This window comes from Lithobates pipiens, unplaced genomic scaffold (genome assembly GCF_037356315.1).
Source record: "Lithobates pipiens isolate NorthernLeopardFrog02 unplaced genomic scaffold, aLitPip1_a1.2 Scaffold_18, whole genome shotgun sequence".
In the NCBI taxonomy this organism is placed as follows: domain Eukaryota; kingdom Metazoa; phylum Chordata; class Amphibia; order Anura; family Ranidae; genus Lithobates; species Lithobates pipiens.
In genome coordinates, this window is record NW_027507758.1 from 574461091 (window position 1) to 574601405 (window position 140315).

The 140315-nt window shown below is 45.6% G+C and overlaps 1 protein-coding gene across 2 annotated transcripts; it reads right to left on the reverse strand.

The window, feature by feature from the left end:
* Positions 1–21941: 21941 nt before the first annotated feature.
* LOC143989049 (cytochrome P450 2K1-like) lies at positions 21942–94222 on the reverse strand. Of its 2 annotated transcripts, XM_077489052.1 has the most exons (9): positions 94001–94222; positions 72976–73138; positions 65920–66069; positions 65674–65834; positions 54326–54499; positions 48331–48472; positions 30029–30213; positions 29655–29796; positions 21942–22252 (listed from the first exon to the last, which is right to left on the reverse strand). In XM_077489052.1, exons 1-9 carry the CDS (start codon positions 94184–94186, stop codon positions 22071–22073), a joined length of 1485 nt encoding a protein of 494 aa, XP_077345178.1. In that variant the 5' UTR covers positions 94187–94222; the 3' UTR covers positions 21942–22070. The 2 variants fall into 2 exon arrangements, with proteins under 2 accessions (XP_077345178.1, XP_077345179.1); XM_077489053.1 differs by lacking the exon at positions 54326–54499.
* Between the last annotated feature and the right edge of the window lie 46093 nt (positions 94223–140315).

Below are 140315 nucleotides of genomic sequence, written 5' to 3' on the forward strand. Positions count from 1 at the left end.
GTGCTGGTGCCATAACACTAAGTCCTCATAGTTACTCTTGGTGGGCGCTGGAACGGGCCCTGCTGTGAAATATTATATCAAGAATTGTAATTACATGTCCCTGTTACATAGTTAAATAGTTAGTCAGGTTGAAAAAAGACACAAGTCCATCCAGTTCAACCACAAAAAAATAAAAACAAAAATAATATAATAATATCATACAATCCCATATACCCAATTCTATACCCACAGTTGATCCAGAGGAAGGCAAAAAACCCCAGCAGAGCATGATCCAATTTGCTAAAGCAGGGGAAAAAAATCCTTCCTGATCCCCCGAGAGGCAATCGGGCAGAAAAATTGGGCCTTAGGCACTGGTGCCACAACACTGCAACACCTCACAGATACTCTAGTTGGAGAGCAGGAATGAGCATTGCTGCAAAGTATTGCATCAAAAATTGTAAATACACTCCCCATTAAACAGGGGCTGAAAAATTGGGCCTTAGCCACTGGTGGAGGTGCCCAGAACCTAAAATTTTCCTACAAGCTATCAGCATGGTCATTGCGGAGGAAGAGGATAGTCACTCAGCATAACAGGATAGTCACTCAGGATCAGAATAGGCAGTCTTGAAGGGATCTGACATTTCAGAAAAAATTATTTGGTTACATCAGCATCAGGTGCTTAGTAACTGGTGGTGATCCAAGACTGATTCATTTTTATGAAGGTCAGTCGATCAACCGAGTCTGTGGACAGGCGCACCCTGTGATTGATTACAAAGCCTCCAGCAGCACTGAATGTGCATTCCGAAAGAACGCTTGATGCAGGAGAGGCCAGTAGCTCAATTGCATACTGTGCAAGCTCTGGCCAGTGATCCATCATCCTCAAGACCCAGTAACCCAGAGGATGTTTGGTGGGAAAGGTGTCCAAGTCTGATCTTGCCCCTAGGTATTCTTGCACCATGTAAATCAGACGCTGGCGATGGTTGCTGGAATCGATCATACCTTGGGGCTGTGGACTAAAAAATTGTCTGAATGCACCGGTCAGATGGCCACCTTCTCGCCTCAGCAACACATTGTCCAGGACCAGGCATTTGTAACCTCCCAGTTTCTGGGAACGTGTTGCACAGACCTTTCTGCAAGGCCTCCCAAAGATGTTTCATCCTCTGCTCCCTCTGCGATGGCAAGATAAGGCCCGCAACCTAACCCTTGTAACGTAGATCAAGGAGGAAAGCCAGCCAGTAATGATCCCTCTCCTTGATCCGATGAATAAGAGGATCTTTTCCGCAGGATTTGCAGGATCAGGGAGTCCATGCAGCGTAAGTTAGCTGAGGCATTCGGTCCAGAGTCCTCTGGGTCACTAAGGACGACATGATCCGCAGCCACCTGCTACAAGCCACGTACAAGTCCACGGGTTTCTTGGGACTGTAAGTGATCCCTAAAAGACTGCTGTGATTGCTGAGTTCCAGGCTCCACCTCCATGCTGACACAATCCTCCTCCTCCTCCTCTTCCTGTGTGATCAGCGGGCCAGCAGGAACACTGTCTGGATAAAGGGGGCCTTGAGAGGGAAGGAAGTCCTCCTCTTCCTGCCTCTGTTTTGCCTTAAGTGCCCTGTCCCTTATTCCACTCAGCGTGTGCTCCAACAGACAAGAGGGACAGTGTCACTGATGCATGCACTGTCACTGCTCACCATCCTCATCATGGCCCACTGGCGTGGGGAAAAAAACCAAGCTCCCCTGACCCTGTCCTGGTGCCGCAGTCGCACAAGTACTCATTGATGGCCCTCTGCTGCATGTGTAGCTGCTGCAGCATGGCCAACGTTGAGTTCCACCCGGTGAGCATGTCACAGATTAGGCGGTTCTTGGACAAGTTCAATTCCTTTTGGAGGTAAGCCAGCTGAGCACTGGCATTATATGACCGGCGGAAATGCACACAGACTTTCCTGGCCTGCCTCAGGACATCCTGTAAGCCCGTGTACCTTCCCAAGAACTGTTGCACCACCAAGTTAAGGACGTGCGACAGACAGGGCACATGGGTCAGTTGTACCTGTCGGAGGGCGGAGAGGAGGATGGTGCCATTGTCGCAAACCACCATTCCTGGCTTAAGCTGGTGTGGCGTCAACCACCTCTTGGTCTGCCCCTGGAGAGCTGACATAATCTCTGCCCCAGTGTGGCTCCTGTCCCCCAAGCACACCAGCGCAAGCACACCAGCGCAAGCACAGCATGGCATCTTTTTGCCTGTGTACTTGTGTAGCCCCTTGAACGCCTACGGATCACCGATGGTTCCAAGGACAAAGCACAGGAAGAGGTCATGGAGGAAGAAGAGGAGGAGGGGTGGAGGAGAGAGGTGAATCAGAATCACCAGTAGTACCATTTTGGAGGCGTGGGGGCGTAATAACCTCCAACACTACTGTACCTTGTCCTGCATCCTTCCCAGTTGCCAGAAGAGTCACCCAATGCGCCATGAAAGATAGGTAACGTCACTGTCCATGCCTGCTGGACCATGAGTCAGCGGTAATTAGACATGTGCATTCGTTTTCTTCCGAATGCATTTTCGTCAGAATTTCAGGTATTTTCGTTTTCGTTTTGACAAACGATAATGAAAGCACAGAATCCAAAAGACGAAAGATCCGACATAAATAAATGCTTTTTTTTCGTTTTCCTTGTTACAACAGTTCGATATAGAATAGGAGATTCGAAGTGACTCTGACAATAACAATCTGTGTCTATAGAACCTGTGATCCAATGTGCCTAACCTTACCTCTATTAGTCCAAGATTATATAGAGAAAATATTCGACAGAGAAAAAAGATTTGACAGAGAGAAAAGATTCTGCAAGTTACTGTTCTAAAAAGTGTTTGGGGACCTAAGTCCTGCCCCAGGGGACATGTATCAATGCAAAAAAAAGTTTTAAAAAGTTTTTTCGGAAGCAGTGATTTTAATAATGATTAAAGTGAAACAATAAAAGTGTAATATTCCTTTAAATTTCGTAGCTGGGGAGTGTCTATAGTATGCCTGTGAAGGGGTGCATGTTTCTGGTGCTTAGAACTGTCCCTGCACAAAGTGTCATTTATGCAGGAAAAAAAGTCCTTTAAAATCACTCGCAGCTATTATGAATTGTCGGCTCCGTAATACAGAGAACACTCATTGAAAGTCATTGATAAAATAAATAAATAAATAAAAAAGCGTGGGGGTCCCCCAAATTCAATTACCAGGCCCTTCAGGTCTGGTATGGATATTAAGTGGAACCCTGCGTCAAATTTCAGGGTCATGCATGTCTGTCAAGCATGTGGTGCCCAAGCAGCTGATGTTTTGGCCATGCGAGATACGCTTGAGACATATGTTGCAAATAGCAGCAGTGCGATCTGGCACACTCGTCTCAAAAAAGCCCACACCAAAGAACCTTTGGAATAACATGCAGAGTCAGTGCCCTGCACATGCGGAGCTCGCGGTGTGATGCCATCGGTGTGCTGCCCTTAAGCTGGCTCCTGGAGGGCATCCTGCCTCATTGGAGATGTGCCTCCTCCTCCTCCTCTCTCCTATCAGGCACCCACGTGGAGTCAGTGACCTCATCATCCCCTCCCTCCTCATCACTGGAGCAAACCTGGCAGTATACTGCAGATGGGGGAACATGACTGCCAGATTGCTGTCCTTCTTTGGCATCCCCTCTCTCTGGGCTCACGTTACTGCCTTTCTCTAGCTGGGTATCATCATCAGAGCATTCAAAATGCTGGGCATCCTCATGGAGCATGTACCCAACCCTGTGCTCAAACAGTTCGAGGGACCCCTCAGGAGGACATGGTGGGGCTAGGGAAGGAGTGACTGATGCCATTGAGCCAAGGGAAGAGGCCGCGTTGGCAGCTGCTTTGCTAGTACCCTGAGCCTGGGTGAGAGAGGATGAGGAGGATGAGGATGGCTTGGTCATCCAATCTACCAAGTCTTCGGAATGTTGCGGCTCAACACGTCCAGCTGCCAAAAATAAGGTCAAGCGTGTCCAAAGGCCACGTGCTGATGAGGATGCACCGTGTCCACGCCTAGCACTGTTGCCTCTAGCATCAGAGACTGCTTGCCCTCTTTTATTGGCTCGTGACTGTCTGCCTCTCCTTGTTGGCCTTCCAGACATACTAATGGCTTGCAGGGAGATGCAGCTGCACAAAGCAGTATATACTGCCTGCCTGTAGTATTATTAGTATGAGAACACCAGTGCAGAGTACACAGTACACAAACTGTAATTTCTACATCTGCCTGTGGATAGGATCAACAGAACACCAGCAATTGGGGTGGTTTTAGGTGCACACTGTGCAGATGGCACAATACACTGACTGTAATTGCTACAGCTGCCTGTGGATAGGATTAGCAGAACACCAGCAATTGGAGTGGCTTTAGGCGCACAGTGTGCAGATGACACAATACACCGACTGTAATTACTGCAGCTGCCTGCCTGTGGTATAGGATCAGAAGAACACCAGCAATTGGGGTAGCTTTAGGCGCACACTATGCAGATGACACAATACACCGACTGTAATTACTGCAGCTGCCTGCCTGTGGTATAGGATCACAAGAACACCAGCAATTGGGATAGCTTTAAGTGCACACTGTGCAGATGACACAGTACATCAACTGTAATTGCTACAGCTGCCTGCAGATAGGATCAGCAGAACACCATCAATTGAGGTGGCTTTAGGTGTAAACTGTGCAGATGGCGCAATACATTGACTGTAATTGCTACAGCTGCCTGCGGATAGCATCAGCAGAACACTAGCAATTACGGTAGCTTTCGGTGTAGACTGTGCAGATGGCACAATACACCGACTGTAATTGCTACAGCTGTCTGTGGATAGGATCAGAAGAACACCAGCAATTGAGGTGGCTTTAGGTGTACACTGTGCAGATGGCACAATACACTGACTGTATTTGCAACAGTTCCTAGGAGAGAAGACAAGGGGTTCCATGCTGTGACCTTGTGGGTGTGGAGCTCCTGAGCAAACATCGGGGTGCCGGTCCCCCCAGCTGAAACAGGACTTTAGAAGCTGAGTAAATAAGAATGGCATTGGCGTTCTATAAAGCTGTGAAATCAAGAACAGTAGGATTAACCCCTTGGGTACCGCGCTATTGCAAAATGACGGCAATAGCGCGGACCCACATTTCCGGGACTACGTCTATTGACGTCATCCCGGATACGAGCGGCCTGCGCGCCCCCTGAGGGGCGCGCGCGGCGCGCTCTGTGATCGGCGAGTCCGTGAGACTCGCCTGATCACCGATCCGTGTAAGGGGTCGATCCCGACCCCTTATCACGTGATCAGCTGTCAGCCAATGACAGCTGATCATGTGATAAAACGGAGCCGGTAATCGGCTAGTATTCCTCCTCGCGCTGACAGCGCGAGGAGAAAAAAAAAAAGCCGATCGCCGGCGGCCGTGTTCGGGACATCAGTCCCGATCACGGCCAGCAATTTAAGCGGACACCTGCCCCCTGCCAGTGCCCACCTGCCACCCGCAGTGCCATCCTGAAATAAAGTAAGTGCCCCCCTGTCAGTGCCACCCAGCAGTGCCCATAGTGCCCACAGTGCCACCCAGCAGTGCCCACAGTGCCACCCAGCAGTGCCCACAGTGCCACCCACAGTGCCACCCAGCAGTGCCACCCACAGTGCCACCCAAAATCTGCCTCAAAGGTGCTGCACCCCAGTGCCGCCCATCAGTGCCCAGCAGTGCCGCCCATCAGTGCCCAGCAGTGCCGCCCATCAGTGCCCAGCAGTGCCACCTATCAGAGCCACCTATCAGTGCCACCTATCAGTGCCCATCAGTCCCATCTATCTGTGGTACCTATCAGTGCCCATCCGTGCCACCCATCCGTGCCACTTATCCGTGCCACCCATCCGTGCCATCTTATCTGTGCCCATCTTTGCCCATCAGTGCCGCCTTATCTGTGCCCATCGGTGCCGCCTTATCTGTGCCTATTAGTGCCGCCTTAACTATGCCTATCAGTGCCCACCAGTGCAGCCTATCAGTGCCCACCAATGCAGCCCATCAGTGCCCACCAATGCAGCCCATCAGTGCCCACCAATGCAGCCTATCAGTGCCGCCTAATCAGCGCACTTCAATGAAGGAGAAAAATGACCCGTTTGCAAAATTTTATAACAAACTATTAAAACATGATTTTTTTTTTTTTTTTTTTGCATCCTTTTTTGTTTGTTTAGCAAAAAATAAAACTCCGAGCTGTAACTAAATACCACCAAAAGAAAGCTCTATTTGTGGGAAAAAAATGATAAAAATTTCATTTGGGTACAGTGTTGTATGCCCGCGCAATTGTCATTCAAAGTGCATCAGCGCTGAAAGCTGAAAATTGGTCTGGGACTGAGGGGGGTTTAAGTGCCCAGTAAGCAAGTGGTTAAAGCTCTTTACAAAGCACCCCGCCCTGTCACTGGTATTGCCTGGATCAATCCGCCGTAAATTCACAAGATCTCGTCTTCCTGAAGAGGACCCCCATACTGATAGCAGAGACATCTAGTGGCCAAAGAAGAGTTGGTTAATTGGTACATTGAAGGCTCATGTTTTCAGGCATTTGGTGAGTGCATCCCCAAAGGGGGATCGATTGAATCACAAGCGGTGTATCGTGTGGTGGAAGCTGTTTTTCTCTACTTTAGATCACAATAAGAACTGTTTCATCGAGCACCATTATTTTCTGAACACCTGGAAGATATTAATAATTATTCACTTTGGATGGAAGTGTCTATGCGCTGCTATATATAAAAAGTGGACTCTTCATGTTAAGATTTAAATTTTTTATATATGTTTAAAAAAAAATTGTCTGGCAAAAAAGCAGCTGCTTTCGTTATATAATTGAATGATTGCTCATTTTTTTTATTTATTTATCTGCTTATTTATACATCAATTTATTTATTTATTTATTTACCCAGAAGCGCTGAGCAGTGTGCCATTAGGGCTGGTTGTTTACACATTTTTTAGCACACTTATTTAAAATGTATTTGCAACAGCTTCAAATGAAATGAAATGAAATCACACTGTCTCCCTGTCTCTGTCCGCCGCTGAAACACACTACACAAGGCCGCCGCTGGCCTTATGTAGTGTGGGGCGTGTACTAAACCCCCTGAGCCATTATTGGCCAAAGCCACCCTGGGCACAAGTGATATTCAAACCCTTCTGATGTTCCATACAGCCTATGGATCTGTAGCAGTCCACTAAAAACGGGTATTTCATCACTTTTTTTGTAGATGCCGGAAAGTTAAAACACCTGACAATTGCCAATATCTCTCAGGGACTCGATTGGTTACTGTAGTTATCTGCACTAAGTTTCTGGATCTACATACCTGCTTTACCCATTATGAGGAACTCCCATTTTGCCTGTTAGATTATTTATTTGCTTTTATATTATGTAGAATCTAACAGGAAGTGCTGGAAAACAAAAATATGAGCACTCAAAATTTCCAAGTGGACAAAAACAGAATAGGGGATTAAAGCAAAACTAAACTCACTCAATCTACATTAACTTTCAAACTCTTGTCTTCCTGATACCCTCTCCCATGGTGATCTTCTCTGGACTCACTTTCCCAGACCCCATGGATGGAAGGGAGCTAAATTTTGAATCCTTCTATCCCCATAATGTACATTTTAGGTCCTTCACTGACCCACCTCCCTGTTCCTCTCCCCATGTGAGGCACACTGTGTTCATCTATTTTATTTATTTTTATTTTTTAGTTTCTTTGAGAATTGCTGTGATCTACCATCCTTCTGGGCTAGTATCAACCTTCCTTAATGACTTATGTGCCTGGTTACTCTACCTCTCTCTTTTGAAATTCCCACTATCATTTTTACTGACTTTAACATCCCTGTTGACTAACTTGACTACTAACACTCCTGTTAATTCTAAACTTCTCAGCGTAACCTCCTCTTTTGACCTGAAGCAATGGATACATGCTTCTACTCCCCCTTGACCTTGTATTTTCCTACCTATGCACTCTAACTCTGCAACCTCTCCACTAATCCTTTTCATCTCTTTAATCACTATCTTATTAGTCCCACTCTCTCCTGTCTTCCACCTCCTCTCTCTCCAATAGCCTAAAAGTTACTTGTTGAAACCTTTGCAACTTAACCTTCTTCTACCGACAATCTCTGACAAAATCTCACCCCTGTCCTGCCCCAATCTAGTCATTTCTCTCTACAACAGTTCATTTTCATCCTTGTCCTCTCACTACTCACAGAATCAGGCCTGAGCACTACAACCTTGGCAAACAGATGACACCAGAAGTCTCAAAAACCGTAGCTGCATTGTTGATTGTCTTTGGCACAAGTCTCAATAAGACTTCAACCAATATAAATCTGCCCTTCAAAACCACAATTCCTGCCTCCACATTTCCAAGCAGACTCATTTTTTTCACTCTCATTAACACCCTCTCATCCAGTCTGCATCAACTCTTTTCTACCTTTTAACTTTCTACTTAATCTGCCACTGTATCCACCAAGTGACTCACTCACTCTGCCCAGGAGATCGCCATAAAATTGACAAAATTTGTAATGAAATCTGCACCGTACAGTTTTCTACACCACATAAACACTCCATGTCCTCAAGTACATTCAATACTTCCCTCATTTAACCCTGCTACTATAAATTAGGTTGTTTAAAAAAAATTTATAATGCCCACCTAACCCTCTGCCCCTAGACCTTGTTCCCTCTCTAATACTATGGTCATCCTCTAGCTCTATTCTACACTCACATCTTCAATCTCTCTCTTTCTGGCATCTTGTCCAACTCTAAAATATGCACTGGTCAGCTCCATGCTTACAAAGCCCTTGTTGGATCCCACCAATCTTAAACTACAACCCATCTCCTTGCACCTCTTTACCTCCAAACTCCTTGAACATTTGTTCTACAACTGACTGAGCTACCACCTCACTAAAAAAGAACCTTGTTGATCACCTTCTATCTGGATTTCACTGTCAAAACTCCAAAGAAACTGCTCTCCTATAACTCACAAATGATTTACTAACTTCTAAAACCAATTGGACCTATTCTCTACTGTCTTTGAATCCACCCCATCCTGCTAAATAAACTCCACTCCTTTGGTGTCTATGACTATACTCCTCGTAGGTTATCATCCTACCTATCCCACCACATCTTCGGTGTCACTTACCATTCTACCTCCTCCTCTCCTATTCCTTTTTCCACTGGGGTCCCCCAAATTTCTGTTCTTGGTCCCCACCTGTTCTCAATCTACAACTCCTTCCATGGTCAGTTTATAGCCTCTCATGACTTTCAATACTATTTCTATTCTGATGACAACCAGATCTACCTCTCTACCCCCCAGCTCACTCCATCAGTCTCCTCAGGCATCACTAATCTACTGACATGCATATCAGTCTGGATGTCAAATTACGCTCACAAACTCAATCTATCCAAAACCGATCTCATAATATTTCCCCTTCTGCATGCCCCTTTCCCTGAATTTTGTCAAAATTGATGGCACAACCATCAACTCATCCCTGTGTGCCAGGGTGCCAGGATCTAATCCTTTTGACCCCATACCCAATTTCTGTCCAAATCTTTCCATCTCAAGCTTCGAAACATCTCCAAGATGAGCCCTTTTCAATAATAATAATAATAAACTATTTCTAATCCGTATCCTGACAGCCTTAGTAATATATATTTTATTTTTTTCACATTCTTCAGATACTTCCTGGTTTCTGGCCTAGGCCAAAAGGATGTCCTACATTCCAAAAGTCTTCATGGCATTTTTTTTCACCTGTTGGGAGAGGGGGGGGGGGGCTTTCTCAGCTAAGTACAGCCTCCTGCCTGCATTCCCGATGGCCTTGGCTAGAAATGCAAGGGGGTGTTTTTCAAAGTGCTTTCTCACCAAAATAAAGCATGGGTACATCGATGGATGGGTGAGTTTTCTTTGAATATTAACTCGATGCTGACCGTCGGCTGTCAAATGATGGCCAGGCAGCGCACCTATTGTGGCGGGAGGGCGTCATATGACGTCCTCCAATTTAAACAGGAAATGCGCGAACACTAAATGTAAACAAACCGCAGTAACAAGATGTTGTCGGGTTCTCCTCCTCACACACCGATCATGTGTGAGGAGGAGATTGCGGTAACATCTCCTTACCGCTTACAGTGTACACAAACACACACTGATTGTCCGCCCCCCCAATAAAGAGGACCTGTCACCACCCATCATAGTACCTGTCACTCACAGTCCATCAGAGTAACCAAGTACCTGTCACAGTCCAATCAGAGTACCCGAGTACCTGTCACAGTCCATCAGAGTACCCGAGTACCTGTCACAGTCCATCCGAGTACCCGTCACAGCCCATCAAAGTACCCGAGCACCTGTCACAGCCAATCAGAGTACCCGAGTACCTGTCACAGTCCATCAGAGTACCTGAGTACCTGTCACAGTCCATCCGAGTACCCGTCACAGCCCATCAAAGTACCCGAGTACCTGTCACAGCCCATCAGAGTACCCGAGTACCTGTCACAGCCCATCAGAGTACCCGAGTACCTGTCACAGCCCAGCAGAGTACCTGAGTACCTGTCACAGTCCATCCGAGTACCCGAGTACCTGTCACAGCCCATCAAAGTACCCGGGTACCTGTCACAGCTCATCAGAGTACCCGAGTACCTGTCACACCCCATCAGAGTACCCAAGTACCTGTCACAGCCCATCTGAGTACCCGAGTACCTGTCACAGTCAATCCGAGTACCCGAGTACCTGTCACAGCCCATCAGAGTACCCAAGTACCTGTCACAGCCCATCAAAGTACCCGAGTACCTGTCAAAGTCCATCAGAATACCCGAGTACCTGTCCAAGTCCATATGAGTACCCATCACAGTCCATCTGAGTACCCGAGTATCTGTTACAGCCCATCAGAGTACCCGAGTACCTGTCACAGTCCATCCGAGTACCCGAGTATCTGTCACAGTCCATCCGAGTACCCGAGTACCTGCCACAGCCCATCAAAGTACCTGAGTACCTGTCATAGCCCATCAGAGTACCCGAGTACCTGTCACAGCCCATCAGAGTACCCTAGTACCTGTCACAGCCCATCCAAGTACCCGAGTACCTGTCACAGTCCATCTGAGTACCCGAGTACCTGTCACAGCCCATCAGAGTACCCAAGTAACTGTCACAGCCCATCAGAGTACCCGAGTACCTGTCATCAGGCCATCAGAGTACCCAAGTACCTGTCACAGTCCATCCGAGTACCCGAGTACCTGTCACAGTCTATATGAGTACCTGAGTACCTATCACCACCCTTCAGAGTACCAAAATACCAGGCCATCAGAGAACCTGTCACCAGGCCATCAGAGTACCTGAGTACCTGTCACAAGGCCATCAGAGTACCCCAGTACCTGTCACCAGGCCTTCAGAGTACTCAAGTACCTGTCACCAGCCCATCAGAGAACCTGTCTCCAGGCCATCAGAGTACCCGAGTACATGTCACCAGGCCAGCAGAGTACCTGTCACCAGGCCATGAGACTACCCAAGTACCTGTCACCAAGCCATCAGAGTACCAGAGTACCTGTCACCAGGCCATCAGAGTACCTGAGTACCTGTCACCAGGCCATCAGAGTACCCGAGTACCTGTCACCATGCCATCAGAGTACCTGAGTACCTGTCACCAGGCCATCAGAGTACTCGAGTACCTATCTGCAGCCCAACAGAGTACCCAAGTACCTATTTGCAGCCTGTGCCTCATAGAATATACGTTGGGGTGTTTGCTTTCCAAAATGGGATCATTTTGTGGGTAATTTCACTGTCCTGGTGCTCCAGGAATGAAGCACCAGGAATGAAATGAGATGTGTCATTTATGCTCCTAGGACGCCTGAAGATACTACTTCAATGTTCGGCCTCTGTATGTGGCCAGGCTGTGTAAAAGTCCTACACATGTGGTATCGCCATACTCAGGAGGAGTAGCAGAATGTGTTTGGGATGTAATTTTTGCTATATACATGCTATGTGTTAGAAATATCTTATAAATTGACAACTTTGTGTAAAAAAAATGCGTTTTCATTTTTTTTCCACATTTTCCAAAAACTTCTGGAAAAAAATGAACCATTCAAAAAACTCATTATACCTCATAGATTATACGTTGACATGTTAGCTTTCCAAAATGGGGTCATTTATGGGCAATTCCATTGTCCTGGTACTCCAGGGCCTTCAAAAGTGTAATAGGTGGCTGTGAAATGAGATGCGTAATTTTTGCTCGTAGAACGTCTGAAGGTACTACTTTAATGTTGGTGCTCTGTATGTGGCCATGCTGTGTAAAAGTCTCACACATGTGGTATCGCCATTCTTGGAAAGAGTAGCAGAATGCATTTTGGGGTGTAATTTGTTGTATGCATATGCTTTGTGTGATAAATAACCTGATAATATGACAATTTTGTAAAAAAAAATAAAAAATCTTAATTTTGCAAAGAATTGTGGGAAAAAGTGACAACTTAAAAAAACTCACCATGCTACTTACTTAATACCTTGGAATGTCTACTTTCTAAAAAGGGGTAATTTGGGGGGTATTTGTACTTTCCTGACTTGTTAGTGTCTCAAGAAATGAGATAAACCTGATGTACTGAAGGCCTGATCAGATGTGATCCAATTTTCAGTGATTGGCACCATAGTTTGTAGACTCTATAACTTTCACAAAGACCAAATAATATACACTAATGTGGGTTATTTTTACCAAAGATATGTAGCAGTATAAATTTTGGCCAAAATTTATGATGAAAAATTAATAATTAGCAAAATTTATCACAGAAAGGAAAAAGCATTTTTTTTCACAAAATAATTTTTTTTTTATTTATAGCACAAAAAATAAAAAACCCACTAGTGATTAAATACCACTAAAAGAAAGCTCTATTTGTGTGGAAAAAAGGACGCAAGTTTCCTATGGGTACAGTGTTGCATAACTGAGTAATTGTCATTAAAATTGTGAGAGCGCTGAAAGCTGAAAATTGGTCTGGTCAGGAAGGGGGTGTAAGTGCACTGTACTGAGGTGGTTAACCACTTAAGGACCGCCGCATGTAAAAATACGTCGGCAGAATGGCATGGACGGGCACAAGCATGTACCCGTACGTGCCTGCCTTCCAGCGGGTGGGGGGTCCGATCGGACCCCCTCCTGCTGGCTGCAGCAGTCCGTTTCGCTTCAGGAGCAATCTGGGATGAGGGGATGGCCGTTGGTTTCTGGCCATCCCCTCTCAATCGCTCCTGGTGAATGAGAAGCTTCCCCTGCCTGTGTAGTGTAAACACAGGCAGGAGGAAGTGATGTCACTCTCCTCGGGACGGTCTTTTTGACCAGACTGCGAGGAGAGAAGACATAGTAAGTGCACCAATCATTACACTGACACGTAGGTACACATAGGCACACAAATCACCCCCAGATCACCCCCCCGATTGCCCCCTCCCAGTCACAGTGTCACTGATTGCAGTGATCATTTATTTACTGATCACTGCATTTAGTGTCAGTTGTGACTTAAAAAGTGTCAGGGCAGTTAGTGTTAGGTCCAGGGTAGCCCCCTATCCCCCCAATAAAGGTTTAACCCCCTGATTGCCCCTAGAGTTAACCCTTTCACCAGCGATCACCGTATAAGTGTCACTGGTGATGCTGGTTAGCCAGTTAGTTATTTAGGTTCCCCGTCAGGTTTTTATATAGCGTCAGAGACCCCCATATACTACCTAATAAAGGTTTTAACCCCCTGATTGCCCCCAGGTAACCCTTTCACCCCCTTTTGCCAGATCGTTTTTCTGATCGCTGCATTAGTGTCACTGGTGCCGCTAGGTATTTTTTTAGGTTCACCGCCAGGTTTTTATAGCATTAGGTACCCCCATATACTACCCAATAAAGGTTTTAACCCCCTGATTGCCCCTAGAGTTAACCTTTTCACCAACGATCACCGCATAAGTGTCACTGGTAATGCTGGTTAGCCAGTTAGTTATTTCGTTATTTAGGTTCCCCAGCAGGTCTTTATATCGCGTCCGGGACCCCCATACACTACCTAATAAAGGTTTTAACCCCCTGATTGCCCCCAGGTAACCCTTTCACCCCCTTTTGCCAGTGTCACTAAGCGATCATTTTTCTGATCGCTGCATTAGTGTCACTAGTGCCGCTAGGTAGCTAGTTATTTTTTAGGTTCACCGCCAGGTTTTTATAGCGTTGGGTACCCCCATATACTACCTAATAAAGATTTGAACCCCCTGATTGCCCCTAGAGTTAACCCTTTTACCAGCAATCACCGTATAAGTGTCACTGGTGATGCTGGTTAGCCAGTTAGTTATTTAGGTTCCCCCGTCAGGTTTTTATATAGCGTCAGGGACCCCCATATACTACCTAATAAAGGTTTTAACCCCCTGATTGCCCCTAGTAAACCCTTTCACCAGTGATCACCGTATAAGTGCTACGGGTGACTCTGGTTAGTTAGTTTGCTTTTTATAGCATTAGGGAACCCACCATTTATTACCCAATAAAGGTTTAAACCCCTGATCACCCGGCGGGTGATATCAATTAGGTTTTAGGGTCATATAGGGTCTGCGTCACCCCAGGCAGCTCTAGGTTAGTGCCAGTACAGCTAACACCCACGCGCAAAGCATACACCTCCCGTAGTGGTATAGTATCTGAACAGATCAATATCTTATCTGATCAGCTCTATACTAGCGTCCCCAGCAGTTTAGGGTTCCAAAAGAACACATTGTTAGCGGGATCAGTCCAGATACCTGCTATCACCTGCGTTTTGCCTCTCCGCCCAGCCCACCCAAGTGCAGTATCGATTGATCACTGTCACTTACAAAACACTAAACACATAACTGCAGTGTTTGCAGAGTCAGGCCTGATCCCTGCGATTGCTAACAGTTTTTTTTGGTAGTGTTTTATATTTAAATCCTGAAGGCGGTGCTTGGTTTTCGGGGTCCCGTACGCAGCTAGGCTCTCAAAAAGTCCCCCACATGTGGTATTCCCGTACTCATGAGAAGCAGCAGAATTTATTTTGGGGTGTAATTTCACATATGCCCATTGCATGTGTGAGAAATATATCATTTAGTGACAACTTTGTGCAAAAAAAAAAAAAGTTTGTAATATTCCCGCAACTTGTGACAAAATATGAAATATTCTGTGGACTCAACATGCTTCTCAGTAAATAGATTGGGGTGTCTACTTTGCAAAATGGGGTTATTTGGGGGGGGGGGGTTGTGTTATTTTGGCATTTTATGGCCTTCGAAACTGTGATAGGTAGTGAGGAGTGAAATCAAAAATTTGCACCCTTAGAAATCCTGAAGGCAGTGATTGGTTTTCGGGGTGCCGTACGCGGCTAGGCTCCCAAAAAATCCCACATATGTGGTATCCCCGTACTCAGGAGAAGCAGCAGAATATATTTTGGGGTGCAATTCCACATATAACTATGGCATGTGTGAGCAATATATCATTTAGTGACAACTTTTTGTAAACTTTTTTTTTTGTGTCATTATTCAATCACTTGGGACAAAAAAAAAATATTCAATGGGCTCAACATGCCCCTCAGCAATTTCCTTGGGGTGTCTACTTTCCAAAATGGGGTCATTTGGGGGGGGGGTTGTACTGCCCTGACATTTTAGCACCTCAAGAAATGAGATAGGCAGTCATAAATTAAAAGCTGTGTAAATTCCAGAAAATGTACTCTAGTTTGTAGACGCTATAACTTTTGTGCAAACCAATAAATATACACTTATTGACATTTTTTTTACTAAAGACATGTGGCTGAATACATTTTTGCCTAAATGTATGACTAAAATTGAGTTTATTAGATTTTTCTTGTAACAAAAAGTAGAAAATATCTTTTTTTTTTCAAAATTTTCAGTCTTTTTCCTTTTATATCATAAAAAATAAAAATCACAGAGGCAATCAAATACCATCAAAAGAAAGCTCTATTTGTGGTAAGAAAAGGACGCAAATTTTGTTTGGGTACAACATTGCATGACCGCGCAATTACCAGTTAAAGCAGTGCAGTGCGAAATTGTAAAAAGACCTCTGGTCCGGGGGGCGTGGCCGACGAGCGGAGCGGATGGACGCTTGAAAGAGAAGCTCCGCCGCACTCCGAGCTAACAAGGTGAATTACAGCGACATCAGCCCTCATTTTCAGCCGCAATTCATCCCAGCACCTGCGGGCAACCTTCCTGATGCCGTCTAGGAAGAGAAAAGGTCTCATGAAACCGGGCAAAATGCTGGATTTCTTTGTCCAGCAGCGACAGCTCCCTGTCCAAGATGGCGGCCGCGCACGAGGCCTGCAGTCACAGCGGGAATGGACGGACCGGCACACAGACCATAGCGACCCGCAGGCAGCGGTGACAGCCTCACACTCTGTATCCACCTCTGCATCTACAAGCCCAGTGAAAAGTAAACCAAGAAAGGAGGCACACATGACTGACACAGAGGAGGTGAGTGCTTTCAATTCACCCATGGATGATACAAGGGAGCTGCAGGACTCTGTTACTGAGTTTCCCACATTAAATCAGCCTGTAATGGATACCACTCTAAAGGACAAGCTAGTGTCCTTGCGTTCAACCTTGCATGCAGATATAATGGCCATTACTCAGCAATTTAAATCAGAAGTGCACACAGTTACCACCAGAGTGTCACATGTTGAAACAAAAATGGGGGAATTTGCCCAAACTTTTAATGAACTTGTGGATGCCCACAACGACAGGGAAGAGGACATGGTGGCCATTAAAGCGAAATTGGCGGACCTTGAGGACCGCTCAAGGCGCAATAACGTCAGAATTCGTGGGATACCAGAGTCCATTCCACCGCAGGAGCTGAGAGAATTCTTTATCAACTTGCTGAAAGTTGCACTCCCAGACACATCTGTGGAGGAATTGGTGGTAGATCGTATTCATAGATTGCCCAGACCTAAGAGCGTTCCGGCGCACCTGCCCAGGGATACGATAGTCAGGATCCATTTCTACCATGTCAAAGAGAGGTTCGTTCGAGCAACAAGGAGAAGGGAGGAATTACCTACCGAGTTCAAAGAATTATCCTTTTTCGCCGACCTCTCGGCCTACACTATGCAGCAGCGTAGACAACTGGCTACTATAACTAAACCTCTGAATAACCACCGAATCCCATATAGGTGGCTGTACCCGGCGAAATTGCTCATCACGTACGATGGGAAGTCGCATGTAGTGGCCAGAGTCGCAGAGGGTATCCGCCTTCTAGAAGAGTGGCAACTTCTACTACCACCGAACACAGGTCCGACCAGGACGGGATCACCTCTTTCTACCCCTACAAGCTCGGATGCTGAAACGAACTGAGTGTTTAACATGACAGACGTACTAAATTCGCCTTCATGCTCAGGAAAAGGACCAACAGGTTTATTTTTTGTTTGTTTTTTGGTGATTGGTTTCAGAGCGTGTTACTTTCCTTTACTGACTGTTGATTTTACATAAACCCACCTTTACCCCCAGGATCTAGCGATATATCGCCAGCACAGATTCCTTAGGGAATCGCTATCTTTTTACTTCTTTTTTTTACTTTTGCTAAATTCGTCTATCCAGCTGCTACTTTACCACAGCACCCTACTGTGGTTCTATTTTCTATAGTCTATCGAGGGAACAGATTTGAGCCCATCCACCCACTGCTACAGTTCTACTTGAAGATCCATTGACTGCAACCATCCATAGGAGTGCCCCATCTGTTCTGGCAAGTATTGGAGTCTGAGTCTCACTCAAATCGATATGGCTTTTACAATTTCATCCCTCAATGTTAAGGGGCTTAATAGCCCATACAAGCGTCAAATGGCGTGGAAGGAGGCAGCTAGACTGCAAAGTGACATAATTTGTTTTCAGGAATCCCATTTTATGGTGGGGAATCGCCCTTCATTTACTAACTGCAAGTTTCCACAGGTCTTTATGGCCAATGGGCCCAAGAAGAAAGCTGGAGTCGTCATTGCGGTTAAGAATACCATCCCTTTTTGTCTTATAGACTCTCACATGGACCAGTCGGGCCGGTATATTGTTCTTGTCTGTGAGATTGCCCAAGTAACATATACCCTGATAAATGTATATCTGCCAAACTCCAACCAGCGTGGCTTCTTGCAGAAAATTCTGAAAAAAGTCTCTACCATGAAGAAGGGTCATGTAGTAATGTGTGGGGACTTTAATGCTGTTATGCATAGTGATTTGGATATTTCTAACCCACAAAACCGCAAGTCCCGTAGACCGAATTTATCCAAAAAAATTTCTTCTGTGGACCTTTTTGATGTTTGGCGGTGTCAGCACGCGTCAGAAAGGGACTATACTTTTTTCTCAAATGTACACCATTCATACTCACGTATTGATAGGTTCCATGTTGACAAATTTTTATTGCAGAAAATTGTTAAATCTGAGATTCATACTATAACGTGGTCAGACCATGCGCCTATCTCAGTTAGGGTGGGGGGGGCAAGGTGCTGTTACGAGAGCAAACAGGTGGCGAAATGAGGTGTCCGTCATTTCCCATCCTGAGAATACAAAATACTTGAAGACAGCTATGTCAGAATTTTTCCAAATCAATGCTCCGTCGATGTCAAACCCCTTCACCCTCTGGAATACGCACAAGGTGTTTATGAGGGGCTTATTAATTCAGTTAAGCGCTAAGGTTAAGAGGCAGCGGACGGAACGGCTCAATGGTTTACTAGAGAAAATAGAGAATTTGGAGTCCATAAACAAACAACATACTACACAAAAAATTAGGGAAGATCTATTCACTACTCTACAAGAATTGCGTGCATTGTTGGTCTCCCAGCAGGAGAACCGCCTTCGTTTCCTCAAAGCTCATAGCTATAGATACAGCAACAAGGCGGGGAAACTGCTGGCGGACCAGCTTCGAGAAAGGATAGCACAACAAAAGGTCGGTTGCATTATTAACCCCATTACGCAGCGTAAAGTGCACAACCCTAAAGAGATTGCAGACGCTTTCAGCGACTATTATGAGTCTCTTTATAACCTTAAAGATGACCCAGACACGTTCCAACCATCCGAACACTCGATTTCCGATTTTTTGAACTCGCTTAATCTCCCCAAAATAACTCAAAGCGATCTGGAGACGTTAAACTCTCCCTGCATGATCCCAGAAATCCAAAAAATTATAAGCAGTATGCCCCATAATAAAGCGCCGGGTCCGGACGGCTACTCGTCAGAGTATTATCAATTATTCCAAGCTGAGCTATCACCTTATCTGAGTCAGATATTTGGAGCCGCGATGTCCGGTGCCTCTTTCCCCAGTGAGATGCTTACTGCATCCATCATTACTTTACCAAAGGCGGGTAAGGACCCCACACTCCCACAGAGTTACAGACCGATATCTTTATTAAATGTCAACATTAAAATTTATGCGAAAATGATTGCAAATAGGCTGGCCGGTTTACTGCCGAGGCTTATCAATCATGATCAAGTGGGCTTTGTATTAGGCCGGCAGGCCAATGATGCAACCAGGAGACTGATAAACTTAATCTACTCGGCTGAAAAGTCGGGAAGGCCTTCTCTGCTCCTTTCCTTGGACACAGAGAAGGCCTTCGATAGAATTCATTGGGGGTATTTGACCAAGGTCCTCCAAAAGTTTGGATTGACGGGACAAATTCATCAGGCCATTCTTGCTCTATACTCTTCCCCGTCTGCCTATGTATATACCGAGGGAATGTTTTCTAAACAATTCCATATAACAAACGGCACCAGACAAGGATGCCCGCTATCTCCTATTATTTTTGCACTAGTAATGGAACCTTTTGCCAAAACCATTAGACAACAGCTGGATGTGCAGGGCATCCTTTCCCAGACAACGCAGCACAAACTTTCACTGTTTGCGGATGATGTCATTTTGACACTCTCTGATCCCTTTAAATCCGTCATAGCAGCGCACAATATCAATTTTGAAATTTGGGAAGGCTTCCTATTACAAAATTAATGAGAATAAGTCCTGCATCCTAGGAATTGGTGTAGATGATCGGCTTAAAGCACAAATTCAAGGAGCTCTCCCATACCCATGGGCCTCCAACTCCATAAAGTACCTGGGCACTAACTTAACTTCCTCAACTACTCAGTTATTTCAGGCTAACTTCCCCCCATTATTAGAGTTACTTCAATCAGACATTAAAAGAATTAAGAAACATCGTATCTCGTGGCATGGACGCTTAGCGGCTTACAAAATGCTGCTACTTCCCAAGCTGACTTATTTGTTTAGGGCGCTCCCAATCCTAATTCCCAACCACTTTTTTAAGGCTTTACAGAAACAAATGTTAACATTCATTTGGGCGGGGAAGAGAACTAGATTATCTGCCGCCCTGCAAGGTAAGAAAAAACGTGCGGGAGGTTTGGGCGTACCTATATTACGGGACTACGCCACGGCCGCGGTCCTGGACCAGCTTCAGGGGTGGTTCTCCACCCTGGAGCCGAAGCCTTGGTGCCAATTGGAACAGGCAGGGATACATTCTGGGTCGCTCCGCTCCCTTCTAATAGCATATAACTGCGAACAATTCCACTTTAATAATGACCATCCTACTGTGCAGGCTTCCCTACGAGCCTGGAAGGACCTACTTACTTCGTACCATTCCACGAACACATTCACCTTGGTTCCTATCCCCTTAGAATCTCTCCCTTGGTTGATTCCGAACATTTCTCTGGCCGCGTGGCGTAGAGGCGGAATTTCTAATATTCAGGACCTTATAGAGGGCAACCACATCGTACCATTCCAGGTTCTTCAAAACAAATTTAACATACCCCAGACTGAATTCTTGACGTATTGTCAAATTCTGTCTTGGTTCCGGGAAAAGAAAATGTCAGGCACTCAATTTATTACGGAAGTGTGGGATCTCCTGAACTCGCCCAAACCTAAACCGAAGGGAATTTCTTTAATGTATGACTTACTTAATGCAAAGTCCTCTTTTCATCGGTTCGGTCATTTGGAGAAATGGGAAAAAGATATAGGTCAGAAATTTACTGAGCAACAATGGTTGCGGGCCTTTAGAAATAATGCTAGCTTCTCGAGATGTTCGAATTATGAGGAACTGGCTGCGAAGATAACGGCAAGATGGCATTTTACTCCCTACATGATAGCTAAATTTTCGGGCGAGAGGTCCAGCGAGTGTTGGAGGGGTTGTGGCCAGGTGGGGACGCTACTTCATATGTGGTGGAGGTGTCCGCACTTGCAGAGCTTCTGGAACGAGGTATTTAAACGAATTGCCCGTGTCACAGGCGTCCTGATCAGGCCCTCCCCAGAAAAAGCTTTGCTAAGTATTGGTATGTCAGAATATCCGGTATCCATGAGAACAATAGCTATGCACATCGTGTTCGCAGCCAGGACCTTGATAGTATACATGTGGAAATCAAGGGATTCTCCTAACATTTCGGAATTGATTATGAAAGTGAATGTTATCTCAGAATATGAGAAAATTTTAGCATTTAGAGATGGTTCTAGAAAGAAATACTTGCTTAATTGGTCTGTTTGGCATGCCTCCGCAGGAAAATTTGATAGGTAAAGTACAACTATGAGATGGGACATCTATATTTCATCCCTGTACCCTCGATTCTATTCTCTCAAACCTCACACTCCAAACTCTCTTCTTCCTTTCTTATTCCTTTTTTCTCATTTGCTCTTTAATTTCTTTTACTTTATTAATCTCTTCTACCATCCTCTATCAAGGAGGGTTCACTACTGTTTTAGAAATGTTCAGGCTAAGTTGCGGTATATTATATGCGGCACATCTTTCATGTCTAGTAATATGATTACAGTGATGGAGACTTCTACATAATGAATTACGCCTGTATTGTAATTACTAGGTACTCAGCTTACTAAACGTTTTTCTGTATGTTGTAATTCATCGCACCTCGGCCTGGATATGTACATGTTCATTTTCTGTTTTTTATACTCTTAATAAAAATCATTTGACTAAAAAGACCTCTGGTCCTTAGGCTGACAATTGGTCCGGGGCTTAAGTGGTTAAAGATGAATTAAATAACATTTTCACTTTGTGGTGCTCAGAAACCATTTATTTCTGCTAAAAATTAGCTCATTTAAAATGAGAGCTAGTTAAATCTTTCTTCCTGATATATTGCTTGAAAACATATTGAAGGTAATTATTTTTAACTCTTAAAACCGGGGGACAGCACAGATCCTGTGCTGTTTTGGTGTATTGGTAAATCCAACATCTGGCATTAGATCTGAATCTCTGATTTCAGGAGGAAAATGAAAGGTGAATTTCTGCAGCAAGCTGGCAAAAAAAATGAAAAGCTCCATTCTAGCCAAATTTTCTCCAGCACAAACTCTACGCCCTGAAAGGAGAGAGAAAGAAATGTGTCACATGGATGATGTATAAAATATGAAAACTTTTTAACAGCGATACCAAGATACTGTAGGCCATTACCAAAATGTTGTTCAAGAGAAGGGATGAGCCGAACACCCCCGGTTCGGTTCGTACCAGAACCTGTGAACGGACCGAAAATTTTTGTGAACTTTAGAAACCCATTAAAGTCTATGGGACTCGAATGTTCAAAATCAAAAGTGCTAATTTTAAAGGCTAATATGCAAGTTATTGTCCTAAAAAGGGTTTGGGGACATTTATCAATGCAAAAAAAAGTTTTAAAAACTTTTGGGAGCACTGATTTTAATGACACTTAAAGTGAAAAAAAAGTGAAATATTCCTTTAAATATCGTGTCTGGGGGTGTCTATAGTATGCCTGTGAAGTGGCACGTGTTTCCCGTGTTTAGAACAGTCCCTGCACAAAATGACATATATAACGGAAAAAAATTCATTTAAAACTGCTTGCGGTTTTAATGTAATGTCTGGTTCCGGCAATATGGATGAAAATCATTGAGAAAAATGGCATGGGTACCCCCCCTTCCCATTACCAATTACCATTAATATAATTAAGGGGAACCCCATACTCAAATTAAAAAAAGAAAAGGCGTGGTGCCCCCAGGCCCTATATACTCAGAACAGCAGTATACAGGCGGTGAAAACAAAACAGGGACTGTGTAGGTTTGTTGTTAAGTAGAATCTGTTTGTAATTTTGAACTGATACATTTTTAAAGTGTAGCTCCAGTCAAAAAATCTATATTTAAGCTTTTTGGAAAACATAGAGAAGGGTGATCACCCCTGTAACATTGTAACATTTGTTTTCCGTATGTGCACCTCTTCAGAAGATTTCACTCACTTTCTGTCCCAATGACAAATGTTTTTGGAAAATTTGGGGTTTTTATTAAAAGAAAGATTGGGATAAAGCATCAGTGGAGAGGAGACATGTTTTTCCCATATCAACTCTTATGCCTCGTACACACGATTTGAATTCCGGCCATAAAACAACCGATGAGAGCTTTCCATTGGAAAAAGTGACCGTGTGTATGCTCTATCGGAATTTAGTTGTCCGAATTCCCGCCAGGCAAAAATTGATAGCATGTTCTCAATTTTCCCGAAGGAAAAACTTTCTATTGGTAATTCCAATTGTGTGTATGCAATTCCGACATGCCAAAAATCACGCATGCTCAGATTCAACTACAAGACAGAAGCTATTGGCTACTGCTATTGAACTTCCTTTTTCTAGTCACGTCGTACATGTTGTACGTCACCGCATTATAAACGATCGCAATTAGGCAAGACAGCTTGAGCCGAATTCCATCAGAATTCCATCGGGAAAACCATCAGAGCTTTTTCCGACGAGAATTCCGATCATGTGTACGCGGCATTACAGGAGAGAATTTGCCTTCCTAGGGGTAGATTTCATCTCACTTCCTGTTGTCTCCTTCCGTTTACAAGTAGGAGATGTTTTTAAGTTGGATGTTTGAAAGTAGGGGCCTGTCCTATATGCTCTGCAGAAATTTGGGCCTAAGGTATTGGTGTTGCCACAACAGTGTAAGCCCTTAAAGTGACTCTTGGTTGGCGCTGGAACGCCCTACTGTGAACTATTATATCAAGAATTGTAATTACAGGCCATTGTTGAACAGTGGTAGAAAAACTGGGCCTTTGGTGGTGATGGTGCTGGTGCCACAACACTGTAAGTCCTCACAGTTACTCTTGGTGGGTGCGGGAACGGGCCCTCCTGTGAGATATTATATCAAGAATTGTAATTACATGCACCTGTTGAACAGGGGCAGAAAAATTTGGCCTTAGGCACTGGTGCCACGACACTGCAACCTCTCACAGATACTCTAGTTGGAGCTCAGGAATGAGCCCTGCTGCAAAGTATTGCATCAAAAAGAGTAATTACAGACCTGTCACGGTCCCTACCATGCAAGGTGTGGTCGTGCCCCAAGTGGCTCTGAACTCATGACTGTCAGTTGTTGCTCCTGTTTCTTTACCTCTGCGCCACACCTCAGTTCTATTGAGCCTGCTTTCCAGCCATGCCTAGTTTAGCATAAAGTCCTGTGGGCAATTCTCTGTTTGTACCTGTCACTCCTGGATCATCTGAGTCAGGTTACCTAATTAGCTGGGTATAAAACCCTGTCTCACTTGGAGGGCTTTGGCGGTTCATTTTTTTTTTCATTTTTGCCAAGTGGTCCTGTCTTTTGTTGCATAGTTCCAGTGTTCCAAGACTGACCCCAACTTCAGGCCCTGGCTTTGTTTATCGTTATCCTGACTTCTGGAATCCCTGACTATGGCTTTCCCTGGACAATCCTTTGGCAAATTCCTGTTAAGCCCCCCGTGCACAGATTCACAGCCCAGGTAGCTTATCTCTTTGTTACTGTGGGCTGTGTCTATTTGCAAGGGTGAGCCTACATCTCTGCGCCATGTACTCCAACCTAGGTAAGCCCTCACATAGCCCCTGTTAAACAGGGGCTGAAAAATTGGGCCTTAGGCACTGGTGCTGGTGCCACAACACTGAAATCCCTCACAGATACTCTAGTTGGAGCGTAGGAATGAGCCCTGCTGCAAAGTACTGCATCAAAAATTGTAATTACACGCCAGTGACAAATAGGGGCTGAAAAATTGGGCCTTAGCCACTGGTGGCGGCGCCCAGAACCAAAAATGTTCTTCCAAGCTATCAGTAGGATCATTGAGGAGGAAGAGGATAGTCAGTCAGCATAACAGGATAGTCGCTTAGCATCAGCATAGGCAGTCTTGAAGGGATCTGACATTTCAAAAAAAAATTATTCGGTTACATCAGCTTCAGGTGCTTGGTAGCTGTGTGGTGATCCAAGACTGATTCATCTTTATGAAGGTCAGACGATCAACCGAGTTGGTGGACAGGCGCACCCTATGATCAGTTACAAAGCCTCCAGCAGCACTGAATGTGCGTTCCGAAAAGAACACTGGATGCAGGACAGGCCAGTAGCTCAATTGCATACTGTGCAAGCGCTGGCCAGTGATCCATCCTCAAGACCCAGTAACCCAGAGGATTTTTGGTGTCAAAGGTGTCCAAGTCTGATCTTGCCCCTAGGTATTCCTGCACCATGTAAATCAGACACTGGCGATGGTTGCTGGAACCGATCATACCTTGGGGCTTCGGACTAAAAAATTGTCTGAGCGCATTGGTCAGACGGCCACTTTCTCCACCGCTCCTTCTGTGGCTGACCGAGCCTTAGCAACACGTTGTCCAGGACCAGGAATTTGTAACCTCCCAGTCTCTGGAAACGCGTTGCACAGACCTTTCTGCAAGGCCTCCAGAAGATGTCTCATCCTCTGCTCCCTCTGCGATGGCAAGATAAGATCTGCAACCTTACCCTTGTACTGTGGAGCAAGGAGAGTTGCCAGCCAGTAATTATCCCTCTCTTTGATCCACTGAATACGAGGATCCTTCCGCAGGCTTTGCAGGATCAGGGAGGCGATGCAGCATAGGTTAGCTGAGACATTCAATCCAAAGTCCTCTGGGTCACTAAGGATGACATGATCCGTAGCCACCTCCTCCCAGCCACGTACAAGTCCACGGATTTCTTGGGACTGTAAATTATCCCTAAAAGACTGCTTCTGATGAGTGTCAGACTCCACCTCCATACTGACACAATCCTCCTCGTCCTCCTCCTCGTCCTCCTCCTCCTGTGTGATGGGCAGGACAGCAGGAACACTGTCTGGATAATGGGGGCCTTGAGAGGCAAGGAAGTCCTCCTCTTCCTGCCTTTGTTCTACCTCAAGTGCCCTGTTCATTATTCCACGCAGCATGTTCTCCAACAGGTGGACAAGAGGTACCCTGCCACTGATGCATGCACTGTCATTGCTCACCATCCTCGTGGCCTCCTCAAATGGTGACAGGACAGTACATGCATCCCTCATCATGGCCCACTGGTGTGGGGAAAAAAACAAGCTCCCCCTGACCCAGTCCTGGTGCTGTAGTCACACAGGTACATATTGATGGCCCTCTGCTGCGTGTGCAGCCGCTGCAGCATGGCCAACGTTGAGTTCCACCTGGTGGGCATGTCACAGATTAGGCGGTTCTTGGGCAGGTTCAATTCCTTTTGGAAGTCAGCCAGCTGAGCACTGGCATAATATGACCGCCGTAAATGCACAGAGACTTTCCTGGACTGCCTCAGGACCTCCTGTAAGCCCGGGTACCTGCCCAATAACTGCTGCAGCACCAAGTTAAGGATGTGAGCCACACAGGACACATGGGTCAGTTGTCCCTGTTGGAGGGTGGAGAGGAGGTTGGCATCATTGTCGCAAACCACCATTCCTGGTTTAAGCTGGCGTGGTGTCAACCATCTGTCAGCCTGCCCCTGCAGATCTGACAGAATCTCTGCCCCTTTGTGGCTCCTTTTCCCCAAGCACACCAGCGCAAGCACAGCAAATAGTAGCAGTGTGATCTGGTGCACTTGTCTCAAAAAAGGCCCACACCAAAGAACTTTTGGAATAATGTGCAGATACAGCGCCTTGCACAGGCGGAGCTCTGTGGTGTGCTGCCCTTAAGCTGGCCCCTGGTGGCCATCCTTCCTCATTGGAGATGGGCCTCCTCCTCTCTTCTAGCAGGTAACCACATGGAGTCAGTGATCTCATCATCCCCTCCCTCCTCATCACTGGAGCAAACCTGGCAGTAGGCTGCAGCTGGGGGAACATGACTACCAGATTGCTGTCCTTCTTGGGCATCCCCTCTCTCTGGGCTCACGTTACTGCCTTCCTCTAGCTGGCTATCATCATCAGAGCCTTCAAAATGCTGGGCATCCTCCTGGAGCATGTACCCAACACTGTGCTCAAACAGTTCGGGGGACTCCTCAGGAGGACATGGTGGGGCTAGGGAAGGAGTGATTGATGCCACTGAGACAAGGGAAGAAGCCGAGCTAGTAGCTGCTTTGCCAGTACCCTGAGCTTGGGTGAGAGAGGATGAGGAGGATGAGGAGGGCTTGGTCATCCACCAAGTCTTCTGCATGTTGCGGCTCAACACGTCCAGCTGCCGAAAATAAGCAAAAGCATGTCCCATGGTCATGTGCTGATGAGGATGCACCGTGTCCACGACCAGCACTGTTGTCTCTAGCATCAGAGCCTGCTTGCCCTCTTTTATTGGCTCGTGACTGTCTGCCTCTCCATGTTGGCCTTCCAGACATACTAATGACCTGCAGGGAGATGTAGCTGCACAAAGCTGGGATGTATATACTGATTATACTGCAGCTAGCAGAATCAACTGCCTGCCTGTAGTATTATTACTATGAGAACATCAGCAATTGGGGTAGCTTTAAGTGCACACTGTGCAGATGACACAATACACCGACTGTAATTCCTGCAGCTGCCTGCGGTATAGGTTCAGCAGAACACCAGAAATTGGGGTAGCTTTATGTGCACACTGTGCAGATGACACAGTACACCAACTGTAATTACTGGAGCTGCCTGCGGTATAGGATCAGAAGAACACCTGCAATTGGGGTAGCTTTAGGTGCAAACTGTGCAGATGACACAGTACACCGACTCTAATAGCTGCAGCAGCTGCCTGTGGTATAGGATCAGAAGAACACCAACATTTAGGGTAACTTTAGCTGCACACTGTGCAGGTCGCACAATACACCCACTGTAATTGCTACAGCTGCCTGAGGTATAGGACCTGCAGAACACCAGCAATTGGGGTAGCTTTAGCTGTACACTGTACAGGTGGCACAATACACCCACTGTAATTGCTACAGCTGCCTAAGGTATAGGACCAGCAGAACACCAGAAATTGGGGTAGCTTTAGGTGTACACTGTGCAGGTGGCACAATACTCCCATTGTAATTGCTACAGCTGCCTGAGGTATAGGACCTGCAGAACACCAGCAATTGGGTAACTTTAGCTGTACACTGTACAGGTGGCACAATACACCGACTGTAATTGCTACAGCTGCCTGCGGTATAGGACCAGCAGAACACCAACACTTGGGGTAGCTTTAGGTGCACACTGTGTAGATGACAAAATACACCAACTGTAATTACTGGAGCTGCCTGCGGTATAAGATCAGCAGAACACCAGCAATTGGGCAGCTTTAGGTGTTCACTGTGCAGATGACATAGTATACCGACTGTAATTGCTACAGCTGCCTGTGGATAGAATCAGCAGAACACCAGCAATTGGGGTAGTTTTAGCCATGCACTGTGCAGGTGGCACAATACACTTACTGTAATTGCTACAGCTGCCTGTGGTATAGGACCAGAAGAATACCAGCAATTGGGGTAGCTTTAAGTGCACAATGTGCAGATGACACAATACACCAACTGTAATTACTGGAGCTGCCTGCGGTATAGGATCAGAAGAACACCAGCAATTGGGGCAGCTTTAGGTGTACACTGTGCAGGTGGCACAATACACCAACTGTAATTACTGGAGCTGCCTGTGGTATAGGACCAGCAGAACGCCAGCAATTGGGGTAGCTTTAGGTGTACACTGTGCAGGTGGCACAATACACTGACTGCAATTGCAACAGCTTAAAAGGAAATTTAGACACTGTCTCTCCGTCTATCTCTCTCTCTCAGCCGACACAGCGTAGGCGGCCTTATATAGTGTGGGGTATGTACTAAACCCCCTGAGCCATAATTGGCCACAAGCTTCCTGCCTGTGGCCAATTATGGCTCTCTTCGCTGATGGTGCTGTGACTGGCCAAGCGGGTCGGAGTGCATGCTTGGCCAATCATCAGTCAGCAATGCACCTCAATGCTGCAGTGAATTATGGGCCATGAGCGGCACTCGAATTTGGCGCGAACGGCCCATAATGTTTTGATTTCGCCAAACGGGCGAACAGCCGATGTTCGAGTTGAACATGGGTTCGACTCGAAACACGCAGCTCATCCCTACTAGTCAGCTACTCTGTCACTCGTGCCATTCTGTGCCCTTACATCTATGTCTCCACCTTCAGGAGTGTTGGGCAGGAGGTGCAAGAGAGGCCTCCACAACATTCCAGTGATCACCAGGCACGTGATGAACTGATTGAATCATTTGAGAACTCAATAAATTTAATGATTGTAGGGTTTTTAGTTTGTGTTTTTTTTTTTTTTCAATTTGATCAGTTTATTTTGAAGGAAGGTTTGTGTGATCATATTAATTGTCTAAGTGTGAGACAGCTATTACTCGGAGATGAAGACTCTCTCCTATTAACTATGTGAGTGCATCAGGAAAACTAGTTTAAATGTGATTTTACTAGGCCAAAAGTAAACTTATAATAAACAAAGGGATATATTTTAATCACATATGCTCCATTATAGAACATAGCTCTGATTGTATTGATCAGTTACAGCCATTTCCATATTATGAAATGAGCGCAGCTGTGATGATGCAGCAGAAAGATATACAAACCTGCAGAGAATGGCATGAAGGCATCTTTCTTTACAAAATGTCCATGAGAATCCAGGAAATGATTTGGGTAAAACTCATCAGGCTTTTCAAACTGCGTCTTGTCCCGCAATACAGAAGATAATAGAGGGATGATATAGGTTTCCTAAAATAAATAGAAAATAACTCTAACATATACATTTTATTATGTAAGATAATTACTCTTCTGGTTTAATTTAAAGAACAACTCTGTTCTAAATAGAACATTTTGTGCAGTTTAGAATAAAACTGTTCTGGTTTCAACTCAAATGATGTCTTCAGTAAAATAACAATTTCCTTTTAATTCTATGCTGTATTAGTAGCCTAAAATTGAATTTTAAAGGATCTCAAATAGCTACCTTTGGGATATAATATCCCCTAAAAGTGACGTCTCTAGTTGTCTCATGAGCGACACTGAGGGGTACAAGATCGGAAAACCTCTGGATCTCATGTATGACGGCATTGGTATAAGGCATCTGTCCACGATGGCTGTATGTAGGTTGTGCTAACCCAACAACTTTGGAGATCTCTTGTTGCACTTTTTCTGCAGGTAATAATAAAAAGTAAAAGGATTAAAATATAATATTTGCCAGTTCTTTTTTTTTTCATCTTACTTGGTAACCAAATATTATGAAAGAAAAACATCGGAAGTGTTCCAGATCCTCTCCACCATGTTCAATTTAACCTTACCACCTGACCCGACTATAACTCTCCTGAACAGCAAACCACACCGTCAATTCAAACTCCTGCAGTTCGTCACCACTGCAGCGAAACAATCCATAGTGAAGGCATGGAAATCTACTACTTTATCAATATTATCAGTTAAAGAATAACGCAGGCAATAATTCATGCCAAAACTGAAGCAATTATTCTTGGCAAAGTATCCAAATTTGAGAAACTCTGGAACCCTTGGATCAACCACGGTCTTCCCCCAGGCTTTGACTGCTCACTATTAATGGGTGAACTACACCATTACTCACCATTCGCAGCTGGCTCTCAGGACCTCTGGCCCCTACTGGAGAAACCTGCTCCCCCTCTGTTATTCCCCATACCACAAACATCTGACCCTTTCATTACCCTCCTTTCCACCTGTGGCACCTCTAACCTTTCCCGCCCTACCCACCCTGTGGATACTTAGGTCACCTGTACTAAAGAACTTAGAAAAGTAGGTCACCAAATTAGTGACCTACTAGCTACAGAGCCACCAGGGATAGATTGGTTCAACAATCACCCCAAAACTAAGCCAAGCCACATAGCTGGAACTTGGCCTTGGAGAAAGTTTAAACATTCTCTATCTATCCCTCACCAGGCTACTATACTACCACACAAAAGACTTAATCTCTTTTATACCATTATTACTGAGTAAAATGACTGTTTATATTATTCATTAATCACCTCCCATCCACGCTGTAGCCGAAAGACAGCTGCATTGTAGACTTAATTTGCCGTGGAGGGCATCCATAGACTGATTTTTCATGTTAGTGTGCCATAGAATTCAACAGTGTTCCGGAGGCTTTCAAATTTGCCCCGAATACTGCATAGAACAACCAAAGTTCGGCCTGAACTTATGCTCGTGCCAAACCATTTGCCCATCCCTATTATTCATTATTTATAGAATATGATCTCCTCATTTGAGACATAACTTACAGATTGCATGTTGTACCACTGACCAGACCTAAAGGCAGGCACATGCCAATTTCTCTGTATTCATGAAGCACCGTACACAGAATTTGTAATCTCAGTTTTCTTACAACTATCATTGTTCTGTTATAAACTTTCTATTGTAATTTGAAAATTTTATAAAAACTTTAACAAGAAGAAAAACAAGCTATGTGTTAAACTGGCCATACACTATGGGAATTTTTGCCAGTTCTTAAAGAATCTGACAAAATTCTCTTTGTGGCTGGCTCTGTCACCACCCTCCTGCCCAACATAATTTCATTGAAAAATTGAAGGAGGTGAATGGAAATGTTTTAGGCAAACATTAGCTACATGGGGAAAAGGGGCTTTGCCTGAGGTTTTTTTGCATGTTAAGGGCATGGGGCCTGGCAAAGTTTACATGGAAGGGGAAGTGCACACTTTCCCCCTTTTCTGGCCTACCAGGTTGCTTGCTTAGATAAGAGACCCCACACATTTTTCTTGCATGGGACCCCCCCTTAGCCCCCGTACACACGGTCGGACATTCTGCCAACCAAATCCGTCGGATTTTGTCCGTCGGATTGTGTCCAAAACTGTTGCATACACACGGTCGGACAAAGTTGTCGAAAAATCCAATCTTTCAGAACGTGATGACATAATTTTGTTACGATGGGACTACGTTCAGGCTAGTAGCCAAGAGCTTTGATGTAGGAATTTGATCTGAGCATGCGTGGCACTTTGTCCGATCGGAATTCTCTACACATGATTGGAGTATGTCCTATCGGACCAGTTTGTCGGAAAATATTTCCAACAAGTTGGAAAATTTGGTTCGACGGATATTCCGACGGAAACAGTCCGATGCATACCACACACAGTCAGATTATCCGACAACACGGTCCAATTGGACACATTCCGACTGATTCTCCGACCGTGTGTACGGGGGCTTAAAATTCATTCTGTTTTTTTACATTAACATCTACATCAGATCCTCATCTAAGATAAAGTTAAAATCTGGATATTTACAAACAGTGTCCAGGAAATGTAATTTATCTGCAATCTACCTGCTCTATGACCTTCCCATATTATATTTACTGCTAGACTGCTATAAACAAAAAAAGTGTAAATTTTGCAAAAAAAACACATTTTTTTTAACTTTTTGCTATAATAAATATCCCCCTCAGTTTAGGCCGATATGTATTCATCTACATATTTGCTATATAAGCATATATTGATTGGTTTGCACAAAAGTTATAGGGTCTAGTGATGGCCGAACGGTTCGCCCGGCGGTCGTTTCGCGGCGAATTTCCGACATTCGCGGTCCGCACGTTCGAACGCCTTTTTCCGTCGTTCGCCGCGGCGGACTTACGTGTTTAATGTATACAAGAACTTTAACCTTTGGTGACACGTTTATCATGTGATACAGGACAGCCAATTGAGACATGACAGCACATGGACACTTGTACATTCCCCCTAACCTATAAATACACCCGATCCGGTGGCCATTTTACATTCTTTCTTCTGTTAAGATAGGGACAGGTTCCTGTGTGGAGTAGGGAGAGATAAACCACTAGCTATTTGGTACACAAAAGTTCTTTTCAGGACTGGTATAGGTGTTAGGTGTTGATAGGTTTGCTGTGCTGCTGATTCTTGCAGCAGCCTGAGTGTCTTTTGTTAGTTTAGAGAAAGGGAAAGGACGGTGTATGCTACAGGGACAGCCAGATTAGTCTTTCATCATCATCATCATCATCATCATCATTAGCTGTTACTATCAAGGTCCACAAAAGAGCTGTTCCAGTAACCACTAATCGTTCTCTTTTTTTGCCAATTTGTATAGGGACAGGAAGGAAGCAGTGTTGTCAGGCAGTGAGGGTAATTTTAAAGACTTGCTGTTATTATTAGTTCCACAAAGGTTCTTTTCAGGACTGGTATCAGTGGTACAGTAATAGGCTTGTACATGTATAATATTCTTTCTTCCAAATATAGAAAGGATATTATACTTGACTGCTGCCCTTCTGCTGCAGTCTGCTAAACATTCACAACTCACTTGTTCCACAAAAGTTCTTATAAGGACTGGTAACTTGGTATAGGGTGCTACGGTACATAGGCTTGAGTGCGGTACAGTCTGCTGTTCTGTAAGGACCGCTATCGGTCCACAATAGATAGGGTTGACGTGCACCACTGCTGACCGCTGCCCTATACTGCAGCAGTCCTTCAGCGGTATAGGGACTGACGTACAGTCTGCTAATCACTAACACACAACCTGCTTGTTCCACAAAAGTTCTTATAAGGACTGGTAACTTGGTATAGGGTGCTACGGTACATAGGCTTGAGTGCGGTACAGTCTGCTGTTCTGTAAGGACCGCTATCGGTCCACAATAGATAGGGTTGACGTGCACCACTGCTGACCGCTGCCCTATACTGCAGCAGTCCTTCAGCGGTATAGGGACTGACGTACAGTCTGCTAAACACTAATACACAACCTGCTTGGTCCACAAAAGTTCTTATAAGGACTGGTAACTTGGTATAGGGTGCTACGGTACATAGGCTTGAGTGCGGTACAGTCTGCTGTTCTGTAAGGACCGCTATCGGTCCACAATAGATAGGGTTGACGTGCACCACTGCTGACCGCTGCCCTATACTGCAGCAGTCCTTCAGCGGTATAGGGACTGACGTACAGTCTGCTAAACACTAATACACAACCTGCTTGGTCCACAAAAGTTCTTATAAGGACTGGTAACTTGGTATAGGGTGCTACGGTACATAGGCTTGAGTGCGGTACAGTCTGCTGTTCTGTAAGGACCGCTATCGGTCCACAATAGATAGGGTTGACGTGCACCACTGCTGACCGCTCACCTATACTGCAGCAGTCCTTCAGCGGTATAGGGACTGACGTACAGTCTGCTAAACACTAATACACAACCTGCTTGGTCCACAAAAGTTCTTATAAGGACTGGTAACTTGGTATAGGGTGCTACGGTACATAGGCTTGAGTGCGGTACAGTCTGCTGTTCTGTAAGGACCGCTATCGGTCCACAATAGATAGGGTTGACGTGCACCACTGCTGACCGCTCACCTATACTGCAGCAGTCCTTCAGCGGTATAGGGACTGACGTACAGTCTGCTAATCACTAACACACAACCTGCTTGTTCCACAAAAGTTCTTATAAGGACTGGTAACTTGGTATAGGGTGCTACGGTACATAGGCTTGAGTGCGGTACAGTCTGCTGTTCTGTAAGGACCGCTATCGGTCCACAATAGATAGGGTTGACGTGCACCACTGCTGACCGCTGCCCTATACTGCAGCAGTCCTTCAGCGGTATAGGGACTGACGTACAGTCTGCTAAACACTAACACACAACCTGCTTGGTCCACAAAAGTTCTTATAAGGACTGGTAACTTGGTATAGGGTGCTACGGTACATAGGCTTGAGTGCGGTACAGTCTGCTGTTCTGTAAGGACCGCTATCGGTCCACAATAGATAGGGTTGACGTGCACCACTGCTGACCGCTGCCCTATACTGCAGCAGTCCTTCAGCGGTATAGGGACTGACGTACAGTCTGCTAAACACTAATACACAACCTGCTTGGTCCACAAAAGTTCTTATAAGGACTGGTAACTTGGTATAGGGTGCTACGGTACATAGGCTTGAGTGCGGTACAGTCTGCTGTTCTGTAAGGACCGCTATCGGTCCACAATAGATAGGGTTGACGTGCACCACTGCTGACCGCTGCCCTATACTGCAGCAGTCCTTCAGCGGTATAGGGACTGACGTACAGTCTGCTAAACACTAATACACAACCTGCTTGGTCCACAAAAGTTCTTATAAGGACTGGTAACTTGGTATAGGGTGCTACGGTACATAGGCTTGAGTGCGGTACAGTCTGCTGTTCTGTAAGGACCGCTATCGGTCCACAATAGATAGGGTTGACGTGCACCACTGCTGACCGCTGCCCTATACTGCAGCAGTCCTTCAGCGGTATAGGGACTGACGTACAGTCTGCTAAACACTAATACACAACCTGCTTGGTCCACAAAAGTTCTTATAAGGACTGGTAACTTGGTATAGGGTGCTACGGTACATAGGCTTGAGTGCGGTACAGTCTGCTGTTCTGTAAGGACCGCTATCGGTCCACAATAGATAGGGTTGACGTGCACCACTGCTGACCGCTCACCTATACTGCAGCAGTCCTTCAGCGGTATAGGGACTGACGTACAGTCTGCTAATCACTAACACACAACCTGCTTGTTCCACAAAAGTTCTTATAAGGACTGGTAACTTGGTATAGGGTGCTACGGTACATAGGCTTGAGTGCGGTACAGTCTGCTGTTCTGTAAGGACCGCTATCGGTCCACAATAGATAGGGTTGACGTGCACCACTGCTGACCGCTGCCCTATACTGCAGCAGTCCTTCAGCGGTATAGGGACTGACGTACAGTCTGCTAAACACTAACACACAACCTGCTTGGTCCACAAAAGTTCTTATAAGGACTGGTAACTTGGTATAGGGTGCTACGGTACATAGGCTTGAGTGCGGTACAGTCTGCTGTTCTGTAAGGACCGCTATCGGTCCACAATAGATAGGGTTGACGTGCACCACTGCTGACCGCTGCCCTATACTGCAGCAGTCCTTCAGCGGTATAGGGACTGACGTACAGTCTGCTAAACACTAATACACAACCTGCTTGGTCCACAAAAGTTCTTATAAGGACTGGTAACTTGGTATAGGGTGCTACGGTACATAGGCTTGAGTGCGGTACAGTCTGCTGTTCTGTAAGGACCGCTATCGGTCCACAATAGATAGGGTTGACGTGCACCACTGCTGACCGCTCACCTATACTGCAGCAGTCCTTCAGCGGTATAGGGACTGACGTACAGTCTGCTAATCACTAACACACAACCTGCTTGTTCCACAAAAGTTCTTATAAGGACTGGTAACTTGGTATAGGGTGCTACGGTACATAGGCTTGAGTGCGGTACAGTCTGCTGTTCTGTAAGGACCGCTATCGGTCCACAATAGATAGGGTTGACGTGCACCACTGCTGACCGCTGCCCTATACTGCAGCAGTCCTTCAGCGGTATAGGGACTGACGTACAGTCTGCTAAACACTAATACACAACCTGCTTGGTCCACAAAAGTTCTTATAAGGACTGGTAACTTGGTATAGGGTGCTACGGTACATAGGCTTGAGTGCGGTACAGTCTGCTGTTCTGTAAGGACCGCTATCGGTCCACAATAGATAGGGTTGACGTGCACCACTGCTGACCGCTCACCTATACTGCAGCAGTCCTTCAGCGGTATAGGGACTGACGTACAGTCTGCTAATCACTAACACACAACCTGCTTGTTCCACAAAAGTTCTTATAAGGACTGGTAACTTGGTATAGGGTGCTACGGTACATAGGCTTGAGTGCGGTACAGTCTGCTGTTCTGTAAGGACCGCTATCGGTCCACAATAGATAGGGTTGACGTGCACCACTGCTGACCGCTGCCCTATACTGCAGCAGTCCTTCAGCGGTATAGGGACTGACGTACAGTCTGCTAAACACTAATACACAACCTGCTTGGTCCACAAAAGTTCTTATAAGGACTGGTAACTTGGTATAGGGTGCTACGGTACATAGGCTTGAGTGCGGTACAGTCTGCTGTTCTGTAAGGACCGCTATCGGTCCACAATAGATAGGGTTGACGTGCACCACTGCTGACCGCTGCCCTATACTGCAGCAGTCCTTCAGCGGTATAGGGACTGACGTACAGTCTGCTAAACACTAATACACAACCTGCTTGGTCCACAAAAGTTCTTATAAGGACTGGTAACTTGGTATAGGGTGCTACGGTACATAGGCTTGAGTGCGGTACAGTCTGCTGTTCTGTAAGGACCGCTATAGGTCCACAATAGATAGGGTTGACGTGCACCACTGCTGACCGCTCACCTATACTGCAGCAGTCCTTCAGCGGTATAGGGACTAAGAGTTTTGTCACAGGGTCATTTAAAAAATGACATGCAGAGGAAGAGGCAGGCCCTTCCGCAGGGGTGGTAGGGGTAGGGCAGGAGCAACAGGCTTGAGCCAAAGTGGGAAGTTGCAGAAGGTGCGTTCAATTACTTTAAAGGATGCACCAGACTTGGTTGAGTGGCTCGCTCAGCCTTACTCTTCTGCACCCTCCTCATCCTCTCGATCTGCACCCTCTTCTTCACTCTCTGCTATGTGCACCCCCAAAGACACTACCACCAACAACACGACCACCACCACCACCACCACATACCTTCCGCTTGAGTCACTGGAATTATTTTCCGATCCATATCAAGAGGACATTTCTGATGCGCAGCCACTCTTGGTATTGGATCAGGAAGAGGAGGTAGCAACAAGCGCTACTCAGCAGTCTGACGCCAGTACCCAGATCAGCCCAAGGAGGAGGTTGGTCCCCGGTGTTGCTGCCTACTCTACTTATAGCGGTGGGGAAGGTGACGTTGATGATGACGTGTCTAGTGATGTCACGTGGGTGCCCACAAGAGAGGAAGAGGAGGGGAGTTCAGAGGGAGATATGGACCAGCAGATAGGGAGGAGAAGCAGCAATGACTTACATTGCACAGCAGGGACAAAGCAGACTGCAAATGTATCAGGAGCGAGTCATCGACCATGTACGGTCACATCTGGCGCTCCCAGGACACCGGCACATGGCTCCGCAGTGTGGGCTTTTTTTAACGTGTCCGCTGCTGACAATAGCGTTGCCATCTGCAATCTTTGCAGTCAACGCGTTAGTCGCGGTAAGCCCAATACTCACCTAGGGACGACCGCCTTAAGAAGGCACATGAGCAGCTATCACCGAGCCCAGTGGGAGCAACGGAACACACAAAGCCACACTGCAGGCTCTCACCGTCCAGCCTCGTCTTCTACTTCTCCTTCTCCTCTCTCCTCACAATTGTCCTCCACTCCACCTTCCATCACGCCAAGCTCACATTTTTCTGCAAAAAGGCAGGCTTCCGTGGGCCTAATGTTTGAGCGTAAAAAAATGATGACGCCGGATAACCCTCTTGCCCAACGGTTGGCGGCTGGCTTGTCAGAACTCATAGCCCGCCAACTACTGCCATATAAACTGGTGGACTCGGAGGCCTTTCGCAAATTTGTGGCCATTGGAACACCACAATGGAAGGTCCCAGGAAGGAAGTATTTCTCAGAGAAGGGCATCCCAGAGCTATATGGCCATGTTCAGCGGCAAGTGAATGTATCTCTGGCACACAGTGTCGGTGCCAAGATACATCTGACCACAGACACGTGGTCTAGCAAACACGGGCAGGGAAGGTATATCAGTTTTACTGCCCACTGGGTGAACCTTCTGACGGCCGTCAAGCATGTAACCCGTGGCACCCGTGTAGATTTGGTTTTACCGCCACGGATTGCATGCAGGCCTGACTCTTCTTCTCCTCCTCCTACTCCATCCTCCTCCCTCTCCTCCTCAGCTGCCTCCTCCTTTTCCGCTGCTAGCGTCTCTTCCACTGCACCGCCCAAGCTCCCCAGAACCTATTCCACATGCCAGGTGAGACGTTGCCATGCCGTGCTGCGTCTGTTGTGCCTGGAAGCAAAGAGCCACACTGGCCCGGCACTCCTTTCAGCTTTGCGTTCACAGGCAGATGAGTGGCTAACACCGCTCAATTTGACAGTTGGTAAAGTGGTGTGTGACAACGGTGCCAATCTGCTTAGCGCATTGAAACAGGGCAAAATCACGCACGTGCCGTGCATGGCACACGTCTTAAACTTGGTCGTGCAGCGATTCCTTGTCAAATACCCTGGGGTCCAGGACATCTTGCGGCAGGCAAGGAAAATCTCGGCCCATTTCAGAAGATCTTACACGGCCATGGCTCGCCTTGCTGACATTCAGCGGCGACACCATCTGCCGGTCAGACGTCTTATTTGCGATTGCCCGACGCGATGGAACTCAACCTTCTATATGCTTGATAGGCTGCTCCAGCAGAAACGTGCAGTTAACGTCTACCTGTATGAACTCTGCGAAAGAAACGGTTCTGGGGAGCTGGGTTTTTTTTCACCGCGCCAGTGGCTGCTCATGCGCGACACATGCAGACTTCTGCGGCCATTTGAGGAGATCACCAAACTGGTCAGTCGCAGCCATGGCGCCATCAGTGACATGGTACCTTATGCCTTCTTTCTGGAGCGTGCATTGCGTCGTGTCATTGATCAGGCTGTGGAGGAGCAGGAGCGGGAAGATGAGGAAGTCGCAATGCTGGATGAATTCCCAGGGGGGGCTACTCTATCTGAGACAAGTCAACAACAGGAGTCTGATGAGGAGTCAGAGGAGGATGGTGCCGGGGCGGATGAGCAGGAGCAAGAAGAGCATGCTTTAAACCTTTCTGGGATCCCTGTTGTGCGAGGATGGGGAGAGGAGAATGAAGAGGACGACATTATCCTGGATGATGAGCAGGAGCCAGGCCACCACACCGCTTCCACTTTAGTGCAAATGGGGGCCTTCATGCTCCAGTGTTTTAATAGGGACCCCCGTATAAAAAGCATGAGGGTCAAGGACCAGTACTGGGTGGCAACGTACTTAGACCCCCGGTACAAACACAAAATGGCGGAAATGTTACCGCCGTCGCAGAGGGCTGTCAGAATGCAGCACTTCCAGGCCTTGCTTCGAGAAATGCTGCATTCTGCTTTTGCGTGCGCTGGCAGAGGAGCAATTCCCACTCCCAGAGAAGGATTTGCGGGTACCAATCCAACAGCGCCTGCAAGAAGAGGCCGGTTTGAAGATGTGTTGGTGACTTCGGATATGAGGTCATTCTTTCAGCCGACCCATCGACAGGTGTCATCCGGATCCAGCATCAGGGAACGCCTAGACCGTCAGGTGTCCGACTACATTGGGTTAACGGCCGATGTGGACGCTCTGAGGAGTGATGAACCCCTAGACTACTGGGTGGGCAGGCTTGACCTCTGGCCAGAGCTTGCCCAATTTGCAATCGAACTGTTGGCTTGCCCCTCATCCAGTGTCCTGTCCGAAAGGACGTTCAGCGCAGCAGGGGGGATTGTGACCGATAAGCGTACTCGCCTAGCTCACCACAGTGTTAACTACCTCACATTTCTAAAAATGAATGAGGCATGGATCTCGGAGGAATTCAACACATGTGATCAGTAGACCATGTATATGTCTATAAACAATTTTTGGAATCAAGCACACAGACCTTCTTAATTCATTTGGCTCACTTCCCTGACCCAAAAAAGCACACCGTACTATATGCCCCTACCCTCCTCTTTGAAGAGGTTGAGCGGTGTCATATTTCTACTGGGGCTGCTTATTATGAGGGGTTCCCACCATCCCTGTGCTGTGCTGACTTCCTCCTGGGTGTTCTTATTATGAGGGGCTCCCACCATCCCTGTGCTGTGCTGACTTCCTCCTGGGGGTTCTTATTATGAGGGGATCACACCATCCCTGTGCTGTGCTGACTTCCTCCTGGGGCTGCTTACGGTGCTGCTGTCAGCGCTGTATGTCACGGAGCTGCTGTCAGCGCTGTATGTCACGGAGCTGCTGTCAGCGCTGTATGTCACGGAGCTGCTGTCAGCGCTGTATGTCACGGAGCTGCTGTCAGCGCTGTATGTCACGGAGCTGCTGTCAGCGCTGTATGTCACGGAGCTGCTGTCAGCGCTGTATGTCACGGAGCTGCTGTCAGCGCTGTATGTCACGGAGCTGCTGTCAGCGCTGTATGTCACGGAGCTGCTGTCAGCGCTGTATGTCACGGAGCTGCTGTCAGCGCTGTATGTCACGGTGCTGCTGTCAGCGCTGTATGTCACGGAGCTGCTGTCAGCGCTGTATGTCACGGAGCTGCTGTCAGTGCTGTATGTCACGGAGCTGCTGTCAGCGCTGTATGTCACGGAGCTGCTGTCAGCGCTGTATGTCACGGAGCTGCTGTCAGCGCTGTATGTCACGGTGCTGCTGTCAGCGCTGTATGTCACGGAGCTGCTGTCAGCGCTGTATGTCACGGAGCTGCTGTCAGCGCTGTATGTCACGGAGCTGCTGTCAGCGCTGTATGTCACGGAGCTGCTGTCAGCGCTGTATGTCACGGAGCTGCTGTCAGCGCTGTATGTCACGGTGCTGATGTCAGTGCTCTGTATTACGGTGCTGCTGTCAGTGCTCTGTATCTCCTGCACCCTCTTGTTTGCCTACCCTGGTCCCTGACCTTCCCTCTCCTCCATTGCCTTCATTAGCTCCATAGTCCTGAATTGTCAGAACAATTTCCCAAATAAAAAAAAAATGCTTGTAGTTATCGATCCCAAATTCACCTCATACATGTATTATGCTATTGTCCAGGTGGTGGGACTACGTGCTACCCCCTAATAATTACCCCGTGGCCGCAAATTCGACCTAAAGGTTTGCGAAATTCGCCTCCCATTGAAGTCAATGGAGCCCGCGGCGAACGGTCGTTTTCGCGAACGTTTGTGTCCGTTCGCGTTTCGCGTTCGCGAAACGTCCCGTCGGAAGTTCGTCCATCACTAATAGGGTCTACAAAATAGGGGATCGCTTTATGCCATTTTTATTATTCATTTTTTTTATTAGTAATGGTGGCGTTCTGTGACTACAACATTATGGAGGACATATTTGACACTAAATGACACTATTTTGGGACTATTGTCATTTCTACAGCGATCAGTGCTATAAAAATGCACTGATTACTGTGTAAATGACACTGGCAGGGAAGGAGTTAATCACTAGGGGGCGATTAAGGGGTTAAGTGTGTCCTAGGGAGTGATTCTAACTGTGGGGGATGGGCTTCCACTCACATGACAGCGATCACTGCTCCCGATGACAGGGAGCAGTGATCTCTGTCATGACACAAGGCAGCATGGGGAAATGCCTTGTTTACATAGGCACTTCCCAGTTCTGCAGCTCTCTGATATGATCGCCGGGAGACCGGTGGACAAAGAGTCCACCAGTCCCGTGGGCAAGGTCATGCTGTACGTGGCAGTGCATGCATGCCTGCTAGCCCCGCTGTTAGAATATCATTCCAAATTCGTAATTCGGCACTTATAGGTGTTATATTATATTCATGGCAAGCTTGTAAAACCTATTTGGTTTTATGATTAGTCATTATAAATGGAGTATGTGTGATTGACATTGATCAATTGATTTGACATGATCCTCATCTGAAGCTGAGTATTGCTGGGAGTTTTTTTTAAAATTCGGAAATTCGGAAAATTGGAAACTCGGAAATGCGAAAATTTGGAAATTTGGATATACGAAAATTCTAAATTTGGAAATTTCGAGAATTTTCACATTTAGATTTTTCAGATTTCCGAATTTCGAATTTCCAATTTTCAGATTTCCGGATTTCCGAATTTTCAAATTTTTGAATTTTCAAATTTCCCAATTTCAGATTTTTGGAATTCCGAATTTCCAAATTTTCGGATTTTCAGAATTCGGGAATTCAAAGATTTGAAAATCTGGAAAAAAAGAAAAAAAATTAGTTTAATAAATTCTTACTCGTTAACTTAATTGTTAGTTATCAATAGTTATGAATTATCTGAAATAACGAATGGAATAGAACAAATTAGTAATAAATAATTAATAATAAAAAGGTTTTATTATTAGATCGATAGATGTGGCATTCGTTATTTCAGATAATTTGTAACTTCGGATAAATTTGTGCTCGTTACATTCACTAACAGTCAAATTTGAAAGGAAATTCCAATACCTATAATTTAACCAGTTCCCAACCAGCGCAGCCGATGTACGCAGAATGGCATGGGCAGGCATATTGGCGTACAGGTACGTCCAATCTTTAATGCTGCCCTGCCATCGTGAGCGCGCCGCTGGCGGCGCGCTCGCGTGCTGGTCGGGACGCCCGTGAGTCCGGTCGCGGGTCCCACGGACTCGATCGCCGTGGGCATACCCGCGATCGTCTCATGGGGTGGCTGAACGGAGAGATGCCGTTGTAAACAGCATCTCCCCATTCTGCCTAGCAACTAGTGATGCTAATCTCTGTTCCATGTGATTGGATCAGTGTTCACTAAATTAAAGCCTAGCCCCCAACAGTTAGTAACACACCCCTAGGAACACTTAACCCCTACACTGCCACCCACTGGTTAACCCCTTCACTGCCAGTGTCATTTACACAGGAATCACTGCATTTATATAGCAGTGATTGCTGTATAAATGACAATGGTCCCAAAAATGTGTCATAAATGTCCAATGTGTCCACCATAATGTCTAATGTCGCAGTCACAATAAAAATCGCTGATCGCCGCCATTACTAGTAAAAAAAATTATTTAAAAAAATGCCATAAAACTATCCCCTATTTTGTAAACGCTATAATTTTTGCGCAAACCAATCAATAATCGCTTATTGCAATTTTTTTTTTACCAAAAATATGTAGAAGAATATGTATCGGCCTAAACTGAGGGAAAAAATGTTTTTATATATATTTTTGGGGGATATTTGTTATAACAAAATGTAAAAAATAATGCATTTTTTTTCAAAATCGTTGCTTTATTTTTGTTTAAAGCGCAAAAAATAAAAATCGCAGGGGTGATCAAATAACACCAAAAGAAAGCTCTATTTATGGGGAAAAAAGGACGTCAATTTTGTTTGGGAGCCACGTTGCACGACTGCGCAATTGTCAGTTAAAGCGACACAGTGCCGAATCGTAAAAAGTGGTCTGGTCTTTGGCCAGCAACATGGTCCGGGGCTGAAGTGGTTAATAGTTATTTATTTAGAATTAAACAGATTTTCTTTCTTTTTTCGAATTTCCGAAAATTTGGAATTCCTAAAATCCGAAAATCCGAAAATTCGAAAATTCGAAAATTCGGAAAATCTGAAAATCTGAAATCCGAAAATTGGAAATTCGGAAATTCGAAAATCCAAAAATTCGAAAGTCACAAATTTGTAATTTCGGAGTTCGTAAATTCGTAAATTCAGAATTTCACAAATTTTTCAATTTGGAAATTTCAGAAATTCAAAAATTTGGAAATTCGGAATTAATTTGTCAAAATTTGTTAAAAAACTAATTCGGAACTAAATTAATTGCACATGTCTACTCATGTGTTCATGCATTAGGGAACCTTTGGTAGAGCAGTGGGAGAAGTACAGGGATGGTGAGTAAATCCTGCCTATGATATCTCAGATAAAGACATTTATTTGCCTATTATTTTCAAACTATTGCACATTTTTGCCTTATATTTTTTGTAAACCTAAGGCCGCGTACACACGCGCGGACTGTTCGCCCAACTTTGTCCGTCCAACAGTTTCAGCAAACAGTCCGCTCAAAATTAGCATGGACGGACATGCCCACACACGACGAACGAACAGTTTGCTGAAACCGTGCGCGATGACGTGAACAGCACGTACGACGGGACGAAAAATACGACGTCCTATACACTGCATTATAGCTTTCGGCGTGAAAATCCTTTCTGAGCATGCGCGCAACTTTGTTTGACGAACAAGCCTACACACGAGCGGGCTGTTCGCTGAAACAAGGTTTCAGCGGACAGTTTTTCGGAAATTCCGAAAAACCTTGTCCGTCCAACTGTCCGCTGAAACTGTCCGCTGAAAGCCCACACACGAGCGGACTGTCCGCCCAAACACTGTTCAGCGGACAAAGTTGGGCGAACAGTCCGCCCGTGTGTACGCGGCCTAAGGCCGCGTACACACGGGCGGACTGTTGGCTCAACCTTGTCCGCTGAACAGTGTTTCAGCGGACAGTCCGCTCGTGTGTGGGGCTTCAGCGGACAGTTTCAGCAGACAGTTTGACGAACAAAGTTTTTCAGAAATTCCGAAAAACTGTCCGCTGAAACTTGGTTTGAGCGAACAGTCCGCCCGTGTGTAGGCCTCTTTCGAAATGAGCAAACTGTTCCCGCTCGGAGGGAAGTCTGCTCATTTCGAGCGCGTGTGCAGGTAGGCGGGGCCCGCGACGGAGACGTCGCGGGCTCCGCCGCCTGGAATGGACTTAAAGGGGAACCCCAACGCCGAAAAAAATCTGCGTGGGGGTCCCCCCAAAGTCCACAACAGACCCTTGTCCGAGCACGCTACCCGGCCGGCCAGGAAAGGGGGGCGAGCGAGCGCGCCCCCCCTCCTGAGCCGTACCAGGCCGCGTGCCCTCAACATGGGGGGTGCCTTGGGGAAGGGGGGGCCGCGCGGCCCCCCCACCCCAAAGCACCTTGTCCCCATGTTGATGAGGACAAGGGCCTCTTCCCGACAACCCTGGCCGTTGGTTGTCGGGGTCTGCGGGCGGGGGGCTTATCGGAATCCGGGAGCCCCCTTTAATAAGGGGGCCCCCGGATACCGGCCCCCCACCCTATGTGAATGAGTATGGGGTACAATGTACCCCTACCCATTCACCTGTAAAATAAAAGTACCCAAAAAAAAACACAACACACGAGATAAAATATTTTATTGCACAGCTCCGGGGGTCTTCCGTCTTCGGGGGTCTTCTCGCCGGACTCCTCCGCTATCTTCTTGTAGCTCTTTTGCTAGCGGAGGAGTCCGGCTTTCTTCCTCCCCGCCGCCGGCCTCTTCTCCCGACTTCGGGGGTCTTGTCCCCCTCTTCGGTTCTTCTGCTGGGCCACCGCGCCTTCTTATAGCTCTTTTGCAGGCGGTGGCCCGGTCTTCTGTCGCCGCTGTCGCCGCTGTCGTCGCTGTCGTCGCCGCCTTCCGTTCTTGTTCTTCTTCTTGTTCTTCTTGTTCTTCTCCAGGAGATGTTGACACGTCGCTCTCTCCGGCCGGAATGCCAGAGCCGCGCTGTGCGGCCACTTATATAGTGACAATGGGGCGGTGTCACATGGTATATGTCACATGGGTTGGTCACATGGGTTGATGTCACATGGGGACTATGACATGGTAAGGGGGCGGGGTCACCATGTGACCAACCCATGTGACATATACCATGTGACACCGCCCCATTGTCACTATATAAGTGGCCGCTCAGCGCGGCTCTGGCATTCCGGCCGGAGAGAGCGACGTGTCGGGAAGAGGCCCTTGTCCTCATCAACATGGGGACAAGGTGCTTTGGGGTGGGGGGGGCCGCGCGGCCCCCCCTTCCCCAAGGCACCCCCCATGTTGAGGGCACGCGGCCTGGTACGGCTCAGGAGGGGGGGCGCGCTCGCTCGCCCCCCTTTCCTGGCCGGCCGGGTAGCGTGCTCGGACAAGGGTCTGTTGTGGACTTTGGAGGGACCCCCACGCCGATTTTTTTCGGCGTTGGGGTTCCCCTTTAAGTCCATTCCAGGCGGCGGAGCCCGCGACGTCTCCGTCGCGGGCCCTGCCTACCTGCACACGCGCTCGAAATGAGCGGACTGTTGCCTCGTGTGTGGGCGAGTCCGCTCATTTCAAAAGTTGCACGGACTTAGTACGACGAACAAAGTTTGCCGCATTTGTCTGCTCAAAAAGTGCCGTGTGTGGGCGTGTTCGTTCATTCAAAAGTTTGAGCGGACTGTTTGACGAACTTAGTTTCGGCAGACAGTCCCCGCGTGTGTACGCCGCCTAAGACATGAAATATGAACAAAGCATAGCCTTCTATAGTGCGTACTTGTCTTTATCCAGTGCACTAGGTGTATTTTCTCTCTGCTGCCTCATTCCTCTGCTATCAGCATGAGCCACTTTTCCTGGCCTCAAGAGATGAAAAAAGTGACAGGGGCTCCAGCACACAGCCTGTGATTGACAGCCCCAGCTCTTTTTCCGTGTGCCTTTTGAAGGGGGATGTGTTCCTTCCCTCCAATTAGCTCTCACTAAGCTTTGTAACTTCAGCTCCCCCCTGCTTTTTGGAAGCTCGGATAAGCTGTAAAAAGGCACTTTGAACAACTGTAGATCAGAGAAGGCAGCAGATAAACAGGTAAAACTTATGTAGCGGATGACATTTTGGACAAAAAGTCATACGCATGTAATGTAAATTTAGTTTTTTGCCTCAGAACAGTAGGGGTTCTGAGGGTGATTCTGTAGGTCAGAGCTTAACACCAGTCTGGCCAGGCTGTGTTTGGAAGTTCTGCCTGGTCATGTGAATGGTGAGGTGCACGTGACAGGCCAGAACCAGGTCTGGTTGGATGTTTAGGTATCAGCCTTCTCGGGACCAATCAGTGGGAGTGCTGGGGCCCGCTGAGGATTCTGGGAAGGGGTACTTAAGAGGTGTGGGTCACGTGGTTCGGGGAGAGGTGTTTGTGAGACCCGTGTGGTCTGTTCTGGTTCCAGGTCCGGGGTAGCACCGTAAGGGGTTATGGGGGGTTCGACATCCCGCAACATGTTCCTGTCAGTGGTCCCTGATAGGCCTGCCTGGTCTGGGGTAGGGATCCGTCTGTTCCCGAGTCTCAGAACTGGCTGGTCCGAGGCACTGTAACTGAGGCAGGATTCAAGGTGTCCGGGTGTGCTCTCGGCTAGGAAAGGCGCCACAGCTTGTGGAAGTAACCGGGGGAGGGCTCTTCGGAGGAGGGCTGGCAAGTGGCATCCTGGGAAGTGCCTGGTTACTGAGTTGGGAAGGACATTGACAAATTCACGTTTTTCCAGTACCATTGCGGAGACGGGAAACGTTCCAGGTACGGAGGAAAAAGGTTCCTGTTCACCCTCAGTTGCAACTTGTACATGTTCGTAGGATTGTTCAAGTTTTGAGTCAATGTGCTGACTGCCATGATCTCTGATTAGAGATCTGTTCAGCCTTGAATTACCCAGCTGCGAGTGGCTACTCTCTGGTTGGAAATAGAGACTTTGTTAGACTTGCAGTTCAAGGTGCCTGAGTTCTTCACCCGTGTTCTCTGTTCCCTAAGAGACTGTGTTGTTGAAAGTTATTACCGTAAAATAAAACCTTTTAAAGAGGACTTAATCTGTGTCAGCGTTCAAGTTGTTGGGTATCAACCCTGGGAATCCCTAGACGTGGAGGAGCAGGCCAAGACAAGGGAACTGGTAAGCCCAATAAGTCAAGGCCGCCCTGCAACAGGTTATGGCTGCTACACTTATGTAGGAGGATTTGTTTAATCTCTATCACCTGAGTCCAGTCACTCCACTGGACATATGGGTGTACAACCACTTTAAGATATATATTACCTTGTATCGCTGGGTATTTCATCATGAGCAACAGACCCCAGCGCAGAGTGGTTGATGTTGTCTCCATTCCCGCGGAGAAAAGGTTCCTTACCAGTCTTGTTAAATTTTCATTATGAAAATATGAATGAGGATTTCCAGACTCCTGCAAGTGATAACACAGAGAGTACGGTGAGAATTTCCCTGTAACCAGTCAACTAGTGGTGAAGTATTGTACTGTAGTATGCTCCAACCAACACACTGGTGCTTAAGTCTAGTTCATTATGTTCCAGTACCAGGACTTCAGTGCCGTGTCATTTTAACACCAGGCTCTCAGTAGCATAGGGAACAGATTGATGCAGAATCAATTCCTGTGTCCTCTGCCATAATGTCTCACAACACTAGAATAATGTGTTTCAGTCTACTGAGCCCTGTTCAATATGAAAAAGGGTCTATAAATGGCTAACAGCTATGGAAATAGATAAACTGGATAAATACAGTACATGGTGTGCCATATGTAGGGGGTCAATTTTTTTTTTTTTTATGTGATATCCTGCTTTACTGTCTATCCATCCATCTACAGTGCCTTGCAAAAGTATTCACCCCTATGGTAATTTTTCGTGTTTTGTTGCCTCACAACCAGGAATTAACATGGGTTGTTTGAGGACTTTTAATTTACAGAACATGCCCACAGCTTTGAAGATTTTTTTTTTTTATTATTGTGAATCAAACAACAAATAGGACAAAATAACAGAAAACGTCAATGTGCATAACTATTCACCCCCCTAAAGTCAATACTTTATAATAGAGCCACCTTTTGCAGCTATCATAGCTCCAAGTTGCTTTGGATATGTCTCTATGAGCTTGCCACATCTTACCACTGGGATTTTGTACCATTCCTCCTTGCAAAACTGCTCCAGCTCCTTCAAGTCGGATGGTTTGTGCTTGTGAACAGCAATCTTTAAATCTGACCAGAGATTTTCTATTGGATTGAGGTCTGGGCTTTGACTAGGCCATTTCAGCACTCAACCACTCAAGTGTTGCTTTAGCAGTGTGTTTGGGTTCATTGTCCTGCTGGAAGGTGAACCTCCATCCTAGCCTCAAATCACACACAGAGTGGTACAGGTTTTGCTCAAGAATATCCCTGTATTTAGCACCATCCATCTTTCCCTCAACCCTTACTGGTTTCCCAGTCCCAACTGCTGAAAAACATGGTGTTCTTTGGGTGATGTGATGTGTTGGGTTTGTACCAGACATACCATTTTCTTTGATGGCCAAAAAGTTCAATTTTAGTCTCATCAGACCAGAGCAACTTCCTCCATACATTTTGGGAGTCTCCCACATGCCTTTTCACAAACTCAAAAGGTGCCATTTGTTTTTTTCCTGAAGTAATGGCTTTCTTCCTTCTGGCCACTCTGCCATAAAGCCCAACTCTATGGAGCGTACAGCTTATTGTTGTCCTATGTACTTCAGTCCCTGCAGCTCCTGCAGGGTTACCTTAGGTCTCTGTACTGCCTCTCTTATTAATGCCCACCTTAGTTGGTCCATGAGTTTTGGTGTGCGGCCATCTCTTGGCAGGTTTGCTGTTGTGCCGTGTTCTTTCCATTTGGTTATTATAGTTACGTGCAGATTATCTGTTTAGACTAAAAGGATGATTGGGGGAAACAGACATAACTGTCCATTCAATTACCTCTACCCATTTTTGGTTTTAAATAGGCCAAAGTGCGAAAAGATACAGTGCCTTGAAGAAGTATATATACCCCTTGAAATTTTCCACATTTTGTGATGTTACAACCAAAACGTTAAATGCATTTTATTGGAATTTTATGTTGTAGACCAACACAACGTGGCACATAATTGTGAAGTGGCACAACGTGGCACATAATTGTGAAGTGGCACAACGTGGCACATAATTGTGAAGTGGAAGGAAAACGATAAATGTTTTTCAACATTTTTTTAAAAAAATATCTGAAAAGTGTGGTGTGCATTTGTATTCAGCCCCCTTTACTAAAATCTAGTGGAACCAATTGCCTTCAGAAGTCACCTTACCAGTAAATAGAGTCCACCTGTATGTGATTTAATCTCAGTATAAATACAGCTGTTCTTCAAAGCCCTCAGAGATTTAGTAGAGAACCTTAGTAAATAAACAGCATTGTGAAGGCCAAGGAGTACACCAGACAGGTCAGGGATAACGGTGTGGAGAAGTTTAAAGCAGGGCTAGGTTATAAAACAATACACTAAGCTTTGAACACCTCACGGAGCACTGTTCAATCCATCATCCGGAAATGGAAAGAGTATGGCACAACAGCAAACCTACCAAGACATGACTGTCCACCTAAACTGACAGGCCGGGCAAGTAGAGCATTAATCAGAGAAGCAGCCAAGAAGCCCATGGTAACTCTGGAGGAGCGGCAGAGATCCACAGTTCAGGTGAATCTGTCCACTGGACAAATATTAGTTGAGCACTCCACAAATCTGGCCTTTATGGAAGAGTGGGGGACACCGCAAACATGTGGAAGAAGGTGCTCTGGTCAGATGAGACCAAAATTTTACTTTTTGGCCTAAAAGCAAAATACTACGTGTGGTGAAAAACTGACACTGCACATCACCCTGAACACACCATCCCCACTGTGAAAAATGGTGGTGGCAGCATCATGTTGTGGGGATGCTTTTCTTCAGCAGGGACAGAGAAGCTGGAGAGTTGATGGGAAGATGGATGAAGCCAAATGCATGGGTAATCTTAGAAGAAAACCTGTTAGAGTCTGCAAAAGACTTGAGACTGGGACAGAGGTTCACCTTCCAGCAGGACAATGTCCCTAAACATACAGCCATAGCTATAATGGAATGGTTTAGATCAAAGCATATTCATGTGGTAGAATGACCCAAAGTCCAAACCTAAATCCAATTAGGAATTGTGGAAAAACTTAAAAATTGCTGTTCACAGACGCTCTCCATCTAATCTGACAGAGCTTAAACTATTTTTAAAAGAAGAATGGGGGGCGTGGCTTGGCGCTTGATGGCGATGGACGCACACTAGCAGAGCTCTGTGAGAGAACCCGGCCTGCAGCTCGTATCCCCTGCTCACAACGATCCAGCGATGGGCAGAAAGCATCTCCAGACCAGACCCAAGAGCAGCTACACGACCATATCTGCCAGGAACATCACTGATCTTTTTAAAAGGCAGGCGACATCCAGCAACAGCATGGCGGGGAACAAAATGGCGCGGACGCAGCCGGAGGATGAAGACTCCAGTGAGGACTCACTATCCACGGCAGGGGACTCAGGTAGGGGCTTTACACAAACGAATCAACCCCTAACCTATGCGGACATGGCAGGCTTCACGGCGGACATAAAATCTACTTTCTCAGCCGCAATCACAGACCTTAAATCCAACTTACTGGTATTGACTGAAAAGCTAGCAGCTGCAGAAACGATTGGGAAACAGAGGGACAAGAGGCTGAACAGGCTTGAAACGGTAGCATTGACTCACTCCACACACCTAATAGAGATAAATAGACATCTCGAGGACCTGGACAACAGGGGCAGAAGGGGTAATATAAGGGTGAGAGACATCCCTGAATCTGTTGACACAGCACAAATAATGCCAGCATTGCAAACAGTTTTTAATAGCCTCCTGGAAAGGCAAAAGGACACAGCAATTGACTTTGTGCGAGCTCACAGAGCTCTCAGACCCAAAGGCCCAGACACAGCGCAGTCTAGGGACATAATCTGTTGCCTGCAAAACTTCCAGCTTACACCTCTTTCACACCAGGGCGTTTTGCAGGTGCTATATCGTTAGAAATAGCGCCTGCAATCCGCCCTAAAGAAGCTGCACCATTGTATGTAGTGTGAAAGCCCGAGGGCTTTCACACTACAGTGGTGTGCTGGCAGGACGTCGGGAAAAAGTCCTGCCAGCAGCTTCTTTAGAACGGTGAAGGAGCGGTGTGTTTACCGCTGCTCCCCATTGAAATCAATGGGGCAGCGCTGTAATACCGCCGGCAAAACGCCGCTATTGCGGCGTATTGCTGGCGGTTTTAACCCTTTCTCGGCCGCTAGCGGGGGTAAAAGCGCCCCGCTAACGGCCAAAATGCACCGCAAATCCGGCAGTAAAACTCCGCTAAAAATAGCGGCATTTTACCGCCCACGCTATCGGCGGTGTGGTGTGAAAGGGGTGTTAAGGAAGCCATTATGAATAAAGCAAGAAGGAATGACAGCATAGTATTCAATGGTGCGATGATTATGCTGTTTCATGACCTCTCCCAGATAACGCTGAGGAACCGCAGAGCCTTGCGACCCTTACTTGATAAACTACGGACACATGATTTAAAATACACATGGCGCTTCCCCTTTGCCCTTACTTTGACACATGCAGGCAGACAACACATGCTGCGTATCCCTACAGACCTACCAGACTTTTTTGAATCCTTGCATTTGGATCCTGTCGCACTCCCTGACTGGTATCAGGAATTCATCCTGCCTAGAGCTGAACATGGGACACAGAGATCTCCATTCTCCACGCCAGATAAAAGACTCTCCAAATAAATGAAACATAACCGAGGCCTTAACTCACAGGGTGAGATGCCCAGAGCAAGACAACCCGCCTCCAGGGCCCCAGAGGAAGGTCAAGGGGATCCTCAGGACTGGTAAACAATAGTTCTGCACTGTACAGGACCAACTCAGACTCAGTATTGAAGGTTATGAGACTGGTGTTACACTTGATTCTATCACCGATGGTGCACTTGCTGTGAACCAGGAGGACCTGGTTGGAACTTTTACCCCCCCTAAGTTACTGTTTGGGGATAGTATATTTAGACAGCAGGGATGGATAGCTATGATGACCTCTGATGGATCAACGTGCAGGCTGTGAACAGATGCCTTTAGGTTTGATATCCATATTGAGGAAGCTCCTCTAGCTCTAGACAGACAGACCGCCATTGGTCACCGTGGCTCACTGCACCTGTAGGCCCAAAGCTCAGACAGGTCTTGGGACACTTACTTCAGCAGCCACCCATTAGCAGCTTTTTACCAGTTTGCCAAGCCTTTGCTTGGAAATTACTATAGTTGAAATTTACCGTTTGTGTTCTTTGCAGGGTTTCTGTGTACACACCCCAACCATGGTACACATATGGTGACGTGGTTGGGCTTTAAAACTCGCATAGGCCGGGTACTTCTCACCTTCTCTGGCTGTGCTCTATACTTATTTGTATTTTTGTACTCTTTTACTTGTTAGTTAACGGATTGTTACCCCTGTGTTGCTTAGCCGGCTGATAGACAGGAGCCGGAGGGATACTTGGGTGACAACCTTCTTACAGTCGTTATAGAGCAGCCTCCCCGTGCTCTCACATAGTGGAGCTGGTTGAACGATTTTGTCCCCAGCTCTACTAATTATCTACCTCAGTGGTGTTACAACACTCTGGGGTGAAATACTATCACTCTCCACTTCCTAACCTTTTTTTCCCTTCTTTTCCCTCCTTTCTACACCCCCTCTCTACCCTATACCCCTTTTACCCCCCCTACCCTACTCACCATTGAAGTGGTACACATTGGTTTCTGATAAAGTTATAGTTCTATTTAAAGACAAATCGAGACGGATTGTGTACGTGGGTCTTCCGGATGGCCTATTCGTCCTTGGGACGTAGTCTCACTATCATTTTGCATAATGTCAGGGGTCTGAACATACCAGAAAAAAGATCCGCGCTCTTGAGGGAACTTAAGAAAGGTAGGCCACATTTTGCTTTCCTACAGGAGACACACTTTCAGACCAACCACGTACTGAGACTGACTAATCCCTATTTCACAGGAGCTATACACTCTACCAACAATGAAGCCAAATCTAAAAGGGTCTCCATCCTGATCAGTAGGGATGCACCTTTCAATTTAATACTTTTTCAAGGCACTATATATACAGCCAGAGATTCTCAACATCTCATCTTCTGAAACTCATTGGAAAGCACTTCTGGCTGAAAAGACCTTTTACTAATTACCTTTAGCGGATATAATTTGTAAGACATAAATTTACCTCTTTTTGCCTCACAAGAAATGCATCAATGAGGCTTCTCTGGTCATTCTCATCTAAGTTCTTCAGATGTTTTATGAATGTTTTTGTAATAAATTCACACATCTCCTCCACATTCTTTATAATAGTTTTGTGGTCACCAGGAAGAAATCCCAAGAATGGGAAAATATTATATATCTGATAAAAAAAAAAAAGATACTTTAGTTGTTAGGCTGCAGTGGTGATGGATTTGCAATGTTCTTTTTATTGTTGTCATGGTTGCAAAATCTGTTACGTAATAGGTTTCACTATTTTCAGAGCTTCTGACCCAGGACAAGCATGCAGGGTTCTTTTTTTTTCTTACTAGCTGCATTCATGTTCCAGGTCAATGACCTGGAAAGCACTGGTGTCAGAGACTAGGGATGAGCCAAACACCCCCCGGTTCGCACCAGAACTTTCGAACGGACCCCAAATTCGAACGAACTTTAGAACCCCATTGAAGTCTATGGGACTCGAACGTTCGAAATGAAAAGTGCTAATTTTAACGGCTAATATGCAAGATACTGTCCTAAAAAGGGTTTGGGGACCTGGCTCCTGCCCCAGGGGACATGGGTCAATGCCTAAAATGTTTTTAAAAATGGCCGTTTTGGCGGGAGCCCTAATTTTAAATATTCCTTTAAATATGGTGCCTGGGGGTGTCTGTAGTATGCCTGTGAAGTGCCACGTGTTTCCCGTGTTTAGAACAGTCCCTGCACAAAATTACATTAAACGGACATAACACCATTTAAAACTGCTTGCGGTTTTAATGTTATATCTGGTTCCTGCAATATGGTTGAAAATCATTGAGAAAAATGGCATGGGTAGCCCTCCCTGCCCATTACCAGCCTATTTGGGTCTTGTACGCATATTAAGGGGAACCCCGTACCCATATTAAAAAAAGGAAATGCGTGTGGCCCCCAGGCCCTATATACTCAGAACAGCAGTATACAGGCGGTGCAAACAAGACAGGGACTGTGTAGGTTTGTTGTGTTAAGTTGAATCTGTTTGTAATTTTCAACTGGTACATTTTTAAAGTGTAGCTCCAGTCAAAAAAACTATTTTTAAGCTTTTTGGAAAACATAGGGAAGGGTTATCACCCCTGTATAATTTGTTTTGTCGTCCATCTTTTTTCATCTCACTTGCTGTTGTCTCCTTCCGTTTGCAAGTAGGAGATGTTTGTAAATTGGATGTTTGAAAGTAGGGGCCTGCCCTATATGCTCTGCAGAAATGGCGGAACAAGGTGTTGGTTTTGCCACAACATTGTAAGCCCTGAAAGTGACTCTTGGTGGGCGCTGGAGCGCCCTGCTGTGAACGATTATATCAAGAATTGTAATTACATGCCATTGTTGAACAGTGGTAGAAAAATTGACCTTTGGTGGTTGTGGTGCAGGTGCCACAACACTATAAGTCCTCACCGTTACTCTGGGTGGGCACAGGAAGGGGCCCTCCTGTGAAATATTATATCAAGAATTGTAATTACATGTCCCTGTTAAACAGGGGCAGAAAAATTTGGCCTTAGGCACTGCTGCTGGTGCCACCACACTGCAACCTCTCCCATATACTCTAGTTTTATTGCAGGAATTAGCCCTGCTGCAAAGCATTGCATCAAAAATTGTACTTAAACGCCCCTGTTAAACAGGGGCAGAAAAATTGGGCCTTAGGCACTGGTGCTGGTGCCACCACACTGCAACCTCTGCCATATACTCTAGTTTTATTGCAGGAATTAGCCCTGCTGCAAAACATTGCATCAAAAATTGTACTTAAACGCCCCTGTTAAACAGAGGCAGAAAAATTGGGCCTTAGGCATTGGTGCTGGTGCCACCACACTGCAACCTCTTCCATATACTCTAGTTTTATTGCAGGAATTAGCCCTGCTGCAAAGCATTGCATCAAAAATTGTAATTAAATGCCCCTGTTAAACAGGGGCAGAAAAATTGGGCCTTAGGCACTGGTGCTGGTGCCACCACACTGCAACCTCTCCCATATACTCTTGTTTGATTGCAGGAATTAGCTCTGCTGCAAAGCATTGCATCAAAAATTGTACTTAAACGCCCCTGTTAAACAGGGGCAGAAAAATTGTGCTGCTGGCATTAACCAGAACCAGAAATGTTCTTCCAACATATCAGCGGAGGAGGAAGAGGATAGACAATCAACATAACAGGACAGTCACTCAGCATCAGCATAGGTCTTGAAGGGATGTGATATTTCAAAAAAAATTATTCGGTTACATCAGCTTCAGGTGCTTGGTAGCTGTGGGTTATCCAAGACTGATTCATCTTGATGAAGATCAGTCGATCAACTGATTCGGTGGACAGGCGCACCCTGTGATCGGTAACAAAGCCACCAGCAGCACTGAAGGTGCTTTCCGAAAGAACGCTGGATGCAGAACAGGCCAGTAGCTCAATTGCATACTGTGCAAGCTCTGGCCAGTGATCCATCCTCAAGACCCAGTAAGCCAGAGGATTTTCGGTGGGAAAGGTGTCCAAGTCTGACCTTGCCCCTAGGTATTTCTGCACCATGTAAATCAGACGCTGGCGATGGGTGCTGGAACCGATCATACCTTGGGGCTGCGGACTAAAAAATTGTCTGAAAGCATCAGTCAGATGGCCACCTTCTCCACCGCTCCTTCTGACCGATGCCTCAGCAACACGTTGTCCAGGACCAGGAGTTTGTAACCTCCCAGTCTCTGGGAACGCGTTGCACAGACCTTTCTGCAAGGCCTCCCGGAGATGTCTGATCCTCTGCTCCCTCTGCGATGACAAGATAAGGTCGGCAACCTTACCCTTGTACCGTGGATCAAGGAGAGTGGCCAGCCAGTAATGGTCCCTCTCCTTGATCCGAAGAATACGAGGATCCTTCCGCAGGCTTTGCAGGATCAGGGAGGCCATGCAGTGTAGGTTAGCTGAGGCATTCGGTCCGGAGTCCTCTGGGTCACTAAGGACGACATGATCCGCAGCTACCTCCTCCCAGCCACGTACAAGTCCACGTGTTTCTTGGGACTGTAAATCATCCCTACAAGACTGCTGCTGCTGCTGATGCTGAGTGCCAGCCTCCACCTCCATGCTGACACAATCATCCTCCTCCTCCTCTTCCTCCTCCTCATCCTCTTCCTGTGTGATGGGTGGCACAGCAGGAACACTGTCTGGATAAAGGGGGCCTTGAGAGGCAAGGAAGTCCTCCTCTTCCTGCCTCTGTTCTGCCTCAAGTGCCCTGTCCATTATTCCACGCAGCGTATGCTCCAAGAGGTGGACAAGAGGTACAGTGTCACTGATGCATGCACTGTCACTGCTCACCATCCTTGTGGCCTCCTCAAACGGTGACAGGACAGTGCATGCATCCCTGATCATGCCCCACTGGCGTGGTGAGAAAAAACCGAGCTCCCCTGACCCTGTGCTGGTGCCGTAGTCGCACAGGTACTCATTGATGGCCCTCTGCTGCATGTGCAGCCGCTGCAGCATGGCCAGCGTTGAGTTCCACCTGGTGGGCATGTCACATATAAGGCGGTTCTTGGGCAGGTTCAACTCCTTTTGGAGCTCAGCCAGCCGAGCACAGGCATTAAATGATCAGCGGAAATGCACACAGACTTTCCTGGCCTGCTTCAGGACATCCTGTAAGCTGGGGTACCTGCCCAAGAACCGCTGCACCACCAGGTTAAGGACGTGAGCTACACAGGGCACATGGGTCAGTTGTCCCTGTCGGAGGGCGGAGAGGAGGTTGGTGCCATTATCACAAACCACCATTCCTGGCTTAAGCTGGTGTGGCGTCAACCACCTCTCGGCCTGCCCCTGCAGAGCTGACAAAACATCCACCCCAGTGTGGCTCCTGTCCCCCAAACAAACCAGCGCAAGCACGGCATGGCATTGTTTTGCCTGCGTACTTGCGTAGCCCCTGGAACGCCTACGAAGCACCGCTGGTTCTGAGGACAGAGCACTGGAAAAGGCCATGGAGGAAGAAGAAGAGGAGGGGGTGGATGAGAGAGGTGTGTCACAACCAATAGTAGCATTTTGGAGGCGTGGTGGCTGAACAACTTCCAACACTACTGCACCTTGTCCTGCATCCTTCCCAGCTGCCAGAAGAGTGACCCAATGGGCCGTGAAAGACAGGTAACGTCCCTGTCCATGCCTGCTGGACCATGAGTCAGCGGAAATATGCACCTTACCGCTGCCCGCCCTGTCCAGCGAGGCAAGGACATTGCCTTCCACATGCCGGTAGAGAGCCGGAATCGCCTTCCATGAGAAAAAGTGGCGTTTGGGGACCTGACACTGAGGAACCGCACATTGTACAAACTCACGGAAGGGGGCCGAGTCTACCAACTGAAAAGGCAGCAGTTGAAGTGCTAGCAATTTAGCCAAGCTAGCATTCAACCGCTGTGCATGTGGATGGCTAGGAGTGAACTTCTTTCGCCGGTCCAGCAGTTGGGGCAGGGACATTTGCCTGCTATAATCGGACGTGGGTGTACCGCTAGCAGAGTTCCCGGAAGCACTTGGCTGTGACACACCTAATTCTACACCTTCATTCCTCCCAGAGCAGGTTTCAGAGAGGACTGAAGGTCTAGTGGGGTTGGAGATGCCAGCTGATGAGGAGCAAGGAGAGGTCCGCGTTGTTCTTTGGTGTGGGTCTTTGAGGTACGCTTGCCAACGAGCTGCATGGCAGGTCAACATATGTCTGGTCAAGCATGTGGTGCCCAAGCGGCTGATGTTTTGGCCACGTGAGATACGCTTGAGACATATGTTGCAAATAGCAGCGGTGCGATCTGATGCACTCGTCTCAAAAAAGGCCCACACCAAAGAACTTTTAGAATAACGCGCAGAGGCAGCGCTCTGCACAGGCGGAGCTCTGTGGTGTGATTCAGTCGGTGTGCTGCCCCTAAGCTGGCCCCCGGAGGGCATCCTGCCTCATTGGACATGTGCCTCCTGCTCCTCCTCCTCCTCTCTCCTTCCAGGCACCCACGTGGAGTCAGTGCCCTCATCATCCCCTCCCTCTTCATCGCTGTAGCAAACCTGGCAGTATGCTGCAGCTTGTGGAACATGACTGCCAGATTGCTGTCCTTCTTGAGCATCCCCTCTCTCTGCGCTCACGCTACTGCCTTCCTCTAGCTGAGTGTCATCATCAGAGCCCACAAAACACTGGGCATCCTCCTGGAGCATGTACCCAACACTGTGCTCAAAGAGTTCAGGAGACTCCTCAGGAGGACGTGGTGGATCTCAAGGAAGGAGTCACTGATGATGACATTGAGAGGAGGGAAGACGATGCGTTGGCAGCTGCTTTGCTAGTACCCTGAGCCTGGGTGAGAGAGGATGAGGAGGATGAAGAGGGCTTGGTCATCCACTCTACCAAGTCGTTGGCATGTTGCGGCTCAACATGTCCAGCTGCCGAAAAGAAGGACAAGCGTGTCCCATGGCCACGTGCTGATGACAATGCACCGCGTCCACGACCAGCACTGTTGTCTTTAGACACAGAGCCTGCTTGCCCTCTTTTATCGGCTCGCGCCTGTCTGCCTCTCCTTGCTGGCCTTCCAGACATGGTAATGGCCTGAAGGGAGTTGGGTAAAAAAGCAGTTGGGTAGTGTATATTGTGCTAGAGGCACACAACACCCACTAACTCCTGCAGATGCCTTTATTATAGAACACCAGAGATAAAGGGGTATATACAGATGTATACTGTGCTGTGCTGGAGGCACACACAACTTCCAATAACTCCTGCAGATGGCAAGTGGGCTCAAATAGAGAACAGCTATGTAGGTGGATATAGCGGTATGTACTGGGTACAGAGCACGCAGACAGCACGCACTATCTAACACTACTGACTGCAAGCTCTATTATAAAAGATAGATCACTACACAATGTATAACCTTCTTGTCGCCCCCCGAGATGACGCGCACCTGGCCTTTCTGAAAAAATGGGAAAGGGAACTGAACTGTACGTTTACTTCGAACCAGACTCAACGTATCGTAACACTTGCCCTAAAATCCTCTATTTGTACGAAAGTACAGGAAACTAACTACAAGCTCTTAACAAGGTGGTACCTCACCCCCCAAACTCTACATACCTACTACCCGCACACCTCGGCGCTTTGCTGGAGATGTCGGAGGGAAAGGGGCACTTTGTTACATGTATTTTGGTCATGTTCGAAGTTATCCTATTTCTGGTCTACAGTCAGGACCATTATTCAGAAGTTCACGGAATACGTTATTCCGGACGACCTGGCCTTTTTCCTCCTACACGTTAACACAATGTCCATTAAACGATATAAAAAATCGGTCGTATGCCACCTGGCAAACGCCACTAAATCCTGTATCCCCCTTCAGTGGAAAAGCCAAACCCCACCTTCGGTGGCATCCTGGATTAAGAAAGTAGAAGATGTCAGTAAAATGGAAGACCTGGTGCTCACTGCGAGACAACAACACGAACAATTTACAAAGACCTGGGCGCTGTGGCACCAGTTCATCTTCTCGACGGAGGGTACCTCCCTTAGAACCCTGCGCTGAGGGGCCATTAGTTTGGCAAGCGCCACAACCAGGGCTGTACAGACTCAACCAGACCTAACCCCCCCCCCCCCCCTTTTTTTTTTTTTTTTTTCCTTTCAGTAATACATTGACATATCTGAGATGTGTATGTTATATCTGTAATATGCATATGTTTATGCCCCCCATTTTTATGTGTTACTGTCTCCTCCCTCCCCCCTTTTGTGTACATGTTTTGTTAACGCCCATGTGGGGCATCTCTAAAAAATGAATAAAGTTTATATTTGCAAAAAAAAAAAAGATAGATCACTAGCTATATAGGTGAGGTGAATATAGCGGTGTATACTGCGGTCAGGACACGCAGACAATAACCACTACACAACAGCAAGATCGAAAATCGGCTGAAAACGATCGGTGTGTACTGTGTTGAAGGTACACAGAACACCCACTGCTTCAGACGCCAACACACTACACAAGGCTGCCGCGCTGGCGGCCTTATATAGTGTGGGGCGTGCACTACACAGCCTGAGCTATGATTGGCCACAGGCATCCTGCCTGTGGCCAATCATGGCTCTCCTCGCTGCTGGCGCTACGATTGGCCAAGCATGCGGGGTCACAGTGCATGCTTGACCAATCATGAGCCAGCAATGCACTGCGCCATCGCAGTGCATTGTGGGCCGTGAGCGCCACACGAATTTGGCACGAACGGACCAAAATGTTCGGACTTCCCCGAACGGACGAACAGCCGATGTTCGAGTCAAACGTATGTTCGACTCGAACACGAAGCTCATCCCTATCAGAGACATCAAGAAATCTAGAATGTTCAAAGTAAGTGAGAAGTGGCATGGCCTCCATATTTCTCCTAAGCCCTTGTACACACGGTCGGACATTCCGACAACCAAATCCGTCGGATTTTGTCCGAAGGAGCTTGTCCGAAACTGTTGCAAACACACGGTTGGACAAAAAAAAAATCCGATCTTTCAGACCGTGATGACGTAATTTCATTACGATGGGACTACGTTCAGGCTAGTAGCCAATAGCTTTGATGTAGGAATTTGATCTGAGCATGCGTGGCACTTTGTCCGATCGGAATTCTCTACACATGATCGGAGTATGCCCGATCGGAGCAGTTTGTCGGAAAATATTTCCGGCAAGTTGGAAAATTTGGTCCGACGGATATTCCGATGGAAACAGTCCGATGCATACCACACACAGTCGGAATATCCGACAAAACGCTCGATCGGACACATTCCGACGGAATCTCAGACCGTGTGTAAAAGGGCTAATACCTTGAAGCCTTAAAACGGTGTGCTGATGTCACTTACAATACCAACTCGGTAGATGAAGCAAGATAACAGTTTAGGATGCCAAGTCATTATTAAGTCTCTATTATAAAGTGTACTACCAACTGGAATATTATTGCCTCAATCACCTTCCCGTGTCAGACCTCCTCTGGCGCAGTGTGAGCCCAGTTGGGGTGCCAGAGGAGACTAGACAGGACCCTAAGACAGGACAACCAGTTGGGGTGGGCACAGACAAAATGCATAACTGTGACTAATAGTTTATCTGTTCCAACGGTAATGCTCTCAATAAATAAATCTCGTATTGTATGTTATTATTGACTGTTACAATATAAAATTCCTATGACTACATTTGATAATACATGATGTAACTGTAAATCTTTAATAAAAATTATATTTAAAAAAAAAAAAAAAACGGTGTGCTGAAAATTTGCATGCATCTTAAAACTGTGGCTTGACATGCTTAGCATCTATTTACTCAATGAAACCTCATATTTTATACTTCCCAAATAAATGGATATTTTATTTTGTTTGTTCTTAACAATATGTATTTGATAAACAGTTCTGCAAATATAGTGCAACATAAAAATTTGCAACTATCATTTTATTCTAGGCGCCTGTTGCTTTCAGAAAATATATACTTTTTGGGGCGTTTAACTACTTGCCGACCATGGCATGCTGATATACGTCGGCACAATGGCAGCGGTGGGAAAATGGGCATACCTGTATGTCCCCTTTAATTGGCAGAGCTGGCGGGTGTGCCACCTGCCACATACAGCATGACCGTGCCTGTGGGACCCCCGGTCTCGATGTCCACCGGTCTCCCGGCGATCGTGTCATGGAGCTGCAGTTCGGGGAGATTCCTATGTAAACAAGGCATTTCCCCATTCTGCCTTGTGACATGACAGAGATCACTGCTCCCTGTCATCGGAAGCAGTGATCTCTGTCATGTCAGTGGTAGCCCACCCCCCCTCAGTTAGAATCACTCCCTAGGACACACTTAACCCCTTGATCGCCCCCTACTGTTTAACTCCTTCCCTGCTAGTGTCATTTACACAGTAATCAATGCATTTTTATAGCACTGTATAAATGACAATGGTCCCAAAATAGTGTCAAAAGTGTCCGATGTGTCCACCATAATGTCGCAGTCACGATAAAAATTACAGATCACAGCAAAATTGAGGCCACAATAGTGGACAGGATCCCACGACATCTTAAGGTCTGGCGCCCTTGGCTAGACCATTTTCTTCCCCCTGGATTTGATAGTCGACTTTTGAAACCCTAGGCTTGACTTATTAGGAGCCGGGGAGGCTCACACCCCTTTGTGACATCCTTGAGCCACCTGGTCAGTGCCACCTTCCCTCCCAACCCCCCTCTTTCCTTAGTTCCTTCAATTCTTTTGTGTTGTATCCCTAATTCTGGTTCTTCCTCTTTTTTTCTTTCTGATCTCTTGCTCTGTCTTACCTCTCTCCATTTCCCGTTATCCTTTTTTGATAATGATGCTCAACCTACACAATATATGTATGCTCACTGTTGTCACAGTAATCTGAGCAGAGTTCTGTCCTACTACATCTGCTAGTGTTAACTGGACTCTGTCCCTGAGATACTATTGGTAATGTGAGTTGTAGGCCCAAGTTCTAATCCGCGCTTTAGCATGGAGTACATTTAGTATATTTGAATGTAGCCTGACTCTGTATCTATGCTTGATATTTTGATGTGATGTGTTAATTTTTTTTTCTTTGGAACACATGTTTGTAACAGTGACTGTCTGTTCCTAATGCTTGTTATCAATAAACTATTTGAAAGTAAAAATTACAGATCACCGCCATTACTACAAAAAAATGTATAATAAAAATGCCATAAAACTATCCCCTATTTTGTAGACGCTATAACTTTTGCGCAAACCAATCAATATACGCTTATTGTGATTTTTTTTTTTAACCTAAAATATGTAGAAGAATACATATCAGCCTAAACTCATTAAAAAATTTTTTTTATATATTTTGGGGGGGTATTTATTATAGCAAAAAGTAAAAAATATTGCTGTTTTTTCAAAATGTATGCTCTTTTTTTTGTTTATATAGCAAAAAAAATAGAAAAACCCCAGAGGTGATCAAATACCACCAAAAGAAATCTCTATTTGTGGGAAAAAAAGGACGTCAATTTTGTTTAGGTATAACTTCGCACGACCACACAATTGTCAGTTAAAGTGACGCAGTGCCGAATCACAAAAATTCTCTGGTCAGGCAGGGGGTAAAATCACCTGGGGCTGAAGCAGTTAAAGTCATTTCTAACAAAAAACACTGAGTACACTCGCCGCCCACTTTATTAGGTACACCTTGCTAGAACCAGTTTGGACCCCCTTTTGCCATTAGAACTACCTTAATTCTTTGTGACATAGATTCAACAAGGTGTTGGAAACTTTCCTCAGAGATTTTGATCCATATTGACACAATATCACGCAGTTGCTGCAGATTTGTTGGCTGCACATCCCTGAGTCTCCCTTTCCACCACATCCCAAAGGTGCTCTATTGGATTGAGATTTGGTGACTGTGGAGGATATTGGAGTACAGTGACGAGTCATTGTCATGTTCAAGAAACCAGTGGTTAGATGATTTGAGCTTTGTTATATGGTGCTGTGTACTGTGTCCTGCTGGAAGGAGCCATCAGAAGATGGGTACACTGTAGTCATAAAGGAATGGACAAGGTCAGCAATAATACTCAGCTAGGCCGTAGCGTTTAAACAATGCTCAATTGGTATTACAGGGCCAAAAGTGTGGCAAAAAAATATCCCCCACACTAGTACACCACCAGTCCACCACCATCAGCCTGAACTGTTGATACAAAGCAGGATGAATCCATGCTTTCATGTTGTTTATACCAAATACTGACCCTACCATCTGAATGTCGCAGCTGAAATCCAGACTCCTCAGACCAGGCAACATTTTTCCAATCTTCTATTGTCCAATTTTGGCGCGCCTCTGTGAATTGGTGGCACTTGGTGTGGTCTTCTGCTGCTGTAACCCATCTGCTTCAAGGTTCGATTTGTTGTGCGTTTAGAGATGCCATTCTACATACCTTGGTTATTTGAGTTACTGTTGCCTTTCTATCATCTTGGACCAGTCTGTCCTTTCTCCTCTGACATCAACAAGGCATTTTCATCCACACGAATGCCGCTCACTGGATATTTTCTCTTTTTCAGGCTGTTCTCTGCAAACCCTAGTAATGGCTCTGTGTGAAAATCCCAGTAGTTTTTGAAATACTCAGACCGGCCCGTCTGGCAGCAACTACCACGCCACATTCAAAGTCACTTAAATCCCCTTTCTTCCTCATTCAGATGCTCAGTTTGAACTTCAGCAAATCATCATTACCTTGTCTAGTTGCCTAAAATGCATTGAGTTGCTGTCATGTGTCTGGCTGATTAGCAATCTGTGTTACCAACCAATTAAATAGGTGTACCTAATAAAGTGGCCGGTGAGTGTATATGTCCCACATGTTCGAAAACATGTTTGTATGTGAAAAAGTTATGCTAAATAAAGATTGGTGAATATTGAAATAAAATATATTACCCCAACCGTAAAACTTCCTAAAAGTTTAATATTTTCTGAAATCAAACTCAAAAGTCTCTTAAATTGCTCGTCTTCATAGTCCATTCGGTGTCCAATTAATAATGACACAATGATATTAGCCACTGCAGCATTTATCATCATCCTATTATCAAATGGCTTTCCTGTGATGAAAAGTTAAAGCAAAAGTCAAAAACATATAATGCTGGGGCAGGAAATTAAATTGTCCATTTTGTAACCAAATGTTACCTTTTAAAGATTCAAAACCTTTAATTAGGTAAGAACATTCTTCAATAATGCTCTCTTCAACAGGACTTTTCCCCATCCCGAAATCACGCAAGGTTGTCAGTGTAAATCTTCTCATCACCTTCCAGTTTTCACCACGTGAGTGAGCAAGTCCTGAGAAATTCAACATTGTGAGTGTATATCTTTAATTAGACAGCAGACGCAGTATTGACATGGACGTATGTATTTATATTTTATATTTTGGAAGAGTTTTCCCTACATTTTTTTTGGTAGAAAAGTATTACAAATACTTGTTAGCCAATTTGTGGCCAGTGCCCACCCCCCACTAAACATTCCCCCACCTCATTTAGCAAACCCTCCAAAAATAGTCAAAAAATAAATAAATAAAAAATGCCAGAAATACTCACCTAAATACATAGTCACTGGGGTTCCATCTTGCTCGCTGCAAAGTGGAAAGGGTTCCTCTTTGTGTGCCCATGTCTCTGCCTGGAAATGCAGGTATTCTCCATTGGCTGTGCATCAGTGGCTTGATGACATCACAGTGAGAGTTAGAAACAAGATTGAGTGGCAGGTCCAGACTGCAGTTGTGGATTATTGGTCCCAATTAGCAGAAAAAGCATGCCAGTGAATCACCAGGCAGGATTCAGGTATGGGCTTAGGAGGACTTGTTCCCTTAACAAATGGCATATTGGTGGATGGGTTGAATTTTAGTTTTAATGTTTGCCCAGAGTTTAAAGTATATCAACATTTTTAAAGTACAGAAAGCTTTAAAGCCCTATCAATGTTTTATTTTTATTTTTTTAACTTTTGCCCCATTATTTCCATCCCATAGATTCAACATAGGGTGGAGGAAATCATCCTCTTATTTAGTAATCACTGGAACAGGTGTGCCTGTTGGAAGATTTCCCCTCATTTTCTACTTTAGTGTAAACTCAGAATTTTAGATTTTTCCTCACTTTCAGTCCTGTTGACAATGGCCATGGGGGATTGTGTGCAAGGACTTAAAAAGCTATATTGCAATCACTACATGGTTATGGTTGGCTGTCTGATATGGCTGACATAGTGTATGTTGGTATGAAACTATTCAAAGAGATATACAAGAAAATATTGTCTGGTAATGTGCAGCATATTAATAAAACAAGAATACAATTTAATAAAATGTATTTGTCTAGTGTTAAAGCCCAACTCCAGACAATATTTTTTACTTTACTTTGGCTTTCTAGCATAACGTATACAGATGAAGAACACACCCTGGCACACCCCTAGTTACACTATCCACAATTAATCAGCAAAAGTGAATTAGTTATACCAACAAATGCTTTTTTCAACCTCTACTTTTTATTAATATTAGATTTTCAGAATAACAAATGCAATCATTTAAACGTACAAACATAGAAAAGTGATGGCAGGAAAATATAGAGAATGCAGTTAGGCCTATTAAAGTGGGACTTTGTATATATCACTGTTGACCACCAAGTATACCAGCACCACAGAAGAAAAATATTTTTTTTTTTGGGGGGGGGGGGGGGGTGCTTATTTAAAATAATTGCAAAATGAGCAAACAGTGTGACCATGTAGTACAAAATCCAAATAGAATTCTAGAATGCATTATTAGAGGGATCCCAAGCAGGAGGAAAGAGGTTCTGATTCCCCTATATAGATCCTTATATCACTAGAGGGATCACCAATAGTAAGAAGGAGGTTCTGATTCCCCTATATAGATCCTTATATCACTAGCGGGATCACCAGGAGAAAGGAGGTTCTGATTCCCCTATATAGATCCTTATATCACTAGCGGGATCACCAGCACGAGGAAGGAGGTTCTGATTCCCCTATATAGATTCTTATATCACTAGCGGGATCACCAGCAGGAGGAAGGAGGTTCTGATTCCCCCTATATAAGGGGTCTCAAACTGGTGCCCCCCCAGCTGTTGCAAAACTACAATTCCCATGAGCCATTGCAAGGCTCACAGTTACAAGCATGACTCCCACAGGCACAGGCATGATGGGACTTGGAGTTATGCAACAGCTGAAGGGCTGTCAGTTTGAGACCCCTGCCCTATATAGATCCGTATATCACTAGAGGGATCACCAGCATGAGGAAGGAGGTTCTGATTCCCCTATATAGATCCTTATATCACTAGTGGGATCACCAGCACGAGGAAGGAGGTTCTAATTTCCCCTATATAAATCTTTAGTGAGACCTCATTTAGAATACTTTGTCCAGTTCTGGAGACCTCACTTACAGAAAGATATGGTGAAAGGTTTGGGGATATAACATATTAAAAGCTACTTTAGGAACTTAATATGTACAGTCTGGAGGAAAGAAGGGAAAGGGGAGACATGACTGAAACCTTTAACCACATGTCGAGAGGGCCATAGCCAAAAGAACGCTGCAGCTCAGTCGGCTTATTTTGGGAGGGTGTCCATGGACGTCCTCCCAGAATCTTGCTCCTGTGCGCCCCCTGGGGCGCACACCCGGGAATATCAGTGACCACATCACGGATCACGGTAAATGGCCGCTAACAGCTGGCGTTTACCATGTGATCGCTTTGTCAAATGACGGAGCGATCACTTGTAAAAAAAACAGCATCACGCCCGGTTCCTCTCTCCCCGTGTGTTTGGGGAGGGAAAGGATCAAGTGCTGCAGCAGTGTGGGCTGGATGTGTACTGCCATCAGCACTGATATGTGATCATTCCTGCACTCATCCAGCCATCCATCCGTCCATGCTCTTCCATCCTCAGCAATACGCATCCATCCATACTTATCCATCCATCCTCAGCAATACTCATCCATGCTCAGCAATACTCATCCATCCATTCTCAGCCATCAATACTCATCCATGCTCAGCAATACTCATCCATCCATCTATCTATACTCATCCATGCTCAGCAATACTCATCCATCCATCTATCTATACTCATCCATGCTCAGCAATACTCATACATCCATCCATACTCATCCATCCTCAGCAATACTCATCCTTCCATCCATGTTTAGCCATCCATACTCAGCAATGCTCATCCATCCATCCATGCTCAGCAATACTCATCCATCCATCCATGCTCAGCAATACTCATCCATCCATCCATTCATACTCAGCAATACTCATCCATTCATTCATACTCAGCAATACTCATCCATCCATCCATATTTAGCAATACTCATCCATCCATGCTCAGTCATCCATACTCAGCAATACTCATTCATCCATACTCAGCAATTCTCATTTATCCATCCATGCTCAGAAATACGCATCCATCTATCCACCCATGCTTAGCAATACTCATACATACTCAACATTACTCATCCATCCATCCATACTCAGCAATACTCATCTATCCATCCTCAGCCATACCCAGCCATCCCATCCACACTTAGCCATACCCGACCCAGCCATCCCATCCATACTCAGCCATCCCATCCATATCCATCCAGTCATACTCAGCCATCCCATCCATGCTCAGCCATACCCAGCCATCCACATTCATGGCTCAACCATGCTTAGCCATCCCCATCCATGGCTCATCCATGCCACTACAGATCCTCAAAGTGTAATAGGTAGTCAAATTAGATTTGACATTTATGCACCTGATGGTGCTCCCTGCATGTTGGGCCTCTGTATGTGGCCACTGTGTGTAAAAGTCTCTGTGGTATCGCCATACTCAGGAGGAGTAGCAGACAATGTTTTGGGGTGTAATTTTTCACCACGTACATGCTATGTGTTAGAAATATTGTATAAATGGACAACTTTGTGTAAAAAAAAAGTGTTTTAATTTTCTTTCCACATTTTCCAAAAACTTGTTGAAAAAAATTACATGTTCAAAAGACTCAATGTGCCTCATAGATTATATGATGGGGTGTTTTCTTTTCATAATGGGGTCATTTTTTGGGCGTTTTTATTGTTCTGGTGCTCCTGGGCCTTTAAAAGTGTAAGAGGTAGTCAAGAAATTAGATGTGTAATTTATGCTCCAAGAACGCCTGATGGAGCTCCTTGCATGTTGGGCCTCTGTATGTGGCCACGGTGTGTAAAAGTCTCACACATGTGGTATCAACATACTCAGGAGGCGTAGTAGGTAGTAGAATGTATTTTGGGGTGTAATTTGTGGTATGCATATGCTGGGTGTGAGAAATAACCTGCTAATATAACAATTTTGTGAAAAAATAAATCTTGATTTGCAAAGAATTGTGGGAAAAAAATTACAACTTAAAAAAACTCACAATGCCTCTTTCTAAATACATTTGAATGTCTACTTTCCAAAAAGGGGTCATTTGGAGGGTATTTGTACTTTCCTGGCTTGTTTGGGTCTCAAGAAATGAGATAGGCCGTCAGTACTTCAGATGTGATCAATTTTCAGTGATTGGCACCATAGCTTGTAGACTCTATAACTTTCATACAGAATAAATAATATACACCAATTTGGGTTATTTTTACCAAAGATACGTAGCAGTATAAAATTTGAGCAAAATTTATGAAGAAAAATTACAAATTTGCTAAATTTTATAACAGAAACAAAGAAAAATGTATTTTCTTTTTACAGAATTTCCAGTCTTTTTACATTTATAGTGCGAAAAAAAAAAAAAAAAAAAAACCAGCAGTGATTAAATACCACCAAAAGAAAGCTCTATTGGTGTGAAAAAAAAATCATATTGGTACAGTGTTGCAGGACTGAGTAATTGTCATTCAAAGTGTGAGAGCACCGAAAGCTGCAAATTGGTCTGGTTAAGAAGGAGGTTTAAGTGCCCAGTGGTTAAAATACATCAAGAGGGTAAATAAGGTTCAGGAGGGCAGTTTTTTCAATATGAAACCAAAATCAAGAACACAGGGACATGACCTCAAACTAACTGGAGGAAATTTCAAAACTCATTTTTTACTGCATTATTTTACTGAAAGGGTGGTTGATGATTGGAATAATCAACAGAAGTAGTGAGACAGTCAACAGTAAACGTCTTCAAACATGCTTGGGATACACATAAATCTAGAGGCAGACAACAAGGTTAATGAAAAAAAAAAAAAAAACACAAATGGACAGACTCGCTGGATTACTCAGTCTTTTCCTGCCATCACTTTTCTATGTTTCTAAAATCAACATATATATATATATATATATATATATATATATATATATATATATATATATATATATACACACATACACACATATATATAGGCCCTCCTGTCCCTTTTGTATTGAACTGTACTATAATTGTGCTGACCCCCTCTACATTGTAAAGCGCTGCGTAAACTGTTGGCGCTATATAAATCGTGAATAAGAATAATAATATTGTGTATAGGTTAAAATGTTAAATTAAAAAATCATAGAAGACATAAAAGTATTCCTACAGAAAAATTCATTGCATTCTCCATGTATATTTTTAGAAGAAATCTACATGTTTTGTGGCTTCCTCAGGACCAGAAAGGATTTATACATTCAATCATTAAAAACACTTGCTCAGAAAGAACTGGGGCAAAAAACAATGAGATGATAAAGGTATTTGCAACTGATTGGATAGTGCCTACTGGCAGATGGGAGGAGTACCCTGGAATATTCAGCACAGGAATTGTATCTAGATTTCAGTTGTTATATAGATGATATTGTGATATACACTGCCTTTACACACACATAAACTTTAATGGCATCCCAGTCTTAGTCCGTAGGGTTCAATATTGAGGTGGCTGTCCACAAGGTTTAGCAGTGTCTCTATGGGAATTTTTGATCATACTTCCAGAAGCGCATTTGTGAGGTCAGGCACTGATGTGAAAGAGAAGGCCTAGTTCGCTGTCTCCGCTCTAATTCATCCCAAAGGTGTTCTATCGGGTTGAGGTCAGGACTCTGGCCAGTCAAGTTCCTCTCAAACGTGCCCATCCATGTATTTATAGACCTTGCTTTGTGCACTGATGCAAATCATTTGGTAGAGGGATGATTATGGTGTGAGGCTGTTTTTCAGGGGTTGGGCTTGGCCCATTAGCTCCAGTGAAGGGAACTCTTAGAGCATCAGAATACCAAGACAGTTTGGACAATTTCATGCTCCCTGCTTTGTGAGAAACAATTTGGGGACGACCCCTTCCTGTTCCAATATGACTGCGCACCAGTGCACTAACCAAGGTCCATAAAGACATGGATGAGAGAGCTTGGGGTGGAGGAACTTGACTGGCCTGACCTCAACCCGATAGAACACCTTTGGGATGAATTAGAGTGAAGACTGCGAGCCAGGCTTTCTTGTCCAACATCAGTGCCTGACCTCACAAATGCGCTTCCAGAAGGATGGTCAAACATTCCCATAGACACACTCCTAAACCTTGTGGACAGCCTTCCCAGAAGAGTAGAAGCTGTTATAGCTGCACAGGGTGGGCCAACTCAATATTGAACCCTACAGACTAAGATTGGGACGCCATTAAAGGAAATGTGTGTACTTTTGACAGTATAGTCTATATACTCCACAGCTGAAGTTCAAAGACTTATTATCCGGTATCAAAATCTCTAACATCCAAAAATGTGGAACCCCAGCACAGTGGGATTGAAAAAGTGAATAAAAAAACAGGGTGTATATTCGGCTGTAAATGATCTTGTATTAATCAGAGTAACCTTCATCTCTACAGGGCAAACCTAAGTTTCTTATTAAAGCTGTGTCCCTGAACTCTATTAAAAGGATTTTATAATATAAAGATCCTATTTTTTCTTTGTTTCAGTTAAGTAAAACATTCAGTGCTTCTCCCTCCCCCAGCCTGTGAATGGACAGTGAAAGGAGAAGAAGCTGAACAATGAGCTCATCTCTTTGTCAGTCTTTCCTCCTATTGGCATAAGCACTGAAGCTCATCTGATTGGCTTCTTATGCTGTTTCTGCCTCTTCCATACTAAGCTCTACTGTACATGGGTTTGCTATAGGCTGATATCAAATTATATTCAATCACTTACCAAATTATGTTCAATCACTTAATTCACGTACTTATACAAGGATGTACAGTATTATTGATACAAAACTGTAATGTTGTGTGTCTTTTATACCCGCCTAAAGTTTAGTTTTAAAGCATATCTGTCAAGAAAAAACAGACTCACCGAAATCCTTGTCAATGTTTTGGAATATTCGAGTTTTCCCTCTTCCTCCAAACTCTTCAGCATAATTGACAAGAGCATCTTTCACGGTTTCATATCCAGCCAATACCACTATTTTGTTTGTACCCATTTGAACGCTAAAAACTGGTCCATATTTCTTTGCAAGCTTAGATAAAACAAACAAAAAGAAATAAAGAACATTACATTGTCATTTTCCCCCCCACTCAAGTAATATAAATCGAATAATGCAACCTACAAGAGGTGAAGTGCCAGGTGCCTGCTATTGCCATGCTCTCCAGAATCATCTCCCCTCTGCCCCATCAAAATAGAAGAAGTGTGAGTATTGCTTCCTACAAGTCTGTAGTTGTAGTTCCTACAGTTCAGGCTGCTGTAGAGTGACTGTGGTTTTCTTTCATATCACACAGTCCTTCAGCTGTAGACTATTGCAGGGTACAGACTTTATTCGGGGGAACTTACCTTTTTGATACACATATCTAATTACAAATGTGCTTTCAGCTCTGAAAGATTTTACCCCCTTTATGGCCAGGCTATTTTTTGCTATTCGGCACTGCCCTACTTTAAAGTTATTGTATACAATCTCCTTTTAAAACAACCCATCCACTTTACAATATAAATTAAAGGCAAAACATTTTTGCATAGATATAAAATACATTATAAATACATGTTCCCCTTTTAAATAAGTGATCACATTCCCTCTGTTATCAGCTGCATTAAAGCTGGGGGTGGGCGGGGGGGGGGGGGGGGGGTAGCAGAAGCACACTGAGCTTCCCATTAAATGGCTGTGCAGCGGGGGCATGCCAGAACAGGTCTGATTATTGGAAGAGAGCATACTGAGTTTCCAGCACATTTCGAAAACTGACCATGGTGTGCTCTCCTGCGCTTGGTGTGGTCAGCTTTTAATAGGAAAACAGAGGGACTGGCAGGAACATTATGGATTTCACTTTAAGGAAGCAATACAAAGAACAGGATACTTTCTCATACAAGTACAGTACATGGTACATTAACCAGTTGCCGACCGCCGCACGACGATGTACGTCGACAGAATGGCACGGGCAGGCATATGGGCGTACATGTACGTCCCTGCCTTCCCGCGGGTGGGGGGCCCGATCGGGCCCCCCCCCCCGGTGCCAGCGGTGGTCGGAATCCGTTCAGGAGCGATCCGGGATGAGGGGGCGGCCATTCATTCATGGCCACCCCCTCGCGATCATTCCTGACGAATGGAATTGCAGCATGACATCACTTCCTCTCCTGTAATGTAAACACAGGCAGAGGAAGTGATGTAATCTCTCCTCCGTGTCGGTATTTTTCGTTCCTGCACCAAGGAGAGAGGATCGATGAGTTTCACCAACACTACACTACACAGTAGAACACGCCAGGCACACTTTCACCCCCCCCTTCACCCCCCGATCACCCCCCCAATCACCCCTGCACCCCCAGTCACAGTGACACCAATTGCATTTTTTTTTTTTATTATTGCATTGGTGTCATTTGTGACTGCAATAACTGTTAGGGCAGTTAGGGTTAGCCCCCTTTAGCTCTAGGATACCCCCCTAACCCCCCCAATAAAGGTTTAACCCTGTGGTCACCCCCCGTCGCCAGTGTCACTAAGGCTGGGTTCACATTGCAGCGGTTTATGAGAACGGATGTGATTTGCACCGCACTGCAGTGCAAATCACATCCGATCTCTGTGCGATGCGAGTTCAGCCATACAGATAGTATGGCTGAATTCGCATCGCACCCGCCGCAAACTCGCACGGGACCCTTTTTTTGGTCCGCAGCAGAATCAGATCGCATGGGTGTTCACAACATGCGATCCGATTCCTGTCCGAGTTTGCAGATCGCACTGCGATATGCGAACTGATCTGGGGGTGTCATTAACATTTCACTGACACTCCCAGCAGTTCGCATAGGGCAGTGTGAACTGCCGCCAGGAGGCATGCGATGCGGGAACCCGCCGCGGATTCGCGGCGTTCCCGCATCGCTCCAGTGTGAACCCAGCCTAATAAGCGATAGTTTTTCTGATTTTAGTGTTACAGGTGACGCTAGTTAGGCAGGTAGGTATTTAGGTTCGCCGCAGCTTTTTATAGCGCCAGGGACCCCCATATACTACCGCATAAAACCCCCTGATTGCCCCCTAGTTAACCCTTTCACCAGTGATCACCATATAACTGTTACAGGTGACGCTGGTTGGTTAGTTATTTTTTTATAGTTTCAGGGCACCCGCCATTTATTACCTAATAAAGGTTTAACCCCCTGATCACCCGGCGGGTGATATAAGTTTGAGGGTCAGATAAGGTCTGCGTCGCCCCAGGCAGCGTCAGGTTAGTGCCAGTACCGCTAACACCCACGCGCAAAGCATACACCTCCCTTAGTAATATAGTATCTGATCAGATCTATATTAGCGTCGCCAGCAGTTTAGGTTTCCCAAAACGCATTGTTAGCGGGATCAGCCCAGATACCTGCTAGCACCTGCGTTTAGCCCCTCCGCCAATACCAGCCCAGCCCACCCAAGTGCAGTATCGATCGATCACTGTCACTTACAAAACACAACACACATAACTGCAGCGTTCGCAGAGTCAGGCCTGATCCCTGCGATCGCTAACAGTTTTTTTTAAGCGTTTTGATAAAGTCGCTGACAGCCTAGGTGCTTTTTTACCTGTGAGTCTCACTAGTGTACCCCTAAATTTAGGGGTGTCTACTTTCCAAAATGGGGTCATTTGGGGGGGGGGGGGTTTGTGCCATCTTGGCATTTTATGGCCTTCAAAACTACAGTGGTGTGAAAAAGTGTTTGCCCCCTTCCTCATTTCCTGTTCCTTTGCATGTTTGTCACACTTAAGTGTTTCGGAACATCAAACCAATTTAAACAATAGTCAAGGACAACACAAGTAAACACAAAATGCAATTTGTAAATGAAGGTGTTTATTATTAAAGGTGAAAAAAAATCCAAACCATCATGGCCCTGTGTGAAAAAGTGATTGCCCCCCTTGTTAAAACATACTATAACTGTGGTTGTCCACACCTGAGTTCAATTTCTATAGCCACACCCAGGCCTGATTATTGCCACACCTGTTCACAATCAAGGCATCACTTAAATAGGAGCTGCTTGACACAGTAAGGTCCACCAGAAGATCCTTAAAAGCTACACATCATGCCGAGACCCAAAGAAATTCAGGAACAATTGAGAAAGAAAGTAATTGAGATCTATCAGTCTGGAAAGGGTTATAAAGCCATTTCCAAAGCTTTGGGAATCCAGCGAACCACAGTGAGAGCCATTATCCACAAATGGCGAAGACATGGAACAGTGGTGAACCTTCCCTGGAGTGGCCGGCCACCCAAAATTACCCCAAGAGAGCAGCGACAACTCATCCAAGAGGTCACAAAAGACCCCACAACAACTTTCAAGGAACTGCAGGCCTCACTTGCCTCAGTTAAGGTCAGTGTTCATGCCTCCACCATCAGGAAAAGACTGGGCAAAAATGGCCTGCATGGCAGAGTTCCAAGGAGAAAACCACTGCTGAGCAAAAAGAACATCAAAGCTCGTCTCAATTTCTCCACAACACATCTTGATGATCCCCAAGACTTTTGGGACAACATTCTGTGGACCGATGAGACAAAAGTGGAACTCTTTGGAAGGTGTGTGTCCAAGTATATCTGGCGTAGAAGGAACACTGCATTTCATAAAAAGAACATTATACCAACAGTAAAATATGGTGGTGGTAGTGTGATGGTCTGGGGCTGTTTTGCTGCTTCAGGACCTGGAAGACTTGCCGTGATAAAAGGAACTATGAATTCTGCTGTCTACCAAGAGATCCTGAAGGAGAATGTCCGACCATCTGTTCGTGTACTCAAGCTGAAACGAACTTGGGTTCTGCAGCAGGACAATGATCCTAAACACACCAGCAAGTCCACCACCCAATGGCTGAAGAAAAACAAAATGAAGACTTTGGAGTGGCCTAGCCAAAGTCCTGACCTGAATCCTATTGAGAAGTTGTGGTATGACCTTAAAAAGGCCGTTCATGCTCGAAAACCCTCTAATGTAACTGAATTAGGACAATTCTGCAAAGATGAGTGGGCCAAAATTCCTCCAGGACGCAGTAAAAGCCTCATTGCACGTTATCACAAATGCTTGGTTGCAGTTGTTGCTGCTAAGGGTGGCCCAACCAGTTATTAGGTTTAGGGGGCAATCACTTTTTCACACAGGGCCATGATGGTTTGGATTTTTTTTCACCTTTAATAATAAACACCTTCATTTACAAATTGCATTTTGTGTTTACTTGTGTTGTCCTTGACTATTGTTTAAATTGGTTTGATGTTCCGAAACACTTAAGTGTGACAAACATGCAAAGGAACAGGAAATGAGGAAGGGGGCAAACACTTTTTCACACCACTGTACGTGGCTAGGCTCCCAAAAAGTCCCACACATGTGGTATCCCCGTACTCAGGAGAAGCAGCAGAATTTATTTTGGGGTGTCATTTCACATATGCCCATGGCATGTGTGAGCAATATATCATTTAGTGACAACTTTGTAAAAAAAAAAAAAAAAAAGTTTGTAATATTCCCGCAACTTGTGGCAAAATATAAAATATTCCATGGACTCAACATGCCTCTTAGCAAATAGCTTGGGGTGTCTACTTTCTAAAATAGGGTCATTTGTGGGGGTTTTGTGCCATCTTGGCATTTTATGGCCTTCAAAACTGTAATAGGTAGTGAGGAGTGAAATCAAAAATTTACGCCCTTAGAAAGCCTGAAGGCGGTGCTTGGTTTTCGGGGCCCCGTACGCGGCTAGGCTTCCAAAAAGTCGACCACATGTGGTATCCCCGTACTCAGGAGAAGCAGCAGAATGTATTTTGGGGTACAATTCAACATATAACCATGGCATGTGTGAGCAATATATTATTTAGTGACAACTTTGTGTAAAAAAAAAAAAAATAATTTTTTTTTGTCATTATTTAATCGCTTGAGGCAAAAAATAAAATATTCAATGGGCTCAACATGCCTCTTATCAATTTCCTTAGGGTGTCTACTTTCCAAAATGGGGTCATTTGGGGGGGTTTTGTACTGCCCTGCCATTTTAGCACCTTAAGAAATGAGATAGGCAGTCATAAACTAAAAAGCTGCGTAAATTCCAGAAAATGTACCTTAGTTTGTAGATGTGACAACTTTTGCGCAAACCAATAAATATACAGTTATTGACTTTTTTTGGGGTGTCATTTCACATATGCCCATGGCATGTGTGAGCAATATATCATTTAGTGACAACTTTGTAAAAAAAAAAAAAAAAAAAAGTTTGTAATATTCCCGCAACTTGTGGCAAAATATAAAATATTCCATGGACTCAACATGCCTCTTAGCAAATAGCTTGGGGTGTCTACTTTCTAAAATGGGGTAATTTGGGGGGGTTTTGTGCCATCTTGGCATTTTATGGCCTTCAAAACTGTAAGGCCGCGTACACACGGGCGGACTGTCTGGCCAACTAAGTCCGTCAGACAATCCGACAGACAGTCCGTCCTACTTTTGAATGAACGGACTTGACCACACATGATGAACAGACAGTCCGCTGAAAGCTTGCGCGATAACGTGTACAGCACGTACGACGGGACTAGAAATACGACGTCCAATACACTGCAATGCAACCTTCGGCCGTGTAAATCCTTTCTGAGCATGCGCCATACTTAGTCCGTCCAACTTGCCTACTCACGAGCGGACTGTCCGCTGAAACCAAAGTTGGACGGACAAAATTACGGAAATTCCGAAAGACTTAGTCCGCCAGACTGTCCGCTGAAAAAGTCCGCTGAAGCCCACACATGAGCTGACTGTCCTGTGAAACACGTTTCAGCGGACCAAGTCCGTCAGACAGTCCGCCCGTGTATACGCGGCCTAATAGGTGGTGAGGAGTGAAATCAAAAATTTACGCCCTTAGAAAACCTGAAGGCGGTTCTTGGCTTTCGGGGCCCCGTACACGGCTAGGCTCCCAAAAAATCCCACACATGTGGTATTCCTGTACTCAGGAGAAGCAGAAGAATTTATTTTGGGGTGTCATTTCACATATGCCCATGGCATGTGTGAGCAATATATCATTTAGTGACAACTTTGTGAAAAAATAAATAAATAAATAAAAGTTTGTAATTTTCCCGCAACTTGTGGCAAAATATAAAATATTCCATGGACTCCACATGCCTCTCAGCAAATAGCTTGGGGTGTCTACTTTCTAAAATGGGGTCATTTGTGGGGGTTTTGTGCCATCTTGGCATTTTATGGCCTTCAAAACTGTAATAGGTAGTGAGGAGTGAAATCAAAAATTTACGCCCTTAGAAAGCCTGAAGGCGGTGCTTGGTTTTTGGGGCCCCGTACGCGGCTAGGCTTCCAAAAAGTCGACCACATGTGGTATCCCCGTACTCAGGAGAAGCAGCAGAATGTATTTTGGGGTACAATTCAACATATAACCATGGCATGTGTGAGCAATATATTATTTAGTGACAACTTTGTGTAAAAAAAAAAATAATATTTTTTTTTTGTCATTATTTAATCGCTTCAGGCAAAAAAATAAAATATTCAATGGGCTCAACATGCCTCTTATCAATTTCCTTAGGGTGTCTACTTTCCAAAATGGGGTCATTTGGGGGGGTTTTGTACTGCCCTGCCATTTTAGCACCTCAAGAAATGAGATAGGCAGTCATAAACTAAAAAGCTGCGTAAATTCCAGAAAATGTACCTTAGTTTGTAGATGTGACAACTTTTGCGCAAACCAATAAATATACAGTTATTGACTTTTTTTTTTTTACCAAAGACATGTGGCTGAATACATTTTGGCCTAAATGTATGACTAAAATTGAGTTTATTGGATTTTTCTAATAACAAAAAGTAGAAAATATTATTTTTTTTCAAAATTTGCGGTCTTTTTACGTTTATATCGCAAAAAATAAAAATCGCAGAGTCAGCCAAATACCTTTAAAAGAAAGCTCTATTTGTGAGAAAAAAAGGACGCAAATTTTGTTTGGGTACAACATTGCATGACTGCGCAATTTCCAGTTAAAGCAGCGCAGTGCCAAATTGTAAAAAGACCTCTGGTCATTGACCAGCAAAATGGTCCGGTCTGAAAGTGGTTAAACACATATCAGGTTTTGGGGTAACAAATGTTTTAACTGACAATTGCGCGATCATGCAATGCTGTATCGAAACAAAATTGATGTCATTTTTTTTCACACAAATAGAGCTTTGCTTTGGTGGTATCACCTCTGGGTTTTTAATTTTTTGCACTATAAAAAAAAAAAAAGACTGACAATTTTGAAAAAAAACAAGACTTTTTTACTTTCTGCTATAAAACATATCTAAAAAAATATAAATAAAATCTCTCAATAAAATTTGGGCTAAAATGTATTCTGCTATGTCTTTGGTAAAAAAAAAAAAAAAAAAGATATTGATCCTGCTTACCTCAAAATTGTAGCATCTACAAACTATGGTATATAGAAACTATATATACTGGAATTTTTATTTTTTATTCTTTTATATTCGTAATGGCGGCGATCAGCAGCTTATAACGGTATTGCGATAGTGTGTCAGGCAATCTGACACTAGTTGATGCTGGGGGGAACTAACTGCCAATTACATCACCAGTGACATTATTACAGTGATCAGTGCTAATAATATGCACTATCACTGTACTAATGACACTGGGCAGGAAGGGGATAACATCTAGGGTGATCAAGGTGTTTAAAGGGGTTGTAAGCCCTCGTGTTTTTTCCCCTTAATGCATCCTATGCATTAAGGGGAAAAAACACCTGGCAGTCAACCGCCCCCCAGCCCCCCGTTTTACTTACCTGAGCCCCTTTATCTCCTCGGTGGGTCCCTCTGTCCATGGAGTCTCTTGGATAGATTGATAGCAGCGCAGCCATTGGCTCCCGCTGCTGTTAAGCAAATCCAATGACGTAGGCTCCAGGGGGTTGTGGGGTCGAGTCCAGCATTCGTGTCTGTGATTGTAAATGCTGGACTCGGGAGTGCGCCCGCAAGGTAATCCCCCGGGACAGCGCTTCTCCTAGGGGGTTATCTGAAGTGAGGAGGAGCCACGAGAGCCACCCAGGGACCCCAGAAGTCGAGGATCAGGGCCACTCTGTGAAAAACGAACTGCGCAGTGGAAGTAAGTATGACATGTTTGTTATTAGAAAAAACAAAAAAAACAAGCCTTTACAATCACTTTAGTTTTTTTCTATAGGTCTTAGCCAACACAAATGACAGTGCATTGTCTGAGTGACAATAGCCACAAACTTTGTACAGTGGCTGGACAGTATGTAAGCAACTTGGATAGGCTGCAATATAAGATTGAGAGACAAGGCAGGTTTTCTTGAAAAAAAAAATTATGTATCGGGGGCGTGACTTGGCGCCGATCCGGAATGGCCGCTTAACTGCAGAGCTCCAGCAGCTAGAGACCCAGACTTAAGTCTAGCCGAGAGAAACAGCGCCGCAACTATGGGGAAACAGAAGGGGAAGAACTCCCAATCCCGCTCCCGCTCCCCGAGGGGACCCGAAAACGGATCCGGGCGCAATATCCCGGATATGTTCAGAGCGCACTCACGCGAGGCCGGGGCTCCGTCTGCGGCCTACTCGGACGAACGATCGCCCAGCAGAAGTCCCTCAGAGAGGAGAGGTACCCAGCGACAGGACAGCCCGCCCGCAGCATGCATGATCACGATGGCGGATCTAAGGTCAGTGGCTACTGATATTAAAGAATCCCTCACATCTGTGATAGCTGACCTGAGGAGGGACGTCCAAGCCATGCACATACGCACAACGGAATTGGAGGAGGCCGCAGCCCGCCATGATACCGCCATTCACCACCTGCAGCAAGCCTCCCATGTGCACAGCACACACATCAGAGAACTCCACAGACACATGGAGGACTTGGATAATCGCGGACGTCGCCACAACATCAGGGTAAGGGGCATACCTGAGTCGATTGAACAACCGCACATTACCCAAGCCACCACCCATATCTTTAACGACCTATTTGGGAGACCTCCAGAGACCCCGATTGATTTTGAGAGACTGCATAGAGCTCTTAGACCGAGGGGCAGAGACTCAGACCCCCCGAGGGATGTAATCTACTGTGTGGTAAACTTCAAATTGAAAGAAGACATCCTGAAAAGGGCCAGAGACAGGCGCAACCTGATCTTTCAAGGTGCAGAAATAAAGCTTTTCCAAGATCTTTCCCCAATTACCCTGCAGCATAGAAGGGACCTACGCCCTCTCTTGGAGGTCCTACGCCGCAAGGAAATTCAATACCGCTGGTGTCATCCATTTTGCCTATCGGCCACAGTGGCGGGACGTACAGCACATCTCAGGGTCCCAAAAGATCTTTGAGAGTTCTGCTCTACGCTCCAAATACCCCTGATAGACTTGCCGGACTGGTATAAAGCGTTCCGTACTCCGCGACTGCAGAGGTCAAATTCCATGGATACCATACCAGAAAGAGACGATTTTCAAATTCGGAGACGAAGATCCGCTTCCCCAAGACCACCACCTCAGAGGGAGCGTAGGGAAAGGCCACATCTCAGCTCGACATCCTCCCCTGCACACAGGCGTGCACGACCGGACAGCTCCTGAACGACCCCACATTCCATGAGTCCGCTTGGACACTTGGCTAACATGTTCCAATCGTTATTACTGCCACCCCTCATCATTACCAAAGCATACAACCCCCCTGGCTTCTACAATTGCGAGATTCCGTAAAACAGTCTCTTGTGCTCTTACCCACTGGCCCCATATCCTCCTCAAGACTTACAATACAGGGTGGGCAACACGGACACCCACTACCTGCCAACCGATTTAACAGGATAATTGACTCAATGTTGACCACCTACGGTAAAGTATACATAGCCCGTTCACATTAGACGGAGAGGGATGGATACTGCTGTTGCTGTAAACCATGGTAGTCTCCCCACCTCTCCCGCAAACTTGTTGGCACCCGGCAGCAGTTTCTAAATGTTGGTGCACGGATACACAGGTCAGAGGCTCTACGGTTTTTGATTCAGTCAGAGCCGCCTCTAGGGGTTTGAGAAACCCCCTCAGCCCTTTCCTGAACAAAGACAGAATGTAATTGGGGCATTGTCTGTTACCAATAGATTTGGGGGGTTGTTTACATGCTTAAAGGATTCTCCTCCTTGTTGTGTATGGTTCTTTCATCATTATTGTTAATATTTGCTTGTCGGGAGAAGGAGAGCGGGAGGAGGGCCGCCTTGATCTCAGGAGAGAAAAGGTCTGGGTCCTGAGGTCATAACCTCACAGTTATGCCTACTCGACGTACTACATCGTCTTGGAGACTCGAAAGGAAGTCATGCCTTTGTTAAAGTCACCTGGCCCATAAGTATGGCACTGGCCTCCTTTTCACTATGCAAGTACTCCATTCCTACAAGGTGGAACGGCGTATCTTGCTGATACCTACTCCTTTGATGATTTCAGGATCCCTGATGCCTTACGGTGAACCGGGGCGGAGGCTTATTAGACGCCTCGCTACCCTCCTCCCGACCCTCTACCACTCTCGCTTCCTCTACCCTTTTCTTATTTTCCAGAATATTTGGGTTACGCAGGATATTGTCTTTACACTTAGCATCTTAGAAAAGTTCAGAAGCGCGTAATTGCAGAATACTAGTTCTTACTTTGTGTTATGTTGTTACAGTTTGGCCTAAGTTTCTGTTGCTTTATACATGGCCTACCATATGTTGAGGTATTTCACTGTTTAACAAACCTCTCCTCTCCACTCTCACTCTCTATTTTCCCCCTACTACAGTATGCAATTAGCTCTTGAAAGTGAAATGTTTCATATGGTCTCGACACTGACTGGACATCGCAAGAACACATATCGGACGACCTTCCGCTCCTCCACAAAACGACAAAGAATTTCTTTTCGTTGACTTACACCGGACGCCAAGGTACATTTGGGTAAGGTAGCAGGTCTACACACCCCCGGTATTGTATAGTGACCCATACCACCCCTATCCCTTTTACCCTTATCCCTAGTCCTTCTTTCTGATATCCCCCCCCTACCCCCCCCCCCCTTAACCTGTAGATATCTTAGTACACATTCCTTTTATTACCTCTCCCGCTTTCGCCGGCGTGAGAACCGTAGTTCTCTAACGGAGACTTCCATAGTCTGGCAACCGGAAAAGGGTCACACACGCTCATAGACTACGGGAGTCTCGACCATCCAAGTCACGGAGGACAGAGTGTGATTTTTCCATGCATAAACCACTTAAGCTAAACTACACGAACATGCCTACTAATATTTCCTTCACCCAAGACGTAACACTGAAGGTAGTCTCTCAGAATGTTTCGTCTTGGGTGAAGGAAATGGAAATATCGGAGTCTGAACCTATAATGGCAACAACAGGCCCTATATGTAGGGAATATTTACTTGCCTCCTTATTGGAGACAGGAAATTTGCAAATAGAGAAAGTGTTCTTGATGGTTAAATTATTTGATAAAGTATGCAAAGAAATAAAAAACATAAATAAAATAAAGGGTTACACATACCATACTCCAATATGGAATAATACAAGTTATGAGGAATTGGAAAAACAAATGATTTGATCTATGGCAAAAATAAGGGTTAAGGTACCTGACGCAATTATTTCAGAAGCATAGTTTAGGTTATAGGTTTCCCCACATCCAATTTGCATGCCAGAATATTGTGATTATGGGGGCTATTGTGACTATGGAGCCAGTTCACACATATCGGGAACAGCTCCGGAGCGAATTGCACAGGCATACTGTGTGTCTTCTGGTCTCTTTTAGGTCCGAATTCAGACCAAAATTCAGCAAAATGTATAATATTAAAGCATTTAACTACTCTGTGATATTCATCTGTAATTCTTTAACTTCAAATTACATATGAGTAATATATTTATATATAATATTATAAGTACACAGTGTCTGAACTGAATAAGGACATACAGAAAATAAGCAGATATTCTGGCCAGCAAGTTTGTGGGATACTGTCAGGGCTGGCTTAGCCCTTCCTCCTCTGGGCTAGCCGCTCAGCTGTCGGCTAATTGCCAGCTCTCTTCTCTTTCCACAGTTACCAGCTGTTCCCGTTGATGCTCGTCTGACCTGCCTATTTAAAGCCTTCCAGCTCACTCTTTCCTTTGCCTTCGTGTTGGTCACATCAAAAGGAACCATCTCCTGCTGTTTGTTTTAAGACTGGCTTGCTGACATCCCTCCTGACTTCTTATCCTGCTTGCAGTTGCTCTCCTTGAATCCCTGACTTCAGGCCTGGCTGATTACCCGATCCGGTTAATTAACTTTGGACTGGCTGACTACCCGATCTGGCTACTGGACTCTGGCTATGCTTGACTACGCTTTTTCCTATTTACCTTTTTATTTTTATTAATAAACAAGTGTGATTTGATTGTACTTCTGTCTCAGTCTGTTTCATGGTTTCTGACAGTACGCGAAGGCCATGAATTCAGAAGATACAGTCAATCCACTTGTTGGTAATATTTTTTCCAGATTGGATGAGCAAGATCACTGCATGGATCAGTTTGCCTTGGCGTTTACAAACGCTCCTGAATCGCATGGCTCACCTGGAATCCCCCACGGTGGCTGCTCTGGTACAACCCAAGTTGCAGGCTGTCCCTGCTGCTGCGCCAGTCTCTGTGCAGGCACCCGCCTCGAGTATTATCTTTATAAGAGGTATGTCTGGTTCTGCTCCGCTTCCCCAGCAACTTGGGGGTGATCCAGTTCAATGCAGAGGGTTTCTCAATTAGGTTGAGATATACTTAGAAATGCTGCCCCAGGCGTTTCCCACGGACAGAAGCAAAGTAGGTTTCATGATATCTTGTCAAGCCTCTGACTGATATGACCAGAAAGGACGGTGACCCGCAGTTGGTCTCCAGAGTCCATTAAGGCCTTTAAGACTCTCAAGGCTGCCTTTGTTTCTGCTCCTGTGTTGGCACATCCTGATCCTACGTCGCCTTTTATCCTAGAAGTTGATGCTTCTGAGACTGGAGTTGGTGCCCTTCTGTCTCAACGTCCTAACTCTGAGAGCGCTATGCATCCGTGTGGCTACTTTTCCGAGAAATTGTCACCTGCTGAGTGCAATTATGAGATTGGTGACAGAGAGCTGTTGGCAATCATTTTAGCCCTGAAAGAATGGAGACATCTCCTTGAAGGTACCACTGTGCCTGTTCTTATTCTTACTGACCATAATAATCTTACATTCTTGTCTGAGGCTAAGCGACTCTCTCCCAGAAGGGCGAGATGGGCTCTTTTCTTATCGAGCTTTAATTACATTGTCTCATTCTTACCTGGTACTAAGAATGTAAGGGCTTTGACTTCCGGTTCCGGCGCCGCATGGAGTAGCTGTCCTAACACACAGCTCCCGCAAACAGGCCCTCAAATCAGCTTCTAATCCGGCGTTTTCGCCCGTTCCACAGGCCAGCTGCCTTCCCCACGCTACCAGCTCCAGGATGGACCGGTTCGTGGAAAAAACCGGGCCGCGTTCGTACGCGCCCGCCACCGCGCGGCAGGCCGCGCCGCAAATCGAGGCCCCGGCTTCGGCCTACACCGCTCCAGCCACCGCTCCGGCCTGCGCGGCCTATCCGGAGGAGCAAGCACCAGCAATGGAGGTAGGAGACCCAGCACAAGGCCAGATGACCTCCAAGGCACCCCCTTCCATACAATCACCTACCTCCACACAAGTACCTGGGCCTGTAGTACCTGTGACCATGCTGCATGCTCTGCCATCCCCACCGCTGCAGGAACCTCAGACAGAGCTTCTGGCACAAGCTGTTGCTGCTCTCCTCTCCCCTATGATAGCTGCCTCTGTTGAAAAAGCTGTCACCCAGGGCATGCATAAATTTCAAGCCCAACTCGGGGAACATGCATCCAGACTTAATGAGGCTGAAAGTCGCATCTCCACGTTAGAGGAAGAATTATACCAAACGCAGTCCCTGGAACAAGCCCAGGACAGAACCAACAAATTTATTTTGGAAAAGCTCGATGACCTCGAGAATAGGTCCAGGAGGAGCAACCTGCGTTTTGTAGGTATCCCCGAGTCGCTTCACCATTCTGCCTTATCAGACCTGTGCGCAAGCCGCATCCCGGAGGCTCTGGGCCTGGGGGGACCCTTCGTCGTGGAACGAGCACATCGTGTGGGGGCGCCCAACTCAGATCGCAAGTCCCTGCGCCCGATAATTGCTAAATACCTAAATTACGCAGACAAAGCCTCCATTTTGCAGCAGTATCGTCAGTCCAGATCGCTTCAGATCGACGGGGTCAAAATCCTGATCTTTGCTGACTATTCAGTGGATGTTTCTAAGAAACGGAAGGCCTTTCAACATATCTGTACGGAACTATTCCAACGGCAGTTGAAATTCACTTTGGCATTTCCGGCAATCCTACGGATCAAAGCACCCAACGGAGAACAACTCTCCTTTCAAGACCCAGATGATGCATCGCGTTTTCTGAAATCGCTACGCTCGGGCCCTCCACTGAGCCCGGCTCCCAAGGCGGCCCCAGTCAATAGGGCTCTTGACCAGAGGAGCCCACGGAAGGATTCTCCCAAGCGCTTCAGGGCCTCAGGTCCTGCTCCCCACGCTCTCAACCCACGTTGATGAACACCAGGACCGTGTTACCTTTTTTGTCTTCCCTTCTTTGTAGGGACAAAGCTTTACCTACCACCCGTTTTCACATGGTAGAAGTGGCTTCTGTTTGACTCACTCCCCTCCTGGGCCACCCGCGCAATGCGCGCGCTCCTCAGGTATTATTTGCCCAGGGCCGTGACTGGCCCTGTGCGCTACATTGACTACACATATGTCTTTTACCATGTCCCATACGCCCTCGGCTTATGGATGTTCTTTTATTGTCCTATTATAACTTTTTTTTTTTTTTTCGCTTATCAATGTATGTATTTCTCCTTTTCTTTCTCCTCTCTCAGGTTATACCCACTTGTTCCCCCTGTGGAGTCTTCTGTGCAGATCATCTCATTTCGTTTTGATCCTTGCCTGGGTTGACGGCATGTCGTGCTCCTTTCTCTAGGGCAGCCGTGTATATGTCAGTTCGATGGCCTGGTTTTGGGAGCTGGTCTACACAGTGACCCCCATGCGGAAAAAAGTGAAGTTCACAGTGAGTTGTTTTGTTTGGCACGTTTGCCACTCCCTTCCCCGTCCCTTCCTTCTACCTTTTCCTATAGCTGCACTCTTACTCAATTTATTCTCCCTTGATGTCATTTTACCTAGGTCCGTCCTGGCCTTATCTGGAGCAAAGCTCCTGCTGTTATATGCCCCGGGTCCTCCCGAACACATGGTATTGTTAGTTCCCGCTATCACTGCACTTAACGCTCCACCATGCTACAAGTAGTCTCGTGGGAACGTTAAAGGGCTTAGTTCCCCCAACAAACGCATGAAGGTACTGCGACACCTCAAGAGACTCAAGACGGACGTAGCGCTGCTACAGGAAACCCATCTCTCCTCTTCGGACTTTGTTCGGATGAGGAAGCTCTGGGTAGGTGAGGTGGTGGGTTCTGAGGCTGTAGGCCGGAAAGCAGGGGTTCTTATTCTTGTCAATAAGAATCTCCCTTGTAAGATCCTATCTACGGACACAGACCAACAGGGCAGACTCCTCACAATCAGGGCCCTCATAGGGACCAAGGAACTTGCTATTACAAATGTATATGCCCCTAATAGCCCCACAAAACTCTTTTTTGGCACGCTGACTATTTGGCTTTTGCGCTTCCCACACCTCCCGCATCTGGTGGGGGGCGACTTTAATTCTGTTGCACACCCGGCAGACGACAAATCCTCATCCCCACGCCCCATACTCTGTTCAACTGTTACCACTCTCACGAGCCTGGCGATGACTATGGAATCCCTCCACCTACATGACATTTGGCGACTACACCACCCGACCGACCGGGAATTTTCCTTTTATTCTTATCCCCACAATGTCTTTTCTAGGATTGACTATTTTTTTAGTTCTAATGATTTAATCCCTTTCCTTCCGACGGCGGAAATTCATGACATAGCCATATCAGATCATGCTCCGATATCAGTGACCCTAGAGACCCCCGACATACACCCCAATCCCAAGATATGGCGTTTCCCCTCCTACTTGCAGCACAATGCAGACTTTCAAGCTTACATGACGAAAGAATGGGCTTCATATTCTCAAACGAACGCAATACATGCTGACAACCCGCACCTGTTTTGGGACGCAGGTAAGGCGTTCCTTAGGGGACGCATTATCTCGTATGCCTCCTCTTTCAAGAAACACGCCCAGTCTCAATACAAAGCTTCCAGTTCCAGATTACATCTGGCCCAGCGAGCACTCTCTGCCTTAAACTCCCCCGAAAATCGCGAGGTCTGGCATACAGCCAAGCAGTCATTTGACACTTGGGCTGAAACCTTGGAAACCACTAAACGAGCCCATTTCGACGCCACGCTACATAAATTTGGCAACAAGGCTGGCAAGCTTCTTGCCAGATTATGCAAGGGAACCTTACCGCCCCACGGTCATATCGTCGTTACGCGACCCCGATGGCACAGTCATGTCCACTCCGAAGGGCATTAATGCGGCGATGCTCCGCTTTGTCAAGGGCAGAACGGCAACTATCAATATCAGGAAGGTGATGATGGCATTAGAACATGCTAGATGTCATCCAACCAGCGATCTAGCCATTATTACTCTAGACGCCGAAAAGGCATTTGACAATGTCAATTTTGAATGGCTTTCCATGGTACTGGGGGATATGGGCTTCACCGGACCTTTTCTACACCTGATCAGCTCCATGTACACCTCCCCTGCAGCCAGACTGGTGGCCGCTGGCCTCCTTTCGGATGAGTTCCGGCTACATAAGGGAACCCGACAAGGCTGCCCCTTGTCCCCACTTCTCTTTAATCTGGCTTTAGAGCCGCTATCCAGATACTTGACATATAAAGCCCCGCTTCACGGGATCAGAATCGGGTCGCACGAATTAAGAACCTCCCTCTTCGCTGACGACGTCTTGATATTCTCCGCCAACCCCTCCGCAGACATGCCCACGATCAAATCCTTATTTGACCGTTTCAGGCAGTGCTTCAGTAATGAACTGCACCTATACTTTATGTTGCCCTGTAGATTGATCTTATATTGCATACCAGGTTACCTTCTAACCTCCAGATCCATCCAGGGGAGGCTTCCCCTTCTCCCTTCTTTGGGGGAATGGTGAGTCTTCCTTTAAGCTATGTACGCAATGTTTAGTTACTACCAAACCCTAAGCTGCCTGATTGCTTTCACCCGATTTTCTGTTTCAATGAGAAAAGTTTTAGTCTTCATTTTTTGTACAATTTGTTCTATATCTTTTTCAATAAAATTTTATATAAAAAAAAAAAAAAAGAATGTAAGGGCTGATGCCTTGTCACGACAATTTTCCTCCACTTCCAAGTCGGAGTCGGTTACGGTTCCTATGATTCCTCCTGATCGTATCTTGGCTACGGTTCGCACCAGTCTTACTTCTCGTTTGGGTGACAAAATTCTTTCTGCTCAGGTCCATGCTCCTCCTGATAAACCTTGTGACCGCTGCTTTGTCCCAGAGAGTCTCCATACTGCAGTGCTCCAGACTTACCATTCTCCCAAGGCAGCTGGCCATCCTGGGAAGAATCAACTCATTTGGGCCATCCCCCAACAATTCTGGTGGCCTAGTCTACAGGCTGATGTTACTGCCTTCGTAGCTGCCTGTCCCGTGCGTGCTCCAAGACACCTTCCACAACCTCCTACAACCCATACCCAATGGAGAGAGGCCCTGGACTCACCTGTCTATGGATTTCATTGTGGAATTGCCCAACTACCAAGGCAACACTCTTATCCTTATGGTGGTTGACCGGTTCTCAAAGATGTGTCATTGTATTCCACTTAAGAAGTTGCCCACCTCTAAGGAACTGGCTTCCATATTTGCTCGGGAGATCTTTCACTTATATGGGCTACCCAAGGTGATTGTCTCGGATAGGGGCAGTTAGTTTGTCTCCCAGTTCTGGCGAGCCTTTTGTGCACAGTTGGGAATCCAGCTTGCGTTCTCTTCTGAATATCACCCACAGTCTAATGGGGCTACAGAACAAGCCAATCAGTCCTTGGAGCAATTCCTACGTTGCTATATTTCTGACCATCTTAACAACTGGTCTGACCTATTACCTTGGGAAGAGTTTGCTCACAACAGTGCCTTGAATTCTGCCTCTCGATTGTCTGTCTCCATTTATGGTGAATCATGGTTTCCAACCTTCCATGCTGCCTAACTCGTTTGTTCTGCAGAGTATTCCTGCATTAGAGGAGCATCTCTGTGGTCTTCGTTCCACTTGGGTACAAGTCCAGGAGGCTTTGCGTCATGCTAATAATAGGTACAGACTCCATGCTGACCGCAGAAGCCTGCCTGCGCCTTCCTACCAGGTTGGGGACAGGGTCTAGCTGTCATCTCGCAACCTCCGGCTTCGTGTTCCCTCACTGAAGTTTGCACCTTGGTTTATTGGGCCTTTCTGTATCCTTCGCAGGATTAACCCAGTAGCTTACGCATTGGACCTTCCTCCTAGTATGCGCATCTCAAATGTGTTTCATGTCTCCTTATTGAAACCGTTGGTCTGTAACCAACTTACCACCTCAGTGCCACGTCCTCACCCTATTCTGGTTGAGAACCATGAGGAGTATGAGGTACAATCCATTGTTGACTCCCGTAGGTTCCGTGGGAGCATACATTACCTGGTGCATTGGAAGGGGTACGGTCCGGAGGAGCACTCCTGGGTTTCATCCTCTGACGTACATGCTCCTGTCCTCCTCCGCAAGTTCCATAGATGGTTTCCCCTCAAGCCCGGTGGCCCTCCGAGGGAGAGGGGACATTGGGGGGGGTACTGTCAGGGCTGGCTAAGCCCTTCCTCCTCTGTGTTGGCCGCTCAGCTGTCGGCTAATTGCCAGCTCTCTTCTCTTGCCACAGTTACCAGCTGTTCCCAATGATGCTCATCTGACCTGCCTATTTAAAGCCTTCCCGCTCACTCTCTCCTTTGCCTCCGCGTTGGTCACATCACAAGGAACCATCTCCTGCTGTTTTTTTCAAGACTGGCTTGCTGACATCCCTCCTGGCTTCTTATCCTGCTTGCAGTTGCTCTCCTTGTATCCCTGACTTCAGGCTTGGCTGATTACCCGATCTGGTTAATTAACTTTGGACTGGCTGACTACCCGATCTGGCTACTGGACTCTGGCTATGCTTGACTACGCTTTTTCCTATTTACCTTTTTATTTTTATTAATAAAAAAGTGTGATTTGATTGTACTTCTGTCTCAGTCTGTTTCATGGTTTCTGACAGATACCTCAATCCTCATTAGTGGGTTTAGTAGTAACAAGCACCAACCTGCACAAATATCCAAATTGGTAAAATGTATGACAATGTGTTATGGCAAATATGTGGTGATTATAAAAAATGTGCATAGTTACATAGTTAATCTGGTTGAAAAAATACACAAGTCCATCCAGTTCAACTAACACAGAAAAAAATTGGTTCAGCCAAAACTGTTTTTGGGTAGAGTAGAAATTGTCTAAACTTTTTAACTCCAGTTAAATGGGAGTGGAAGATAAATATCTCCACCTAAGCACCTGTTCCAGAGACATCTATCAATGGAGAACCTTTCTTAACTAATGTTGTGTCATTGAGATAGGAAGTGAGGGAAAAGGACAACAATAACAACTTTTCAAACCCTTTATCACATCATCCAAAAGTAAGAAAACTTTTTTAGTGGGAGGTTATTAAAGTTTTCAGTTTTTTTTTCTATCAATGCATGTATTAATTATTTTAAAACTGAAACACCAACCTTTTTGGGAGGTATATTTTTCCAAATTTTTGTTGCTAAGGCCTGTTTTTATTTTGGAGTGCACAGCGTACACATGTTGACACCAGCAAAGCTGCTTTATCACTCATACTTGTGCAATAAAATCGTGTGCACCAAAGCGCCACAAATTTATAGCTGCCATTAAATTTAGGCAATCCCCTTTATGAAAAATATTAGGTAGGTCCAAAGTGAGAGGTTATGCATGTGGAGATTATAGGAGGAGAGCAAGTTTTGTAGAACAAAGAGGTGGTCGGGCCACAACATCTGGAGGAAGGACACATCTAATTATTTTTTCTTACTGAATGGCCATGCTGTAAAACCATAGTATGCTTAGGGTGTAGTTGAGTAGTTGACATGATTTTTCTTCCTTCTACCATATGCAGAGCAGCAACTTCTCTGCAAGTGCACCCTCCTCTTCCTTTGATGCTAATCCTGCAAGAGCGCTGCAGACTGGCTATGAAGAATCTGTGGAGCTATTTGGTCACATGATTGCTTGTTTGCTGCATTAGCATGATCGACATTATGCACAAGCATTCTTCCTTTCAGGTATTAAGAATGAGGAAGATAGTATATTGACCGTAGATGGAGAGGAGGGTTCAGAAGCACAACAGCCAAGGAACATCAGGCAGGATGCAGAGAGGCTGGGTTCACATAGCAGCACGTATTGGCTCACAGCAGGGGTTCGGTGCATCTTCATTCACCATTTCAGGTCCAATTTAAGCCAGAATTTTACATGAGAATTTTTAAAGGCAGCAGTGCTCTGTATTAGTTACACAATTACATAGCAATTAGGATGGAAAAAAACAACACAAGTCAATCTAGTTCAACCAAAAGAAAAAAAAGAAAAAAAACAAAACAAATAAAAAACTTCCATATACAAAATCCTTTACCCACAGTTTAGCCACAAGAAAGCAAACCCCTATAAAGCCATGATCCAATTTGCTCCAGTGGGTTGGAAAAAATCCTTGCATTCTTTCTTAATAATTAAAATATAAAAGTAATGCTAGTAATTGCACAAAAATGTAAAACATTGGTTGAATATGTTAATATTTTAGTTGCATTAACATTCCATCAATTTGTGTAAAGCTTCTAATCAAGCCAAATGCCTTTGCCAAGTAAAGTAAAACAATGCATGCCAACTATCATATCATTTTGGGTACACAGGTTGCCTTACCTCTAGATAAGTAAAGTGTGGCTTCTTTAAATCCATAATATGTAAATTTCCAATGAGTGGCAAAGCCCATGGTCCTGGAGGAAAATTTTTGACATTGCCTTTGTTCCACTGATACAATTTATTAATGATATATAATATGGATAGGGCCAACACAATGTATGTAGCTACGGAGAATCCGAAATCCATTGTTGCTATTAGCTATTTATTTTCTGTCTTTCATAAGAGAAAGAGTTCTTTCACCTTTTAATCCAGTGATAAGACCAGCCCTGTGCAAGTTAATAACAAACAATATTAAGAAATAGTAAGTTTAGGGTATAAAAAAAATACAAACTTCGTTTTAAGAAGAACAGTTTTACTTGATTCATCAGAGAGGGGAATATATCAGTCGCCAAAGGACAGTTGCCAAAGGACAGATGAATCTTCTAATACATTTTCTGTAATACAATTCTACTGCACACCCCTCCTCAACTGTGTCATTGCCACTTCCTTTTCCCTTCTCTCGCCAACTTTGACATCTTCTTGTTTAATCCATTGGATGGTTACAGACGATATAACTACCACCCATGCACGCTGATATCAGGAATGGGACAAGACTGTACATTGTACTGTGCATTAGCTGCAGTCAGTGTACAGACTTATAAAGTTTGTACTACCAAATGACCCTACAGGCTAACAATTTTTTGTTTTAAAAGCTCGTTCCCACTTTAACCCAGTTCCCTGGGTAACTGATAACTTGTCTACATCCACCTTATCATCCAATTAGCTTGCTTAGTAAACAGAAGATCTAGTTCAAGGTTGTCCCTTGTTGTGGCAATGTGCTCTTTGCCATTTAATACAAAGCAACTTGCTTTCACCTGTCACCTTGTAACTTTTGCTTCTGTTTTTTCATGCATGCACAAGCACTGTTCTTTAAACCAAATTACTAATTGTGCATTAATATACTTACAACAACTTCAAATCTTTAATTAGATTTTTTTTTTTCAACAAACAGCTTTAAATTACTTACCATAGTGTGTAGGAACCTACTGTTTCAAATCTATGTATTTCAGAAGCCACATATATCAGAAATCTATAGAGACGAGCAAGCTAGAAAATGACACAGGTGTGCTTTTTATTATAATTAAAGGGATAATAAAGGTTTTTTTTTTAATTTTTTTTTAATTTTTTTTTTTTAAACAAACATGTCATACTTACCTCCACTGTGCAGTTTGTTTTGTGGCCCTGATCTTCGTCTTCTGGGGTCCCACGGTGGCTCTCGTGGTTCCTCCCTGCAAGAGATAACCCCCTCTCTCTCTCGAAGGGGTTACCTTGCGGGCGCGCTCCCGTATGATACACTCGGTGGCCATAGCCGCCAAGTGTATGACTCGGGCCTGCCCCCGGTGCACCACGTCATCGATTTGATTGACAGCAGCAGGAGCCAATGGCTGCGCTGCTGTCAATCATCCAATGAAGATTCGGCTAGAGCTTGGGGAAAGCAACGCGGGATTGCGCCCAAGGAGATTCGGGTCTCAGGTAAGTAAAACGGGAGCTGGGGGGGGGGGGGGGGGTGACTGCAAGGTGTTTTTTCACCTTAATGCATAGGACGCATTACGGTGAAAAAACACAAAGCTTTAAAACCCCTTTAACATACCTTATAATTATGTGTGTGGAGCTCGTAGAAAGAGTAACAAGCAGGAGCTGTAGCCTTTTAAATATTTTGTAGTTATACATAAAAATAAATTAAAATAATGTAAAGTCATATGAACATATAAAGTAAGGCAGGAGGATCCTCCCTCCTGATTGGCTGAGACACAGCAGCAGCACCATTGGCTCCCACTGCTGTCAATAAAAGTCAGTTAGCCAATCAGGAGAGAGAGGGGGCAGGACCGAATGTCAGCTTCATGTCTGAATGGATAGACATAGCTGTAGCTAAGCTCGGGTGCCCCCATAGCAAGCCAAGCTGCTTGCTATAGCAGCACTCGACAGGGGGGAGGGGCAAGAAGCAGAGAAGAGGGACCAGAAAAGAAGAGGATCCAGGCTGTCCTTTGCAAATCCACCGCACAGAACAGGTAATTATAACATGTTTATGTTTACTTTTATTGTTTTTAAACTAAACTTTACAATCACTTTTTTTCTTTACTTTCCCTCTGTGCGCCGCTGCAGGCATGCATCGGGGAAGTTCTGTGTTGGCCATGTCCCTTGGACACAGCCAATCACAGATCGTGCTAAAGGGCCAATCACAGCGGCCATTTAGCACTTGATCAGCGTGTCCAATAAGAAGTGATCTCATATGTAAACATATGAGATCATCTCTAATCGCCGGCTCTCCCTCCTAACACAGAGACAGTGTGTGAGGAGGGAAAGCTTCCGTGCTGCAGCAGGAGTGAAAGAAAAACAGTGAACACTAACACAACACAGTGCCATCTGTCCCCAGTGCCACCTATTAGTGCCACCTGTCCCCAGAACCACCTGTCAGTGCATCTGTCCCCAGTGCCACCTATAAGTGTCATCTGTCCCCAGTACCACCTGTCCCCAGTGCCAATTATCAGTGCCATCTGTCCCTAGTGCCACCTGTCAGTGCCATCTGTCCCCAGTGCCACCTATAAGTGCCATCTGTCCCCAGTGCCACCTGTCCTCAGTGCCACGTGCCATCTGTTATCAGTGCCACGTGTCATCAGTGCCACATATCAGTGCCAACTGTGATCAGTGCCACGTGTCAGTGTCACGTGCCATCTGTTATCAGTGTCACATGTCATCAGTGCCACGTATCAGTGCCATCTGTCATCAGTGTCATGTGTCATCAGTGCCATGTATTAGTGCCACCTGTCATCAGTGCCATGTATTAGTGCCATCTGTCATCAGTGCCACGTTTTAGTGCCACCTGTCATCAGTGCCACATCAGTGTCACGTATCATCAGTGCCACATATTAGTGCCATCTGTCATCAGTGCCATGTATTAGTGCCATTTGTCATCAGTGTCATGTGCCATCAGTGCCACGCATCAGAGCCATCTGCCATCAGTGCCACGTCAGTTTCACGTGTCATTGTCCTGGTGCTCCAGGGCCTTCAAAAGTGTAATAGGTAGTCAACAAGTTAGATGTGTAATTTATGCTCCTAGAACACCCGATGGCGCTCCCTGCATGTTGGGCCTCTCTATGTGGCTAGGCTGTGAAAAAGTCCCACACATGTGGTATCATAATACTCAGGAGGAGCAGCAAAATTAATTTTGGGGCATTATTTGTGGTATACACATGCCATGTGAGAGAAATAACTTATTACAATGACAATTTTGTGGGGAAAGAAAAAATCTTCATTTTGCAAAGAATTGTGGGAAAAAATGACAACATCAAAACCTCACTATACCTCTTACTAAATACATTGGAATGTCTAATTTCCAAAAAGGGTAATTTGGGGGTATTTGTACTTTGCTGGCTTATTCGGGTCACAACAAATGAGACAGGCCACCAGTACATCAGGTGTGATCAATTTTTTATGATTTGCACCACAGCTTGTAGACTCTCTGACTTTCACAAAGACCAAATAATATCCACTAATGTGGGTTATTTTTATCAAAGATATGTAGCAATATAACTTGTGGCCAAATTTCATGAAGAAAAATGAATAATTTGCAAAATTTTATCACAGAAACAAAGAAAAATGCGTTTGTTTTTTCAATTATAACGCAAAAAATAAAAAACTCAGAGGTGATAAAATACCACAAAAAGAAAGCTCTATATGAATGAAAAAAAGGACAAAAAATTCATTTGGGTACAGTATTACATGACTGAGTAATTGTCATTCAAAGTGTGAGAGCACTGAAAGCTGAAAATTCAGGAAAAAAAACAGCATTGGAGTCCTCCCATCCATACCAGGCCCTTTGGGTCTGGAATGGATTTAAAAATGGGGTCCCCCTCAAACTTCATACCGGACCCTTATCTGAGAATGCAGAATGGCAGGCCAGGAAAGGGGGGTGAGCACGAGCTCCCCACTCCTGAACCATACCAGGCCACATGCCCTCAACATGGGGAGTACTTTGGGGGAGGGGGAGCTACCCCCCAAAGCACCTTGTCCCCCTGTTGATGGGGATAAGGGCCTCTACCCCACAACCCTGACCCAGTGGTTGTGGGGGCGCGGGGGGTTACTTATCGGAATCTGGAAACCGAATGACAGGTAAGCATATGGGCGGGGGTTACCCGGGGACATTATGGGGCAGAATCAGTCAGTGACATCACCGGGTAACCCCACCCTCATGTTTATCTGTCATTCGGGAATAACACTCGCCCAATAGGAGATAGACATGGGGGCGAGGTCAATGGGTAACCTCCACTCCACGTTTACTGGTCGGGACCAGTCATGTTCAGAGAGCGGCATTTTTGTTTGTTTTTCGTTCAGGGCATTTCTTTGGTTTTTTTAAATAAAGGACTTGTCAAAAATGAGTGTTATGTTTTTATTACCTCTTTGAACACTTTTTGGGGGCAGGATCTGGAGGCCCCCCTCTTAAAGGGGGCATCCAGATTTTGATAAGCCTCTTGCCATGCAGACCCCCACAACCACTGGGCCAGGGTTGTGGGAAAAAGGCCCTTGTCCTCATCAACATCAACATCAATAAGGTGTCCCAATGTGCCTCCATGGCTCACTTGTCCATCCCCTGCATTCTCCAAAAAGGGTAGGACCCCGCGCAATTGGGTAGGACCCCACGCAATTGTTTTTTTTTTTGGTGTAGGGTTTCCCTTTCAAATTCATACTTTACACTGTTTTTAAAAAAGAAAATCGAATGCTATTCTGAACAAACAATGCAAACAATGCAAAACAAATTCCAGAAAGGAATTAGGTCTATTGATTCAATATTGGACCAATTTTTTTTCAGAATAAATTTTGTATATTTCACATTCTTTTTGTATATTCAAAATTCTGAATATTTGGCTGCTAAGATGTGGGCGGCCACTGACTGCCTTCACAACCATGACTCATATGCTGTCAGCGGTATTCCTCGCTGACAGCAGAATGTAAACAAAACATGCTGGTTTAAAAAAAAATAAAACAATAAGAAACAGTGTGCCGCTCACCCCCATGTCTAGCTCTCATTTGGGGGAGCCCAAAGCACCCCCCATGTTGAGAGCATGTGGCCTGGTATGGTTCAGGAGTTGGGGCACTTGCTTGCCTCTGGTCTGTCAGGCTACATGCTTGGATAAGTGTCTAGTATGGATTTTGGGAGGGACCCCATGCCATTTTGTAAAAAAAAAAAAAATTGGTGTTGGGTTCCCCTAAAATCCATACCAGACCTGAACAGCCTGGAATGGAATGGGGGGTCACCACGCTGTTTTTTTCTAAATTTTTATTTGCCAGCAACTCTTTCACATTCAACTATCAGGGGTCGTGGCCGGCCAAGGACTGAGATGGCAGCGTGAGAGCTGAGCTTTGCATCCCAGGGACAGTTACCGGCACAAAACGGCTTTCATGTGGATTTTTTCAACCCACCAATGGAGCGATCTGCATCCCACCAACCTGAGGATCATGCAGAGGAAAAGGAAAGGGCACAGGAAACCTCTGCCGCATGGAGGTAGGCAAGATGGCCCTGGTTCCACATCCACCCCAGTCCATAGTTCACAATCCATCCCAGCTAAATCCACGACCATCAACAGAGATAGTGGATCTCCTTCTAGCCCACAGTCCTACCCTAACATGCCTCAATCAGCAAGCCCAGCCAAAGCTAAATTCCAAATAGATGGCCTTGGATGCAGCCTTGCTGACAGTCCTACCGCTGATTCTGGGGAGGACACTAGAGAACTGCCTGGCAGTATAGAAGCATTCCCCACCATGAATCAGCCTGTGATGGAGCTCACTCCTGGCATACTGATCTGATGTGCTGTATGCAGAAATTTAACAGGGAGATCCAGGTAGTCGAGTCCAAAGTGGATCATATTGAAAATAAGATGGGGGAATTTGCAACAACTATTAATGATCTGGTAGATGTCCACAATGGAAGGAATGATGAAATAGATTGGCTTAAAACAAAAAGGGCAGATATGGAAGACAGGGCCAGAAGGAATAATTAAAAATCAGAGGAATTCCTGAATCTGTCCAACAAGGGGAGCTGCGTACATACACTGTCACACTGCTCAAAGAAATCCTCCCTGATCTCACAGAGCTGGATGTCACTATAGACAGGATCCACCATCTTTCTAAACCAGCATATCTCCTTGACTAAGTTCCAAGGGATATTATATTGCACCTGCACTTTTACTACACCAAAGAAAAACAAATAATGACAGCAATGCTCACTAAGGAGAATATCCCCTCTCAATACCAAAACCTGCCATTCTTTGCAGACTTATTGCAACACACTCTCCAAAAGAGGAAAAGCCTTACCACTATCACTAAGACCCTAATGAACCACAGGATTAATTACAGGTGGGGATACCACAAAAATTACTATCACCAAAGAAGGCAACACCTTTGTCATGAACTCTCTGGAAAAAGGCCTATCCCTACTTAAGTAGTGTCAGATCCCAAAACTGGGTGACAAGTTTACATCTAACAGGAATGTCCCACATATGGAACCTGCATGGAAACAGGTCCCTGCAAAAAATGCCAAAAAGCATTAATGACCCTGGAAAGAAAAACACAGAACCCTAAATCCCTGGGGAGAGAGGCTTCTCTCCCACACAAACGTACCTCATAGAATCTAACTGAGCAGCAACTGTGCTGCATTCGGGTATAAGTTACCCTTACTTGTCTTTGACCAACAGCACATTATGTTTATACCTCTCCAGGTAACTGGAGCACTTTTGTTACTATGGCAATGGTAGCTTTTTTTATCTTGTTTTTTCATCTTTTTCTACTTTAATATAGTCAGAAATTATGGCTCTACCTCTATGTTATCTCTACAGGTACCATTTTTCAGCCAAAACCCATCCTGGAGATTGCACCAGTACAACCCGGCAAGGAACCGACATCCCATTTCAGGGAACCAAATACCGCACAAGGAAATCCACTATGGGACAGATACTTCTATACAAAGACCTCAACCAGAAGACCTCACACTTCATTTTCTTTTCAAATATTTTATTGACAACAATCAAGAAAAAGAAACAGGCACAGTTACAGATGTTATAGACGTAGGAGAACATTCCAGCAGAGCATTGGAGTAATAAAAAGTCACGACCATGCATTAAGATATAGATTGTACAACTGACTCCCCTTCAAAGTGGATCAAAAATCAACAAATAGCATCGATGGGAGAGGTGTGTGAATGTGAGTCTAAAAGCTATAACCAACACATAAAGCAGGGATACTCTGCCCGAGCAATCTGGGCAACAGTAACAGGTACATAACGTGTATCATATGCCACCATAGTCAGAATAGTCAGTGAAAGAAGAGAAAAGAGCAAGTCGAGGGAAAAGAGAGAGGAAAGAGAAAGGAGGGAACTAAAGGTAAAGGAAAATAGAGACTAAAGGAAAAGAGAAGGAAAGAGCTAACATAGTTGAGAGAGAAAGGGAACTGGCCAGGCTGCCCACAAGCCCCATGAAAAACGGGGAACAGACCTCCACCCCTAGAAATGGGATCAGGGTTCCAGGAGGCGGCTATCAAAATCGGGGGGGAGAAAGTGATCTGCCCAGGGGCGCCAAATTTTAAGGTGTTGAGGAATCTTATCTAAGATTGTGGCTTCGATTTTACTGTGTATCATAGCCAAAGTGACTCTATTTTTAACTTCCACAATATTCAAAAGAGGGGACTTCCAGGCCTTCGCAATAGTCTGTTTGGCGGCAGTGGTGAGCTGGAGGAAAAGACGCAACTGTGCCCTAGTGAAGTCGTGTGGGGGGAAATTAAGCAGTGCAAGGGCTGGATCCGGGACAAGGGTTGTATTAAGCAGGGTGGAGGCCATTTGGAATATAAGTGCCCAGAAGTGTTCCACCACAGGGCATGTCCACCATATGTGAAGATGGGTACCCCCTGCATCACATCCACGGAAGCAGTTGGGAGAATAGGTTGGAGTGTATTTAGCAATCCTAACGGGGACCAGGTACCTCATAAGGACTTTGTAACTGGCTTCTAATGCCACCACATTCTGCAATGACAGTTTAGTGGTTGACCACATCCTTGTCCAGTCTTCCGCATCCCAATCTATGGATAAATCTTTGGACCAAGCAGAAGCATATGATGGTAGTGGGGAAGGGGAAGACATGAGATGCGCATAGAGGCTAGAAATGATACCCGGTGCATGGGGGTCCGAGTCGCATATATTCTCGAATATGGAAAGGTTGTTCGATACTCTGTGGGGGCCTATAATTGTTTGGATAAAATGGGATATTTGGAGGTACAGTGGTGTGAAAAAGTGTTTGCCCCCTTCCTCATTTCCTGTTCCTTTGCATGTTTGTCACACTTAAGTGTTTCGGAACATCAAACCAATTTAAACAATAGTCAAGGACAACACAAGTAAACACAAAATGCAATTTGTAAATGAAGGTGTTTATTATTAAAGGTGAAAAAAAATCCAAACCATCATGGCCCTGTGTGAAAAAGTGATTGCCCCCCTTGTTAAAACATACTATAACTGTGGTTGTCCACACCTGAGTTCAATTTCTCTAGCCACACCCAGGCCTGATTATTGCCACACCTGTTCACAATCAAGGCATCACTTAAATAGGAGCTGCTTGATACAGTAAGGTCCACCAGAAGATCCTTAAAAGCTACACATCATGCCGAGACCCAAAGAAATTCAGGAACAATTGAGAAAGAAAGTAATTGAGATCTATCAGTCTGGAAAGGGTTATAAAGCCATTTCCAAAGCTTTGGGAATCCAGCGAACCACAGTGAGAGCCATTATCCACAAATGGCGAAGACATGGAACAGTGGTGAACCTTCCCAGGAGTGGCCGGCCGCCCAAAATTACCCCAAGAGCGCAGCGACGACTCATCCAAGAGGTCACAAAAGACCCCACAACAACGTCCAAGGAACTGCAAGCCTCACTTGCCTCAGTTAAGGTCAGCGTTTATGCCTCCACCATCAGGAAAAGACTGGGCAAAAATGGCCTGCATGGCAGAGTTCCAAGGAGAAAACCACTGCTGAGCAAAAAGAACATCAAAGCTCGTCTCAATTTCTCCACAACACATCTTGATGATCCCCAAGACTTTTGGGACAACATTCTGTGGACCGATGAGACAAAAGTGGAACTCTTTGGAAGGTGTGTGTCCAAGTATATCTGGCGTAGAAGGAACACTGCATTTCATAAAAAGAACATTATACCAACAGTAAAATATGGTGGTGGTAGTGTGATGGTCTGGGGCTGTTTTGCTGCTTCAGGACCTGGAAGACTTGCCGTGATAAAAGGAACTATGAATTCTGCTGTCTACCAAGAGATCCTGAAGGAGAATGTCCGATCATCTGTTCGTTTACTCAAGCTGAAACGAACTTGGGTTCTGCAGCAGGACAATGATCCTAAACACACCAGCAAGTCCACCACCGAATGGCTGAAGAAAAACAAAATGAAGACTTTGGAGTAGCCTAGCCAAGGTCCTGACCTGAATCCTATTGAGATGATGTGGTATGACCTTAAAAAGGCCGTTCATGCTCAAAAACCCTCTAATGTAACTGAATTAGGACAATTCTGCAAAGATGAGTGGGCCAAAATTCCTCCAGGACGCTGTAAAAGCCTCATTGCACGTTATCGCAAACGCTTGGTTGCAGTTGTTGCTGCTAAGGGTGGCCCAACCAGTTATTAGGTTTAGGGGGCAATCACTTTTTCACACAGGGCCATGATGGTTTGGATTTTTTTTCACCTTTAATAATAAACACCTTCATTTACAAATTGCATTTTGTGTTTACTTGTGTTGTCCTTGACTATTGTTTAAATTGGTTTGATGTTCCGAAACACTTAAGTGTGACAAACATGCAAAGGAACAGGAAATGAGGAAGGGGGCAAACACTTTTTCACACCACTGTATCTAAAACACTCCCGTGGAGAGATGTGGGTCTGTGTCTGTAGAACTGGGAAAGGCGTGATGGCACCATTAGAAATAAAATCGCGTATTCGAATCAAGCCAGCATGAGTCCAGGCCTGAAAAGAAACTGGATGGGAGAAGGCTGGGTAAAATAGAGGTTGACCTAATAACGAGAGTAAGGGTAAGTATGGCGTGAGTAACTTAAAAGACTTACATAATTTGTCCCAGATGCGTAGAGAATGCTGGGTTAGGGGATTAGTGACAGAGCCCCGAGCCGAAGTAGGGAGCCACAGAACGTTGGCAATGGAGATGGGGTGCAAGTCTATAGCCTCCAAGGCGACCCAGAGGGGGATCTCCGTCTTCGCATGATACAAGGTTAGTTGTGCCAGCTGGGCGGAGTGATAGTAATGGAGAAAGTTGGGAACTCCCAAGCCCCCATTAAGTTTACTGCGAAGTAAAGTGGGTCTAGAAATACGGGGGGTCTTAGTGCCCCAAATATATTTATACACCCGACTCTGGATCGCCCTGTGGAAATAGGATGGTACTGCAACTGGGAGGACTCTGTAGAGATACAAAAGCTTGGGTAATAGGGACATTTTTACAGCTGCAATTCGTCCAAGCCAGGAGACGTGGAGGGGTAACCAAGTATTAAGCAAGGAGGACAAGTGCTTTAGCATAGGAAGATAGTTGGATTGGAATAGATGGGTGGGTTCACTAGTCAGTTTGATACCTAAATATGGAATTGATGAAGGGGACCATTGAAAGAGAAAGTTGCGCTGTATTAGCTTCATTTCGTCTAAAGGGAGAGATACGTTAAGGGCTTTGGACTTCGCCTGATTAACCTCCAAACCTGAAATCCTAGCGAACTTTGTTAAGAGTAGGTGGAGGTTAGGCAGGGAAATGTGTGGGGAGGTAATAAATAAAAGAGCGTCGTCGGCAAATAGGCAAAGTTTATGGGTAGTGGAAGCTATGTCTAGGCCATGAATATTTGGATTTGATTTAATTAATGCAGCGAGGGGCTCTATCACTAAAGCAAATATTAGTGGGGATAAGGGGCAACCCTGTCTCGTACCTCTCCGAATGGGGAAGCACTCTGAACTATAACCAGAATATTTTACATAGGCTTGTGGATGGGCATACAGGGCGCTCACCCATTGTAGAAAATTGGGGCCAAAGCCCCAGCGACCCAGGATGTAATGGAGATAAGGCCATGAGACAGTGTCAAAGGCTTTTCTGATGTCGAGTGATAAAAGATGCATAGGGATCTTACGGGATTTTGCTATATGTTGTAAGAGGATAATCCGACGAATATTATCACTGGCCTGTCTACGAGGAATAAAGCCTACTTGGTCTTTGTGGATCATGCCCCCAATTATTGGGTTAAGCCTAAGGGCAAGAATTTTAGCCAGGATTTTCACGTCCAAATTCAAAAGAGAAATGGGCCTATAATTGGACCAGAGGGTATGATCCGTGTTGGGTTTTGGGAGCATGGCTATAATGGCTGTCAACGTATCACGACCTAGGGATTGTTGTTTTAGCAGGGCATTATATGATTTGGCAAGGAGTGGGGCCAGAGTGGTTGCAAATTTCTTGTAGTATATACTTGGAAGACCATCTGGACCAGGACGTTTATTAGGTTTAAGAGTTTTAATAGCACCAAGAACCTCGGCAACCGAGATTGGTTTGTCTATTGACTCCCGGCTGGCATCCGGCAGTTTGGGTAATTGTAAGTCCTGGAAAAGTGTCTCTGCCTCCGTAGAGGGAAGAGGCCCTCTCCCTTCATAAAGATCAGCAAGACGCTTGCGGAACTCCGAAAGTACCCTAACAGGGTTACTGGAATGTGTGCCATTGGCCAGCCGAAGTCTAATAGGATTGCGTGCATGATCTGGTCTACTGAGGCGAAGTGCCAGGAAGGTGTCAGGCTTGTTGGCCTTGGTGTAGATCTTATGGCCGGACCGGCGGATGGATTTGTCCGCCGATTCGGCCAAGAGGAGGTCCAGCTCCAGCTTAGTCTTCTCTAGAAGTTTTTTATTAGTGGCTGAGGGGGACTTCTGAAACAACAGAAAATAGTGGTGAAAATCAGATTCCAATTGATGTATTTTGGAGTTTTTAATACGTTTAAGGTGGGTGGCAACAGAAATGCAGGTGCCTCTGATTACCGGCTTATGTGCTTCCCAAAGCAAAGTTGGTGATATATCAGGGGTGACATTGTGTAGTAGATAGTCATCAAGAGCGGATTGAATATCAAGACAATAGGACTGATTGGTTAGGTGTGCTTCATTCATGCACCATGTGTTCGTGGTAGGGCGAGATAATAACGAGGAGAACGTGGTGATCACAGCACAGTGGTCTGACCACGTGATAGGGTGGATAACAGAGCGTTGAAGGATTGGAGCGGATGCGACTGGGACAAGGATATGGTCTATTCTAGAAAAAGAGTTATGTGGGTAAGAGTAATAAGTATAGTTTTTCTTTAAAGGATTACACTCTCTCCATGTATCCAAAAGAGAGAAATGTTGAAATAATTTACGCAATTGTGATGAAGGGGAGTAATGGTCCGGGGAGTATGGGGATCTATCCAAATGTGGGTGAAGTGCTAGGTTAGAGTCACCACACATAAAGAGTGTACCTTTGACATGGGTTCTAATAACCTGCAGTAAGTGAGAAAAAAAAGGGAGAGGGTTAGTATTTGGGGCGTAATAAGAGACCAAGGTCGTCTCCACATCCTGCAGGAAGCCAATCAATATAATATAGCGGCCGGCTGGATCTTTGATTTCCGTGGTCACTTTGAAAGGCAAGGAGGAGTGGAAGGCCAGCAAGACCCCTCTGTGCTTTGAGTCAGCAGAGGCAGTGTACACTTGGGGGTAACGGGAGCTGAAAAATTTAGGGGTACTACTGGTTGAGAAATGAGTCTCCTGAAGGGCCACAATATCAGCTTTCAGTGAAACAAAGGTGCGAAAGGCCTTAACTCTTTTATTTGGAGAATTTAGTCCCTTAACGTTAAGGGAGAGGATGTTTAAGGGGGCCATCTAAACGGAAGTAGGGGCTTATTAAAATATAGTAGGTGACAACTGGGGGCAACCCGGCCAGCCGAAAAAGCTAGGAAAGCAGTAAGAAGAAGAGAGCAAAAAGAGGAAACAGAAAGAAAAAGGAGAGAGTAAGGGAGAATAGGCGTAGGGCATAACATTTCAATGGAGAAATATAGCATGACTTCTGTATAGCCCGACTAAATAGCGCGCTAACTCTGCAGCCAGAAAAAAAAACGGCCACAGAGGGAGAGCGCTGTGAGGTGGGGGAGCAGTGACAACTCCCCACCGCAGACGGATCAAACAAATGAATCGTCACATTAAAACTTAAACAAATGAACTTAAACGGTTTGCCATAAACACATAAGCAAAGACTGCGAGGCATAGGGCCTCCATTGATAAACAGCATATATTAAACACATTGGGTCGTGTACGGTCGTACTAGCAGCCCAAACTATCTGAACGAAGGCACAAAGTGAAGCGAACGTAAATCGCTGAGTGTGCTACGTAATGCAGGAACGAAGTGCAATACCGTTATGCATGTAACGAACCTGGTTAGGTGAATTAAAAAACAAAAAACAAACAAACAAAGAACGAATGACTGAACCTTAAACGAGGGCCCTATAAAGGGTGTGCCATTCGTACGGGTCGCCCCAATCAGGGTACAATGACCAGTCCTCGGTGTGGGCCCCTGGGCCTCAGCTGAAGACAAAAAGACAATAGCAAAAAGTAAAATTAAAATAAAACAGAAAAACCAAGGCAATTGGGGTCCAGTGCAGTAGCATACAGTTACAAGGTGGTTATGTGAGTCTGGAACCCTCGGACACAGGGGGAGCACACCGAGCGTATCGAACGGATGAAGGAGGAAAAAACAGTGTTCACGGAACCAGATCAGCGTGGGATACGAGACTTCGGACTAAGGAAAGGATCTTCATGCCGGCGTGATGGAGTCCCTTTACGGACCGATACCGGGTCCAGTGATGTGCGTTTAGGCGTAGCTGTATATGGATGAGCCGCAGACCGGGCAGGGGTCCGAGGCAAAGCAGTCTCCGAAGGTTGAGCCGGTGGGGTCAAACAAAGCGATTCCAGAAGGTGTTGTAAGGCTTCAGGAGAAGAACAGGCGTGCTGCTGGCCTAAGTGGGTGAATTGCAGGGCAAAGGGAAACCTCCAGGTATATTTGATTTGGTGTTGCAGTAAAATTTGCAACTGGGGTTTCATAGCACGGCGCTTAGATATGGTCAGAGGAGCCAGATCGGAGAAGAGCTGATACTTGTGGGTTTGGAAAATCAGTTCCTCTTTCTGACGGGCGGCATTAAGCAGCTGTTCCTTGGTTCGAAAGAAATGCAACTTTATAATGATGTCTCGAGGGGGACCATCGGGTTGGCGGCGTGTGAGGGCTCGGTGGATTCTGTCAAATTCGAGCCGTTCGATGGGAATAGAGGGTGAAAGCTCCTAGAACAGAGCGGTTGTAAAGGATTGTATGTCGTCAATTGATTCAGGGATTCCACGTAAACACAAATTTGACCTACGGGAACGGTTTTCGGCGTCCTCTAAATGGGACAGTAAGGTGGCATTCTGCTCCCTGAGCACTGAGAAGTCCTGAGTGTGTTCTTGGAGGGTAAGCTCCATATCGTCCACCCTCGTCTCTAGATCAGCAGTGCGCTGGCCTATCTCACGAATTTCTCGTGAGAGCCTGTCAGTTATTTGCTCTGAGGTGTTCTTGAGAGCTTTCTGGAGCATAGATTTCATATGTTTCAGGAAAGCAGCTTGGGATATACCTGTGGAGGGTAGAGGAGGGGAGCCGCCAAGATTGGAGTCTGTGTCTTCCTCTTCTCCGCTGTCCGAGGCCGCCGGAGATTCCGCATGCTGTTTTGCTAAGGCTTTCGCCGCCATTTTGGAGGAGGCCCGGGCCAAAGTTTCTTTGATGGGTTTCGGCTTGTTTTTGCCCTTAGGTCCCGTGAGTACCATACCGTAAGGTACCTCGGAGTATCAGGAGGCGATCCCGGTCAGTTTGTAAATAGAATGCGGTTCAGATCAGCATAAAAGATCCGGTAATGCGGCGGGGAATGCAGAGCTCTATGGAAGCACGTCTGCCATGTCGAGCCTCGCGCATGCGCCGTCCCCTCACACTTCATTTTGACACTACAAAACCTACATACTGTGAGTACTAACAATATATGGGCAATACAAATGTTTCACATCAAACTCAATACTAACTTTGACCACAAATGGGAGGCCTGTACAAAGGACAGCTTTGCAGGACACAAAATACTAACCTAACATACGCCTATTGTCCACATAGGGGTGATATTTCTCACTATTAATACCAAAGGCCTCAACAATCCTGTTAAAAGGAAATCAACGTGGAGAGAAGTTCTGCAATTCAAATGTGATGTCCTGTGTGCACGGGAGACACACTACAGCAGCTTAGCACCTCCTAAATGTACAAAAAAAACTTTACATATATCTTTTTTGCCAATGCGGACTCCAAGAAGAGGGGGATTCTTACTGTAATCAGAGACGCTGTTTCCTTTAACCTCCACGAAGAAATCAAAGACCCACAAGGAAGGTATATAATACTTATTTGTGATATTAATTCCACAACATGTACCATAGCCAACATATATGCTCCAAATTCCAATCACATTCGATTTCTCAACAAAATTATAAGTTCAACTAACAGTGTGGAAACCTGCTGACAGCTGATGACTCCTCAGTTGTTAAGGACATAGCAGCCAGTGCCCCAGCCCACTCCTGAACAACCAGATATTCTTCACACAGAATTTGGATCGTTCGATCATTTTTCATACATACACTACTACATACAAAACAAAACTAAATGATTTTCAATGAAATTCGTTAATATTATCATTTGCATTTACTATTGTCAAATACATTTGATCTAGATTCAGGCTAAAACAAAGTGCACATGTTTAATGGATGCTGTCTATGGGCTGTGCACAGAAGAGGCCAGGAGCATCCGCAATTCCTTTACTTTGCCAGAATAATCCTTTCCCTCCCAGCCAATCAGCAACCAGTTGGATTTTTGAATTTTTATATATTTAATTTTACAACATGTAGTAAAGGCACTGCAGGAAATGTTGCAGGGGGAAGCCATAGGCTGCTGCCCTCTATATATCAGTAATAGGATACCCTTGTCACTTGCCTGTAGTACCGTCACGCTGACATCCCATTTTATGCCTGTAAAAGTTCTAAGTCCTGATATAACTTGAACATCTCTTGTGTATATATTGTGATAATTTTGGGTATTTTAGCTCATTGGTAGCGCCAAACAGTGAGTTTGCTCCACTCCAAAAGTCAGTTTTATGGCTTTCTCTGCACACTTTTATTGAAAACAAAGCAAAAGTTCATATTTAAAATAGTTTCCCTCGCAGGGGTTCTCACCATCAATATGATAACCAAATGGTACTCAGCCTTGTGGCTCTTCTTTGCAATATTTATGCTTAGGCCCCCTGTCTTGGTTCTCCAGACTGTCAAACACACAGTTCCAGTGCTTGTGCACAAAATGTTGTAATTTACTTGGCTATGACTGTTTCTCCTGCAGCTCCCTGCTGCTACATCCTCACAGGCTTGGTCTTTCACTGTCCTAGCATGGACAGCATGGAGCAATGTGCTACACACAGCTCCCTTTCAGAGACTGACCTCCTTGAGAGGTTGGGGCCATTCACCTCTAAGCCCAGTTCCAATATAACCCCAGCACCTCTCTTTCTTCTTCTCCCTCTCTCTCTCTCACTCTCTCTCTCATTGTTTATTATATGTTTTCATGGCCATCTTTATGTAGAGCAACTTTTTTCAGCTCCTCAGAGAGTTCTTTGCCATGAGGTGCCACGTTGAAGTTCCATTAATCCATCCATTAACCAGTTCCCGACCAGCGCACACCGATGTACGTCGGCAGAATGGCACGGGCAGGCAAATGGGCGTACCTGTACGTCCCTTTAAATTTGCCGCCCTGCCATCGGAGGCGCGCCGGCGCTCTCCCGTGATGGTCGGGGCCCCCGTGAGTCTGGTTGCGGGTCCCGCGGACTCGATCGCCGCGGGCATACCCACGATGGTCTCACGGGGCGGCTGAATGGAAAAATGCCGTTGTAAACAGCATTTCCCCATTCTGCCTAGCAACTAGTGACGCTGATCTCTGCTCCATGTGATTGGAGCAGAGATCAGTGTTCACTAAATGAAAGCCCAACCCCCCCCCAACAGTTAGTAACACACCCCTAGGAACACTTAACCCCTACACTGCCACCCACTGGTTCACCCCTTCACTGCCAGTGTCATTTACACAGGAATCACTGCATTTATATAGCAGTTATTGCTGTATAAATGACAATGGTCCCAAAAATGTGTCAAAAATGTCCGATGTGTCCGCCATAATGTCGCAGTCACAATAAAAATCGCAGATCGCCGCCATTACTAGTAAAAAAAAAATATTAATAAAAATGCCATAAAACTATCCCCTATTTTGTAAACGCTATAATGTTTGCGCAAACCAATCAATAATCACTTATTGTGATTTTTTTTTACCAAAAATATGTAGAAGAATACATATTGCCCTAAACTGAGGGAAAGATTTTTTTTATATATTTTTGGGGGATATTTATTATAACAAAAAGTAAAAAATAATGCGTTTATTTTCAAAATTGTCACTCTATTTTTGTTTATAGTGCAAAAAATAAAAACGCAGAGGTGATCAAATACCAACACAATTTTGTTTGGGAGCCACGTCGCATGACCGTGCAATTGTCAGTTAAAGCGACGCAACGCCGAGACGCAAAAAGTGGTCTGGTCTTTGACCAGCAAAATGGTCCGGTCTGTAAGTGGTTAATGTCTAAACCACTGGCAACAAAAGTTTGTAAACCCCTAAGTGAAAATATTCAAATTGGGCGTAATTAGACATTTCCCTCCCCGGTGTCATGTGACTCGTTAGTGTTACAAGGTCTCAGGTGTGAATGGGGAGCAGGTGTGTTAAATGCTGTGTTATCACGCTCATTCTCTCATACTGGTCACTGGAACTTCAACATGGCCCCTCATGGCAAAGAAATCTCTTAGGATCTAAAAAAGAATTGTTGATCTAAGTAAAGATGGCCTAGGCTGTAAGATTGCAAAACCCTGAAACTGAGCTGCAACACGGTGGCTAAGACCATACAGCGGTTTAACAGGACAGGTTCCACTCAGAACAGGCCTTGTCATGGTCAACCAAAGAAATTGATTGCACATGCTCAGGGCCATATCCAAAGTTTGTCTTTGGGAAGTAGACATGAGTGCTGCCAGCATTGCTGCAGAGGTTGAAAGGGTGGGGGGTCAGCCTGTCAGTGCTCAGACCAGCTTTTGCTCAGACCATATGCTGCACACTGTATCAAATTGGTCTGCATAGCTGTTGTACCAGAAGGAAGCCTCTTCTAAAGGCTTCAAAACAGCTTGCTGAAGACAAGCAGACTAAGGACATGGATTACTGGAACCATGTTCTGTTGTCTGATGAGACCAAGATAAACTTATTTTGGTTCAGATGGTGTCAAGCATCTGTGGCGGCAACCAGGTGAGGAGTACAAAGAAATGCGTGCCTTGCCTACAGTTAAGTATGGTAGTGGGAGTGTCATGGTCGGGGGCTGCATGAGTGCTGCCGGCACTGGGGGGGGGGGGGCTACAGTTAATTGAGGGAACTATGAATTCCAACATGTACTGTGACATACTGATCCCGTCCGTTTGGAGACTGGGCCACGGGGCAGTGTTCCAACATAATGACCCCAAACTCACCTCCAAGATGACCACTGCCTTGCTAAAGAAGATGAGGGTAAAGGTGATGGACTGGCCAAGAATGTCTCCAGACCTTAACCCAATTCGACATCTGTGGGGCATCCTCAAATGGAAGATGTAGGAGCGCAAGGTCTCTAATATCCATCAGCTCCATGATGTCAGCATGGAGGAGTGGAAGAGGACTCCAGTGGCAACCTGTGAAGCTCTGGTGAACTCCATGCCCAGGAGGGTTAAGGCAGTGCTGGAAAATAATGGTGGCCACAAAAAATATAGACAATTTGTCCCAATTTGGACATTTTCACTTAGGGGTGTACTCATGTTTGTTGCCAGCAGTTTAGACATTAATGGCTGTGTGTTGAGTTATTTTGAGGGTACAGCAAATTTACATTGTTATACAAGCTGTACACTCACTACTTTACATTTCAGCAAAGTGTAATTTCTTCAGTGTTGTCACATGAAAAGATATAATAAATACAATTTTTATAAAGATATGAGGGGTATACTCACTTTTGTGAGATTCTCGATAGATAGATAGAGCTATATAAAGAGAGATTTATATATATAGATATTACATCTGTGTATTTAGCTGTTTGCCTGGAATTCGGCTTTAAACAGTAAACTAATGCAGAGGATTTATTCTCTTTCATTTCATACAACTGATCCCTGATCCTATGTAAACACATCTTCAGTGCAACCTAAAATTATAGTATTATATATCTGTTTAAACACAAATGCTAAGCAGACTTATCTACTATTAGAAGTGTACTTTCTAAACAACCCAGAGCATGAAAAAAGTCGATTATGTTTATTGCATAAAAAGGTTTTGCTGGATTATATCTAATACTTTATTTGTGCTTGACAGTTCAGGTAATTTAACACAATAACCAGCTGAAAAGATAAGAAATGACATAAGAAATGAAAAGAAATGAAAAAGGGGTTTCGGGAAGTCCTGCACAAGAGAATATGTAGGCTTGTGATGCCAGTGTTTCCTTATGAAAATTCTGGCCGTGTCTTATTGATTCAATAGATTCAACACCTAACTTCAACACCTGTTGTGTCACTGACCCCGAAGGACTAGACAGATCAGGAGTAGGGATGAGCAGTTCTCCTGCAGAATTTCCTGGCTGCTGTTTGTAAACAAACAGGCCAGGGATTTGTCATTTGGCAGCAGACTCGGTTTGTAAACAAGCCATCTGAGCATCCTGGGTCAAGATCTCCGATCAGGTCTGCCTGTTTTTCAGGCAGACCTGATCGGCCCTATTCAGCCCTATGGACCGGCAGGTATAAATGGATTTGTGCCCTTGAGAGGTGCAAAGTATGCATATAGCATATACATTTTCAAATACAGGTGCTATGCATGCACCTTGGAGAAACATTAGTAGCTTTTTTACATATTTTATATAGGAAAAACACTAGTGGTAATTCACAAATGTAATGTAACACTGTGCAATGTTACTGTTGTGCAGAACTGTTTTTTTGACAAAAGATGTTCGCATGGACCACGTGCAGAGCCTGCCCAAATGTCGGAGCAGCGCTGCGCTAATCACAGGCAGTGAGACATTGCCTGATCTCTGCAGCCGCACATCGGGACAATGCCTCCCTGCCTGTGATTAGCGCAGCACTGCGTCGACTTCCTGGTGGGCTCTGCACGTGGTCCATGCAAACACACCTGAGCTCATCCCTAGCTGTCAGCAAGAGTCTCATTCAAACTCGCTGGTAGGGATGGCCGAACTGTTCGCCCGGCGGTCGGTCGTGGAAAATTTGCCCGATCTGCGGACTATTGCCGCTGTTCGCCCAGCGGATAGATGTGTTTACAGTGTTAAAGAACTTTGACCCATGATGACATATCCATCATGGGGTACAGGACAGCCAATTGAGACATTTCAGCACATGGACAATTGGACATTCCCCCTACCTTATAAATAGACCTGATCTGGCGGCCATTTTACATTCTGTCTTATGTCAGTTTAGGGACAGGATGTTGTGTGGAGCAGGGAGAGACTGTAGTGACACAAATCACTAGCTATTAGGTCCACAAAAGTCATTTTAAGGACTGGTATCGGTGTATCGGGTAGGGGGAGGGGGAGGGTTATTTGGTTGTTCCCTGATTGGTTGACTCAGGGGGGTTTTTGTAATAATCAGCCTGGGTATGCCCAATAGGCTGTAGGTTGTTTTATTGTTTACTTGCAAATTAATAAAAATAATTTCAAAAAAAAAAAAAAAGGACTGGTATCGGTGTAGTACAGTATATAGGGTTCAGTGCACTGCTGTGCTGGTGATTGCAGCAGCCTGTCTTTTGTCAGTGTAGGGAGGGACAGGACACTGTGCGCAGCAGGAACAGTCAGTTTAATCACTATCTAGCTATTACTATTAGGTCCACAAAGGTCCTTTTAAGGACTGGTATAGGTGTACAGTATATAGGGTTCTGGTGCACTGCCGTGCTGGTGATTGCTGAGTGCACTGCTGACTGATTCTGCAGCTGTCTTTTGTCAGTGTAGGGACAGGACGCTGTGTGGAGCAGGGTCAGTTTAATCACTAGCTACTACTATTAGGTCCACAAAGGTCGTTTTAAGGACTGGGATAGGTGTACAGTATATAGGGTTGTGCACGTATAATATACTTTCTTCCAAATATAGAAAGAATGTTATACTTGACTGCTGTCCGATTCTGCAGCTGTCTCTTATCAGTGTTGGGACTAAGGGACAGTCTGCAAATCACTAGCTACTAGGTCCACAAAGGTCCTTGTAAGGACTGGTATAGGTGTACAATATATAGGGTGCTGGTGCAGGGCTGTGCTGCCAATTACTGCCCTATTCTGAAGCAGTCCTTTATCGGTGTAGTGACTGAGGGACAGTCTGCAAATCACAAACTACTATGTCCACAAAGGTCCTTTTAAGGACTGGTATAGGTGTACTATTTGGTGTGCAGTATATAGGTGTGTAATACATGTATAAAATACTTGCACATATAAAAAGCATAGTATAGTGCATTTCCCATGTGCAGCATTGTGACTGCTGAGCGGTTCTTCAGCGATACTACAAAGAGTGACAAACGCAATAAAAAAAAAGTATTATAACTGGTGTGATAGACCAGTGGCCCCCAAAAACGACAGATTGAAGTGGGGTGTTATGTACCTTCTTCCACATACATACTGCACTTCTCTAGAGACTTTTGTCACAGGGTCATTTAAAAAATGACAGGCAGAGGAAGAGGCAGGCCCTTCCGCAGGGGTAGGGCAGGAGCAACAGGCTTGAGCCAAAATGGCAATTTGCAGAAGGTGCGTGCGATTACGTCAAAGGACGCACCAGACTTGGTTGAGTGGCTCACTCAGCCTTACTCTTTTGCACCCTCCTCACCCTCTCGATCTGCACCCTCTTCTTCACTCTCTGCTGTGTGCACCCCCAAAGACACTACCACCAACACCACCATATACCTTCCGCTTGAGTCACAGGAATTATTTTGCGATCCATATCAAGACATTTCCAATGTGCAGCCACTCTTGGCATTGGATCAGGAAGAGGAGGTAGCAACAACCGCCACTCAACAGTCTGACGACAGTACCCAGATCAGCCCAAGGAGGAGGTTGGTCCCCGCTGTTGCTGCCTACTCTGAGATCTCTAATTATAGCGGTGGGGAAGGTGACGTCGATGATGACGTGTCTAGTGATGTCACGTGGGCTCACAAGAGAGGAAGAGGATGGGGAGTTCAGAGGGAGATATGGACCAGCAGATAGGGAGGAGAAGAAGAAAGAACTTAGATTGCACATGAGGGACAAAGCAGACTGCGAATGTATCAGGAGAGAGTCATCAACCATGTACGGTCACATCTGACGCTCCCAGGACGCCGGCACATGACTCCGCAGTGTGGTATTTTTTTAACGTGCCCGCTGCTGACAATAGTGTTGCCATATGCAATCTTTGCAGTCAATGCATAAGTCGCAGTAAGCCCAACACTCACCTAGGGACGACCGCCTTAAGAAGGCACATGAGTTGCCATCACCGAGCCCAGTGGGAGCAACGGAACACATAAAGCCACACTCCAGGCTCTCACCATCCAGCCTCGTCTTCTACTTATCCTTCTCCTCTCTCTTCACAATTGTCCTCCACTCCACCTTCCATCACGCCATCCTCAAGTTTTTCTGCAAAAAGCCAGGCTTCCATGGGCCAAATGTTTGAGCGTAAAAAAAATGATTACGCCGTATAACCCTCTTGCCCAACGGTTGATGGCTGGCTTGTCAGAACTGCTAGCCCGCCAACTACTGCCATATAAACTGGTGGACTCGGAGGCCTTTCGAAAATTTGTGGCCATTGAAACACCACAATGGAAGGTCCCAGGAAGGAAGTATTTCTCACAGAAGGGCATCCCAGAGCTATATGGCCATGTTCAGCAGCAAGTGAATGTATCTCTGGCACACAGTGTCGGTGCCAAGATACATCTGACCACATACACGTGGTCTAGCAAACATGGGCAGGGAAGGTATATCACTTTTACTGCCCACTGGGTGAACCTTCTGACGGCCATCAAGCATGTAACCCGTGGCACCCGTGTCGATTTGGTTTTACCGCCACGGATTGCATTCAGGGCTGCCTCTTCTTCTCCTCCTTCTACTCCATCTTCCTCCCTCTCCTCCTCGGCTGACTCCTCCTTTTACGCTGCTAGCGTCTCTTCAACTGCTCCACCCAAGCTCCCAGAACCTATTCGACATGCCAGGTGAGACGTTGCCATGCTGTTCTGCGTCTGTTGTGCCTGGAAGCCAAGAGCCACACTGGCCCTGCACTCCTTTCAGCTTTGCGTTCACAGGCAGATCAGTAGCTAACACCGCTCAATTTGACAATTGGTAAAGTGGTGTGGGACAATGGTGCCAATCTGCTTAGCGCATTAAAACAGGGCAAAATTAGGCACGTGCCATGCATGGCACACGTCTTAAACTTGGTTGCACAGTGATTCATTGTCAAATACCCTGAGGTCCAGGACATCTTGCGGCAGGCAAGGAAAATCTCGGTCCATTTCAGAAGATCTTACACGGCCATGGCTCGCCTTGCTGACATTCAGCGGCGACACGATCTGCCGATCAGACATCTTATTTGCGATTGCCTGACGTGATGGAACTCAACCTTCTATATGCTTGATAGGCTGCTCCAGCAGAAACGTGCAGTTAACGTCTACCTGTACGAACTCTGCGGCAGAACAGTTTCTGGGGAGCTGGGTTTTTTCACCGCGCCAGTGGCTGCTCATGCACGACGTATGCAGACTTCTGCGGCCATTTGATGAGAGCACCAAACTGGTCAGTCGCAGCCATGGCGCCATCAGTGACATGGTACCTTATGGTACCTTATGCCTTCTTTATGGAGCGTGCATTGCTTGTCATTGATCAAGCCGTGGAGGAGCAGGAGCGGGAAGATGAGGAAGTCGCAATGCTGGATGAATTCCCAGGGGGGCTACTCTATCTGAGGCAAGTCAACAACAGGAGTCTTAAGAGGAGTCAGAGGAGGATGGTGCCGGGGCGGATGAGGAGGAGCAAGAAGAGCATGCTTTAAACCTTTCTGGGATCCCTGTTGTTGTGCGTGGATGGGGAGAGGAGAACGAGGAGGACATTATCCTGGATGATGAGCAGGAGCCAGGCCACCACACTGCTTCCACTGTAGTGCAAATGGGGGCCTTCATGCTCCAGTGTTTTAACAGGGACCCCCGTATAAAAAGCATAAGGGTCAAGGACCAGTACTGGGTGACAACGTACTTAGAGCCCCGGTACAAACACAAAATGGTGGAAATGTTACCACCGTCACAGAGGGCTGTCAGAATGGAGCACTTCCAGGCCTTGCTTCAAGAAATGCTGCATTCTGCTTTTGCGTGCGCTGGCAGAGGAGGAATTCCCACTCCCAGAGAAAGAGTTGCGGGTACCAATCCAACAGCGCCTGCAAGAAGAGGGTGGTTTGAAGATGTGTTGGTGACTTCTAATATGAGATCATGCTTTCAGCCGACCCATTGACAGGTCACATTTGGATCCAGCATCAGGGAACGCCTAGACCAACAGGTGTCCGACTACATCGGGTTAACGGCCGATGTGGATGCTCTGAGGAGTGATGAACCTCTGGACTACTGGGTGGGCAGGCTTGACCTCTGGCCAGAGCTTGCCCAATTTGCAATGGAACTGTTGGCTTGCCCCTCGTTCAGTGTCCTGTCCGAAAGGACGTTCAGCGCAGCAGGGGGGATCGTGACCGATAAGCGCACTCGCCTAGCTCACGACGGTGTTGACTACCTCACATTTATAAAAATGAATGAGGCATGGATATTGGAGGAATTCAACACATGTGACCAGTAGACCATGTGTATCTCTATAAACGATTTATTTAATCAAGCACACAGACCTTTTTTCTACATTTGGCTCACTTCCTTGTACAAAAAAAGCACACCGTACTATATGCCCGTACCCTCCTGTTTGAAGAGGATGAGTGGTGTCATATTTTTGGGGCCCAGCAGCGAGTTGCTGGTATCAGTGCTGCTGTCATTGCTCTCTATCTCGGTGCTGGTGTCAGTGCTCTCTATCACGGTGCTGGTGTCAGTGCACTCAAACCCGGTCTGGTGTCAGTGCACTCTATCGCGGTGATGGTGTCAGTGCTCTATATCATGGTGCTGGTGTCAGTGCACTCTATCACGGTGCTGGTGTCAGTGCTCTATATCACGGTGCCGGTGTCAGTGCAGTTTATTATGGTGCAGGTTCTATCACGGGCTGGTGTCAGTGCTCTATATCACAGTGCTGGTGTCAGTGCACTCTATCACAGTGCTGGTGTCAGTGCACTCTATCACAGGGCTGGTGTCAGTGCCCTATATCACAGTGCTGATGTCAGTGCTCTATAATCACGGTGCTGATGTCAGTGCACTCTATCACGGTGATGGTGTCAGTGCTCTATATCACAGTGCTGGTGTCAGTGCACTCTATCACGGTGCTGGTGTCAGTGCTCTATATCACAGTGCTGGTGTCAGTGCACTCTATCACGGTGCTGGTGTCAGTGCACTCTATCACAGTGCTGGTGTCAGTGTACTCTATCACAGTGTTGGTGTCAGTGCTCTATATGACGGTGCTGGTGTCAGTGCACTCTATCACGGTGCTTGTGTCAGTGCACTCTATCATGGTGCTGGTGTCAGTGCTCTACATCACGGTTCTGGTGTCAGTGCTCTACATCACGGTGCTGGTGTCGGTGCTCTACATCACGGTGCTGGTGTCAGTGCACTCTATCACGGTGCTGGTGTCAGTGCACTCTATCACGGTGCTGGTGTCAGTGCTCTATATCACGGTGCTGGTGTCAGTGCTCTATATCACGGTGCTGGTGTCAGTGCACTCTATCATGGTGCTGGTGTCAGTGCACTATATCACAGTGCTGGTGTCAGTGCTCTATATCACGGTGCTGGTGATCATCTCCTGCACCCTCTTCATAGCCTACCCTGACCTTTCCTCTCCTCCATTGCCTTCATGCACTCCTGAGTCCTGAATTGTCAAAATTTAACAGATAAAAAAAGAATGCTTGTAGTTGTTGATTCCAGATTCACTTCCTACATGTGTTATGTCAGTGGCCATGTGGTGAACTATGTGTGCACAGCTAGTAATTATTTTGTGGCTGGACATATGACTTGTAGGTTTTTAAAGTTCGCCTGCCATTGTAGTCAATGGGGTCCGCCTCAAACTTTGCGGTTCACAAACTTTTGCCCATCTCTACTCGCTGGAACTAAACTACACTGCCCATGAGGAATAAGGCCCCATTCACACCAAGCATAGCGTTTCTCAGACAATCGTTTTCTTTTGCATGTTTTGCTACTTTTTGGGACACTAATATGTTAAATATTCATCTCATCAGTGTGTACATGTTTATCCTTTGTGTGAGACACAGGGAGTCACCTGGTCAAGGCATTTTGATGGTGTTAGCAGGGGAAATACTCTGCTCAGGACTCATTAGTGAACAGGGTACCCAAAATACTTAGCAGCTCCTAAATAGTTAGCCCTACCATAATATAGTATAGCAATGACAGAAATGAATGACCAAATTTTATTAACTGGTGGCCACTATTAAGTAAGTGAGCAAGATTTCATTTAGTACTACCAGGGGAAAAATATGTGCAGGTGCAAAGTTTAAACATTTTTTTGCTGCCGAAAAAACTTTTTCCATGTGCATGCAAAGAAAACCACTATTCTAAATTTTTCAATCATTTAATGTAGCCAACTTTTTCCTCATTTGCTTGCAATGAAAAATTAATCAAATTCCCCTGAAAAATGCCATTGCTGAGCCCTCTAGAGCGAGGGTTTCAAAACGTTCTAAATAAAGGGCCAGTTTACTGTCCTTCAGACTTTAGGGGGGCTGGACTGTGCCCAGTGAGAGTAAAGCCCCGTACACACCATCAGATTGTCTGCTGAGTTTTTCCTTCAGATTTACCAAAACCATGTAGTAGAAGGGCCTGCCTGATTGCATACACATTGAAACTCCTAAGGTTTGACCTCATATTATATGGTTTTGGTAAATCTGAAGGAAAAACTCAGAAGACAATCTGATAGTGTGTACGGGGCTTAAACAATACTTGATCTTTGGTATTAAGGGGAGAAATAGCTGGTGTCAGTTGGAGGAATAGTGCCCATTTTTGTTAATGGAAGGAATTGTGCCACATTGTTGGAGTCACTGGCAAGAATAATGACTCAAGGACCGGACAAAGGCAAGCAAAGGGCCTCATCTGGCCCCAGGGATGCAGTTTGGAGACCACTGCTCTACAGAGTATTAGGTTGATTGACATCACATACTTGCCTTTTCTTTAAGTTGATGTTAATCAGTGATAAGGGAAAAAAAATTCTGGGGGAAAGGGGCAGGAAACATCTACTAACTACTGTATACCTTGCACGCCATTACATGTCTGTATTATAGCCCTGTACTATGCATTAGTGCAAGCCCTGTGTTGAATTTTTTCTATGATCATACTATGGCAGGGCCTATATATAGTTACATAGTTAGTAAGGTTGAATAAAGACACCAGTCCAACCTGAGTGAGTGTCCACAATCATCCCCAAGCCAATTAACCTACCTGCATGTCTTTGGAGTGTGGGAGGAAACTGGAGTACCTGGCGGAAGCCCATGCAGGCACAGGGAGAACATGCAAATTCCAGGCAGGTAGTGTTGTGGTTGGGATATGAACCAGTGACACTTGTTACTGCCAGGAGACAGTGCTAACCACTACACCACTGTGCCGCCATTATATTTCTATAGATAATATATATTCTATATTATCTCAAAAATCTGCCAAAACTAAGAAAAAAAATGAAAGAATGTTCTTTCAACATCATCAACAGCTAAACGTACATCTATAAATATATAACTAGCTAGGTTATATTTGGATAATTTTTTAACTTTTGCTTGTATGGACTTTATACTTTGTTTTTTGTTTTTAGCTAACTACTGAGATTTTATTACATTGCATTGCCTGAACCTATTACAAAATATAAACCTGATATAATAAATCAGAAATGTTGCTTAGGTAAATGTACCGCTATTAGTTGGGCACATAAATTGATTTTTCCTACAGCTTACCTGTAAAATCCTTTTCTTGGAGTACATCGCAGGACACAGAGCAGCCATAATAATGACTATGTGGGTTATACGCCACCTATAGGTGAATGGATAGTCAAACAGGAAGTCCTCCCCTATATAACTCCTACTACACAGGAAGTACCTCAGTTTTGTAGCAAAGCAATGAATAACCCTAAAAATATGGAAGGGACCTCTGTGTCCTGTGATGTACTCCAAGAAAAGGATTTTACAGATATTTTACAGATAAGCTGTAGGAAAACGATTTTTTTCTTTATTGTACATCATGGGACACAGAGCAGCCATAATAATGACTATGTGGGATGTCCTAAAGCAATTCACTTGAGGGGAAGGAGACACAAACCCAGAAAAAAAATGTGGCCAAAGCAGCATCCTTCATGGCTTTGATATACATCTGGTAAAATTATATGAATGTATGAACAAAAAAACATGTAGTGGCCTTAAAATACTGAGCCACTGACACCTGATGGCAGATGGCCTAAGATGCCCCCACACAATTGGTAGCAAGCACTTTTACCAAAAAAAGGAGTGGGGGACATTGCCCTTTCAAGCTATAGGCTCGAATAATTAACTGGTGGATCCAATGAAAATAGTCAATGTGGATGCCACCTTCTGAGATAAAGGACTAACAGAATCTCCCAATTGGTTAAAAAAATGTACTCCGCAAGGACAGTCAAGATCAAATTCAAGTCCCAAAGACACAAGAGTGGCCTGACAGGGGGAACAGTCTACTTACATGCTGTATGAAGTATGACTCAAGGAGTGAGAAAAAAATGGCCTCTGGGAAAAAAATGGATAGGGGCGAATCTGACCCCTAATAGTACTTAAGGCCAACCCCTTTTCCCCTATCAAATGGAGAAAGAAAAAGAAAAATTCCCACATATTTCTGTGGTTTCCGCTTCCTGGTTTCACCCCGACAAAATTTTTTTTCCTAGTCCTGTAATTGAAGTTCCTCAAAGCTGGCTTCCAGGGGCTCAACAGTACCGAGATACAGGACTCAAGACCATTAGGTCCTGCTGGACTGGAACTGTCCAAGGAGTGACCTCTGCTAGACTCGCTATGTCAGTGTACCAAGCCCTATTGGGCTAATTCGAATAACACTATTATCATTGTTACCACCTCCTGGATTCTTCGCAAAAGATGTGACAGAAGTTGAAACAGATGGAAAGCATCAAATAAGGGAGAATTGGTCCCTAGGTTATTACCAGTGCATCTACCCCTATTGCCAGTGGGGCTCTCGTTCCAGACACAACCTGTCCCAACTTGTTATAGAACTTGGAATCTAGTAGATTCACTTGCAGAGTTCCCCCTGCCACTATTCTATACCTGCAATATGCACTGACGTTAGAGACAGTACTTGTGCTGTCACAGAAAGAGTATATTTCACCTTCCAGAGCCTCATGACTCCAGGTGCCGCCCTGGTGGTTGATATATAAGAACCTGCAGAGTCATTTCCGGATAGACCCTACAACTGGCTTGTCCCACAATCCAGAGCAAGGCGTACTAGCCAAAACACCAAGACCAAGTCCTCTGAACTGTAGCCACCCTTAAACAAAATGGAGAAACTGGCATCAGTGGTTACTATCTTCTAATTCCAGAAAGGAAGAATTCAACCTTTCTAGAATCCGAACTATCAACCACCAATTTTTAGTTGTGCAACATCCCTGGAACAAAGCCCCTTGCAATACCTTGATCTTCAAGTTCCAGACAGAGAGAATGACCCTCTGGCAATACATGGAGTGGGACTGTACATAAAGAATGTGCTTTGACCTAGGTACAGCTTCCTCCTGCAAAATGTATCAAAGGAAAACCTGGACCAACTGCTTCCTGAGCAAAGGTTATTGAGGTATACTGAGACCGACACCCACCTGAATCTTTAGCAAGTCCAGCACTGAAACTAGGAGCTTTGTGAACCTCAGAAGCTCTGGCTAGCCTGAAGGATGGTCACAAAATAGAAAACAGACGACTTTCCACTGAAATTACAGAAACTGTCTGATGAGGCTGGAAGCAACCCGGCAAATGAAGATGTATGTTTACTGATGATTATGGGCCCCATAATCTACTTCTTGCATCATCACTGAACAGATCGAGCCTACCTGAAACAGAAGGATGGCCAGAGGATTGAGATCTCAAGATAGACCTCATGTACCTATTCAGTTTTGAAACTGCTACCATTTAATTGTTTTACAATAATGAGCCCATAACTTTTGTTACAAGAGCCCACGAAAGGCAAAGACTGACCCGACTAAGGAAGGAGCGAACCACCTTAGAGACTGCTCTAAAATCTTATGATCTGAGATACTCTCAAACACAGCAACCTCAGATGCCTCCCTCACTTAGGAGGGAGACCTGGGCAGTCTCCCATCCAAGTACTAATCAGGCTTGATCTGAGATCAGGAGCCACAGTGGCTCAGATAACCCTGATGCCATTGGTCCAACAGGAAAATTGAACATTGCCAGACAACTGAACCTGAGGGTGGTGTACCTTCTGGAGTAATTTTGCTAGTCTAACAGATACATAATAAAGGATGCAGGCCCAGACAATGTTGGTCTACTGCTATACATCCCCGTAGGTATGTAGTATGCAGGTACCCAGGTATGCAAACATGCAGGTATACAAGTATTCTTGCTGTTCATGCATTTTTGTATGCAGTAGAATGCAAATAAATACATAACTATACAGTTTAATGTAATAATCACATATTTATGCAATTTAATGCAAAAAAATCAAAACACACCTATATGCAGTTCAAGTTTATGTAAACATGCATCTTGATGCAATAAGCATGTGTCTATGCATCAAGTGACCATGTATATAAGCAAGCATGCAACATGTATCTATGCAACTTTGCCTTTTATCAAACCTAAACTTTAAGCAAACCTGTCACGTACCTAGTGTTGGAGCCCAGAATGCAGGAAGCGGCCTCTCGTAAGCCTCTGGTAGAGGAGACAGGGACTCAAGAGTTCAGAGGGCACAAGTGCCTGATAGATGGCAGGTGTGGGACTGGTTCAGACCCCTGAAGTAGCAGTAGAAAGGCAGGCAGGAACAGCAAGCTGGGACTGGTGACCGGAACACCGCAGACCGCTGGGAGGAGTTACGTAGTGCAGCAGGAGCGCAGGATCTGCAGGCTGCGAAGTGGTGCACAGAAACTTGGCAGGAACGCTGGAACAGCGGAAGTATGGAGATGCCTGAGCTTGGCAGGAACTCTGAAACACCTGACAGCGAGGAGGTGTCCTGTAGTACGGCAGGAGGCTGGAACAGCAGGTAGCAGGAAGGTACTCAGAGGTCAGGCAGGAACACAGGCAGAGTCAGACAGGCCGGATCAATACTAGCGGGCAGAGCAGGTACCACACAGAGGCAGAAGGGTAGTCAAGGTACAGGCCGGGTCAGTAACAGGCAGGCGGCGATCAATCCAAAGGAAGAGGCAGAAGCGTAGTCAGGCAGGCCGAGGTCGGAGGCAGGCAGCAAACAGACTTCGTCAGGAGCAGGCCGGGTAGACAAGAATCAAGTAAACTGGTAACAAGTAGCAGGATAACGGCCCAGCCGCCACTGCACCCAGTGCGCTGTTAGGGAGATATAACTTCCCTGACCGTGCTTACTGGTCCACGCATCCGTAGTTAGGTGGACCTTGCCACAGATGGCATTGCACAGTACACACCTGATTTTGTCCCCCACTTGGTTGTGCAGGGAATGGATGGCTCGCCTGGAAAAGTAGTGGTGGCTGGGCACGATGTACTGTGGGACAGCCAATGCCATCAGGCTTTTAAAACTCTGCATCTCCACCAGAGAGAATGACAGCATTTCAGCGAGGAATTTTGAAATGCTGGCATTTAGGGCCAGGGATCGTGGGTGGCTAGGTGGGAACTTCCTCTTCCATTCCAGTGTTTGGGAGATAGAGAGCTGAATGCTTCCATGGGACATTGTGGAGATGGACATCGGCTGCAGGTGCCAACCTGCAGGAGGCACTGTCAGCAACCCAATCTACTATCGCCTGTACTTGTCCTGGCCTCAACATTCGTACATCCGCATTAGGCCCAACCAAATGCCACTGCAGGCTCTGTCGCCTATTCGCACCTGAGGAAGGTGTTTCACTTGTGCGTGTAGCTGGCACAGATCGACCACATCCTCTCCCTGCAACAGGAGTTCCACCAGCAGTACCACTGCTATTCAAATGAAATAAAATAAAAATAAATAAATAAATAAAATAAAATAAAATGCTATTCAAAAAAAATGTTTTTGCCCTAAATTATTATTTTTTGAATAGCACAATAGAAGAAAAATATATAAATTGTGTAACGCACACCTCCACATATGCAGAAAACACTGCAAGATTTTTTTTTTTTGGAAGAGCAGAATACACCCACAGTATGTACAGGGTGTATCCCACAGTAACATATGCAGTGCTGGTGCACTGAGCTTGCAGATAAAAGTTATATTTTCTCTGGCACTGGGCTCATGGCAGTGTAAAAAGACTGTGCACTGCAACCCAACCAGGTAAATCTATGTAGATCGCTGAGTTATTAGAATAGATTTCTGAATATGGACTCCTAGATAATTCTCTCTCCCTCAAGGCAGCAACAGGAATCTTGCCCTACACTGTCTATCTTTTCTCTCAGTGCAGTGTAAAAACACAAGTAACACACTCCTATCATGTAATTCTCTCCCTCACAGCAGCAGCAGCAGCAGTAGCAGCAGCAGCAGCAGCCAGGAACCTTTCCCTACAGAGTGACGTGCTGTGCTGTGTGCATCTAGCTTAAATAGAGGCTGGGTCACATGCTGCATTTGCCGATCACTGCGATGGCTTCTAAGGGCACACCAGTTAAACGAATGTTGATTGGCTGCTGTAGGGCTTTTTAATGTGCGTCATTACGTTGCCGGACCCGAACCCGAACATACAGTCAATTGTTCGGGTTTAGGTTCGGGACCCAAAAATCCAAAAGTCCGTTACGAACCCGAAATTTACAGTTCGGGTTCGCTCAACTCTAAACATGAGCTTTTAGCAAACATAAGCTTTCAGTAAACATAAGCCTTTAGCAAACATACTATTTTAGCAAGCATGAGCTTTTAGAAAACATAAGCTTTTAGCAAACATAAGCTTTTAGAAAGCACGAGCTTTTAGCAAAGATAAGCTTTTAGCCAACATGAGCTTTTAGCAAAAATAAGCTTTTAGCACCTTAAAGCGGGAGTCCGCCGGGAGTGCGCGTTTTTTTTTTTTTTAAAAGCCAGCAGCTACAAATACTGCAGCTGCTGACTTTTAAAATAGTGACACTTACCTGTCCAGCGTGCCTGCGATGTCGGCACCCGAGGCCGATCTCTCAATCGTCTCTCGGGTGCTGCCACCGCCCTCTTGGGTATGGGAATTAGGAAGTGGAGCCTTTCGGCTTCATTTCCTGGTTCCCTAGTGTGCATGCGCGAGTCGCGCTGCGCATTGAGGATGGACCCGCTGCCTCTGGGATCTGTGTGTTTCCCAGCAGGCAGCGAGGGACTTTCGGAAAGGGGCATAATGTACGCCCCTTTCCGCAGAGAGCTATCCCGGAAGTGGGTGCAGATACCTGTACTGTACAGGTACCTGCACCCCCCTCCCCCCTGAAAGGTGCCAATTGTGGCGCCGGAGGGGGGGAGGATTCCAATGAGCGGAAGGTCCACTTTAGGGTGGACCTCTGCTTTAAGCTTTTAGCCAGCATGAGCTTTTAGCAAAAATAAGCCTTTAGCAACCTAAGCTTTTAGCCAGTTTGCAAGTATGCACCTGTTCAACTGCACCAGGGCCCATACTAGTTTTGTGCTAAATGCACAGTATTTTGTAGACACATCACTGCTAGGAGTGTATCAACTTACAGTTGTACAGGCCCCCCGGATTAAGCAGTAAGTATGCAGTATATAATCATGACTTGTCTGGCCACACAGTTCTCCCATAGTAAGTACTCACACATCATTAATAGAGATGGCCTTGCGGTTCACCCGGCGGTCAGTTCGCAGGAAATTTTGCTTGTTCGCAATTCGCCAAACCGGCGAACTTCTGGCACTGTTCGCAGTGGCCATATTTGTTTACATTGTGAAGAACTTTGACCCATGACACATCCATCATGGGGTACAGGACAGCCAATTGAGACATTTCAGCACATGGACAATTGGACATACCCCCTACCTTATAAACAGACCTTATCTGGCGGCCATTTTACATTCTGTCTTTTGTCAGTGTAGGGAAAGGACACTGTGTGGAGCAGGGACAGTCAGTTTAATCACTAGCATAGCTTTTACTATTAGGTCCACAAAAGTCCTTTTAAGGACTGGTATAGGTGTACAGTACATAGGGTTGTAATACACCTATAATATACTTTCTTACAAATATAGAAAGTATATTATGGTGCACTGCTGACTGCTGTGCTGCTGACCGATTCTGCAGCTGTCTTTTATCAGTGTAGGGAGGGACAGTTTGGTGTTTGGAGCAGGGACAGTCTGCAAATCACTAGCTACTAGGTCCACAAAGGTCCTTTTAGGACTGGTATAGGTGTACAGTATATAGGGTTATAATATAATATACTTTCTTTCAAATATAGAAAGCCTATTATACTTGACTGCTGTGCTGCTGAGCTGAGTGCTGACCGATTCTGCAGCTGTCTTTTATCAGTGTAGGGACTGAGGGACAGTTTGGTGTTTGGAGCAGGGACAGTCTGTAAATCACTAGCTACTAGGTCCACAAAGGTCCTTTTATAGGTGTACAGTATATAGGGTTGTACACGTATAATATACTTTCTTTCAAATATAGAAAGCCTATTATAGTGCACTGCATGCAGTGCTGCTGACCGATTCTGTAGCTTTCGTTTCTCAGTGTAGGGAGGGACAGTTTGGTTTTTGCAATTCACTAGCTACTAGCTAGCTACTATTAGGTCCACAAAGGTCCTTTTAAGGATTGGTATAGGTGTACTATTTGGTGTGCAGTATATAGGGGTGTAATACACGTATAAAATACTTGCACATATAGAAAGCCTAGTATAGTGCATTTCCACTGTGCAGCACTGTGACTGCTGAGCGGTTCTGCAGCGATACTACAAAGAGTAACAAACATAATTAGAAAAAAAGTATTATAACTGGTGTGATAGACCAGTGGCCCCCCAAAACAACAGATTGAAGCGGGGTGTTATATACCTTCTTCCACATATACTGCACTTCTCTAGAGACTTTTGTCACAGGGTCATTTAAAAAATGACAGGCAGAGGAAGAGGCGGGCCCTTCCGCAGGGGTGGTAGGGGTAGGGCAGGAGCAACAGGCTTGAGCCAAAGTAGCAAATTGCAGAAGGTGCGTTCGATTACATCAAAGGACGCACCAGACTTGGTTGAGTGGCTCACTCGGCCTTACTCTTCTGCACCCTCCTCATCCTCTCGATCTGCACCTTCTTCTTCACTCTCTGCTGTGTGCACCCCCAAAGACACTACCACCAACACCACCACCACCATATACCCTCCGCTTGAGTCACAGGAATTATTTTCTGATCCATCACAAGACATTGCCAATGCGCAGCCACTGTTGGCATTGGATCAGGAAGAGGAGGTAGCAACAACCGCCACTCAGTAGTCTGACGACAGTACCCAGATCAGCCCAAGGAGGAGGTTGGTCCCCAGTGTTGCTGCCTACTCCGAGATCTCTAATTATAGCGGTGGGGAAGGTGACGTTGATGATGACGTGTCTAGTGATGTCACGTGGGTGCCCACAAGAGAGGAAGAGGAGGGAAGTTCAGAGGGAGATATGGACCAGCAGATAGGGAGGAGAAGCAGGCGGAACTTAGATTACACAGGAGGGACAAAGCAGACTGCTAATGTATCAGGAGTGAGGCATCAATCATGTACGGTCACATCTGGCGCTCCCAGGACGCCGGCACATGGCTCCACAGTGTGGGCTTTTTTTAACCTGTCCACTGCTGACAATAGTGTTGCCATCTGCAGCCTTTGCAGTCAACGCATAAGTCGCGGTAAGCCCAACACTCACCTAGGGACGACCGCCTTAAGAAGGCACATGAGCTGCCATCACTGAGCCCAGTGAGAGCAACGGAACCCACAAAGCCACACTCCAGGCTCTCAATGTCCAGCCTCGTATTCTACTTCTCCTTCTCCTCTCTCCTCACAATTGTCCTCCACTCCACCTTCCATCATGCCGTCCTCACATTTTTCTGGAAAAAGGCAGGTTTCCGTGGGCCAAATGTGCGAGCGTAAAAAAATGATGACGCCGGATAACCCTCTTGTCCAACGGTTGATTGCTGGCTTGTCAGAACTGATAACCCGCCGATTACTGCCATATAAACTGGTGGACTCGGAGGCCATTCGAAAATTTGTGGCCATTGGAACACCACAATGGAAGGTCCCAGGAAGGAAGTATTTCTCACAGAAGGGTATCCCAGAGCTATATGGCCATGTTCAGCAGCAAGTGAATGTATCTCTGGCACACAGTGTCGGTGCCAAGATACATCTGACCACAGATACATGGTCTAGCAAACACGGGCAGGGAAGTTATACAACTTTTACTGCCCACTGGGTGAACTTTCTGATGGCCGTCAAGCATGCAACCGTGTAGATTTGGTTTTACTGCCACGGATTGTATGCAGGCCTGGCTCTTCTTCTCCTCCTCCTACTCCATCCTCCTTCCTCTCCTCCTTGGCTGACTCCTCCTTTTCCACTGCTAGCGTCTCTTCCAATGCGCTGCCCAAGATCCCCAGAACCTATTCGACATGCCAGGTGAGACGTTGCCATGCTGTGCTGCGTCTGTTGTGCCTGGAAGCCAAGAGCCACACTGGCCCTGCACTCCTTTCAGCTTCGCGTTCACAGGCAGATCAGTGGCTAACACCGCTCAATTTGACAGTTTAGCGCATTGAAACAGGGCAAAATAACGCAGGTGCCATGCATGGCACACGTCTTAAACTTGGTCGTGCAGCGAGTCGTTGTCAAATACCCTGGGGTCCAGGACATCTTGCGGCAGGCAAGGAAAATCTCGGCCCATTTCAGAAGATCTTACACAGCCATGGGTCGGCTTCGCTGACATTCGGCGGTGACACAATCTGCTGGTCAGACGTCTTATTTGCGATTGCCCGACGTGATGGAACTCAACCTTCTATATGCTTGATAGGCTGCTCCATCAGAAACGTGCAGTTAATGACTACCTGTACGAACTCTGCGGCAGAACAGGTTCTGGGGAGCTTGGTTTTTTTTCACCGCACCAGTGGCTGCTCATGTGCAATGCATGCAGACTTCTGCGGCCATTTGATGAGATCACCAAACTGGTCAGTCGCAGCCATGGCACCACCAGTGGCATTGTACCTTATGCCTTCTTTATGGAGCATGCATTGCGTTGTGTCATTGATCAAGCTGTGGAGGAGCAGGAAGATAAGGAAGTCGCAATGCTGGATGAATTCCCAGGGGGGCTACTCTATCTGAGACAAGTCAACAACAGTAGTCTGAAGAAGAGTCAGAGGAGGATGGTCCCGGGGCGGATGAGGAGGAGCAAGAAGAGCATGCTTTAAACCTTTCTGAGATCTCTGTTGTTGTCTGTGGATGGGGAGAGGAGAACGAGGAGGGTGACATTATCCTGGATGATGAGCAGGAGCCAGGCCACCACACCACTTCCAGTTTAGTGCAAATGGGGGCCTTCATGCTCCAGTGTTTTAACTGGGACCCCCATATAAAAAGCATAAAGGTCAAGGACCAGTACTGGGTGGCAACGTACTTGGACCCCCGGTACAAACACAAAATGGTGGAAATGTTACCACCATCACAGAGGGCTGTCAGAATGGAGCACTTCCAGGCCTTGCTTAGAGAAATTCTGCATTCTGCTTTTGCGTGCGCTGGCAGAGGAGGAATTCCTACTCCCAGAGAAAGAGTTGCAGGTACCAATCCAACAGCGCCTGCAAGAAGAGGGCGGTTTGAAGATGTGTTGGTGACTTCTGATATGAAATCATTCTTTCAGCTAACCCATCGACAGGTCTCATCCAGATCCAGCATCAGGGAACGCCTAGATCGACAGGTGTCCGACTACATCGGGTTAACGGCCGATGTGGACACTCTGAGGAATGATGAACCCCTGGACTAATGGGTGGGCAGGCTTGACCTCTGGCCAGAGCTTGCACAATTTGCAATGGAACTGTTGGCTTGCCCCTCGTACAGTGTCCTGTCCGAAAAGACATTCAGCGCAGCAGGGGGGATTGTGACCGATAAGCGCACTCGCCTAGCTCACGACAGTGTTGACTACCTGACATTTATAAAAATAAATGAGGCATGGATCTCGGAGGAATTTAACACATGTGACCAGTAGACCATGTATATGCATAGCTCTATAAACTATTTAATCGAGCACACGGACCTTTTTTCTACCTTTGGCTCACTTCCTTGTACAAAAAAAGTACACCGTACTATATGCCCGTACCCTCCTGTTTGAAGAGGATGAGCGGTGTCATATTTTTGGGTCCCGCAGCGAGTTGCTGGTATCAGTGCTTGTGTCAGTGCTCTCCATCTCAGTGCTGGTGTGGTGTAAGTGCTCTCTATCATGGTGCTGGTGTGGTGTCAGTGCTCTCTATCATGGTACTGGTGTCAGTGCTCTCTATCTCGGTGCTGGTGTCAGTGCTCTCTATCACGGTGCTGGTGTTAGTGCTCTCTATCACGGTGCTGGTGTCAGTGCTCTCTATCTCGGTGCTGGTGTCAGTGCTCTCTATCACGGTGCTGGTGTCAGTGCTCTCTATCTCGGTGCTGGTGTCAGTGCTCTCTATCACGGTGCTGGTGTCAGTGCTATCTATCTCGGTGCTGGTGTCAGTGCTCTCTATCTCGGTGCTGGTGTCAGTGCTCTCTATCATGGTGCTGGTGTCAGTGCTCTCTATCACGGTGCTGGTGTCAGTGCTCTCTATCACGGTGCTGGTGTCAGTGCCCTCTATCTCGGTGCTGGTGTCAGTGCCCTCTATCTTGGTGCTGGTGTCAGTGCTATCTATCTTGGTGCTGGTGTCAGTGCTCTCTATCATGGTGCTGGTGTCAGTGCTCTCTATCTCGGTGCTGGTGTCAGTGCTCTCTATCACAGTGCTGGTGTCAGTGCTCTCTATCACAGTGCTGGTGTCAGTGCTCTCTATCACGGTGCTGGTGTCAGTGCTCTCACGGTGCTGGTGTCAGTGCTCTCTATTTCAGTGCCAGTGTCAGTGCTCTCTCTCTCGGTGCTGGTGTCAGTGCTCTCTACCACGGTGCTGGTGTCAGTGCTCTCTATCACGGTGCTGGTGTCAGTGCTCTCACGGTGCTGGTGTCAGTGCTCTCTATCATGGTGCTGGTGTCAGCACTGGACTGGCACCTCCGTACCACCGCAGTGGAGCCCTGCATAGGTGGGGGTAAAGGCCGGGCAGAGGGAGGGGCTCAAACACAGGTTGGCACACTGGGACACTGGCACAGGACTGTGCTGCCCTGACTGTGGCACTGATCATCTGCTTCACCCCCTTCATAGCCTTCCCAGACCCTGCCTCTCCTCCATGGCCTTCATGCGCTCCTGAATTGTCAAAATTTCACAGATAAAAAAAGAATGCTTGTCGCTGCCGATCCCAGATTCACTTAATACTTTTGTTATGTCAGTGTCCATGTTGTGGGACTATGTGTGCACAGCTAGTAAGTATTTTGTGGCTGAAAACATGAACTGGATGTTTTTAAGGTTCGCCTGCCATTAAAGTCAATGGGGTCCGCTGCGAACCTTGCAGTTCGTGAACTTTTGGCCGCGTTCGCGGTTCGCATTTGCGAAACCTCCCGCCGGAAGCTCGTCCATCACTAATCATTAGTATCCATGGGCTGCTGTGATGTCTCAAGAGGCCCCGCTGACCAGCTGTGCACATGGCAAACATGCCTGTCCCTCCACTTCCTGCCTATATAGCAATAGGCCACTGCGCCCTCTAGTGGCTGGAGGAGAAACGGCAGCCCATACTACTAATAAATACACAGAGCATGTTTTACTGAGAGAAGACCAGACAGCCAGATCTCTTTTTTTATAGAGAAACTGCAAAAAAAATGCAGATTTACCATTCCTGCTGCAGGACTCTAAGCATAACAGGAGTCCAATCGTCACCCATCACGGCGGGCTTTGTCATAAAAGACATTTAGGGACTGGGTCCCCCTTAATGTGGGGTCCACTCCCCTGGACCTGTATAGCACCCTCCAGGAAAGCACTGTGGTCAAAACAAACACTGCGTAGGGTTCCATTATGCAGGGTCCAGCGCTGTAAAGCCGCGTACACACGGGCGGACTGTCTGGCCAACTAAGTCCGTCAGACAATCCGACAGACAGTCCATCCTACTTTTGAATGAACGGACTTGACCACACACGATGAACAGACAGTCCGCTGAAAGCTTGCGCGATGACGTGTACAGCACGTACGACGGGACTAGAAATACGACGTCCAATACACTGCAATGCAACCTTCGGCCGTGTAAATCCTTTCTGAGCATGCGCCATACTTAGTCCGTCCAACTTGCCTACTCACGAGCGGACTGTCCGCTGAAACCAAAGTTGGACGGACTGTATTACGGAAATTCCGAAAGACTTAGTCCGCCAGACTGTCCGCTGAAAAAGTCCGCTGAAGCCCACACACAAGCGGACTGTCCGCTGAAACACGTTTCAGCGGACTAAGTTGGACAGACAGTCCGCCCGTGTGTACGCGGCCTAAGGCTGCATTACAGGCAAACCTTGAGGTATCTTCTCTCCTTCCAATGAGGCTCGGGTACCATCCATTTTGGCTGACAGCTTTTCCGAATGGATGTGGGTGAAGTCCTTGATTCTCAGTAGAAATTTTTAAGACCTCTAAGTATGCTCCAAGAGCACATGTATCACATCAGTGACCACCACCTTACAGACACTGGCAAAAAAAACTGAGGCACTTACTGTGTAGGAGGGGTTATATAGGGAAGGACTTCCTGTTTTACTATCTGGAAGTGTCCATTCAGCTATAGGTGGCGTATAAATCATGTAGTCATTATTATGGCTGCTCTGTGTCCCGTGATGTACAATAAGAAAATAGTTTATTTCTATGTAGTGTAGTATATTTCTAGGTATTCAATAGTTTGAATTATTATTTCTATTTTTATTTAAAAGCTCTGCTCTAACCAGGGATCTATCCCACCCAAAAAATATCCCATCTCCTTCTACTAATCACTACACAAATAAATAAAAAAATGAAAAAAAGCCTTAAAACCTTAGTCCATGGTCATGTGACATGCTGTGTCCCGAGCAGTGGCGACCCGTCCATAGGGGGCGCATGGGCTCTGCCCCCCAGAGCCAGTAACACACAAAAAAAAAGTCCTTATAAAACTGTGTTCGGGGCGGGCGCCGGCCGGACACAATGCACTATGGAAGCGTCATGCCAATGCAATCCCTTGATTGCAGGCAAGATGCTTCATTTGTGGTGTTTTTTGATGACCTGTGGTGTGTGGTGTGTGGCGTGCGCCTCTAGACACTCATTGGGGCAAGCTCCTTCATGTCTTCATGTCTGGGCGGTGCTGTCCTCGGGGCGGTGTGTCACTTCCTGCTTCGGCTCTGTGTAAATAGAGAAGCCAGGTATGTGTTACAAACAGCCTGTAATTGTCTGTTCACCCCAGCCCTATACAGCAGCACCTTGTGCTGTATATTTTCTTCTCAGTCTGTGATCGGAGGGAGCTGTGCTTCACCTCTGCCCTGCCTGGAATCCATCTCCACTCCAGCCCTTCACCCGACAATGTGCTGGAACCTTCATTACACATCACCTGTATGTGTATATAGTGTGCATACCACCAGGTCTCCCAGCACTATGTCCTCTTACAGTCATACTGTACAGGACTGTGTTCTCTCATCTCTGTCTGTATCTATCTATCTATCTATCTATCTATCTATCTATCTATCTATCTATCTATCTATCTATCTATCTATCTATCTATCTATCTATCTATCTATCTATCTATCTTCATATCTATCTTTCTACCTGCATATCTATCTATCTATCTATCTATCTATCTATCTATCTATCTATCTATCTATCTATCTATCTATCTATCTATCTATCTATCTATCTGCATATATATCTATATATCGTTATCCTATATCTATCTATCTGTCTGCATATATATCTCTATCTATCTATCTATCTATCTATCTATCTATCTATCTGCATATATATCTATATATCTCTATCCTATATCTATCTATCTGTCTGCATATCTATCTATCTATCTATCTATCTATCTATCTATCTATATCTATATATCTATATCCTCTATCTATCTATCTATCTATCTATCTATCTATATCTATATATCTATATCCTCTATCTATCTATCTATCTTTATACCTGCATATCTATCTATCTATCTACCTGCATATCTATCAATCTATCTACATATCTATCTATCTATCTATCTATCTATCTATCTATCTATCTATGTATCTATCTATCTATCTATCTATCTATCTATCTATCTATCTATCTATCTATCTATCTATCTATCTATCTATCTATCTATGTATCTATCTATCTATCTGCATATATATATCTATATCTATATAGCGTTATCCTATATCTATCTATCTGTCTGCATATATATCTCTATCTATCTATCTATCTATCTATCTATCGATTTATCTATCTATCTACTTCATCACGGGCGAGTGACATTGGGGGGGGGGGGGTTGGTTGGGGTTTTGTGTGCGCCCCCTTAAAAAAATGGAGCACCAGCCACCACTGGTCCTGAGGCACCTCTCTTCCACTCCCAGAGTTGGAGGTTCCGTCTTTGGGTAACCATGTTGCTGCCCGGGCAAAGGGGACACTTCCCATGGTTGTCAAGCTGGCGTCCCAATACTTTTTGGTAATGCAGTGTATATATGGGATGATGCCAATGTGAACTTAATCAAAAGGTGGATACATGATATGTCACCTTTCCACTCACTTGAATTGATTATTTGTTCCTGCAGTAGCCTGCAAAACCCTTCGCCTGTGATCAGTCTATTATGGGTGCAATGTGAGGCTCATGCAGTCAAGCTGACCTTCAGCTTTTAGCTTATACCTCTGTATGGGTTGACAATTTTAAAACCGCAGGGTTTGTGAATGAGCTATGAGGGTGCTCATCAGTGTCCTCCTCACAGTTCATTCAGAAGTAAATGCAGTCTACTGCACTGGAAGATAGGACTTTCACTAACAGATACCTGGGGAGGAGGATATGTAATGGAACATGTTACATGTTACACCCTATACACCCTAAATATGGGTGCAACATGCTCCAGAAGACAAACTTATCTTTTAGGATGGCTTTCTGTATCAGTGATAGGAGATTGATTGTGAATAGTGATTTCACTTCCTGTTATGTCCTTGGATGTTTGTATTATTTAGCAAATGAGCCCTGTGCTACAATGTAGCCCTCTTTTTGCCCTCCTTTTCTTTGTGGCATCTCATATCTGCACGCAACTCCAATGTACCCAGGATGGCTGAGTGGTTAAGGTGTAGGACTTTATGTTCCATAGATGTACAGCAGTGATGGCCTGTCCATACGGGGGGCAGGGGCACCACCCCTCTAATCCATGCACCCGGCCCCTAATCTACATGCAGGGTGCTGGACGCATGGCTTTCAATGTTTTTTTTTTAAACACATGATTAGAACCTGAGGCTCTAATTGGCTTCAAAAAAGAGTGGGTCTCGGTGCACAAAGCACTGCGCCGATAGCCCACTCACTTGTGTAACAATAGCGAATTAATATTGGCTATTGTCTTCCTGATTCTCCACCTGGCCAATCAGGAAGCCGAGAGGAGACCAGATTGGCCGAGAGGAGAAGTGATCGTCTTGGCGACCGAGGAGGAGGCACAGGGGAAGCCATTGAAAAGCTAAGGAGGAGGAGACGCAGGGGGAAGACACCGAGGAAGAAGCACTGCCCACGACCTAGATGGGGTAAGTGTGGGGCTGGTGGGCTGAGGAGCGAGCGACAGGGGTGGGGGGAGGGTGTTTGTTGTGGGCTTAAGGTGTGGGTGATCCGACCAACCAAATAATAGTGCACCAGCCACCACTGATGTACAATATACCTACCTGGGTTTGAACCGTAGTCCCAGTATTTTCAGATGGTGGATAACATTTCTTTTAAAGATAATAATGGATCAAATGTGCTTTGAGAGATAATTTGCTGAAAAAACCTCAGATAGCTTTCAGTTTGTCGAGTTACATGTGTGAGTTGTTATAAATATTTTGATTGTAGATAGTGGTTGTAAAAATGTTCACACTTCACCTTTTATCATGTTCTGGAATGCTGGCTATACACTTATTATATCTATAAAAGCTAATAATTGATTGTGACTAACTCTACCAAGAAGCCCATTTCTGCATCCTAGCATGGTGAGCAAGTGATGCACTCTGCTACTTCCTATTAATCCTTTGCCCTCCTTTTCCATCTAGTGTTTTAGTAGTCTAGACCAGGATGGCCTGGATAAATGAACTTTAAATTGTGCTTTGCCCATGCAGATACCTGAAATGAGAAGACTATGAAAGACTCTCCTTCCCAACTGGCATCACTGGCTTCATGGTGTAGCACGCACCTGTAGAAGCCGCTGGTGAATATAATCCTATTTCCCCACTTAAAGCGATCACAGCACTCTTTCTCCCACTATACTTCTAGCATTCCCTAGAACAGTGGTCATCAACTCCTGTCCTCAGGGCCCACTAACAGCCCAGGATTTATGTATTACCTTGGGGAGATGAAGCCTAGAATACTGCAATCACTGAGCATCAAGGTCACTGCCTTCGTTTTTGTCTAGCAGCCAATGACTGGTGGGGGGGAGCTGCCCTGTCAGAACACAATAGCTCAGTGGGAGGAGCCAATGTATTAACTATCTGATGTTAGTACAGCGGCTCCTCCCAAGCTCTTCAGTTTTTTTTTTCACTCAGCTGGGTTGAACAAAAAAAAAACTGCTGGTGTATAAGTGCAAAAAAGTGGTGTTGCGCTCCTAATATACTAACAATAATTAGTCTCGTGATAATAAAGTGCTATACGTAAAATAAATATCTATCTATCACCGTATCTATCTCCTATATTGAGATTAAATAAATATGTAAAAAGACATATGCTAAGTGCAAATTCATACACAATGAGTGCATAAAGTGCTGATGTGCTAGTAAAAAGTCTCATGCAACTGTGAATAACGCACAAACAATATAAAAATAAAAAGTGACTATAGTGCATAATATTGATCCATAAAAAAACTATTTTTTTCTGGAAAAACAATAATCACAAGAAAACATACAGTAGCAATATAGCTATCACAATAAATAAATAAATAAATAAATAAATAAATAAATAAGTGTATGGACATAAATCAAGGTCCAAAGTGCAAAGTGCAGATGAAGTGAAAGTTCTTATGGGAACAAGTGAAGGCTTCCTAAGTAAACCACATTAGATGATAATGTGAAGAGTGATCCTTCGGTGTCAATAACACTCATGGAGTATACTGGGTAATTACCCTACTGCTGTAAGGTAAACAGCATTTAAGAAATGAACAGAGATGAATCCAGCGTATTCCTCCTGTATACCAGTATTGGATATCAGCAGTGGTCACTCTATTCCTTTCCGGGGGGTGGGTCCCTAGGTCCCGTATGGGCACTATTTACTTAAAATCAACAGCACAGTGTATAAACGAGCATAGCGCTCGTGTCAGACGTCACTTCCGGTGTCCGTATGCCTCTCTCCTACGCATTACGTCACTGTCACCAAAGGATCACTCTTCACATTATCACCTGATGTGGTTTACTTAGGAAGCCTTCACTTGTTGTTCCCATAAGAACTTTCACTTCATCTGCACTTTGCACTTTGGACCTTGATTTATGTCCATACACTTGTTTATTTATTGTGAAAGCTATATTGCTACTGTATGTTTTCTTGTAATTATTGTTTTTCCATAAAAAAAATTTTTTTATGGATCAATATTATCCACTATAGTCACCTTTTATTTTTATATTGTTTCATTCACAGTTGCATGAGACTTTGTACTAGCACGTCAGCAGTGCACTTTA

Excerpts from the sequence above, each read along its gene's own strand:
- LOC143989049 (XM_077489052.1), bottom strand. The coding sequence starts at position 94,186 with ATGGATTTCGGATTCTCCGTAGCTACATACATTGTGTTGGCCCTATCC. Across the intron at positions 29,797-30,028 it reads GGGGATATTATATCCCAAAG|GAAACCTATATCATCCCTCT; the intron begins GTAGCTATTTGA and ends TATTTATTTTAG. Across the intron at positions 22,253-29,654 it reads CTTCATGCCATTCTCTGCAG|GGCGTAGAGTTTGTGCTGGA; the intron begins GTTTGTATATCT and ends CTCTCCTTTCAG.